General features: G+C 33.6%; 15 protein-coding genes across 21 annotated transcripts; 9 read left to right on the top strand and 6 right to left on the bottom strand.

Annotated features, from left to right (window-relative positions):
- The first annotated feature begins 683 nt into the window (after positions 1–683).
- Positions 684–3208, top strand: LOC105629409 (GDSL esterase/lipase At1g71250). Its single transcript, XM_012211001.4, has 3 exons — positions 684–1119; positions 1791–2420; positions 2847–3208. Exons 1-3 carry the CDS (start codon positions 891–893, stop codon positions 3089–3091), a joined length of 1104 nt encoding a protein of 367 aa, XP_012066391.1. The 5' UTR covers positions 684–890; the 3' UTR covers positions 3092–3208.
- A 364-nt stretch (positions 3209–3572) lies between these two features.
- LOC105629331 (geranylgeranyl diphosphate reductase, chloroplastic) lies at positions 3573–5107 on the top strand. The gene has a single exon (XM_012210902.4). The coding sequence runs from the start codon at positions 3690–3692 to the stop codon at positions 5025–5027; it is 1338 nt and encodes a 445-aa protein (XP_012066292.1). The 5' UTR covers positions 3573–3689; the 3' UTR covers positions 5028–5107.
- Positions 5108–5901: 794 nt separating this feature from the next.
- On the top strand, positions 5902–13185 carry LOC105629332 (putative apyrase 6). 2 transcript variants are annotated; one of them, XM_012210903.4, is made up of 8 exons: positions 5908–6746; positions 7918–8030; positions 8510–8617; positions 9859–9913; positions 10229–10384; positions 11201–11298; positions 11980–12176; positions 12822–13185. In XM_012210903.4, the coding sequence occupies exons 1-8, from the start codon at positions 6113–6115 to the stop codon at positions 13087–13089; spliced, it is 1629 nt and encodes a 542-aa protein (XP_012066293.1). In that variant the 5' UTR covers positions 5908–6112; the 3' UTR covers positions 13090–13185. The 2 variants fall into 2 exon arrangements, with proteins under 2 accessions (XP_089582855.1, XP_012066293.1); XM_089726729.1 differs by lacking the exon at positions 12822–13185 and having other exon boundaries at positions 5902–6746; positions 12000–12147.
- A 1544-nt stretch (positions 13186–14729) lies between these two features.
- LOC105629333 (NADH--cytochrome b5 reductase 1) lies at positions 14730–17931 on the bottom strand. Its single transcript, XM_012210904.4, has 9 exons — positions 17692–17931; positions 17313–17454; positions 17079–17169; positions 16908–16985; positions 16130–16210; positions 15949–16038; positions 15507–15572; positions 15183–15269; positions 14730–15114 (listed from the first exon to the last, which is right to left on the bottom strand). Exons 1-9 carry the CDS (start codon positions 17801–17803, stop codon positions 15022–15024), a joined length of 840 nt encoding a protein of 279 aa, XP_012066294.1. The 5' UTR covers positions 17804–17931; the 3' UTR covers positions 14730–15021.
- A 4459-nt stretch (positions 17932–22390) lies between these two features.
- NCLPP7 (nuclear-encoded CLP protease P7) lies at positions 22391–24193 on the top strand. Its single transcript, XM_012210905.4, has 2 exons — positions 22391–22881; positions 23573–24193. The coding sequence occupies exons 1-2, from the start codon at positions 22449–22451 to the stop codon at positions 23989–23991; spliced, it is 852 nt and encodes a 283-aa protein (XP_012066295.1). The 5' UTR covers positions 22391–22448; the 3' UTR covers positions 23992–24193.
- Positions 24194–30050: 5857 nt separating this feature from the next.
- On the bottom strand, positions 30051–36055 carry BPM5 (BTB-POZ and MATH domain 5). The gene is made up of 4 exons (XM_012210906.4): positions 35427–36055; positions 33036–33378; positions 32658–32937; positions 30051–30634 (listed from the first exon to the last, which is right to left on the bottom strand). Exons 1-4 carry the CDS (start codon positions 35825–35827, stop codon positions 30447–30449), a joined length of 1212 nt encoding a protein of 403 aa, XP_012066296.1. The 5' UTR covers positions 35828–36055; the 3' UTR covers positions 30051–30446.
- A 4548-nt stretch (positions 36056–40603) lies between these two features.
- B73 (molybdopterin biosynthesis CNX1 protein / molybdenum cofactor biosynthesis enzyme CNX1 (CNX1)) lies at positions 40604–48631 on the top strand. The gene is made up of 13 exons (XM_012210907.4): positions 40604–40919; positions 40995–41121; positions 41364–41494; positions 42193–42294; positions 42362–42445; positions 43389–43616; positions 43823–44013; positions 44143–44247; positions 44370–44678; positions 46726–46883; positions 46985–47091; positions 47530–47586; positions 48070–48631. Exons 1-13 carry the CDS (start codon positions 40713–40715, stop codon positions 48286–48288), a joined length of 2025 nt encoding a protein of 674 aa, XP_012066297.1. The 5' UTR covers positions 40604–40712; the 3' UTR covers positions 48289–48631.
- Positions 48632–49867: 1236 nt separating this feature from the next.
- LOC105629337 (importin subunit beta-1) lies at positions 49868–54466 on the bottom strand. Of its 2 annotated transcripts, none has more exons than XM_089717561.1 (3): positions 54286–54466; positions 50939–53362; positions 49868–50829 (listed from the first exon to the last, which is right to left on the bottom strand). In XM_089717561.1, exons 2-3 carry the CDS (start codon positions 53353–53355, stop codon positions 50631–50633), a joined length of 2616 nt encoding a protein of 871 aa, XP_089573687.1. In that variant the 5' UTR covers positions 53356–53362; positions 54286–54466; the 3' UTR covers positions 49868–50630. The 2 variants fall into 2 exon arrangements, with proteins under 2 accessions (XP_089573687.1, XP_089573682.1); XM_089717556.1 differs by having other exon boundaries at positions 54290–54465.
- Positions 54467–55481: 1015 nt separating this feature from the next.
- LOC105629338 (importin subunit beta-1) lies at positions 55482–60428 on the bottom strand. The gene is made up of 3 exons (XM_089717554.1): positions 60269–60428; positions 57157–59580; positions 55482–57040 (listed from the first exon to the last, which is right to left on the bottom strand). Exons 2-3 carry the CDS (start codon positions 59571–59573, stop codon positions 56842–56844), a joined length of 2616 nt encoding a protein of 871 aa, XP_089573680.1. The 5' UTR covers positions 59574–59580; positions 60269–60428; the 3' UTR covers positions 55482–56841.
- Positions 60429–63212: 2784 nt separating this feature from the next.
- MS3 (methionine synthase 3) lies at positions 63213–68810 on the top strand. The gene is made up of 12 exons (XM_012210910.4): positions 63213–63416; positions 64193–64546; positions 64633–64720; positions 65152–65279; positions 65443–65834; positions 65908–66071; positions 66741–66821; positions 66920–67086; positions 67183–67288; positions 67391–67641; positions 67726–67927; positions 68219–68810. Exons 1-12 carry the CDS (start codon positions 63268–63270, stop codon positions 68585–68587), a joined length of 2451 nt encoding a protein of 816 aa, XP_012066300.1. The 5' UTR covers positions 63213–63267; the 3' UTR covers positions 68588–68810.
- A 571-nt stretch (positions 68811–69381) lies between these two features.
- Positions 69382–71633, top strand: LOC105629410 (double-stranded RNA-binding protein 1). 2 transcript variants are annotated; one of them, XM_020677409.3, is made up of 6 exons: positions 69382–69806; positions 69962–70045; positions 70139–70371; positions 70475–70694; positions 70771–70863; positions 71126–71633. In XM_020677409.3, exons 1-6 carry the CDS (start codon positions 69587–69589, stop codon positions 71488–71490), a joined length of 1215 nt encoding a protein of 404 aa, XP_020533068.1. In that variant the 5' UTR covers positions 69382–69586; the 3' UTR covers positions 71491–71633. The 2 variants fall into 2 exon arrangements, with proteins under 2 accessions (XP_020533068.1, XP_020533067.1); XM_020677408.3 differs by having other exon boundaries at positions 70136–70371.
- Positions 71634–74688: 3055 nt separating this feature from the next.
- LOC105629340 (uncharacterized) lies at positions 74689–76813 on the bottom strand. The gene is made up of 2 exons (XM_012210911.4): positions 76436–76813; positions 74689–75445 (listed from the first exon to the last, which is right to left on the bottom strand). Exons 1-2 carry the CDS (start codon positions 76530–76532, stop codon positions 74814–74816), a joined length of 729 nt encoding a protein of 242 aa, XP_012066301.1. The 5' UTR covers positions 76533–76813; the 3' UTR covers positions 74689–74813.
- Positions 76814–77514: 701 nt separating this feature from the next.
- LOC105629411 (uncharacterized) lies at positions 77515–78776 on the bottom strand. Its single transcript, XM_012211003.4, has 2 exons — positions 78520–78776; positions 77515–78433 (listed from the first exon to the last, which is right to left on the bottom strand). The coding sequence occupies exons 1-2, from the start codon at positions 78635–78637 to the stop codon at positions 77616–77618; spliced, it is 936 nt and encodes a 311-aa protein (XP_012066393.1). The 5' UTR covers positions 78638–78776; the 3' UTR covers positions 77515–77615.
- A 1751-nt stretch (positions 78777–80527) lies between these two features.
- LOC105629342 (Spc97 / Spc98 family of spindle pole body (SBP) component) lies at positions 80528–91337 on the top strand. Of its 4 annotated transcripts, XM_089723595.1 has the most exons (15): positions 80529–80806; positions 81122–81790; positions 82266–82472; positions 82582–82890; positions 83826–83953; positions 84040–84105; positions 84518–85672; positions 86305–86443; positions 86550–86709; positions 87608–87771; positions 88055–88140; positions 88546–88645; positions 89182–89243; positions 90049–90208; positions 90490–91337. In XM_089723595.1, exons 1-15 carry the CDS (start codon positions 80627–80629, stop codon positions 90622–90624), a joined length of 3720 nt encoding a protein of 1239 aa, XP_089579721.1. In that variant the 5' UTR covers positions 80529–80626; the 3' UTR covers positions 90625–91337. The 4 variants fall into 4 exon arrangements, 3 of the variants coding, with proteins under 3 accessions (XP_089579728.1, XP_089579721.1, XP_089579724.1); XM_089723602.1 differs by lacking the exon at positions 90049–90208 and having other exon boundaries at positions 80528–80806; XM_089723598.1 differs by lacking the exon at positions 84040–84105 and having other exon boundaries at positions 80530–80806; positions 82585–82890.
- Positions 91338–96390: 5053 nt separating this feature from the next.
- Positions 96391–105224, top strand: LOC119369324 (indole-3-acetaldehyde oxidase). Its single transcript, XM_089726420.1, has 10 exons — positions 96391–96770; positions 99038–100729; positions 100941–101200; positions 101325–101534; positions 101653–101871; positions 102670–103635; positions 103859–103954; positions 104153–104251; positions 104335–104524; positions 104743–105224. The coding sequence occupies exons 1-10, from the start codon at positions 96614–96616 to the stop codon at positions 104958–104960; spliced, it is 4107 nt and encodes a 1368-aa protein (XP_089582546.1). The 5' UTR covers positions 96391–96613; the 3' UTR covers positions 104961–105224.
- Positions 105225–110024: the final 4800 nt, after the last annotated feature.

Below are 110024 nucleotides of genomic sequence, written 5' to 3'. Positions count from 1 at the left end.
GAAGTATTTTTATTCGATGTTTTAAAATTATAATTAGATATGTCAAATTCATTTTTAAAAGTAAAAAAAATTCAATTTATCCATCAGAGCACCATGCAAAAGTGGCAAATGTAAAATAAGTTGAAAACATATTTTGTCTTTATAATTCATTGTGGATAAACACTCCCGATGAGATTAGTTTATTATTTTTCATGTTTGCACGTTATATTAGGAGTAAGTTGAAAATCCAACTCTTTGAAACCCTTTTTTTTTTAAGTATAAGGAGAGGATTCGTGTCTCCATCGATCGAACTCTTTGAAATCCAATTAAAAGAAGTTCAAATGATGATAATAATGAGAAAAATTATAAAATTCTTTTTTAAATCCTGAAATTTTATAAAAAAAAAATTACAATTAGGAATATTTTATGCAATTGAACAACAAAATTCATTTATTTATGTACTTGTGGAAATGGATAATTGCGAACATGGAAACGACAATAATATCATACCAGAAACAGACTAATATGAATTTTTTTTTTCTTAAAAGAAACATATATATACATTTAATAAAGAAATTAGACATAATAATAATAATAATAATAATAATAATAATAATAATAAAAGAAGTGAGAGGAGTGCATTTTTGGCGGCAAACCCAAAAGTAAAACATTTCATCCCAAGCCAGTACAGAATCTGAAACCAACAAATAAGTACCAGAACAAAGAACCAACACAGCAAACCGTCTGTTATCAAAATTTACACATACATGAAATGAAAAGGGCAAAAAACGCGGTTCTTTTCAATAAACGATAGCGCAGTATCAGAAAGGAAACGAGAGTGAGAAAGCAATCTTGAGCGGAGTTTCATCTTCAAGCACTCCGTGATTACAGTAACCCCATCAACAAGAACAATGGTTGTTCTTTATCTTCTTCTTGCTTTCTTGACGAGCATTAATGGGCTCTTTGTACAAGAAAAGTCTTCTGTAATGGCAAATGGGTCGCATGTATCTGCTTTCTACATAATGGGTGACTCTTCTGTTGATTGTGGAGAGAACAATCCCTTGTACCCTTTCTTTCACCGCAATTTTTCTTTGGTTCCTTGTAGTGATTCCGATTCAATGCTTCTTCCTTATGTTCTTGGTACTCTCTCTCTCTCTGTATGTGTGTATAATGTACAATTCTATGTGCTTCTCTTTCTTGGTTTTTGTTTCCTTTTGCAAGCAATAGTTTAGGGCTATTTTGTTAAAACTGATGGAATTATTCTTGTAATTTGTTCAAATTGATCCAAGAAATGGAAACTTAGATTTTCGGGATTAAATCTTTCTCTTTCTTTTAATTCAATTTGTAACTCATACGGTTGCTTGCAATGTTTTCTGTTTTGTTTCTTTTTCTGTTTCATTCTGTTTTATTTGTTTAATAAAGGTTTATATGAGAAAAACTAGTTGCATTGAATCAGATAGAAGTAAAACTATTGGATTTTTTGCAGAATTGCATTTGGGTTGGAGGAGACATATGGTTCTTGTAGAAGTCAACAAGAGAATTTCTGATTTCTATGAGTTTGAGGTTTAGATGTAAATATATCATCATCTAAATGGCACAAAAATGACCAACTAGACAAATTAGCATATCTTTTTGCACTATCAAGCCTCTGACCGGGAATCTTTAGAACATGCAAGTCTGAATTTTGAAATGGCATAATGTTTAGGCATTGATTGAGTGTTAGATGTGAATATTTTGTGCAGTTTTTGCAGGTTTTAACTAGAGCTGCGCTTCTAGCAGTCAATTAATGTGATTTTATATGGCTGATGCAGCTAAAAAGATGGGCTTGTCAAATATCTCACCATTTTATGTTCAGAATGGGTCGATTGAAGTGCTAAGAAGCGGTTTGAATTATGGTTCAGCACATGCAACAATCATGAAACCTGGAAGTTTCCGTGAGCAGTCTCTCAGTGAGCAACTACGTCAAGTATTTGAAACCTTTCAATTGTTGCAGCTCCAGCTCAGTGAGGAAACTGCACAACAGTTTATCAAATCCTCTTTATTTTACCTGTCATTTGGCAGAGATGACTATCTCGATCTCTTTCTTAGCAATCCTTCTGGTATAATGCTCAAGTACAGTGGCCGAGAATTTGCTCAAATTCTGGCCAACCAGATGGTTCTTGCTATTAGGAGCCTCTATGATGCGAATGTGAGGAAGATCATATGCGTGGGGATATTGCCTTTGGGATGCACACCTCGAACGGCATGGGAATGGCATAATGCAACTACTGTTGTTGGTGTAAGGGGTTGTGTGCAAGAGGTGAATGAGCTAGTTTTGCAATACAACATAATAATCAATGAGCATATTATTGCGCTCAACAAGGAGTTTCCTGATGCTCAGATCATCTTCTGTGATGTCTACCAAGGAATCATGGAGATCATATCAAATCCAATACAATATGGTATGCAAACTTTTCATTGTCTTTGTTTTTAAAGAATGTAGCTTCCAAGTTTCAGAATTCTACAGAGTAATAACCTTTTTGAGGTTCTGCAAGTTCTAAGCAGAATTACACAGGAGAATTCTGACATCGGAGTTCACTTGTTTTACTAACTACACACTCTTGCTGATGATATGGTCATAAATTTATTTGGGGTCGGCTATATGAATCATTTGTTTCAAATACCGCTCTCATCAAGTTAATCGAGTCTTTTGTGTTTGAATGTGCACTTGGTAAAGTGTCTGATCCTGTTGGTCATAATTCATTGCTATTGCACCTTGTTTTGTTCCTGGGACTCTTTGGAAATGAGGGCCAGTTATAGAAATGATCATTATCCTTATGCGAAGTTAATATTACTGGTAGAGTATCAGAATTTACAATTATTTGCAGGATTTGAAGATGCGAAGAACGCTTGCTGTGGGCTTGGTCTGCACGGTGTGGCTATAGGTTGTCTTTCTGTAGAGATGTCCTGCAACCAACCTTCAGCTTATGTGTGGTGGGATCTCTATAACCCTTCAAAAGCAGTGAACTCTTTTCTTGCTGATGCTGCTTGGTCTGGCTACACCTTGTCTGGTATTTGCCATCCTATGACAGTCCAGGATCTGGTTCATGCACCAGTTGCATATCTGACTTGAGGCTAGACATGCTTCATCAAATTGTTGTCTTGCCCTTTTTAGCCGTTTTTTGTATGGTTAGAAATTTCTTTTCGTTAGAATTTTATCAAATTGAATATAAAATTCTTTGTTAGTATACCACTTTTTACTATAAAATTTGTGTTCATAATTCGTCTATTTATAAATACTGTCACATTTAGATTTTCAGGTCTCTTAAAGAAAACTATTCAATTTATCTAAGTTATAATAAATTATTATATCAATTGATTATAATATTCTTAATTTGTCTAAATTACAATAAATTATCGAGAAAGTGAAATGATCATTATTATTATATATAAAGGGTAAAAATGAAAAAAATAATTCATTATTTATAAAATCTGTCAAAATGTTTGGGAATATTGCTTGGAGAAATTAATGCATACAGTTAACAAAAACGACATTTGAACTATGATACGACACACAGTTCGAGAAAAAGAAAGTATGATAAGAAACTAAAATATTCAAATCCCACCATGCCACTTCCACAAAACCTAAAGCTATCACTTTCTTCATCTCCACTATCAGCACTCTCAGTCTTCTTGCTTCTCTCTCTGCTGCAATTTTCACTCTCTAAATCATGTCTCTAACACAAACCCAACATTTTAAACCAACCTTCTTGTGTCCTCTCAACACCAGAACAAACTCAAAACGACGTAATGTCACCATCGTTTCCTCTCTTTCAGGCAGGAAGCTACGCGCCGCTGTGATCGGAGGCGGTCCAGCTGGCTCTTCAGCTGCAGAATCACTTGCTGCCGGTGGAATCGAAACTTTCCTCTTCGAGAGAAGCACTTCCACTGCCAAGCCATGCGGCGGCGCCATTCCTCTTTGCATGATAGACGAGTTCTCTATCCCTCTCCACCTCATCGACCGTCACGTCACTCGGATGAAAATCATCTCTCCGTCTAATCTCACTGTCGATTTTGGCTCCAAAACTCTCAAGCCTCACGAATCCATCCCCATGCTCCGCCGCGAAGTACTGGACTCCTTCCTCCGGTCCCGCGCCCAATCCAACGGCGCTCAGTTAATCCCCGCTCTCGTCACACATCTAGAGGTCCCTTCTTCGTCAACCGAACCTTACATCATCCACCACACGATCAACAACACCAAACAAACCCTAGCCGTCGATGTAATCATCGGAGCAGACGGAGCCAACAGCAAAGTAGCCAAATCGATAAACGCCGGAAATTACACTTGTGCCATTGCATTTCAAGAGAGAATCAGACTCCCCGACGAGAAAATGGAGTACTATCAAAATCTCGCGGAGATGTACGTCGGCGATGACGTGTCACCCGATTTTTACGCGTGGGTATTTCCTAAATGCGACCACGTGGCAGTAGGAACTGGTACAGTTTGCGCAAAACCGGACATTAAACTATACCAAAAGGGAATTAGAGAAAGAGTAAGACAAAAGATAAACGGTGGAAAGGTGATCAAGGTGGAAGCGCATCCAATACCGGAGCACCCACGTCCTGTGAGAGTACGAGGACGGGTGGCACTGGTGGGAGACGCGGCGGGGTACGTGACGAAGTGCTCCGGCGAAGGGATATATTTTGCGGCGAAATCAGGAAGAATGTGCGGCGAGGCGATAGTGAAAGCATCAGAAGGAGGAGAGAAAAGGGTGAAAGAGGAAGATTTGAAAAGAGGGTATTTGAAAGAGTGGGATAAGAAATATTACAGTACTTTTAGGTTTTTGGATTTGTTGCAGAGGGTTTTCTATGGCTCTAATATGGCTAGAGAAGCATTGGTTGAGCTTTGTGGAGATGAGTATGTGCAGAGAATGACATTTGATAGCTATTTGTATAAGAAATTGGCTAATGGGGATAGATGGGAAGATGTGAAAATGGGTTTGAATACTATTGGGAGTTTGGTTAGGTGTAGGATTCTTGGTAGGGAGATGGAGGCTTTGAAAGTTTAGGCACTTGTATTGGTTCCATTTTTTTTTTCTTTTCCCTTTTTGTATTTTTATCCTAATTTGCAAGTTGAGTTTGAGGTTAATTGTGTCCTAAAAATTGATTTTAACAAAATTTTACTCCAAATTAGTTCTCAATTATTTCAAAGAAAAAAAAAGAAGTTTAGGATCAATTCAAGATAATGAATAATGTCTTTTTTTTCGGTTGAGGTTTCGGTGCAATAAAAAAAATAACTCACAAATATTAAATTAATAAATAATTTAATAATTTATAAATATTAAATTGATAAATAATTTTCATTTCGTATTATTTTTTAAAAATTTTCATGATTTGACTTGCATATAACTTAGAAATTTAGTTAACATAATTAAATTATAATTTTTACTTTATTTCTTTTAATATATCCTTGTGTTAATACCCATAAAAATTAAATGATCCATGTGAGATTGTTCTTAAAATTAATCAAATGTTTGACTAAATAGAATTTTATTAAAAGATTAAAAGTTTGATATATGATTTAATTAACAACAATATATTAATTTCACTATTATATTTATTGATAAAAAAATATATTAAATAAAGATAGAATAATAAATTTCAAATATTATTTATTTCTAACTAAATAAATATACAATATAACAAGTAAATATATATAAAATATCTAGGATGGATGAAAAGTGAAAGTAGGACACAAAAATTATTTGAAGGGAGAGATAATCAAATTAAAGTGATCAACAAGGGCGAAAAGATCAATAAAAACATTGTTTTATTATTAAGTAGAATAATATATTTAAAAAAGAATAAATACTGTAAATCTAAAGGAGGAGGCCAGCAAGATGGAGTTTAAATTTTTTTTTTTTTTTTTTTAAAAAAGAAATTTGAAAATCTACGTGAAAGATGGTTCATACAGTCATATTCTTAGTTGAACCTTCCCTCTCTTTCATTCCATAGCCACCATATATATCAATTTAACTCACTTCGTCTGAAAACCATAAACTCACAGAATGATCCAAATGTAAGTTCATACAACACTTAACCTAGAAAATCTCTGTCCTCTTTATTTATCCAAAATCCAAACAGAAGTACAACAATGGAGTCTTCAAGTCTCCTGTCCAGAGCTTCCACCACCTACTTCCCACCTCACCGAACTCAGCTACACCCTCGTATGCATTTACACTCCTTCTCTTCTTCTTCATACCCATCTTCTCAAAACCCTAACAACAAATCTCAAATCCATAAATGCTTTATCTTTTGCATCTCTTTCCTTTCCATTCCCTTTCTTTTCTACCTCTTTTCTACAGCTCGAAAGATTCACCATTCCTCCAAATTTGCCGAACCCAAATCCCAATTCTTCTCCGTCCTAATCGATTCGGGTCCGTTCGGGTCTCGTGTTCGAGTCTACGAGCTCTTGGCGGAGGGAAGCATGCCTTTCACCAATGGTCAAATGCCTTTGATTGCGGGGTCAATGAAAGTTCGACCCGGATTGGCCGGGTTTGTAGAGGATCCGAAAAATGCAGGTGGGTTGATTCATGGGTTGGTTGAGTTTGCTAAAGGAATAGTGCCTAAAAAGGAATGGGGAAATACTAAAGTGCAGTTATTGGCTAATGGTGAGGAAATGGAGGGCTTGGAGTTTAAGGTTAAAGAGATGATTATGGAGTCTTGTAGATTGGTCTTCAGAAAGTCTGGGTTTGCTTTTAAGGATGATTGGGCGAGAATTATTGAAGGTTTGTGGTTCTTTTTATTCGTTAATTACTTGGAAAGTTTTTATCTCTCTGTTTGTTAGTTTGATTGTTTGTTAAACAATATAATCATACTTTTCATATATATATATATATATATATATATATTCCAGTTTGGCAGTGATGCTTAAGTTTCATGATGTTTGACTATGTTGTGGCACTAGCTTTCTTTTTTTTTTTTTTTTTTTTTTTTTTTTTTTTTTTTTTTTTTTTTTGGGTACAAATGCGGTGCTTACTTGACATACTTGAATATGTTTGTTGATGTAAATGATTAAACGCCAATTGACAAGTAGGGTGCAGTTTCGAGTTATTTCTTGCATCTCCTAAAAAGCAGTTTTGAGTTCATTTCTTGTGATCCAGGATATTGACAAGGTGTATTCCTTTCAGGTCAGAATAATAGTGTCTGTAATTATAGTCTATAAACCTCTCTCGTTTTTGACTTGCAACCAAAGGATTTTATATATGTCCATTAAACAAGCTTTTATCATGTGTGATTGCCTCTACATCATCAGGCGGACTGCTGTTGTTTGCTTTAAGGCTACTAATGAGATGTTTGACATGTTAAAGGTTGCAGTTGAAACTCTAAAGTATTCCTTAGACCTTTGTTGTCAGAGGTTAGAAGCCCAAACTAGGTTGTTTGCTGCTACTAAGCTTCATAAGTTGCAAAATTTTAAAATGGAGTGCTTAGGGAGGTGTCTTTTGTAATGCTTTAGGGAATTACATTTGCCTTATTCATTGTTGTGGTAAACGAGCTTTTAAGTGGACTCATTAAGTTAAGAAGGAAAGGATGACCTGTCAGTTGTTATATCATAATAGCTAGCCCTAATTAGTTTAGTAGCTGGTAGCAGACCATGTGAATACATTAAATTGGTTTATTGTCATTATCTTCATTATGTTGCATGCTAAAATTACCACCCAAAAATAATTGTTATGTAGTTTATTGCAACAATTTAACCTTTGATTTTTTTTTTTTTTAACTTCTCTTTCCCTTTTCTTTTCTGGTATTAAAATAAGGATAGCAAAAGGTTTATATCTCATGCCTTGAATCTTTCTTCCCATGCACTAAATTCTATGTTATATTTTGATAATTACCATTATTGCAAAAGAAGGTGAATTGCCTTCACTTTAGACAATTTATGATGTGGTCATGTTGCAGATGGAGAAAAGGGTGTTTACACGTGGGTTGCTGTAAATTATGCTCTTGGAACCTTGGGAGGTGATCCTCGGGAAACCACTGGGATAGTTGAACTTGGTGGCACTTCTTTACAGGTTCTTTCCACTAAAAAGCTTTAACAAGAACCGTAAATTGTTGAATTCCATGCATCCAATATTACTTTGCACTCCATGCAACTTCAAATAGAAAATCTACTTGCCTCTTCCTTTTTAATATTTTCATCTCTACTTCCTTGAACTTCTGATGCTTGGATTCCGTATGCTCCTGCCACAATGTTTTAGTTTTTAGATGTACCAGCATCTTCCCTCCATTATCTACTTGAAAATTGAGTTGACAAAATTCAACTGCACATAACAAAATTTTGGTTTCTTTAAATTGTATTCTTTTCTGGCCTTCTTTGCCTCCTAATATCCTCCACTCAATTGCACGGAATTAATTTTATAACATCAGCACTAAATATTAATTGATGCACAGGGATTTACTATGGAGCATCATACCTATATGTATTTGCTATTGCCTTTTGGATGTATGCTATCTTAAATTCGAATTTAAACTGTATAACTGACATATGCAGGCTACATTTGCTTCCACAGAAGTATCAAAAAGGCAAACTTTACGAATGATCAAATTGGATGGAGTTACTTACAATCTTCAGACATCAAGCTTTCCAAAATTTGGTCAGGTGTTTCTCATGTATATTCCTGTGCTACCTCATGTCCAATATCTTTCCAATCTTTCTGATCAATATTGAAATTTTTGCTTAGACACCAATTTGCATTTGTGCTGCAAATAACAGTTTAAAGTTTCTTCTGCTTCTACTATTGCTTGACTGCAAGAAATGGTATCATGATGTGATTCATGATATGCCATTCTATTATTGAACTTGAGATTTCTCATTGTAAATCTTACATTAAAAGTTATATTTTCTTCCCGTGCTTTTTGGAGTGAATTTGTGACTTCACTTATGTAAACCTGCTTGCACTCACAAGCCTCTCTAAGTTAAGTGATATGGAGTATGAAGTGTTATATAAGGACCAAAGGACAGTTATCAACATGAGATGGATCCCAAATATAATAGAGATGTGTGTGGACCCTGAATTTTTCTTTTTTTCTTTTAATTATTATTATAAGATCTCCTTCTTTTGTGTATTTCTAGTTAATCAACTTTTGCGAGATAAAATATGATCAATTAATCATGTCACTTGTACAATGTACATTCGGAACCATTAATGATTTCATAAGAAGAAAGTTGAGAATTCAACACAGAGATCTTATTGGACAAGTATTTTAATCTATTCAAGTCATTTAGTTATTTGCAATCAGTAGTTCAGGAGTTAAATCTTTTTGCTACATTTGTTTGTTGTCATGAATAGACTGCAATAATTTGCACTTTATTATTCAACTGAATTGTTCCTTATTTAATAATTGAATACTTGAAGACTTGTGTTGTGTGGATTGCACTGAAATCATATGCTATATACAATCATCAAAATATATACAGAGTTCACCATTATCAAAATTAAAGTCTGGGGAAAAAAATGAACAGTGAATCCAATTTTCTCAAAAATCAAAAAGCAGACTTTTGGGATGTCAAAGTTGTTAATCTTCTTTACAAATTGCTAAGTTTGATGAAGTTCACCAATTAATGAATGTAAAGTTATTAGTGGTATGGATGTGTGTATTTATTACCATCAAATTCTTTTTTATTTTAATGAGTTAAGGCCAAAGGACAACACCCACCATGTCGTGTTTTATTTATGCTATTTTTTCATGTCAGGGAAGTATTTGATAATGTCTTTCTGTTTGAATGCTCCATTGTATTCTCTGCAACTAATTTGTATTATATTGTTCTGTTTCTAAATATTAATATTTATAATATTGTGGAGGGTCCTTAATCAAGCAATAGCCATTGTTCTTTTGTAGGATGCTGCATGGGAATCTTTGCAAGAGCTGCACAATTCTAGAGAATTAATCTCCTGTGAGTTCCATGTTGACATTTTCTTTGCCAATACAGTAGGATGGAGGTGGAGTTGATAGGCTATGAATTAGGAAAGCATGCACTGTCATGGTTGAATAACTTTTTCACTTTTTCTAGTAGCATACTTATTTATTTCATCACTTTGGTTATCCCTTGTAACATTACTTTGCCTTATTTGCTACGGGTGGTTTTACATATCAGTTGCATATCTAGGCAAAATTTGATGGCATGCTTAGCGAATGTTTTAACATCGATTCAAATTGATATCCTTTAGCTTTTCTAACTGTTACAAGTACCGGTAAAATGATCTTGCAGCACCTGATAGGGAGGGATCATTAGGTAACCCTTGCCTTCCCAAAGGATATGAGTCAGCATTCAATGTTAGCTATTCGGAACTTCTCTTTTCCCATCCAGCTGGAAACTTTACTGAATGCAGACTTGAAGCTTTGACATTATTGAAGAGTAAAGAAGGTAGCAGTTTATGATCCTAAGTTTTCATGAGTTTTTGAACTTTTTGTTGTTGTATAATTCATTGTTTCCTTTGACTTGTGTTTGATGAGGACTTTCCAAAGTTTCTCCAGTTAATTGTCTTTCTGCAACTGTATCTGGAATTCACAATTGAAAATAATATTAAAATTATGCATATTATGTGTTGTATCATCATAGTTCAGAGGCTAAGAGAATTCTTGTTATTTTATCTTCCTATACAAATAGTACTCCTTTATGCTAATACTAGAATATAGAGAGTTGAAATGAAAGAAGAGAGGAGAACAAGGTGTCATTTAGTAGGACAAAATGAATATACTGCAGTAGAATCAAATGAATTTTTAATTTGTTTAAAAAACGTGAACTAAAGATGAATTTGATCATTACATTACATTCTAATTACATCATACCATACATAGGCCAAGTGTCTTACAGCTGCTTGGTAGGTGAGAATGGGTGCGTTAGACATTAATGGTCCATAATGATTGTATTGTCTCATACTGGTTGTTGGCACTGTGATCATATGACATCTGGATCATAATATTGAGTTTCTCGAGTATAAATTTTATTATTCCTGAGTGTCTTATCATCTGCATCACTCCCTTAACATTCTATCTCTGTGCAAGTGATAGTACATGCTAGCAAGTTGTTCTTCTAATACTAATATTGTAGTGTAGATGTCTTCTCTCACCACAATGAACCTCTTGATTTTTCTTTAAAGCTATTGAGAAATGTTGATTCTTGAATTCCTGAGAAAATATTTGTAGCAACAAATTCATTTTTATGTTGTCTTTTCTGCAGAGAAGTGCTTACGTCCACCATGTAAAATTGCACCGTTTTTCTTCTCAGAGATACAAAGCAAGCTTGTTTCTCAAGAAACCTTGTTCTATACTTCTGAGGTTTGTACATAGAGATAAAAGTTGAAATTTAAGGCTAATATTTCAAGTCATGAAATTTAATTTATTTTATCCATGGGCTACACATACCTATCATAAGATGCCTTGCTGTTTCTTGAAGTGAATGGTTAGCTTCTTGACAAAGGAGATGCATAAAACTTCACTAAAGTTGATACTTATGGGTCCTTTGCTCAACAATTACTAGATTTCTTATGTAAGATGCTTAAGTGTTGTCTTTTAAAGGAAGGATATAAATATAAATATTAAGGAAGCAATGATACAGGTGCAATTATCTGAATCCATTGATAAATGAACCAGCTGAAAAGGGGAAAAAGGAATAAGAAAGAAAGAGAGAAATGGAAAAGAGAAACTTCATGTCTAAATATGTAGTTTCTTTGTCTAAAAACCATCTGCTTATGCAAGATAGCCTAAAAACCACAATCCAGCGTCCAAAGGAACATCAGACAAGATCACAATATCCTTTGTTTGAACTTTATGTGAGGGAATTGAAGCAATTAGTCAAGCTAAACTGGACTGTAATGTACGGCATCAAAGTTTTAGCCCCCAATCTTGCAAATTAATTCGTGTTTTAGAGCTTGTAGGTGTTCTACATTGTTTCTTTGTCCTGTAATTGGCTATTCTAACTTTTCCTCTTTTTATCTCTAATTATTGAACATTCTACAGTTTTTTGGTCTGGTTCCTAGGACTACTTTATCTGAATTGGAGTCAGCTGGGCAACATTATTGTGAAGGTGATTGGAATAACCTGAAAAATCAACATCTTGGCATGGATGATTTGGATTTGTTGAGATATTGTTTCTCTTCTGCATACATGGTAGCACTGTTGCATGACAGCCTTGGAATTCCAATGGATGATAAAAGGTATTGTTGCTCTCTTTGCAAATTATGCATTTGGCTGTCATCTTTTTCACAAACGTGCATGTAAATCACAGTGACCTGGTTAGTAAACCTACATGTAAATCATAGCTGTCTTTGTAGTTTTCTATGCTCCGAAGAAGATCACCATATAGTGGAAAAAGTAGATCAATTGGTCGTGTTAAAAATTTTAGTTCCATTCAAGAAATTCATTCTGCTTACGAGGAAAACAGTGATCCATTATCATCCATTGAGTCTATCATTTCATGTTGATTTGTGGACGAAAATATGTTTTGGATGGAATGACTTGGTATGTCCTTTATAATAAAAAGTATATAGACATGCATGGTTGAACCCTGTCGTATTAGGCTGGTTTTTCTGCTTATGTTAGTCATCTCTTTTCTGAATGCGTAGCGTAGATATGCATTTGCATGTCCATTGTTATAGCACAAATTTTCTAGTTTCTCTATTGTCAAGCTTAAAGTTGAGGTCTTGAAGAAAACATTTTTCTTATGTATTCTATCTTTGGTATCCATCCATCACATGGACACGAGAAACAGATGTCTATTTTTGTTATGGTTTCTTAATTATTTTCCAGGAGAAAAGTTTTGCTAATTAAATTTATACTAACGAAGTCGCTTTTTTTCACAGAATTGGTTTTGCGAACCATACTAGCTCTCACCTTGATTGGACTCTCGGAGCTTTCATTCTCGAATCAACACTGGAGCCCCTTGATACAGAAATTGATAACCTGGACCAAATTGTTGGAAATGAGTGGGTGACGTATTTCTCATTGTTAGCTTTTCTTTTAATAGCTTTGCTTGCTGTATTTTTTGTGCTGCAATGGCGAAAACCACAGTTAAAAACAATATATGATCTAGAAAAGGGACACTACATTGTCACAAGGGTACCCGGGTAAATTTTGTCTATCACCCGACATTCTTGTTCATGTGAGAATAATCTGTAAATTTTTGTTGTATCTTTATGGATTCAAGCTGCAGATTTTTTTTCTTTCTTTTCAAGAAAATATAGTGCATTCATTTAAGAACAGAAACTTGGTACACTTGCAGTGGATGCTGTTCTGTGCAAATACCACTTCAATTGCAGATTCTCCAGTGTATAATATTAACGATTTTGATTGGTATAAATGAATTTGAATTATATAATTCATTTATAAAATGATAGAATTTGGTTTAGTAATCTTAAATTTCATAAAATTTAGGTCAATAGTTAATTATCATTTAAAAAAAAATCTCACTCTTTATTACTAATTTTTATTAGATTTGCTTAATATATAACATGAATGCTGGATTTCTTAATTTAGGTTTTGTCAGGCAATAGTTTTTCATATAACGTTTATTATTTACAGTTTTTCAGAGCATATTTTATATTAATGTTTAAAATTTGAGAGAGCGGATTATGAAACATTATTTCTTTTAATATTTGATGAACACTAGTAAAATAGCAGAAGCTGGCAAATAGAACAGTTAATAGCTAATTTTACCGAACAGGCTTTAGGCATGATAGGAACTCTTAAATTGAAGGCATGCCATGCGATTGAGATATTTCACCATTAATGCCAAATAGATTACATTACAGGGCCTGAACTTGTGTATGAAAGATGGCAATAATTACCCCATTTCATGTGTTTGTTTCTATTGAAAGTGAAGCATGCAGATGGAACCACCAATAGGGCTAGCACTATGATTTTATGAATTTAGGTTCATTACATGCCTGGCCGATTAAAATGAAGTTGTCGGCTGATGATTTGCAACCTACTAACAATTTTCTAGTACTGGCCGTCGCACAAGCGGAAGCACACTTCCAGGAAGAACTGAACCACAGGCTTCCGGTAAGAGGAATAGCTATTGGAGAATTTGATATTGATACTGAAAAACTATATAGGTTTCTACTTCTAAAGAGTATGGGTCAATTTATAGTCTTTGGGTGGGGTCCTGTTTTGACGGATAAGAAATTCGATGTGAATGATCAATTGGCCATGCATTGGAGTGATGATACCTTGTTTTTCAAGGTATTCAAACATATTAATAACTCGTAATAGAAGATAGTATGTTTCTGAATATCTGCTCCTTTTTTGTTTTTCTTAAGTTCCAAAACTATGTCATTTTATCATTTGAACACAATGTTTAATTTGTTTTTCCTAATATACCGACATTTAATTTAGTTTTACAAAACAAACTCATGTCATGAGCCACTAATAGATCTGGCGTAGCATTACTATTAATAAATGAATTAGATAGTGATGACAGTTCTTGGAATACTGAACCCTTCAAGGGTATTATGAAACTTTTGTCAGCAAAAAAGGACAGATGTTCAGGAACAGAGAGAGTACACTGCAATGTCTCATCTACCTATGTATTCTCTTTAAAAAAACAAGATCACAAAACATTATAATTATGTGCTCACCTCTGCTTACTTATCATCCTATTTTATGTAACGTGCTTATAATCCAATAATTTCAAAACCACACATTCACAAAGAATATGTATGGATCACAGGCAACAAGTGCATTATGTAACTCTGAGTTTAGCTTCAACGTTTTGGCAAAAAATCTTGATTTATATCTATCTTTAACATTTTACATAGAAAGTAGAACAGTGGAAAAGAGAAGAGAGTGTATTATCATCTGCAGTTTCAATAGTAGTATATTTATCCATGTTCTCAACCACAAACTGTGGTAAAACCAAATGCCTCTTCCATTTGTTATTGGAAGTAGAAGAGCAATATCAAGCTAAAATTCTCTATCTTAAGATGAAAACTATGAAAAACTCTTCAACCTACATCACGATCGCCAATTTGTTTTGTACTCTGGATAGAGAAAATAACAGACCTAAAACTGGAACTGCATTTGGGAAGTGTACCCAAGAGCTTCTAGGTGAGCAGCCATGGCTTTGTTCATTGGTGGAGGCCCACACCTTAATATCTATAGAAGGACAATCAACGTTTGTCATGGAAGAGAGATAGAGAGAGAGATGAAATTCCGAAAGTTACCTGAACATCTGGTGCAGGTGCAGGGCAGTGCTTTTCAATCATTTCTTTGGATACAAATCCTATGCCACCATCCCATCCTTCAGGAGGCTGAAGAAAGCATTTTGTTATTAATATGCACATCATATCGAACATAATCCTTAGAGACAATGACAATATTAGGATGTACGATATGAACATTCAAAATAAAGGTAATTTTTCATAAGAAACTGTTTTTATCAAATACTTCATGATCATTTTAAGAAATTGAGCCGAAATAATTCATGGGAAAGGAAGAATTGCAGATTTACAATAGAAAAGGGACAAAGTAAGTGTTTATAAACGTACCTGATTCAGAACATAATAGACACTGAAGCGGTTAGGAAAATTATTAGCAAGGTTATCCAGCTCTTCCTAAAAACAGAAAACCAAAACAAAGTTATGATTTTTTTTTCCCACATTTTGTGCAAAGCATATGATTATATTTCATTTCATGAATCCATTTAACTCTTTTAATCATCTCTTCTTTTACAGAAATTTGCTTCTCTTCTGCCTCTTACGATGTAAAGTAACAGCACATTTCTCGTCCAAATATTATGCTTTAATGTTTTACATTTAAATATTGTCTCATATTTCACATTGAACAAATTCGTATAACTTAGTAGCTACACATCTATTTTTCCAAAACAATAAAGAATCAGCAGGAAGTCTTTAGTTCTCAGATATGACATTCCTCAACAGAACGTACAAAAGACAAAATGGAGATAGGGAGAGAAAAAGAGGGATTTACCTTCAAAAGAATGTCTTCGTATGTGACATTGGCATAAATAAGATGTATGTTTGTCTTGTCATTGGGATTTTCTAGGATAGCCCTAGTAACCTGACCAAAAAGAGACATAAAAGTAGTCCTTAAGTAAAAAGGATGACTGTGTATAACTGGAAAATAAAAGGCCCATTTTCAAAATTCATACTTGGAACATTGGAGTTATCCCAGTACCTCCAGCAAGCATCCCAAAAACTCTAACTTGGTTGGGTTGATACTTGAAACGCCCCTAGAAACATCACATATTCAGCCATTGCACGAGTTTTTTGAAGAGACTGATCAACTGTAAATTTAAAACTTTTCCAAGACTAGAATAACCAACAACCAGAAGTCTTAAAAACCTCCTACTTATTGTAAATTTGATTAAAGCAAATGCATCGATATGGCTCACCAAACAAATATGGGATTGAGGTTTAGTGGGGTTAAACTTATATGGAACCACAATAATTAGCATTGACCAAAGTGCAATTGGGAAAACAAATGGTATTTAAAAGTTCAAAGGTATTTAGTAATATGAGAGATGAAACTGCTTATAGCTTCATTCAAACACAAGCTGCTACAAAAGAACCACATATTTTAGATCATGCAAACATATGCTGCTACAAAAGAACCACAAACGTATTTTAGATAGCTTGATTGCTTCCTAGTTGATCAAGCTAACATGATACAACATGGTTTTCATAATATTTCACTTTGACTCACCAATGAGAAATTAGAATGTGATAGAACTTAGCCGAGACTGATGAGGTTTCTACAGCTATTTGGTTGAAAAAAAAAGGACACAAAAAAAGAGTGGCAATCAAATTTTTATGGCACTGAGGAATTACTCCAGTAAGTTGCAAATCAAATTTCTAAGGGAAAAAGTCAAACAGCATATAAGGAAGTCCAATGACAATGACATGACTCAATGAAGGAAATAGTTTTACCTTAGGTCCCTTCACGGCCAAGTAATCACCTTCTCGCATCTCCCTGAAGTGGTGGGACATCCTTCCTTGTGGATACATCTATATATTTGAAATTATAAAATAAGGACACCAGAAGGAACTGTGCCACAACCAAATGAAATATGCAAAAACAAAACTATAAAATGAATTGACCTTTATAACTAGTTCGAAGTATCCAAGATCAGAATCCAAAGTTGTGGGGGTATACGGCTTGGCAACTTCTTCACCAAGACTGTCTTTTCCTCTGTTGAGAAAATGGAATTTACTAATTATGGTATTGGCATGATAGAGCATCTAAATTATTAACAGCATACAAATTACAGAATAGAGGAACAGGCATTGTTATATCCTGGAGAAGTTCAAAACAAGGCAAGCCAAAAACCAAACCTGCAGCTCATATGTTGTCCAATTGGTAGTCCCAAAACTGAAGTTGGTGTGGGAAGAGCAAATTTAAACTTAGCAACATTGTGGCTGAGTTGGGTGCGCTTAACAAGTTTGAATTCCTTGAAGTTTTGAGGGTCCAAGCAACCTATAAACGCATGTGAAATTATTATTGAAGTTGCAAAGCAGCCAGGCAAGAAATCTCTGATCTATATCAGAAGATTTAAGATTTAGGCGTGTCTAGTAGCAAGATAAAAATATGAAAACAGAAACTTAAATGTTTGAATAGAAACCATAAGTTCATAACCTGGGATTTGGATAGCTAATATCTAGAAAAAGATTCATCAAATATTACATTTAAAAAGAGAGATGGAAAAGAGTAGACCTTTGGGTTTCTTGGAGGTGATATAGAGATAATAGGCGGTGCCGGCGCCAATGGCAAATAGTGCGACGGCGATGCTTATCATCTCCGCCTTGTGAGAATGTAAACTCTCCATTTCTGCAACACAGAGATAGAAACGTTTCGGTACCAGTCTTTCCCTTCTCTTTTTCTATGCCTTTGTATGTACACGCCTTTGACCTTTTGGCGGATTCAATTCCACTCTATGACACTAGCACTGTTCATACGAGTTCACAAGCACCCTTAAACTGTATGCCGCAGACAATAATAGCGCCTCTCGAAATTCAGATAATAATAATAATAATAATAATAAATATATAAAATTTTAAGGAAATATGAATTTGTTTTTGCTTTAAAAAAAAAAAAATACTAGGTATGTTAACTAAGTGCTGCCCGACGGTCTTTACCCACTCGGGTACTCTTTTTTTTTTTTTTTTTTTTTTTTTTTTTTTTTTTTTGAAGAGTATATGATAAATATATTTAATTAATTTATGAACAATATATAAATTACAATGGTACTCTTTTTTTTAAGTAAAATTTTACCATACAAATATAAATATTGTTTTGATTTCTAATAACAAATTAATATGAAATACAAATATTATTTAAAATATAATTAACAATTATAACATAATAACCATTGAAAAATGAATTATAAAAAATAAAAGTTATAAAAAAACATTAGCTAAAGTTAAAGAAATATTTGTATAATTAAGGATTATAACCTCATTAATTTCATCTACCTCTTTATTCCCATTATCCCATAGCAAAGTATTTTCTATACATAGAGAAAAGTAAATAACATAGAAACTCACTATTAAATTTTGGAGAATAACTTGAATAGACTCAATTTTTGGCCTATCCATCAACTAAATTAATGAAAGATAATTTTTTTTTGAAACAATAGTATTTCTTATCAATAAAAATTAAGTGAAAAAAATATTTTTATTTTTATTAATTTGGTGTGGATTTAGAGGTATGTAAATGGCTGGTTCAGTACTAAACCTAACTGTAAAAATTGAAAATAGATAATTTTCTTTGAAATCAAACCAAATTGAAGTTCAAAAACTGAACCAAACCGGTCAATTCGTTTGGATATACATTGATTTGATTTTATTCATAAAATAAGTGTTTTATAATAACCTATCCAAAGATCAAAGATTGGAAAGTATAAATGGTTGAAAACCGAAGCCAAAACTGAAAACCAAAATCCGAAAATAATTCGATTTGATTCAATTTTCAGTTATTCCCCGATGGCTCACAAACCACGTATAGACAAGTTTTATCCTCAATTTTGTTGCTTAGAAAAAACTCACCTTTCATCTATCTGTCCACACTTTCATTTGTCTCCTTGTAAGCCAATTGGTGAATCCTTCCTGAAGTCCCCACATTCCCTGTTATGCATAGGAACACAGCAGAGCTATCACTTTCCACTAAGAGCTATCCTAGCTATCTCCAAACTTGCAGCCAACTTTAGACCCTCAAAGCACGACCCAAAGCTCAGCAGAAGGCATAGAACATGTCCCCATCTTAATAATAAACCAGCTTCTAATAATCTAAATCATGGAGGGGACCAAACAATCCACCTCTTGAGCACATGTCTTCTGATTTCTTCAAAGGGTTTTGTATCTTATTCTTTAATTTGACTTTAATTTCTTTATGTCTTCTTCATCAAGTTTTCAGCTTCAACTGTGGTGCCTTTATCTTCAAGAATATTATCTTCAGCCTTTGAAATGGACATGCATAAACAACTAGAAGTTGAAAGAATATATGCCTTTCTATGGATCTTTAGGGTTGCAGCTAGCTATAAATAGATACCAAGCTGGGCCAAGTTAAATCATATATACAAGATGAACTGAGGAAGGGAAGCTTAACATGAGAAGTAGAAACATTTAGTGGAGCCAAGAGTGATTTGCTCAATGATCTTCGCCATGAGTTTGTTAATCTACCTAGCAACTCGTGTTTAGATTCTGGGCAAGTCATCTCTTGACCCCTCACTGTCTCTTTCTTCACATGCTAAGCCTTCTTTCTCCTTCATTATCGATCCTTCTTCTTGTTAAATTGAGAGATTTTAAGCTCATTCTCTAATAATCTAAGGTAAGATGAATCTTTAACCAGCAAGTTCTTCATTGTCAGGCTTTGATGAAACAATCTCTAACTCTAATTGGAGATGTTCCACTTTAAACTTCCTACTTGATTACTGTGCTTCTATGATGCAAGAAGCTTCTAGACATGGCGTTTGCCATTTCGGAAACGTTCCTACGTGTCAATTTTTCTATATAAAATACCGTTTTATCTGTATAAAATTATATTTTAAATATTGTTGTCCATATAGTTTCTGCATTTTTACATTTCTTTGTTTCCGTTTTCGTGCAACATTTGTGCTTCACTGAGTTCCTAGGTTAGGTGCATGCATGGAATTCATCTTTCTTGAAAGTATTCTTATGCATAGATACCAGTTCTCCAAGATAAAAGATTGATTGCCAGGAAGAATATATTGTCTTCTAATGACATGATTATCTGTTTATTGTTTTATTATTATTTTGCTGCTGCTGCTGCTGTATCTTAATGGCGGAGCTTTGGGTCCTCTTTCTTGTTGGGAAATAATGTTTTTGAAGAGCCTCCTCAAGGGATTTGCAGCTTTCTTCTTCATGACATTGTTGCATTAATTGTGCTCCAAGCTCGTCGTGATCAGGTCTAATTTTTCAGTAATTTTTTTTTTTTAAAACAAGAGTTGCTATATACACTGTGAAGCTTATTTAGAGCAGACTACTTTTGCTTCAGCCACTAGACTATTTTTTATAAAACGTTTAATTTTTTACGAAATACTATCTTTAACCATCCAAAAACTAGTTCAAAATGTTACTGAATACGTTAAAAAATAGCGTCAAAAGGCTAAAAATTATTTTAAAAACTATTGCTTAACAATTTCATCGATTTTTCAATAAAGATGTCACCCTCATTTTTGTCCATCTAATTAATCTAATCTTATCCTACTAATTTTTTTTTTCCATTCTCATTTCTTAGGTATAGAATTTTACAGTAGGAATTATATGATTTTCAAATATAGTCAACTATTAACAAATGTATTGACTTTTTTTGCAAGATACATAGAATAAAATCAACTAATCTAGCACATTAGAGTCACTGGCAATGAAGTAAACATCTATGAAATGCCTTATTATATACATATTCTTATAATTTTCAATGTATGACTTTTTTTTTTTTTTTAAAGGCTCTTATTTTTATCTCTTAAATATATATTTATTTTATATGCATAAATTAAAATAAAAACACAAATATTTTTTTCAAATTGAAAAACGGAGAAGATATAAATTATATAAATTAAGCCAATATTGTGTGGTGCAGTAGATCTTCTCATTTATGAGGGGATTAAGAGGTATAAGGTTCGAGATATTTTAATTACAAGAGCTTTGTATAAGTTTTTATTTATTGAAAAAAATGAAGGATCACCCATGTTATTTTTGGTCCTTTAAGCCTCCTAATAAATCAAGAAAATTATATAAACTAGTTTTTCTATAACGTGCGTTGCACATTCTTTATTATTAACTATTGTAAAGATTTATTTATTTATTTATAATATTAAGTAATATAGTATCAAATTGAAATATTAATTTATTTACATGTGAAAGAACAAAAACAAAGGGTAAGTACTACAAAATAACTTATCACTAATATTATTAATTTATAATTTTAAACATATATTTTTAAAATAATTATACTTACCAAATAAACCGATGATGATATGATGTTGATGTATGTAAATATTATAATTTTCTAGCTAAATATATCTCAGTAGCTTTTATATTTTAGTATTGTGATTTCGTAATAATTTTTTTGTCACTTTTGTGATCTTTCTACTTTTTTGTAAAAAAGAAAAAAAAATAAAAATTTATGCAGTTAATAATTTTATGAAAATAAGAATGAAATAGAAAAACATTAAAGAAAAGCACTAATTAAAGTAAAAAAATTTATGTAAAAACATAATAAACATCAAGAATAAATAATGAAAGAAAAATTTAAAGATCTCATAGAACAAAAGTCAAGTTTTAAATTGTTTTTAAATATTATTTTCACATAGTATTTTTTATTAGCAAAATCAATTATACATGATTTTTTATAAAATTAGTACTCGTGATAAAATTACAAAATTTTTTTAAAAATTGATTTAAAACAGGCAAAATAAAATTTATAATAAAATTGCAAAAAAAAATTTTAGAGTTTAGTTTTTATTTTTTTTATTAAGCTATTAGAATATTTTATCTTTTTACAATTAATATAATTGGATTTGACGCACCGAACATGCTCACAAAAGAGAAAGCGCTCCCTCCCGCATGTTTAAGGGGTTCGATATTCAGGATCTGTACTTGAAACCTCTGATTAAGAGAGAAAATATCATGTCATTCTATCTCACTCATCGAAATCACAATTAATATAATTAATTGAGGATACAGAAAGTAATCATGTGGAATATAAATTATTCACAATGAAAATTAATTTATTGAAAATAAATTATTTATTTAGAAAAAAAATTTTGTATCATAAAAAAAAAGAAAAATAGTTAATGTAAGAGATTTAATATAAAATTTAAAAATTTTATATATAATTTATATATTTTTTTAAAAATTATATATAGTATAAATTTAAACGTAGTACCCTTAAGAGTGCAGATCTTCTAAACTATAAGATTTACTGATCTGTGTATTGTTTTGTATTTCCCTATGCCAATATCGACCAATTCCACCGTCGGACTTAAACCCAAAATCCCTTTAATCCCCAATTTAACTCTCCGTCCCCCCTCTCTGTCGACCCGCAGATCCCCTACAACCGCCGCCATGAGGGGTCTAATCTCCAGCGCCAAACTCTTTTCCACCACCACTACTGGAAGCAGAATTCCCCTGTGCTCGAACCCGTCGATTAGAAGCACTCGCGCGTACAGTCTGATTCCGATGGTGATAGAGCATTCATCTCGAGGAGAGAGGGCGTACGATATCTTCTCGAGGCTTCTAAAAGAGCGAATTGTTTGCATCAATGGTCCTATCAACGACGATACCTCTCATGTGGTTGTTGCTCAGCTTCTCTTCCTCGAGTCTGAGAATCCTTCTAAGCCCATCCATATGTACCTCAACTCCCCTGGTGGTCAAGTCACTGCTGGTACGTAACCATAAACCCTATTTCTTGAAATCTTCTCTCAATTACTTTGCTTGGATATGGAGGGTCTTTCTCAGTAAATTTTGCCTTCTTTTATAATTTCTGATTTCTTGGATTAAGGGATGTTGATAAACATTTGTGATGATTTTATTGGATTGCTGTTGATATCTTGGGATACAGTTTTTATTTGCTTGCTTTCATGGTGCCTGTAAAGAAAAAAGAAAATCAAGATACAATCTTGAGTGCAAATTATGCCTTATTGAATAGCTCAATTCAAAATTTTGAGCTAAATGTGAGAGATGCAACGTGCTGTCATTTGCTTTTGGGGCAATATTATTGAATTTAACATATTTTATTGACAAGATTTTGTACTTTTTTTAGCATGGATTTGCAACTTAAAATCTAGAGTTATTCAACTTAAGAAAATTATTACTTAATTTGAAATGTTAATAGCACATCAGGTTTTCATGTCCAGCAATTGTAACCACTGGGGTGATGATGAACTCCTGAAATGCCAGCAGAATTGTACAAATACCTAACTGATTTATTAAAATAGTGCTTGCCATGTGATTTTTCATCCAGCTAGTTATGCAATATCAATTATGCTAATTAAATCGACGTCTAATTTTATATCAACTCAACTATTTATCTTAAGCAGTTGATTATGATGTTAATTTTGTTTTGTTGTATGCAGGTCTTGCAATTTATGACACAATGCAGTATATAAGGTCTCCAATCAATACCATATGTATGGGTCAAGCTGCATCTATGGCTTCTCTCCTTCTGGCTGCAGGAGCCAAGGGTGAGAGGAAGTCACTTCCTAATGCAACAATTATGATTCATCAGCCATCAGGCGGGTACAGTGGGCAGGCAAAGGATATGACTATTCACACAAAGCAGATTGTTCGGATTTGGGATGCGCTAAATGAATTATACTCGAAGCATACGGGGCAGTCAATAGATGTAATTCAGAAAAATATGGATAGAGATTATTTTATGACCCCAGAAGAGGCAAAGGAGTTTGGGCTTATTGATGAAGTGATTGATCGAAGGCCAATGTCTCTAGTCACTGATGCTGTTGGAGATGAAGGAAAAGAAAAGAGTAAAAATTAGATTAGAGGGTAAGATCTAATGGGATAACTTTCCTGATTTTGAATTTGGCATCCAGTTTTCTTGATTTATTCAGATTATTATATATTCAGAATCTGTTGATTCTCAAATATACTATGCTTGGTAGTTCAACGTGCGCTGTAACTTTTACTTCATTATTTCTCTTTAATACCTGTCGGGCTGATCTTCATCCTTTGGTATGTCATATTGATGCATCCTCTAAACTTGCCTGCAAATATTGCTTGATGCCTGATGGAATTTTCCAATTGTGAGAAGATTTATTTTTAGAACTATGAGAAAGTCCTGCGAGCCTGTTCCATTTTGTATTTGTGCATGCTCTTTAATTTCTGGGGAAACTAGGTGAACCTGGCTTGGGAGGGCATACTTAATCCTTATTTCTTCTAATGAGATGATTTACACTTATAGTTTTTGGTTGTACTACTTTAAGTTTGTCTTGCTTCTTTCAATGTAGCCTCTAACTAGATACCTGCACCTTCAATTTCATTGCAGCATCTTCTTGAATATGCTGAAGCCTTATTAGCCTTATTTCATTATCATAGCTTTTCATTATCATAGCTCACAGCTTTCGAACTTCAATTTTGTCTGGTTGTTGTGCTTTCATTTTATGAATATATTCTGAAAAACTTGATGAACATATTTTTTTATTTTAGATAAAATATATTTCATGGGAAAGACAACTGGATATATATATATATATATATATATATATATAGGCTTATGAGGATTTTACATTTAGCATCCATCAACTAACAGGTATCAGCCATTAAACGTGAGCTTTGTTTCAATAATATGTTTAGTATATTTTGCTCGATTGGTATGACTTGAATGGTTCCCGAAGTTTTTTGGTCCTTTGAATTAGGGGGAAATCAATTTGAGATTCTTTTCTAAATATTGAGGGTAAAAGAAAAATTTCAGACTAAGAGACTTTGTTAGTAAAGCACAGATTGAGATTATACAAAAATTGTAATGTAATACAGTAAATTAACAACATAATGAATATGATATTATTGAATAAAATTCTATAATTATTTTAATTTATAATATCATAATCATTGCATGTAAAAATTCTTGAACTAAATTATGAGCATCACAAGTTTTTTTATTGTAACTAATTATTTACTATTTACTCATGTCAAACCCATTTTATCCAATTATATCTTGCTTTTTGATATTATTGAAGGTGTAATTTCAAAGTTAGAGAAAGATTTGAGATATGGGAGAAAATTAATTATGTAATTATAGAAATTATTTATATAATTCATACACTTAGAATAATAGGAAGTAGAATAATAATAAAAGAAATTCGCCACCTCCCAAGTAGAAAATATATTACACACGATGAAGATTTAGATTACAATCAAAATTAGTTTGTTCTATGGAATTATTAAATTGTAAAAATAAATTTAGATTTAAATCAAAATTAGTTTGTTCTATGGAATTATTAAATTGTAAAATTAAATTCAAATACATTCTCGATACTCGATTCAAATCACTTTAAAAAATCTCCCATGTTTAATTGATTTTATCTTTATGACAAATTTCTAATCTTTCATATTTTAAGTATTATTTGAAAAATTTTATAATTCAACAGTATACATAATTTAATCAAATTTGTATGAATTTATCGATTCATAATAGCCTAAAGTTATTTCTTTTGTTGCACACCAAGTGAAAAAATAATATGGTAAAATATTTATTACCAACAATACATACATATAACTCGAATGGGTAATCAATGGCAAAGAACACCGGGTTAATCAACATGACTTATGTCATGGGTTCAATGCTTTGTAATGCAAAATGCCCCGTGGAGATTAAACAGGTTTGTGGACCTTAAACGGATCCGGAATAAATCAAACTATACAAAAAATTAAAAAAAAAAAAAGATTATACATACATAATTTAATAAAGATGAATAAAGTAAATAATCAATTTGACTTTATATAATATTATTGAAAGAAATATTAATGATTTTTATTATTTCACAATAATTGCATGTAAAGAACTCTAAATGAAATTATCACAATTTATTTATTGTAGCTAATTTATTATTTACTCATGTCACTCTCATTTTTATCCAACTATATATAACTATATATATTTTATATTTTTATATAATATAATGTGTAAAGAGTTGAGATATTGGAGGAAAATTAATTCTATAATTTTACAATTTATTTGTGTAACTCTTATATCTAAAATAATAAAAGTGCAGAAATAATGTGAATATATGTTTGAAATTTTTACTGGTATTTGTTACTATCAAATATCATCTAAAAAATCAAAAATAATATTCACTATATGAAATAGACAATATCGTAATCCTTTTCAAGTCTTGTATAATTGCATTTTTCAAATACTTATGTAATTGTTTTATCAAATGTGTATCAGATTGCCCATGAAAATTCTTGTAGAACTTCGAATATAATTAGTAAAGATAAATTATTTTTTTCTTTTTTAAATAATAATAAAGACCGAGATAAAAAAAAAAAGAAGAATTAGAATCGGTCAAATGTCATTTGCAATGGAGAATTATAGGAAAAATTAAAATGTACAGGGTCTATTGCTATAATTTTTATTATATTTAAAATTTTATGTCTAAATATATTTATTTTATTATAAAGTGGAAAAATCAATAATGTGATAAAATTAATGTGCAACTATAATACTAATGATAATAAAATAATTCATTTTATTTAAAAAAAAAAAAAAGAAAATGAAATTAGTGAAAAATGAGTTAGCATTAGAACTTTGGCAACAGCCTAGTAATGAAAATTTGAAAAATAAAATACAAGTGAGGGGTAAATAACATCATTGCTCATCCAATTATACACTCAATTTCCTTAAAATTATTGCTAAATAACTTTAATTTTTATTTGGATGAGAAGTGATTTACCAAAATTTAGTGTCTAAAAGATAAAATGACACTAAAATATTTCTTTTTATTTAAAAAAAACATGATTGATTGTGAAATAACATAAGAAATGTAAAGAAAAAGGATAGAAAAATATTATAATAGAATTTTTTTTTTAACATATTCATTTTTCTAAGAATAATAATTCATATATTTCATATTTAATTTATCACAAACAAAAATTGATTTTTTCAATGAAATATATATATATATATATATATATATATATATATATATATATATATATATATATATATATTATGCCATATTCCTATTTCTGAATATCAAATTTCAATGATTGACCTTCAATTAAAACAAAAAAAAAATATATATATATTATTTATAAAATATAAATTAAAGTTTTATGATCTAAATAAATTAAATGTAGAATTTATTGTCTATTAATATAAGTTTAATGACCGCTAAATTTTACATGATTAACTCAAAAAAAACAAGAAAACTTTAATTTCCACTCAAATTATAAATAAAATTAATGGACAAAATTAAGCACTAAATGAAAATTACTTATTTCCTTTATAATAACAATTAGTACCATAATTTATATATAATTTTAACAAATGTGATTTAAAAAAAATATATAATTCAACCGAGTTTAAAGCTCTTGTACACAAATAATGTGTTTAATATATTTTGCTACACCGAATTCTTCCTTAATTTATTATTATTATTATTATTATTATTATTATTTTCTTTAATGGGAGATTCTATGTATAATTTCTAATTTAACATCATAAAGAATAAGTGTCTCGAGCTAATTGGCTACAGCATAAGTTGGATTTAATATATAATTATGGTAAAAAAAATACTATAAATTTATTTTATTTTATAGTTTCATAATCATTGCATGTACAAAATTTTAACTAAATCATGAGCAATTAAAGTCACAAATTTCTCATTGTAACTAATCTATTATTCACTCATGTCATTCCCATTTTGATATATATAATATCTATTATAGTATTAAATGGGTAAAGAGTTGAGATATTGGAGGAAAATTAATTCTAAGTCTTACAATCTAAATCATTTGGTGTCATTTTGTCATTCTACAATGGCTGTGACTCTATCAAGAGCACAGGCAGGTTCAGCTTCTGCGAACGCAGGGCTTGAACAACTGACAAAATGAAGGATCTATTGATAAATTTGTTACGTAGAGTTTCACCTTGTATCGTTTTAGCACTAGATGCTACTGTATAGAATCTTGCTAGCAAGACTCAGGAACTGCACCAGTGAATCCAGGCGCACCCATCATACCATGAACAACTCTGATCTTAGATCGAATAAATTGTATGTTTGGATGAGAGCTACTACAAAATTTGCAGTCAAAAGCTGACAATCTTTGAGCCAATTGCACTTTAATCGGCTCATTTTGAGATATTGCACCAATGATATTAAAACATGCATGGTTGGCCTCATATGTCATTGAACAAATTGATGGTGGTCAATTGTCAGGATTGCGCTGCTAATAATTTCTGAAGAGATTCATTCATAACTCACAGTTTCTGATAGTATTTGCAGAGGTTATTGTTGTCATAGTTGGTTCCATTCATAACTCACAGTTTCTGATAGTATTTGCAGAGGTTATAGTTGTCATAGTTGGTTCGCTCTTCCACGTTTTTTGGCTTCAGATATTTTGATATGTAGTTCTGTTCCAACCTGGTAAATATTGTTACCAACGTAACAATTGAAACTTACGCGCATAAACGAAAACTGAATTAAATTAATCGTGATTAACTTTAATTAAATTTCACAAGGTCAATTAATTTTATTTTTATTTTTATTATTAGTAAACTTTATTTGTTTTTCCAATGGTAGCTCACCTATCAGAATATTATGATATTGAAAATAAAATATTTCACAACGATGATATTAATTATGAAGTCCCAAATTAATTTAGAAAATAAATTTTTTTTCAATGATTTTTTTTTCCATATTAGTATTTTTTCAAATCTTTCATTGAAATATATAACAAATCGTGACTGAATAAAATATGGTCAGGCTCATTTATTATTTTGGAAGACCACTGAACAGAACACAATCCCAAAAGCCCCAATTATTCGTATTTATACAATAAAAAATAAAAAAGAAATCTTTAGAAATTGTTATGTTGACGAAGAATTGGGGCCTTGCTGCTGAATCAGGTTTTCTTGGCTGAATTTTTAATTTTTGTTGGAAAACAATTCTTTCTTCTTTTGATTTTTTTAAATTTTGAAATTCTCAGCTTTGATCTTTTCTTGCAAGTAAGATCACCAAGAACCTTCCCACACCCTAAACAACACCTGCAACAAAATCATACAAAGGTCGACAATTAAAAGCTAGAAAAGTTTTTCTTCTTCACAAAATTACCAACAGAAGCAGTTCGATTGGTTTCAGGATAACTTACCTGAAATTAGCAACACAAGATGTCCTGCAAAATTGGAGACAGTGATTGCACCAAGCCATACCTTCCCTACCCTTCCCTTCCCTCCCCTCCTGGATTTTTGGAAAGTGAAAACCTTGTCCGTTTCTTCAGTTTTGCAGTTGGAAAATCCATGGAAACCAACCGCTCTATTACAATAATATATAGGTTGCGTTACTTGATGCCAAAGGATTCATTAGTCCTTGTCCAGTCCGACATAGGAAACGGTCAGCCAAAAGATGTGGCTTTTTTCCAAGTATTTTGTTCCAATTGTAACTTGGAATTCAATTATATTATTTATTCGCATGAGAAAGTAATATTATAAGATTTCAATAATACTATTTAACAATGATATCTACAGAATTACAAATTATGATTATTTTTCTTTGTCGGTACAAATAATATATTACAATCTGCACTCTGATCAAAGTAAATTTACGTAATCACCCATGAAAGGTAGCCCAACCCATAGGGAGCTATACAAATTAAAGAAAATTAGGGAGGAAATTAAAAAAGGTCAAATGCATAAATTGGAATTTGCCTCGTAAGTTTGCATTTTATTTTGGTGGACATAGTTATTTGAGTTAAAAGCATAATAATATACCATAGCAAACCATATAATATAATTTCATTATTTTGCCTACTAGGATTGGCAATGCGGACATTAAACTATACCTGTTAAAGAAAATGCATCAGTAATTGATATAGAAATTACGGAAAGCAAAATATTTTACAATGCTCATTAACATAGGGGAAAAAGAAGAACAAAGTTTTGACTGGAGGAAGCAATTTTCTCTGCATTTGAGAAATAAAATTTGTTAGCAACACTAGAGGAAAAAAGAAATAAGAGAGCGAAGACACAGACCTAAACCCGGAACACCACAGTTCTCAGTTATCACCCATTGCAACTTACAACAAACAACACAGTCTAACTACATTAGTTAACTGCTCTTATGCCAGCTACCTTTTATGATAAACGGAAAACTGGCAGAAACTCCTGCCACATTACAAAAGGTTTCTGTTTTTGAGTTCTGCTTTCCTTTTTCTTTTCTTTTTTTTTTTTCTTATACCATCATCATCTGCATTTACAAGACTAATGATTAGATATTAGGTTCTTTGTCTGACCCGCCTGCCATTGGTATCACCGCCGTCTGAGAGTTGAGCCCACACACTGCGAGACTTTCCACCTCCACTGCTGCAATCTTCCTCGCAACCAGCCACTGCCTTCAGTAGCTCTGATTGCAGAGATGGGCAGTTCTCCCTGAGATGCTCGAAGGAATCTGACCGCATTACAGCTGCAATAAGAATCCCAGAGTAAATGAGATTACAGTTTGTCCAGCAAAAACATTTAATCGTACGAAATGCAACATCTTTAAGACCTTCAATAATAATTTTTGCTTCCTGAAAAGTCTGAGATATTTATAGGCTACTTCAATTTAATGTCACCTCAAGGGTGAAAAGGCGACCAAAACAATAGTCAGTAAAGCAAAAGCAAGAAATTTTCTCAATCCTCTATAAATTGATGACATCATCCACTCATTTAAGTACTTTCTTAGTAACTTTTATTTCACAAATTTCATATCTTTTATTGAAAATTAAATTAAACTCATTCGCTAAGCTTATAAGCAAATATATAGATACAGCAAAACTATAACAACTTCTTTTACTCCATCAAAAACTAAATTAAAGAACATAGGGATAAGGATACATTTATCAGCATCTTTTCATGCATCATCTCTTTTCCAGTGAAAAAAAAAAACAACAGAGTTCCACCAAACAGACAACCGAAGCACGTAAGGGCATTGCTACATGAATTTCCAAGTCTATCTAAAACCATCTGTGAGTACAGAGAGATCTCCACTAAAAAGGCATCCTGCAGTGTTACCTCCAAAATCTCGCAATGTATCGTAGTCATTTACTATTCAGTGAATATTTGATACCAGCCATAGGGGGAAAGAGAAAAGGGTTAAAAATTCAGGCAGTCGCTGATGCTATACACGATGAAAGCAATGACTACAGGGCACCCCATGTTCCCATCTATATTATAATACTTATATAGTCCATTTATTAGCTAATTATGCAATCAGAAAAGCTAATCTTGGCTGCAAAGATACAGTAAAATGATATCATAACAGTTCCATTTCGAATGGAATAAAATAACAATGAACTTGAAAAATCTGTCTCCAATGTACAAGCCACACAATATTGGTATAAGGCATCTTTTATTTAAGAAATTCAAATGACACGGTTCTCAAATCCACAAGGCACAAAACAAACTTGATTTTGCATTCTGAAAAATAAAAATAAAGTAACACATTTTACAAGCATTTCTTCCGACATTCGTGCCAAAACTTCTGCTACAACCAAAAAATTTCTGCAATAGTTCAAGCACAACCTATGGAAACAAACTATAATACTTCAATTTTTCTCATAGGATTACTAAAAATGGATTTGACTTTACATGTACATATAGTATAAAGAAATGGGCAAATCATTCAATTTAAAGATCAAAGACCACCTTCATCTGACAATAACAGTTGTTGCATTGTTTCTGCTTAATAATAAATGACACTCGAAAATTGAGGTTAAAACTTTCCTTTTCCTCTGTGAAAACAAAAACCTTTTTACATGTTTTAAAGATAATTTTAAAATATTTTAGCTGTTTAAGATCTTTTTATGAGCCAAACATGTCAGTTCCACCTTTAAAAAAAATTTTAATCTAAGTCAATGCATTCAAGTGCACAAAAAGGTTTAAGTTTTAGTTTTTAATTTAGTACATAATGACAAATCCCCCTCCTAATGTTCAAAAATTTACAACAGCAACGCCAAACTTGTTATCAGGGACAATATTCATCATATGAATAAACCTATAAGAATTTTGCCAAAGAATCAAACATTGAAACTAGGAAAGCAAAAGAAAAGGCAGCAGAAACTATTAAAAGATGTCTCATAGTTTTTGACACTGCTTACAGAAAAGCTATAAGCAGTCTTACAGAAAAGCTTCATCGTTTTGGAATTTAATTCTAACATTTGTTTTTGACACTGCTTCAACAGTCTCACAGTCACAGAAAAGCTATACTTCATCCGATCAAAATTTAACCCAAAAAAAAAGAAGAAGAAAAACACATTAAACCATGATATCCATAACAGCAAAACAAATTAGTTCTGCAGATACATGCACTTACATGTCTGTCAAAAGATATCACACGCAAGCAAAACTCAAGCTCAAACAAATCATTGCTTTGTCTGCATAAAGGTTGGATATTAACCCTGCATATTATGACAGATAGGAGAAATGCATAGGGAATGTATCATTACCTGCAAGGTTTTCAGCAGCAAATTTTAGGCAAACAGCTTTCAATTCTGTAGCATGATGACTGTCGGCCAAGGCCAAGATGCTAGCAACAGAGTCAACAGATATGTCCTTGCAGAGATGAGACTCGCACATCAATCTGAGTCTGTCAAGACCATACCTGTCTGCTGCTGCTAACAGCTTCGCTGTTAATGTTTCAGATACTGAGGAGAGACAAGATGAGCTAGATGTTTCCATGTCCACATCTTCAGTGAGAGTATCTCGGTATATGAAATGCAACATGGCCTGCAGAAAAGCATGAAATGATATTAATATAAGACATATTAACTGTCACAAGCACAAATTCTGATCCATAACCCCAAAGAAATAATAAAATTACTCACCTTGAAAACCTTCGGTTCTAGATCAGTAATATCAACCTCTTGCTTTTCTTCTTCTCCATCAAAAAACTTAGACCGAAAAAGAGGAGACCGAGCAGCCAAAACCAACTTGTGAGCATGAATCTTTTCCCCTGCCACATTAAAAGTAACATCTGAACCTTCCATATTTTCAAGCAGCATGCCAAAATGTGCTCCTATATCAGACTCTGGAACCTGAATTGAGTGCAATCGTGGACAATCTATTGCAGACACCACCACCCCAACGGTACAATTAATTTTCAAGCAATCATCCTTGAGGAAGTCAGATGTTTCAAGCATAGCTCGTCTGAAAAATCGCTTGTATCCCCTAAATTAAAGCAGATATGAGCAATATTAAAATCGACGTCAAAAAACAACTGTCAACGAATCACTATACAATGAGGACCAAGCCCAAAAATACATCAATTGCTCAACAATATTATATCATAATGCATAGAAAAGTTGAAAGCGGAAGTTCTTCAGCAATATAGTTTTTTATGCATGCCAACAAACCACAACTGCTTATACAAAGGAAAGGAGAACAAAAAAGTAAAAACCAAAAAGAAAAAGAATGAGATAAATCAAAAGTTGCAACTGAAAGGCATTCATTGGCACAACCAAGAACAGCAATTTTCCATGTAACCTGATCAAAACTCCTTAACCACTCAAGCTCTACATATAAACCTAGCATTTCCTTTTACTTTTTTTTTTTTTCTGTCTTTTCTCCCATTAGTTACTAGACTTTTTAACTGGCTGTAAACAAAATATAAAAGAAAATAAAAAGATATAGCAAAAGGGAAAATGAAGCAGAATGTAAGATATTAATTGCTAAAAATTATGTAGAGGCAAGATTTCAAAAACATGTTAGAGAGCAAAATATGTTGTCTTCCATGGAAGAAGCTAACAACAATCTCAATAAACCCCCATATTTGAGATGTCATTGCTCCATCAATCTCCATAACCTTGAATAATCAAGTATCCTCTTCAAACACAACCTCCATATAACGTCCCAAGATAGGCATTCCTTCCTCTAGCCAAATCTCCTCATCCAGCCAAACAACCAAAAACTGCCCGAGTGCCTGTCGCTTCTTGACATTGATAGACCTTAAATCATCAAAAAGCTTTTTCTGAAAGTAAACTAACACAACTTCCAAGACCTTATAATAGAATTTAATATAAATTTACCATTTAAATATGGATGCTGTCTAAAACACATCTTCCATAAAATAATCAACAATTATCTAAAAGCATGTGAACCAATTACACTCTCAATATTATGGTACTCTGTCAGTAATAAAAGAGGAAGCAACAGCTAATTCTTCCCATTTCTTAGGGATGATCATAATTTTCCTAATGCCTTCACTGAAAACTATTTTGCAGACAAGAATTGAGATTCCAATTTTATTTATCCATATCTTTAAGCTTGACATGACAACCTTGGACATTCATGTGAGTTATTCTTTACAGGTTGTGCAAGGGTGCACTGATGAAGCAGAAGTGAAAAGAATGCCAAGTATGCTGCATCTAGATGAGATCCCAGAGAAGGATTGCTTAGCCGCTTAACTACAAGAGAAGAATGATGGAGCTAGATGCTGACATTTCATAATAATAATAATACAAGGATAGGCTCCAGATGAATCCTAAAGAGAGATTATAAAAGAAACATTATGCCAACAGAAAAGTTATTTTAGGAATAGCCATTACATAACAATCATGGCTCATATAACAGTGATTAGGAGAGATACATCACGCCATACATTACAAAACAACTGTTAACATAGTCATTTATTCATAAAATTGATGATTTTATTCAGGGGAAAACATCAAGCTCTTGTGCTAAACCTACTAAATTATCGCATATAATGTTGCACAAATGACAAATAACACCAAATTGATGGAACAAGCACTCAGCTGGAAGCTAAGTTCTTCAAATAACACCAATTATAAACTAGGAGAAAAAAAAAATTTCTAATTATGCATTTGTAAAACGTTAGTAAGATTTCTGCACCGGTGTGAGAGAAATCAGCTAAAGAAGATCACCCAATAGCATCACCACTAAAATGCTTCAGATATTTGTATTTGTGTACATTTATGGTATAAACATAACCTAGGAATGTCAATGCAATAGACATGTCTCATTCAATTCTTATTCCTCCTCTCCTTGGTTAAAGCAATTGTATTTCACATCAAGAACAGTTGGAATGAAAGGGTTTGATTATTATAGCTGCTAGAAAGTACGAACATTGGGTTGAGGATAAACAAGGACATAACATTTCCACGGTGAAAGCTCGAGTACTTTGTAATCGCACAACGCAAAACAAATCAAATAACAAACAGATATAAAGATTGAATATATACAATCAAGAAGAGACTTACCACATGCTACCGCGATACTTCAGCGTATAAGGTCCACTCTCAAGCGAGCGATCAAAATGGCTATGAACCTTATGTTTCCCTTTCCCACTCTGATCAACAAGAGTAAGCTCAAACAAAGCCCTAACATCAGTTCCCTCACTAGCGAGAGCGATGAAAACCGAAACGTAAGCTGAATTATCCTCTGGATTTTTCCCATCAGGATAGAAATATATCGCCCATTGGTACCCTCCAACCGTGAAATTATCGCTGGCAATGTGCTTACCCACGCCCATTCCTTTGGCGAGCGAGTAGCCCTGGATCACGAACCGGTGCGAGCCATTCACCGTCTCGGTTACGCAGCGGGAGGATGTTGGTGAGACCAGAGGGCTTGTCTCAGGCTTTGGTATAATGATGTTGGTCATTGTTTTGGGGTTTTCCGAATTGAAGAATTGAAATGCATGGAATTGAAAAGGAATTTCAAGATTTAGATTGAGTGATTTTGGAATTTGAGAGTTTTGGATTCTGAATTTGGAGATTAGAGAGGATTTGATAGGAATTTGAGTAGGAAATGAGATGAGATTTTATCTTAATTCTGGTTTTAGTACGGTTTCTTTTCTTTTTGTTTTTTCGTCCGAGTAACTGAAATGCAAATAATGATTCATACTTGGAAAGCAAAATAAAAATAGAAATAAAAAAAAAAGACAAAAATTTCAATTTGCCAAAAATTATTATTTTGTCCTTATATTTTGAAAATTTTTCATATTTTTAACTATTATTATTGTCGGTTATTATTTTATTTATGTATTTCGAAAAATAAATTATTTAATCTTTATTTTTTTTACTACTATTATTATTGTCCTTCTATCAAAGAAGTACACATTTTACTATTAAATGCTTTATGAAAATTTAGAAATACACTTAATCTCTTTCGCGGTGTTCTACAATAGGTTTTTTAGGTAGTATTAAAAGTTTAATTATTCAAAATGTTAAGCGCTATTTTTTATAGTAGTGTTTGTAATATAATGTTTGAATTATACTTTTAGAAATTAAGATATAATTTTATAAAAACTTAACGCATGTAACATTCAGTTTTTATCGTTTTACGAAATATTACTTAAACAATTAACAACTAAATATTACTAAAATAGTTAACGGTTAGTAAAACAATTAATTTCACTTAACAGAATCTTTACAACTTTAAATTTTATTTTCTCTTTAAAATAATTTTTATGTATTGCCATTAGTGGAAAATAAGGTTACAATGGTGGGAGTTGAATAACGATAACGAATTTTAGTGGAAGAGATTAGGGGTGAGATTTGGCCAATTCGGTCGGTTTTAGTAAAATTTTTAACCAAAATAAATTAATCGAAATTTTCTTTGACTTAACCGAATTTAATCGAATTAATTTTTTAATCGAACTTAACCAAACCATTTTGATCAAATTAATTTTGATCATTAACCAAATCGAAGTTAAAGAAAATAAAACTTAATTAACCATATGTCACGACCCGTTTCCATGGGCCGATCCAACACTAAGGCTTATGTAAGCTTAGGGCCCCCGAGGTCCATAGTAAGCCTAAATCACTAAAATTCAACTATCTCAATATGCATTTTTACCATGCAGCTCATATTACCAAGCGCAATAATCCTCATATTCATTTTACATTTCGGCCAACAATTTAACATCTTAAACATTTCATAGATCGAGCCCAAATTGTAATACATTACAGTCATAATATGGCCTACTGAATAATGTATGCACTTGGAAGAAAAATACATCTTTATGGGTTCATGAATTATTGTAGCTATCTTAATCCGCGATTAATAGTACACACAACCTACAACTGCGGAGTTCAATATCAATAGAACAATTAGATTTTTTATAAACTCACAATTAAACTAAATTTTTCGTTTATAGCTCTGCGGTGAATGAAACAGAGATTTCACAGAGATTTAGAAGAATTTATTTCCTAAAAGGTTAAACAAAAGAGATGTGAGTTTATTAATGAATAATAATTATTGCACATCACATGCATTCACACACATATGTAAATATATCAATCTAGTCAACCACTAGTTATATGCTCACGCAGTCAGTCACACAAATGGCATATTACCAACACTCATAATTATTAACATCTTCACATAATCACATCACGTGGAAATTGGTCTGTGGCGTTACTAAAACCCCCGATGAGTCATCCTCCCACATGGTCTATCCTCTCATGACGTGTGCACTAGGGAGCCGATCCCCATACATGGCTGACCGGTCTAATCATCACTTGACCAGCCCTCTCATTTATTTTATACTCTCTTTTCTTTTCCATACCAACAGGAGGCCACCATGTGGTTTTTCAAATCATCCATGCCATACCCTCAAGTATCACCCATATCATATCATCAAGTGCACACAAGGGCGCTGATCTCTCCATACCTGGCCGACTGTCAAATCTCATATTTTCATCATTTCCAGGATCATCCTTACAAACTCATGGTGACCCACTTTATCCCAACTCCACATAACCAACATAGCATTATCACAACACAAATAATTAAGTATTGCAATTAAATGCAAGCATAGCAAATAATTAATTAACATGATGCAAATGCACAATTAGACATTAATATTTAATTATAATCAAATAAATCAATAAATGAATAATAATAATCATTATTAGAGAACTTTATTTATTATGTATCAAGTTGAAGAAATATTCTAATAAACCTATTAACTCATTTATTAATTATGACTAATCTAGATTCAATCGAAATTTCAGCGGAACCTCCTCTAAAATTTAGCTAAACTGCAATTCAATAATAAATTTTCAAAGCTCATCCATCCGGCAATTCACAAAAACACCTCCCATCAGCCATATCCATAATCATCGATCATACCTCATTCGCCACCTTCGTAACTCAACATCCACTCAGCTCTTCCATCGACAAATAATCAACTCAATGTCTAACTGCCATAAATAGCAATTTATGTGTATATCCATTCTAATAACCTAATTATCATCGCCTTAATATAATACGACCTAAGTCTCAAAATAATTGCTATCTTTCCATCAATAAGTTTCTTTTTCTGGGTCTATCTTTGATCTCCAGTTAACTCGTCAATTATTTAATTTATTAACTTTAATTTGCTCTTAAACCCTAATTCTATCTTAAACTCATAACCTAGCATATGTAAGATTTATATCTTACTTAATTATCTAGACTTAGGTTATAGCTCCTCTTAAAAATATTTATTTAAAATTCTCAATTTAACTCACATGAATAATAACTAAGAATTCTTATCTCCATGTCAAGTATTCTAATTATAATCATAATTCATGTAATTTATTTGACAATGTTCAAAACTAAATTGCAATTACATTATTCCAACTAACTAATTCCTAACAAGAATTATATTTGATTCGTTATTTATTCAAATTCAATTTAATCAACTAAAAATGATAAATTTAGAATCCATACCAAAATGGAGAAATTGGTCTTAGAACGTACCGATTGAGAGTCAGACTACCACTCCTCGATCCGCGCGAAGAGGAGATCAATCTCTCTTTTAGAGTGTTGCTGATCGGTCGCCGGTCGCCGTCTACGGGGGTCAAAAAATCGACTGTGGCCAAAATTGAGCAACATTTATACCAAAATGCTCGAAATCTTATGGGGACTCCAATGAACATGTCGCGGTGGCGTTGAAGTATTCTGGCTCGATTTCTTCCACCCACGCACTTAATCGTGCAACCTGAGGCTACAACGAAGCTTCCCTCGTCAAGAAGATGGATTCAGGCTACGGCTGCGCCTAAATCCCTAGCCGTTTTGGCTGAAAAACAGGGAGGAAAAAGGGACCATGCTCTGGCGCGAAGGAAAGAAGAAGAGAGGGAAAAAGAAGAGAGAATAGGTCGGTTTCCAGAGAATTTTGGGCCATTTTGGTTTGATTCAAATCGGTTTGGCTCAATGTAAAGATTTGGCTTGATTTTTGCTTGGTTTTTGAAGATCCAACTTGGTTTACGAGTCCGGTTTGTTTTATTTTAATCAATTTAATATTTAACGTCCACTATTAATTCTTAAGAAGTCTAGAAGGTTCTCAATTAGGAGTTGCGATACTATATTTTGGGCTTGGGCCTAACTCGCGAATTGGACGCAGATTGAGATTATACAGTACTTGTAGCCCACACAATCAAAAATTCTGATTTTTCATTTTAAAAAAATTCAAAAGTTTCGAAAATAAAATTACGGGGTGTTTCACCATCGAATTTAACCGAAATTTATGATTGATCGACTTTAACCGAAATAAAATTTAACTGAAGTTATTAATCACTATTTAATTTAAATAAAAACTAAAATATTTTTATTTTTTAATTTTATTATTTACTTAATCAAAATGATGTAGTTTTGAGGGTTGGTTAATTTGATTAATTCGGTTAAATTAAGTTTTAACCGAACTTTTAACCGATCACCAAAATTTTAATTTTCTTTAACCAAACTTTTAACTAAATGTTTGTTCACCGAACCGAACTTGTCGAATTAACTGAATTAGCCGAATCAAATACTCACCCTATAAAAGATAATAAAAATTTGAATGTGAGTGGACTTTAAGATTATTGATGCAGGTGTACAATGTTATCGAAATGTTTAATTTTAAAAATGTGAAAGATCCTTTATAAAATTTAAGACACTATACTTTTTTGTTTATGAAAATTACAAGACTTGACTTTTTTATAGTTGATATAAATTGATTTAATGTATAATTATTTGATATAAATTGATTTAATGTATAAATATATCCATACATTAAATTTAGTTAAGTCTTATTTTAAAAGTTAACTAAAATGCGAAAAACTTTTCAAGCGAGATGAGAGCATCAAATATTATAATTGTTAAATAACACAATATTTAGAAAATTTATTATAATTTAAAGTAAAGATTTTTACATGAAATTAATTAACATCAATTAAAATTTTAAATTATTTTAAATGCTATGGCTAATATATAAATAATATTTAGCAATAAAATTGAATTTTACCTCTCTAAATTTAAGAGTAATACATAATTTGTTCAAAACTCAACTTTTTATATACAATTTTGAGCGCAAAATTTGAGATAAAAATTTGTGATTTGGTTTGAAAAAATTTTTTAACCGCACGCTTCTATCATTGATGGATAAGTCTAAGAGCTGAATTGGGCTTTATTGGAGTTACTCTGTCTCGTCCACACGAGCATACCAAAACTCAAGTCTGCTCAAAGTTTGCTTCTTTTTTCCTTCGTTCTTCCATTGTAAAGTGTTTGCCTTTTCTTCCAAAATGGAGCATAACGAGCAGAGTCACAGACCCATCAATGGCGGTACGAAACCAACAATGATATCTGCGGTGGAGGCTCTCCAGACTGTTCTCAAGGTGGCTCAGCAGCTGCGACCAATCACGGTTTCACTTCACGATGCTCTTGGCAAGGTCCTAGCCGAGGATATTCGCGCTCCTGATCCTTTACCTCCTTACCGAGCCTCAGTCAAGGTAAAGGAAGTGGCCCAAAAGCCCTTTCTGATTTTTGACTCAATCAGTTTCTCTTAATATGGTTGGCTATTATAGGATGGTTATGCAGTGGTTGCTTCAGATGGGCCTGGTGAATATCCGGTTATTACTGAATCAAGAGCTGGAAATGATGGGCTTGGCGTTACTGTTACTCCCGGGACGGTTGCTTATGTAACTACTGGAGGTTAGTCACTTTGCTGTAATTGTAATTGTTAGTTAGTGTTAATCAATTGAGATGGCTTCTCTGCTGGTCAATTTGCTGTACCTCTGTACACTACACACTGGTTTAATCTTTAGATTGGTAGATGACCCCTAATCCCTCTGGCATAGATGTATTATCTGTACTTTGAAAGAACTCAAAGATTATTTGAATAATGTTTGCTTGAAAGTTTCATTTTTTCTCCCCTTCTCTCTGTGTCTTTCCAGGACCAATACCTGATGGAGCTGATGCAGTTGTTCAGGTTGAAGATACTGAAAAAGTTGAGGATGGTTTGGCTGAATCAAAACGAGTACGAATATTAGTGAAAACTAGGAAAGGTGTTGATATTCGTCCAGTGGTATGATTTTATATTTCCTTCCCTCTTTTTTACTTCTATTATTTTTGTTACTTCCTCAACATGGGAGTACCCATAGCAGTTTGTGAAACCAAGAACTACCTGTACATCAAATGGGATGGTTCATCCTTGGGTCTTAAATTGGTCTGTGTCCCAAGTCAAATGCTTATTGAAATTGTTTTCAACAATATTGAAAGGATACTTTTATGGTGAAAAAAATGTATCATTTCAAACTGAAGTATTTGTTTCTTTCCAAGGCACAATGGAAACATTCTCTGGCACTGCTAAATTAAGCAAAACTTGTAATATAGCTCTCAAGAGTACTCAAAAATAAAATCATAATGCTGAATTCTATTGATGATTGAAAGGGTAAATCTTTTTATTAATTGCCTAAGTTGCCAGGGACCTTATTGGAGCTTTGCTTAGGTAATTCCCATTACAGCAACTGGTGATGCAGAAAAGTTATATTGGTAGACCTGCTGGTTTTTCTTGAATATTCACTGATTGTTTTCTGAGTGACTTGCAAAGTTGTGATGGCCAAGATGTTAAAATCACGGTGTTAAGTTCTGGTGTGCTCAACTTACAATTTCTTTGTTTTTTGTTTTTACCGTACACAAAAAAATTATACTAAATTTGCTTGCTTGTTAAACTTGTATTTAAACTTACATATTTTTTGAAACTCATGGTAATTCTGTTGCCAGGGATGTGATATTGAGAAAGATGCTGTAGTATTAAAATGTGGAGAAAGACTAGGTGCTTCAGAAATTGGCCTTCTTGCTACTGTTGGTGTTTTGATGGTGAAGGTATTGTTATACTTCTTCTTGTGCTTCTTGATTTGGGAAATGTCTAAGGGATAAAGTGATGCTTCAGGTATATCCTACACCTACAATTGCTGTGCTTTCCACAGGAGATGAACTCGTGGAGCCAACAACTTTTTGTCTTAGTCGTGGTCAGGTACTGCTTTTCTCAAAAACTTTAACTTCCATAAGCAAGATGCATAATGTTAACAGTAGAAACATGTCTTAATGCTGAATTAAGATGTAAATACACAATTGAAGACTTTGGCTAAACAAAGTCTTTGTTTCTTTACTTTTTGGAGTGTTAATTAGCTTTCCTAATAGTTTATTGAGGTGGGAATATTGTAAAATGTTCAGTCCTTATCATTATTCTGAGTTGGAAGTTATAAGTTGTAACAGTTTTTGCAAATTTCATTTTGTCTGGCAATGAATGCAATGAGCATTCTCTCCCTCCCTCTCTGCCTCTCCCCTTCTTCTTTTTGGCCTAGTGGCCTGCCTTTGCTCTAGTGTTAAGCATTTTGAGGCTTTAATTATGTCACTTGTCATCCCATATAATGAGGTTAATATCAGGAAGAATTTTTGTCTTGACGAAAGTGTTTTCAACATCAGTTGAATTTGTTGGAACTTCTCAAGCAAACCATACTTTTCAATATGCTCAACTTTATGACAGGCCTTGAGCTTATCAATGATTGAGCAGTGTACAATTTCAATGCCATATCAGTTGAGACAATTTTCTATTGCATGCATAAAAACGTGTATTAGTTGTACTTCAGAAATGGCCCAATTGAATTTCCTACAGGAAAATATGTTCATGGGTTTCCCGATTTTTGCAGTAGCTAGCTCTTATTTTTTTGAATCATATACAGGATTTTGTTTTTCTCTAGAATGTCACTGTATTTCTGGATATTGATTTGCTATATAAAACATAATGCATGCGGATCACCAAGAATTTTACTGTGACAAAATATAAATGTTCACAATGAAAATCACCAACTTGTTCATTGGCTATCCCCTTGAATTTTCTTTGAAATTGCATAATATTTCTGTATGGTTTATAGTATTATACTTTGAAAATTTTAGCCAATTCAGACACTGTGCAGATTAGGGACTCCAATCGTTCTATGTTACTAGCAGCTGCAGTACAACAGCAATGCAAGGTTCTTGATCTTGGAATTGTCGGAGATGATAAAGAAGAACTTGAGAGGGTAATGGATAAAGCTTTTTCTTCTGGAATTCATATTCTTCTAACTTCAGGGGGCATCTCCATGGGAGACAAGGATTTTGTCAAGCCATTGCTTGAAAGTAGAGGGACCGTGCATTTTAACAAGGTAAACTGATGTCTATATATATGGGTATGTGCATATGCGCATGCGTATTTGTACTTCATTAGAGTTTTGTGTTCCAACAGATTTTTGTGTCATAAATTTGGTTTTAACTAAGCTTCAGTACTCATTGTTTGTTTGTTGTTGGAATCAACATGTTTAAACTTTAGTCATTTATTCAATATCATCTTGATATTTCATTGATTGCTCAGGTTTGCATGAAACCAGGGAAGCCTTTGACATTTGCAGAGATAAATTCGAAACCAGCAGAGAATATTGTGTCAGAAAAAATTCTTGCATTTGGCTTACCGGGAAATCCTGTGAGCTGTCTAGTATGTTTCCATCTCTTTGTAGTCCCTGCCATCCGCTATCTCGCTGGATGGACAAATCCTCATCTTATGAGGTTGCTGAGATTTCTAAAACGCTGTTCTCTATTTCTTATACCTACTTAAAGTGCTATTGGGAAATGAAATTTGGACATTTATAGGTTTGACTTTTGGCCATTCTCTTTTGTTTCCTATCCCTTGTAAAGGTTGCAAGTTCGGCTTAACCAACCCATAAAGACAGATCCAATCCGGCCAGAATTTCATCGTGCCATTATTAGGTGGAAGGCTAATGATGGATCGGGCACTCCTGGGTAGGCTGTTTTGGGATGTTGGCTTGGATCGTACTAGAACCTGCTACTCTGTTTTCTTCCCTCATTTGTTCACTTAATGAGCCTCTTAACTGCATTAATATGTTTTTGCTTCTGCAAACCAGATTTGTTGCTGAGAGCACTGGTCATCAGATGAGCAGCAGGCTTATGAGTATGAAATCAGCTAATGTTCTATTGGAATTGTCAGCGACAGGCAGTGTAATTCCTGCTGGAACATCTGTCTCTGCTATTGTAATTTCTGATTTAAGCAGCGCTACTGTTGTTGAGAGTAGCTTAGCTTTAGATTCAGCTTCGTCATGTCAAAGAAATACATCTGGAGAAACAACTAAATATGAGTCTGAGCAGGCTGAGTTCAGGGTAGCTGTTCTAACTGTCAGCGACACTGTTGCATCAGGGGCTGGGCCTGATAGAAGGTTTGTTTTCTACATGCTGCGTTTTTTTAATACCAAGTATATCTGGATTGGAGCATTTATTCATGTTTCATAGGCTGATATTTTAACTACTTTCCCACCATTTTAGTGGCAAATTCAATCAGCTTTAGGGAAACTTTCCTATCATCCATTTTTGTCAAAGCCATGCCATGGCAAATGAATAGTGTATAATTGTGTCAGAAAACGAGTTGGAAAACCTCCTTTTTGAAAAACAACATATCACAACAGGGGTCACCTTGTGGATGTTTGAGTGATACAACAGAGTTGATATTCCTTCTTATTAGCCAGATATGGAAATGGTGAATGTTCTACATCATCATTCAGCAGTAGTGCTTTTCTTAATGCATTAGGTGTCTTGTTCATTGATTAATAAAACAGCCATTATGAAATAGAATTTTAAGCTAGAGTCATATTACAGTCCAAATAACTACCAGCAAAGTTGTTACAGACATAAATCTTTTCTCAATTGTTATTGCCATTGTGCATTCATGCATTGACTGTTATGCCACACCCCACAAACCTGCTTTACTTTTCAGCATTTTATTCCTTATAAAATAGCTGCACATGACAGATTATCTATTTTATATGTATATTATGTATCTTTGAGGTGGTTGGCTAAATTTTGAGAGTATTTCAATAAGAAGCCAAACTAGCATAAGTTTGAAGACAGAACTGAGGATACCAAAGTTTAAAGGAAGCATTATGTATATTGTAGTCAAATCTCACAAGTTTGAGCTTTAGATACACACTAGTCCAAATGAAAAAGAAATCATGATCATGATGCCTGCTACTATTAATCCATGAAGGCTAGTTTCTGTGCCACTCTAACTGCACCAGATATTGAAACCTTGGTCTTTGTACTGTCTTGAGCTATGGTTCGACTTTCTGCAGTTTTGATAGATGCCTATAGTCAATTGTTTCTTCATTCGAGTGTTGCGATCTTCACAAGACTTAGAATTGTTTTATAAGTTATTATTTAGAATGAAATGTTAGGATGTTAGCGTATGATGCAAGAGAGCTGGCTTAAACCTGGATTCAGACAGCTGTGGATAGAGCCGATATATTTCACTTATCAGTTATCAATACCAGATCTAAAATTCAATGTCCTTCCATATTAGATTTGAGACTTAAGAGACCACTTCAGAAGCAACTCTTTCAAGTTAGCTGCCTAAACACTGGCCAAAAGTTTGTAAAAAGACACTGCATTTATTGTAACTCTTATCCATTGTAACCATTCTCTTGGAAATCTACTCTTCTTGAATGAACCATTCCCAAACTATGAAAGAGAGAAAACACGTTCTCATAATATCTAGAGCTATTATATCTTGATTATGTGAGATTGGTGCCTTTGTCGTACTCTTCCTTCTGGAGGATGACAAATCCTACAGGTTAGTTTAATGCATCTGGATACACCTCTTTGAATCATTATTTCAGGGAGGTCACTTTATAGATGCTAAAATAAAAGAGCAGAGTTGATATTGCTCCTTGTTGAAGTGAAACATGAGAAGTACTAAGTACTTTGCAACAATATTTAGACAGCATTTCAGCAGGTAATGTTGATGACTTTTAGTTAGACCTACCACGAGTCTTAAAAATTAATCATGCGCCTTTTTTCTCTTTTACCTCTTTCTAACTCACTTCAAATTGATTATGGCCATAGACTGATGATCAAAAAATTCATGGAATTTGTCCTCTAATCACAAACCTCAAACCTTCTTCAGACATGTGCATAGTATAGAACTATGTAATATCTCTTCATTTCCTGGAGCCTGTTCATCTAGGTAATGCTGGAAATGTAATATAGGTTGCTGTGACTAGCTTTACTTGAACACACACGTCAGAATGATCAAATTGGCCTTTATAAGAAATCCTATTTTTTCAGCTAAATCCATTTTGAAATTTGTGAAATTAATTTTTTTTAACCCATATTGTGGAGCTGGAGATCCTTCTAAATTCATTCAAATCGATCAGTTTTGCTTATGAACCTACGCTTAGTTATGAACAATCTCGAGAATTTTGAAATTTGCAGCGGACCTAGAGCAGTTTCTGTTGTAAATTCTGCATCAGAAAAGTTAGGAGGGGCAAGAGTAGTTTCAACAGCTGTTGTCCCAGATGATGTGAGCAAAATCAAAGAACTTCTGCAGAGATGGAGTGATATTGATGGAATGGATCTCATTCTTACCCTGGGTGAGGTTCTTGAATGTAGCTCGTCTGTTTCTGGATATTAATATGAACTTTTACTTCTTATTTTTGTTTGACTTGATCTTGTTATTATTTTCTTGATAAAGGTGGCACTGGCTTCACTCCAAGAGATGTGACTCCTGAAGCAACCAAGGAAGTGATTGAGAAGGAAACACCTGGCCTTCTGTATGTCATGATGCAAGAGAGCTTGAAGGTAGCAAACATTGTCCTGCACCCTTCTTTTATATTTGTTTATGTATCTTGCCCTCATTAGATCTTTAGCTCTTTAGCTGAATTTTGAAAATGGATATATGATAAGATAATTTCATTACTGGATAAGTAATCTGTTTATATTCATGGAAATATGAGAGGAAGCACTAATTGTCTTGGGAAGGTTTTTCCCCAAGTTTGTGCCAATATATACATTCAATGGAATCGGTAATGGCATCTTAAGTTGGCTACTCAAAACTTCAGTATTTGGGTGTGTCTGGTTCTTTTGCATTTCCATTCAATTTTCAAATGTCCAATACATATGTACTGGGGCTTGCAGAGAGTATTGATCTATAGATGAGTAGTAGAAAAAAGATAATGCATCAGTCAAACAAGAAAATTGCATTCTGCTAAGAATTAATTTTCTTTTTCTTCTAAACAGGTGACACCATTTGCTATGTTGTCGCGCTCTGCAGCAGGAATCAGAGGATCAACATTGGTAAGACAATTTTAATTTTTTTAATAGTCTAAATAGCAGCATGAAAGGAAGAAAATCACAATGCTTATGTTCCGCATTGATTTTTGTAGAATAACTGCCTCCTGCAGTTGTAGGATCCAATTATTTGATTGTGAATTGGAATATATTTTGAAATTTTATTAGCAACGATACAATGCAAGTCTAAATCAGTCTTGAATTACTAGAATTTTTGTCAATAAAGTGAGACATGAAAAATAGAAGGAAATTTGCTTAATGGAAATCGACATTGATCTTATACTATGAATTGGCTAAAAATTAATTGAAAGTCACTTCCATCTCATGAGCTGGTTGTGCTGTCCCGTCTTCCCATGTGGAGAATTGTATACCTTGACATTTGCTAAATTGGTGACCTATAGTTATGATGATACAAAATCCTGTGTATGATCATATTTAGGATGCCAGCTTGTCAGTTAACATGAGATATTTTGTTGTTGCTATATTCAGATCATCAATATGCCCGGGAATCCTAATGCTGTTGCTGAATGCATGGACGCATTATTGCCTGCCCTCAAGCATGCACTGAAGCAGATAAAAGGAGACAAGAGAGAGAAACATCCTCGTCATATTCCTCATGCGCGAGCTGCACCAATGGATACATGGGAACTTAGCTACAAGTTGGCTTCTGGTGGGGTCTCTGAACGTAGTTGTTCTTGTTCTCATTAATGCAATGTTGAGGAAAGGAGGAGAAAAGTTGGAAAGACACCATTTTCCTTCCTCTCATGGGGAGAGAAAAATAGATGGAAAATGGAAAGAAAATCTAACATGGGTCCATCAAAAGATTCTATCTCCAAATATAGGAAGAAAATGAAAATAAAGTTAACTGAAACTACTATGTATAGATGATACCCTTAGCATGACATCTTTACAATCATCAAACAGTTTCCTTTTATTTTCCATTATTATGGATATTGTGCAAGTACAGAACATGTAATTTATGTATTGTAAGAGTATTCAACTTGGTCGTCGTTTGATTTAAATTTATTTTTGGATTAATTTAAGAAATAAATTTGAGTTTATCATCAATATAATATATTTGTGGTGAAAATGTAATAAAAAAATAAAATTTTAATTTTTACAATATTATAAAAAATACAAATAAAGATTAATTTTTATTATTTTTTGTCAAAAATGTAGAAAATTGATCATAAATTTAAGATATGATATAAATCATTTTAAAAATAAATTTTAGATTAAATGGAATATGGTTCTCTTTTCTTTTTTTCTTTTTTTTTTTTTTAATAGTGGGCCATGAAAACTCTTAATAGAAAATCAGTGGATAGCTTCTAATCCCTAATTTTTCTGTCACTTACTTTTTCTACATAAAAATTAGTTTCTTCAGTTGGTTTCCAACGCAGTGGGCGGCTGGCCACGCCAGTTTTTTGGCTGGCAACAAACCTCACCCATTCTCTCTCCTTTTGTTTTTGACTGTGCTTAAATAATAAATAATAGTATTTCTAATACATCTGTCTAATCCCTAACTTTTCCTCTTGTTGTGTGTGTAGGGTCCATGTGTTTTTAATTTTATTAATGGAAGCCAGCTAGAGATGAAGATGATGAAATCATTGTCCATAATTTCCTTTGGAGAGTTGGAGAAATTTGTCTTTCTTCATATTATTTATTAATTCCTCTGTACATAAATATAAACAATTTTAGAGTAGTTTTCCTTTGAAAACATTAAGGCACAAATAATTAATTTTTTCATCATCCTCATACATATTAAACACATTCAAGATAAAGAATTATTTAATCAAATTAATCAATTTTTCATTATAATTTAAGAGATTAATTACTTTCTTAATCACCTAAAAATATAATAAGACTTGTCATGTTTCAAACTCCTTTTGAATTGTACTTGCAAAGCCTTAAAAATAGTGTCAAAACTATAATTGCAAATGTTCATCATGCTTAATATTAAGAATATTCACAAGGATTTGAGTTTTTCAATTTAGCAAGAAACAGATTGATTCATATTTACATAATCCAAAAAAGAGCATAAACTTTCCACAACCTCAGCAGGAAAAAAAAAAAAAAATCACAGGCCCAAAAAGAAAATGAAGCATCGCAACAAAATAAAACTGTGCCGCCTCCCGCTCCATGTGACAATCAATCTTCATTTAATCCTTGTAATTTCACTACAGAAAATGGCATTTCAATATATAACCATTCTCTATAAAAATCCCAAAATATTACATATTCTGACAAAAAAAAAAAAAAAAAAAAAAAAAAAAGACTTCAAGCTATGTTTAAGAAAAAGGAAGAGTATTATATGATCTGATGAATGCAAAGTAACTGACTTTGAATCTATAAAAACAATTGAAGCAAAAATGAATTATGCAATGCAGGATGCTTTCCCTCAATAATATGTTGAAGACCCCCAACTGAGTATACCGAAAGAGTTCAACAGATAAAATACAACCTGACCATGACAGACATAATACAAAAAAAGATTTAATGAAAAATGAAAAGGGGTAAAAGAAAAAATCAGTAATGAATTTAGGGTCTTCTAAAATGTGGCACTTGGGTGGCCTTCAAGTGTCACAAAACTTCAACCAACATAGCTGCTCCACTTCCACAACCTGGAGTAACTAAGAGACAACCACCGAGACAGCATGGGTAGTCTGCTAAGGAGAAGTATCAATTGTTGTTATAAGGACTAACGAACAGCAGCTCACAAAATGCTGCCTGGCCTGCATCTATTCGGAAAATCAATGTTCCTCTCACTCACTTCCACCGGTTCTGTACTCTATGGCCAACATTTTATAAAATCTTTTTACAAAAATGCCTTCACCCATGTCTGCAAAGCAATCACTACCCATACCTCTGACAGAACCACGATGCTGATGCTGATGCTGATGCAAATAGTTAGCGACAATCTGAAGACCGATAACTTTCGTTATCTGTAGACTGCAGATGACCTGACACGAATGCAACCCGGACCCCGACTCAATACACCCAAATGCATGCAGGGACTTGTAAAGGAAAGAAATTGCTGAGTAGCAACAAACTCAAACAGAAATGGCGCGACTGATGGCCAACTTGGCCCACTCAGCAGATTCCTTAATCATATGATCTTCAGAAGATAAACATTCATTTAAAAAGTCCCTGACAGAAAGAGATTGCTGTATCAAAGAACCGGCATTATTTCCCAGTGTATCTGCTAAATCTCCAAGAACCCCGATAGCAGTTTTCATAACCATATCATCCCTGCAAAAAAAATATGTCATAGAAAATCATAAATGATAGCCTTTCAAAATGCATTTTGAACACAAAGGGGGAAAAATGAGAGAGGTAAACATATTCCAGCAGAACTCACATGTCTTTCTCCATGTATATACTATCCAAGAACTGAAGGATATGGGGGGCATAAGGAATCAAAAGTTGCATTTTAGGAGAGTTCTTAAATCCTTGAAGAATTCCTGAATAAGCCTCTAAAATTCCATTTCTCAGCGAATTTGTGTATTCAATCATTTCATCATCAGCACCAGCAGTATGGGCAGACAACTCCGCAGCACTTTGGAGCATGGGCATGGAATACATCAAGTACTTCTCAAAATTCTCTCCTATTGCTAAGGCGATGTCACCAAAACATGAGAAAATAGGAGGCTTCACAGATCGATGCAACTGATTGCTGGATAAATCCTTCAGAAGTTGTGTCATTATCCCATCACAGTAAGGCAAAATTTTATCCTCTAACGCCCTGCAAATATCCCCCACGACACCAACAGTAACAGCACACACTTGGTACTCCTCAAAATTCTGAAGACCCATTTCCAAATATTTATAGAACTCTGGCATGTATTTTGCAAAGTCAGGACCAGATGCATATGCAAGTGCTCCAATGGCTAGCATTGCCTCCTCATGCACAGTTGCACTTCTGCAAGCAAAAACCCTCAGGAAAAGCCCCATTATTTGGTCTGCGTATTGCATGAACACCATCTTAGTAGGCTCTGCAGAACTTAACTTCTGAATGATTACTTGTAGGCACCCACAGAGAAGCCCTTGCAACTCTCCCTGTTTCTCTCTCTCATCAGATCCAAGCTTCTGCCCTTCCAGAGTTTTGTGAAGCTCTGTCATGATGACTGGAACCAGCTGCAACACCATCGGAGATGTTTCATCAGTTGAGCACCTCACCACTTCGTTCAGCGTTTCATATGCAGCAGTCCTCAACCGGGATTCCCCAGCATCTTCTCTGTGAGTAACAGTTAGAAGAGCATGCACAATTTCCTGGAAATAAGGTGTCAAGGGAGATGATGGGCCTGAATCCTCATAACCTTGGGCAAGGAAATACAGGGCACCGCATGCCTTCTCAGCCACATTTGGAGCATCCTTCATGCTTTGGAGAAGAACTGTTATAATCTGTTGGCAATTTGCTTGAGTAATTATGGGTGTATCCAAAGTTGAACCATGAAGGAATTCAAAGATTCGTCCCAAAGTCCAAGCAGTGGTATCTTTAACATGGCTATTTGGGTCCTTTGTCAAAGCAGTAAGCATGAAATTCAAAGCGACATTAACAATAGGTGTCAACTTGTCAGGTGAAGGACCCTCCAAGATTGAGCCAAAAGCATATGTGGCTGCCTCCCTTTGCCTCCAATCTGGTTTTGTTATATTTTCTTCAATGAATGGCATAACAAGTGGCACAATGTCATCTCCCACAGTCCTTGCAACCAAGCCAAGGCATGTCCCCCCTGCCATTGCAATGTTCCAAGCCCCTTCATCCTGATCTTGATCCTCCTCTTGCTTAAGGAGAGTCTCCAACAACATTGGGACGAGAGCAGGGAGAGCCTGCTTGATAAAATAAAAACAAGGAATGTCAGAATCTCCAGTGAAATCACCACCATATTCTTCCAAGATGTCTATCTCTTCGTCACAGATTGAACTCCAAAACTCAATTGCCTGGAGAGCCACAGGTTCCTCATCTTCCCTCACAGCCTTTGCTGTAATACTAAAGATGTCCTGCATATAAGGAGCTAATTTCTCATAATACATTGACGAAATAGAGACCAAACATTCAAAAGCCGCTTGCCTAATCTTCACTTCTGGAGACAAAGTCGCCTCACAGACAACTCTCATGATGTAATCGCGCTCCATATTATTGCTAAAATTTGCTTGAGCAAAGCCTAGAGCGTTGTACAATGCTCGAGCGGCAGCAAGCCTCACATCATTGTTTCCTTCAGATGCATTCATACCTTGAACTACAGCAGTCAGAATTTTATTTACTTGATCTTGATCCACAACATCAGGAGAGATTTCCTCGCACAAATATCCAAGAGTCTCCAATGTTGCTTGCTTAACATGTGCCAGTAGCTGATGAATATTGGACAACAGGGATCCTATTAACTCAGGCCATTGTTTCTGGGGCAGCTCAATGCCAGCAACCTTGGCAATTACTTGTGAAGCAGTTGATCGAGCATCAGACACTGGAGAAGAGAGTGTCTTTAGCAAGCATGTTTTTATCTGGCTCTTGATAGCAGCATCCAATGACAACCATCTCTGAACAAGCTCAAATTTTCTATGTTGTTCCTTGGCATCCAAGGCATTCTTTAGAATCAGACCGGCTAATTTACGACTATCAACAGGTTTTTCGTCATTAGCTAGCTCTCCAGACAGTGATAACAGAAAAAGAGGCAGATTTTGCTCTTGAAACTGTTTCAAGCTTTCCTCTGCATGCTTCCGCACATTTCCATCTATTGATTGTGCATTCAAAAGCACCTCGGTAACCTCCATTGCCATAGTGTATCTGAAAGAATCAAACATGAATACTCAGACTCATGCAGAGTTGCATCTTACTACGTCCATGTAAAATATAACGTCCACATATGATATAGTTCCTCAACTCAACCTCACAGCATATCCAATAATCAAATCAGAAATTTAAAGAACACAAAGGCACCAAATATTTCACATAGACATAAAAGAACAAGAAGCAATAAAAAGGATAAAAGAAAAATGAAAGGTGAAAACTTCCACTATATATATATATATACACACACACACAAAAAAAAAAAAAAAAAAAAAAAAAAAAAAAAAAAAAAAACCTCTTCACCCTATGACCAAGACTCCTTAAACAGATTTATTCAGTCAACTTGGTTCCTTGGATTGTTCAATTATTGTTCTCAATAATCAATCAGAAAACGGAAAAACTGGAAATGTTAAAGACCATTTTCCAGCATTCTCAATTAGATCCAAAACAAACAAAAACAGGTTAACATACTAACTCGAACTTAAAATAAATGAAATTAAGATCTCCGAACAAAAGCCAAATACAATATATCATCAAATCACTTAATTGAGCAACAGTATTAAGCAAAGCACTGTTTGAGGTCCATAACTACATTGAAACTAGGGTCTATAAACATATAACCAAAAAAACACTGAAGTAAACAAATCAGTGGCATCACTCACAATTGAGCATTCCACTTAAAAAATTTATACCAATCAGGAAAAAGACAACGAAAATCATATTAACATCAACAGCCACCAACCAAACCCGGAGAAACAACTGGATCAAATTCCAAAAAAGTTCAATGAAGCATTACAGGACAACAGATCATCAATATTATACATTGAAAACAGGATTCGAAGACTGAAAGAAATGGCAATAAGATTCCAAAATCAATTATTCAAATCAAACAGAATAAGAAACCTAAACAGCGACCATACCTACCTGAGAGTGTTACAAAATTAGATAATAGGAAATAGAGAAAATATCGGAGAGAAAGAAACGGCCCACTCCAACCCTAGCAGACAGTGAAAAAGGAGGAGGAGGAGACGAAGGAAGGAGAAGACGGACGTGAAGCAAAACTTGAATTAACGCAAATCAAAGAAAAAAAAAAAATTATTCTCATATTTGGGGAATTGTTGATTACTACACGCTTCACCGTATGAGTGCTTATAGGGTCCCACTTTGCGGTTGGATATGAATCGATCATGGGCTGAAAAGGGCCCTAACGAATAAAATTGTTCTTAACTTCTTCTGTTCTGTAGAGTAAATGATCGTACCGTAGGATCAGTCACCGCTCGACGGAGGAAAAAGCAAAGTTTTACGTGGGGTCCCATTTGTACAATTTGACATTGGTCAACGGATCCCGTGGTTAATATTATTATCCGTTGATTTCTGGTCTTTTGGACCGTACTTGCAACTCATCATGTTATATTGGGCTTTAAAACAATTCAAACTACATGAACTTGAGTTTAATTTAATAGAACTTTTCGATTCAAACTCATTATCCACAGCTTGTAACAAAAATAATTTATAGAGTGATATAATAAAAATTATTATTCTTCTTTATATTTTGTAAGATTTGTTATGAATAGAAATTCAATAAATGAAAAGAAATTTTTTAGAAATAATTACTATTTGATCTCTAAATTTTTCTTAAATAGAACCGTAATTATTTCGGTTTTCAAAATCACATTATATAATACAGTCTTGTATTATAATTTTCGTTACTTTATAAGGTTTAAGTGTTCGTTTTTTTTGTTAAATGACTGCAAAGTGTTAAAAGTATTTATAAAAATAATTACTATATAGTCCTTAGAATTTGGTGCAATACTCTAGTAAAGACCTCAATTTTCACAATTTTAACTATTTAATCTCTATATAAGTAATTCTCCTTGAGAGTATTTTTGATATTTCACAATCACTTAAAAAAAATATTTCACAGTCACTCAACAAAAAAATAACCGTTGGACTTCATGCTTGAAAAATTCTTTTGAATTAATTTATGAGCTTTTCATATTATAAATAAAAAAACACTCCTGATATTAAAGTTGAAAGACCATTATTCTTTCTCAAAAACAAAAAAGACCAATTTAAAAGGAAAAAAAAATATATATAATTATTAAAAATAAAAATGTAAAAAATAACATTAATTTATGCTCATAGGCATTTCTTTATTCACTTAAACATAGGCTACGTTTTAGCCTTGCAATTACAAAAAGCAGAATAGTTATCCCAGTCAATCTGAACCAGCTTGTTATGCAACTAAAGATATCACATTCATGGATAGTTTGATAGATGCTCAAGATAATTTCTGGCAGCATGATTAGCGCATGCCACTTGGGCAGATTAGAAATTACAGGTAGGAAACAGGTAGATTGAATTGAAATTCGCAGTCTACAAAATACCAAAAAGTTGGTTACCTGTTATACAGTGGAAATCTATTTGAACAAAATGAAAAAAAAAAAAAAAACAAAGGAGCAAATATAAAATTTCCAAGAACCGAAAAATATAGAACAGGAAAAAACAAATCAAAGGATCAACAAGACGCATAGCCTGCACCCCAACCAATACTCACAGGCCCAAAAATGAACCATGCAACAAAATATAATTGCACTACGTCTTGCTCCTTGTGAGAATCAATCTCCAGAGATGAAGACATTTTAGTATAATAATCTTATCTACAATCCCAAAACATTACACATTCTTTTTTGACAAAAACGAAGAGACTTTGTATTTGAGAAAACGGGGAAAGAAAATAAGTATATATGATTTAATGAATGCAGAATGACTGACTTGGGATCTATGAGAACAGAATAAAAGAAAAATGAATAATGCAATGCAGGACGCAACTCCCTCAATTATAAAATGTTGAAGACCCCCCAATCGAGTATACCGAAAGAGTGTGCGATAGTTAAAATACAACCTGACCATGACAGACATAATGATGAACTAATACAAGACATCATTGAATGAAATATGAAAAGGGGCAAAAAAAATCATTAATGAATTGAGGGTCTTCTAAAATGCGGCACTTGGGTGGTCTTCAAGTGTCACAAAACTTCAACAGACTCCCTGCAGCCCTCCACTCCCACAACCTAGAGGTACTTCAGAGACAACCACCGAGACAGCAATAGGTAGTCTGGTGAGAAGAGGTATCACCAATAAATAGCAGCTGACAAAATGCTACCTGACCTGTATCTATTCAGCAAACCAACGTTACCTCTCCCTCACTTGCAACGATTCTGTATGCTATGGCCAACATTTTTTTCTTAAACCTTTGAAACAAATGCCTTTGCCCACACCTGCAACATAATCACTACCCAATACCTCCAATAGAACCACGATGCTGATGCAATAGTTAGTGACAGCCTGAAGATAACTATCGTTATCTGTTGATGGCACGACCTGACACAAATTCAACCCAGACCCCGACTCAATACACCCAAATGCATGCAGGGATTTGTAGAGGAAAAAATGCCTGAGTATGAACAACCTCAAACAGAAATGGCACGGCTTATGGCCAACTTGGCCCACTCAGCAGATTCCTTAATCATATGATCTTCAGAAGATAAACATTCATTTAAAAAGTCTTTGACAGTAAGAGATTGTTGTATCAAAGAACCAGCATTACTTCCCAGTGTATCTGCTAAATCCCCAAGGACACCAATGGCAGTTTTCATAACCACATCATCCCTGTAAAACCGATAGGTTACAGAAAGCCATAAACCATAGTGTTTAACAATGCATTTTGAATAGAAAGGGGAAAAAATTAGAGAAGAAGGGATCAAACATAAGACAGCAGAACTTACATGTCTTTCTCCATGTATATGCTATCCAGGAACTGGAGCATATGGGGTGCATAAGGAATCAAAAGTTGCGTTTTAGGAGAGTTTTTAAACCCCTGAAGAATTCCAGAATAAGCCTCCAAAATCCCATTTCTCAGTGAATTTGAATAATCAATCATCTCTTCATCAGTGCCAGCTGTACGAGCAGACAACTCTGCAGCACTTTGAAGCATGGGCATGGCATACATCAAATACTTCTCGAAATTCTCTCCTATTGCTAAGGCAATGTCACCAAAGCATGAGAAAATGGGAGGCTTCACAGATCGATGCAACTGATTGCTGGATAAATCCTTCAGAAGTTGTGTCATAATCCCATCACAATAAGGCAAAACTTTATCTTCTATCGCCCTGCAGATATCCCCCACAACACCAACTGTAACAGCACACACTTGGTACTCCTCAAAATTCTGAAGACCCATTTCCAAATATTTATAAAACTCTGCCATGTATTTTGCAAAATCAGGACCAGATGCATATGCAAGTGCTCCAATGGCTAGCATTGCCTCCTCATGCACAGTTGCACTTCTGCAAGCAAAAACCCTCAGGAAAAGCCCCATTATTTGGTCTGCGTATTGCATGAACACAATCTTAGTAGGCTCTGATGAACCTAACTTCTGAATGATAACTTGTAAGCACCCACAAAGAAGCCCTTGCAACTCGCCCTGTTTCTCTCTCTCATCAGATCCAAGCTTCTGCCCTTCAAGAGTTTTGTGAAGCTCTGTCATGATGACTGGAACCAGCTGCAACACCAACGGAGCTGTTTCATCAGTTGAGCACCTCACCACTTCGTTCAGCGTTTCATATGCAGCAGTCCTCAACCGGGACTCTCCAGCATCTTCTCTGTGAGTAACAGTTAGAAGAGCATGCACAATTTCCTGGAAATAAGGTGTCAAGGGAGATGATGGGCCTGAATCTTCATAACCTTGGGCAAGGAAATACAGGGCACCGCATGCCTTCTCAGCCACATTTGGAGCATCCTTCATGCTTTGGAGCAGAACTGTTATAATCTGTTGGCAATTTGCTTGAGTAATTATGGGTGTATCCACAGTTGAACCATGAAGGAATTCAAAGATTCGTCCCAAAGTCCAAGCAGTGGTGTCTTTCACATGGCTATTTGGGTCCTTTGTCAAAGCAGTAAGCATGAAACTCAAAGCCACATTAACAATAGGTGTCAACTTGTCAGGTGAAGGACCCTCCAAAATCGAGCCAAAAGCATATGTCGCTGCCTCCCTTTGCCTCCAATCTGGTTTTGTAATATTTTCTTCAATGAATGGCATAACAAGTGGCACAATGTCATCTCCCACAGTCCTTGCAACCAAGCCAAGGCATGTCCCCCCTGCCATTGCAATGTTCCAAGCCCCTTCATCCTGATCCTGATCCTCCTCTTGCTTAAGGAGAGTTTCCAACAACATTGGGACAAGAGCAGGGAGAGCCTGCTTGATAAAATAAAAACAAGGAATGTCAGAATCTCCAGTGAAATCACCACCATATTCTTCCAAGATGTCTATCTCCTCATCACAAATTGAACTCCAAAACTCAATTGCCTGGAGGGCCACAGGTTCTTCATCTTCCCTCACAGCCTTTGCTGTGATGCTAAAAATGTCCTGCATATAAGGAGCTAATTTTTCGTAATACATTGACGAAATAGAAACCAAACATTCAAAAGCCGCTTGCCTCATCTTCACTTCTGGAGACAAAGTAGCCTCACATACAACTCTCATGATGTAATCACGCTCCATATCATTGCTAAAATTTGCTTGAGCAAAGCCTAGAGCGTTGTACAATGCTCGAGTGGCAGCAAGCCTCACATCATTGTTTGCTTCAGATGCATTCATACCTTGAACTACGGCAGTAAGAATTTTATTTACTTGATCTTGGTCCACAACATCAGGAGAAATTTCCTCACACAAATATCCAAGGGTCTCCAACGTTGCTTGCTTAACATGTGCAGGTAGCTGGTGAATATTAGATAAAAGTGATCCTACCAACTCAGGCCACTGTTTCTGAGGTAGCTCAATCCCAGCAATCTTGGCAACTACTTGAGAGGCAGTTGACCGAGCATCAGATACTGGAGAAGATAGGGTATTTAGCAAGCTTGTCTTTATCTGGCTCTTGATAGCAGCATCCAGTGACAACCATCTCTGAACAAGCTCAAATTTTCTATGTTGTTCCTTTGCATCTAAGGCATTCTTTAGAATCAAGCCTGCTAATTTACGACTATCAACAGGCTTCTCATCATTAGCTAACTCTCCTGATAATGAAAACAGAAAAAGAGGTAGATTTTGCTCCTGAAACTGTTTCAAGCTTTCCTCTGCATGTTTCCGCACATTTCCATCTATAGATTGTGCATTCAAAAGCACCTGGGTGACTTCCATTGTCATAGTTTATCTGAATGTATCAAATATGAAATTGTCAGATTAATATAACATTCCATCTCACTATTTTCACACAAGATATAGCTCCTCAACTAACCTAACAGCACATCCAATTACCAATCTTGAAAAATTAAAGAATTTGAAACCAAACAACCAAAACAAACCAAAACAGACTAGTTATAACTACAGTTGAGAAAGAAAAACACAAACCAAAACTGAGAATCTCAATGTGGTCTTGTGATCTCCAAATAAAATCCTAGTAAAATATATTATCCTAGAAGTTCCATGAATTGTTAAATTAACTATCTAATCAATTAAATATCACTCAAATTAAAGTAAACAGTAGTGAGAAAAAAAAAATACCAAAAGCCACTAACAACATGAAAATCAGGGCTAAAGCTATATTACACTAAAATAACAAATCAACAGTCATTCCCAGTTTAACATTCCATTTTTTGTTAAAGAAAATCATTTATATCGTTAACAAGACAAAATTTACACTAAATCAGATTAACAGCAATTAATCAAATCACTAGAAACAACCGGATCCAATACAAAAAGAGTTTCAATAAAGCATTAATAGATAATAGATCATCGATATTACAAATTAAAAACAGAGGTTGAATACGAATAAATCGCAATAAGATTGGAAGATCAATTATCCAAATCAAAAAACCCTAAATAACAGCGAGAATACCTACCTGAGAGTGTTGCGAAATTGATGTAGAAAATATAGGGAAAGATTAGGAAGAGTAAAACAGCGCACTCCAACCCTAGCAGACAGTGAAAGGAATCGAGAAAAAAGAGGAAGAAGAAGAAGAGGAAAAGGACGCGGATATATGTGAAGCTACACTGGAGTTGATACAAATCAAAATATTTCTTTTCTCCTGTATTATGGGAGTTATTGGATACTACAGCTCCACGGTACGAACACTTACGGGGTCCCACTTATGTGGTTGGATGTGAATCGATCTGATTGATCTTATAGAAATTAAATAATCGTATGATCAATCTCACCGTTGATTTAAAAAAAGGGTCGCACTCGTATTATTTTCGTATTTGGTCAACAGATTGGTGGCTAATGTCCGTTGATATGGTGACTTTTTGGAACTACTTGAAAATTAATTAAACTATACATAATCGAAGATTTGGAGTGGAAGGGAAGGCCAAATGGACAATAAAGTAAAATAAAAATCAATTAATTTTTTTTTTATTTCTCTCCATTGAAAAAAAAAAAAAAAGAGGAAAAGAGAAAAAGTAGTTATTCCCATAATTGTTCATTTATGAGTTGATATTTCATTTATGAATTAAATATTAAAATTTAAAGTTGAATTTTAAGTGCTAAATAATTTAAAGAATGAAATTTCAAAAATTTAAAATTGTTAGAAAATTATTAACTTGATTTATGTAGTTGTAATAAATAAATAAGTTATTTTTTATTGACCTTTGCCAAAATGTTTGGCCCTCCAATTACAAAACTAAATGTAATATTTAAGTTTTGGGCCAAGCCCAATTGGTGTGGGTTACGCAAAACGTCCAATTTTTTTTAGCTTTTATTACATTTAAAAAGGCCATAAATCTGATCCAACAAAATTTAAGCTGGGCTTTAAACTATTCATCCAATTTTTTCGCAGCCTGCTTTTGATCCAAGTGAAAGGCCTAAATCAAGATGAGCTAAAAATAAAAGGTACATGGTCAAATTTTTTTGAAAATTCAAGGGAACAAAATTGAAATAATTCACTATTTCATAAGTAAATTTGAAAATTTTAAACATTTTAAGATATATATTTTAAAAATTAGGTTAGAGGGGGGTGGGGCCACCTCAATACTCCTCTCTCAGTCATTTCTTGATGTTTCAAGTGTCAAACGACTCTTAATTGCACTTAAGAAGAGAATTAAAATTAGAACCACACGTTAAATAAAGGCTCGTTTGGTTCAAGTTCACCTACTTCTTGGAAAGTTCAATTTCCAAGAAATAAAGTTTTAAAATTAAGTTAATAAAATTTTACATATGAAATGTAAATGATACCATATCATGAACTTGAGTATATTAATTGAATAAATCATTGAAAATAAGTATGAAGCAAGAGCAAAATAGAGTTTTCTAATTTCTAGAACTCTGGAAGTGCATTTCCTTGGATTGAGGAGGTAACTTATTTCTTTACTATTAAGGAAGTAAGAGTTTTAAGTTTCTGAAAATTTTTATATTTTTAAAAACCAAATAAGATAATATATCTCACTTTCTGAAAACTTCAAATTCTCGAGTAAACATAAACTATCATTATGTTTACTTCTATTTTGTGAATAGTATCACATTAAAAATAAAAACATATTTTGATAATTAATCAAATTAATTAATTTAAAAAATTCAAAGCATCAATTAATTTAATAAATCCTATTTAGTAAATTTCTCTTTTATTTTCTTATTTAATCTTTGAGGCTTCCACATGAAATTTGGTGCACAATGGTCCCACTTTACCAACCCAACACAACACAAGTTCTTGTATGACTAATTATGTTTTCTTGTGATATATTTAATAGTAATAATCCAAAAAGTTTGAGTAAAATGCATTTTTAGGGGGAGTGAATGATTGACCATCCACTACTTGCCCACCTACTCAATTGACATGACATCAAATAATTATAAAATGTAAAATTGGAGAATGGTTGAAAGATCATGTTCAAAATATTTTATTTTATATATTTTCCATTCTAAAATGACTCATGTTCAACTAACCAAAAGATATTTAAATTGTAATTTTTAACTATTTTTCTTTTAATTAATATGATATATGAGTGTATAATTGGAAATTTTTTAGCTTAGAAAACCCTCCATGACTATTTTAGGGTTGGTGGGTGAAGAAATTTTTGTATAGGATCAAAATATTACTCCTCTTAAATGCAAAATTGTAGACTTCACATGTAGATTTACATCAAATTGTGCATGAACCCCACTCTCTAAATAGTAATTTCATCAATGGCAATATAAGTTTTATATTGCGTTTAAAAATTTTTATAAAATAAGAAAGTATTTTAATCTCAAATATTATGCAAGACAAACAGAATACCTCAATCATTAAATTTATTTGTTATCAATATTTAACGCTTAAAATTAAAATTTTTATCATGTAATTGTTTTAATTGATATGATGATATTTAGAAAAAAAAAAAAAAATTCCATCTCAATACAATAATCTAATAAACTAGACAACTCTGTAATTTAGAAATTTAACACTCAATGTTTAATTAATATTTAATTTTCAATTTACCAAATACATAAGCTAATAATTTAATAAGTCATTATACAATAATACTATTTGAAGAAACTTTATATAAAAGTTATTATGATTATGAATTGAGATTTTTTTTTTTCTAAAAATTTTGATTAATTAGATTTTATTTAGTATTTGAATTTATAAATTTCATAATTTTAATGAAAAGAAAAAAAAAGATCATTTATATAAAGTACTTATTTTCATTTCATTTCTAATTCTCGAGTAAAATTTTAAATAATAAATAAAATTAAAATTGATGGGAAAAATATTAAGTATCCAAAAATGCCACTAATATTAAATCAATAATAATATAAAAGATAGAAGCAAAAACATTGGGAATAATGAGATTCAGATCTAGAGAGAGAGTGGGATACTGTGGAGTGGGGTTAGAGAGAGAGAGCGTGTGGGAAGAGGAAGTAGTATAAATGAGCCAAGTCTCTCAGCATGTACTCGCGCCGTTCACTTCTCTGAGAGTAATATCGATTGGCTCTCTCTCTTTCTCAACTAAGCAACCTCCATTTCTTCACTTCTCCTTTCGTCTGCGGAAGTTGTCCTCTTTTTCTTCTTCTTTTAGGTAATTGTTATCCTTTTATTTATTCATTTCATTTCTCTTTTCGATCAGATTTTAAGAGGTCCTGTTTCTGTTTGCTTGTTTTGACTTCATTTTGCATCCTTTTTTTGACATGGTTAGATGGTTGTAAGTGAATGAATCTGTCATTATGAGTTCAAAATTTATTCAGATCTGAAAATTGAGAAAGACCCATGGTTTGGATCCGTGTTTGTTGATGTGAAACTTAAATTTGAGTTAAATGGAGTCATTAATGTCGTTTGGGCTTATATAGAGTCCTACATATAGTGTGTGAATCTTTCTGATCTCATAGTATGGACAGTTTCTTTTGGATATTTGTGCTATTTGTTCTTTTGTTATTGGGTTGTGTAGAATGATTTATGTTTAAAATATGCTGCCTTTTCTGTACATGTAGTGTAGATAATTCAAGGCTGTATTTGTAATGAAATCAAATAAGTTTGAACTAAAAATGCGTTTGAAATAAATGTGTATTTGATTACATTGCATTTATTCTTGGTGTACCAAAAAGTACCCTTAACCAACTGATTCTTGTATTCCCTATGTTAGTACCTTTTATGGTGCCTTTTTGTTCTCTTTTTATGGGCTCTTATGCATTCGAATTTTGCGTTGAAAGTTGAAACTTTTGCTTTGAATTGACTATGATGCTATATGTTCTCTTATTTAAATGAAATGACTTTATGGGGTATTTTCTCTGCAAATCATATTGTTTTAGAATTGCAATGCAATCCAATATTTATTTCTGGCTTTTGGTGGTGAAATAGAGCAATGGCGTCACACATTGTCGGTTACCCTCGCATGGGGCCCAAGAGAGAACTCAAGTTTGCATTGGAATCCTTCTGGGATGGCAAAAGCAGTGCTGAGGAATTGCAAAAGGTGGCAGCAGATCTTAGGTCATCCATCTGGAAGCAGATGGCTGATTCTGACATCAAGTTTATTCCAAGCAATACTTTTTCATATTATGATCAAGTGTTGGACACCACAGCAATGTTAGGTGCTGTTCCCCCTAGATATGGTTGGAATGGTGGTGAGATTGGATTTGATGTTTACTTTTCCATGGCTAGAGGTAATGCCTCTGTCCCTGCTATGGAAATGACCAAGTGGTTTGACACCAACTAGTAAGTGACAAACAACTTCCTTTCTTGTTGGAGATAAGTAAATTAGAGAGTCCTGCATAAATGATATTTATGATTTTCCTTTGCAGCCATTACATTGTCCCTGAATTAGGACCAGAAGTTAAGTTCTCTTATGCATCTCATAAAGCTGTTGATGAGTACAAGGAGGCCAAAGCTGTAAGTTAAACTAGTTTTCTCATTACTTTTTATTATTTTTTGGTATTTCAAGTGCTATTTTTATTTGGTCGTGGATTATTAGTTTCGCTTTTGCGTCTAGGGGTACTTAGTTTGAATTTTTCGACTCAAATCATACATTAAATTTATGAGAATATTTTTATAGATCATTTTGCTGCCATAAATATGTGTGAAGTCAACTAGGAGCTACATTCCCTGTTAATGCACCAACTATAGCACTTACATGATTTTAGAAGGTTTCCTTAGTAGATGATATTTGAGGCCCATGATGGTATGCTATTTAAATCGTTAAGATTACATTTACAGGTTTGTCATTAATTGCCATTTCAAATGATTTGTGATTAAATAAAAAAAATTCAAAATTTTAAATAGTTTGTTGACATCGGGGATCTGTTTTCTTATTTTGGTTGCAGCTAGGAATTGAAACTGTACCTGTCATCGTAGGTCCAGTTTCTTATTTACTGCTATCAAAACAAGCAAAGGGTGTGGAGAAATCTTTCTCTCTTCTTTCCCTACTTGACAAGATTCTTCCTGTCTACAAGTAAGGGCGCAGACCATTTCCTGAATTTTTTTAGGTGTATTAGTGAATGACTGCAGGCTATTACAATTTACAAACCATCACAGCAATGTATATGTAAATTTCAATGGCATGTTCCTTCTGTTTCCATATTAAGAATCTATGCTATGGATTTTGATTGTTTCAGGGAAGTTGTGACTGAGCTGAAGGAAGCTGGTGCAAGTTGGATTCAGTTCGATGAGCCCAAGCTTGTCATGGATCTTGATGCTCACGAATTACAAGCATTTACTCAAGCATACTCAGAGCTGGAGGGAACTTTATCTGGTGTGAACGTTTTGATTGAGACATACTTTGCTGACATTCCAGCTGAGGCATACAAAACTCTCACATCTCTGAAGGGTGTTAGTGGATTTGGGTTTGATCTAGTTCGTGGGACTAAGACCCTTGATTTAATTAAGGGTGGATTCCCTACAGGCAAATTCCTCTTTGCTGGAGTAGTTGATGGAAGGAACATTTGGGCTAATGATCTCGCTTCTTCCATTGATTTGCTGCATTCTATTGAAGCCATTGTTGGAAAAGGTATTTACTCTTTACCACAGCATTCATAATTGCAATGGAGATGGTAAATGCTATATATTATGTTGTTTTGCAGACAAGGTTGTGGTGTCAACTTCCTGCTCTCTTCTACACACTGCTGTTGACCTTGTAAATGAACCTAAGTTGGACAAAGAGATCAAGTCATGGCTAGCATTTGCTGCACAGAAAGTACTTGAAGTAAATGCCTTGGCGAAGGCACTTGTGGGACAAAAGGATGAGGTAGTTTTTCTATTTGTGAGAAGTTATGCTTTGTTTTCATTTATTCCTAACTGAAAAGCATATAGCCTATTGGAAGTTACTTGCATGTTTTACTCTTATATTTTGCTATTCAGATTCATATTTGAAAATCTTGAAGCTATTTTGAGACCCCAGTTTTCATTTTAATATTTAGTGTGTTAATCTTTTAATTGTACGATTTCACTTCATTGTTGGGCTTTCACAGTGATTTATTTCTTTTTCTTTCTTTCTTTTTTTTTTTTAAGTGTTCTTGAAAGCACATACTACCAAAATATTTCCTGATATCTCTGTCAACTTTGTAGATAGTAGTTTGGTACTACCTCCATTCTACATTTTATCAACAAAATTCCTACATAAATTGTGGATACTAGTAAATTATAGATACTCTTGAGAAAGCTTTTTTCACTCATCACAGAGAGTTATATTATATATTCCATTTGCTTAAGAATTTTCAATGATGATTGAGAGAGTGATTCTGCATTTAAAAGTTACAATTCTATTTGCTAAGCCCAGTGCTTCCAGTTCATATTATTCCAGTTTCTTGTATATTGAGTAGTTCTTCTTAATTACAAGAGCATATTATGAACAATTTTTTTTATTCTTAAATAACTAGTTATCTAAGCTTCGCATTGTGTTTTTCTGTACATCCAGGCTTTCTTCTCTTCCAATGCGTTAGCTCAGGCTTCAAGAAAATCCTCTCCTAGGGTCACAAATGAGGCTGTTCAGAAGGCTGTAAGTGTGATATCTGTGAAATTTATTTTTACTCCTTTAAGGATGTTATACTGTTGGTTCCTCTTTGTCACTCTGGTTTGACGCCCCTTCTTGCTCAGGCTGCTGCCTTGAAGGGATCTGACCACCGCCGGGCCACAAATGTTAGTGCCAGGCTTGATGCTCAACAGAAGAAGTTGAACCTTCCAATTCTTCCCACCACCACAATTGGATCTTTCCCTCAGACACTGGATCTGAGGAGAGTGCGCCGTGAATACAAGGCTAAGAAGTAAGAACATTGCTGGTTCTCAGGTTGTGTGATTAAATTCAAGTTACATGTTATATAACTGGTTGTTTGTTTTTCTTTTAAAAAACTGAAAAATAGGATCTCTGAGGATGATTATGTCAAGGCCATCAAGGAGGAAATTAGCAAAGTGGTCAAAATCCAAGAAGAACTTGACATTGATGTTTTGGTGCATGGCGAACCAGAAGTAAGCTTTCCCCCCAAAATGAATATCATGTTTCTAAATTATGTTGGTGTCTTTTCATTTTTAACTAGTCCAATTGGTCTCAAATATTGATTTGCAACACAGAGGAATGACATGGTTGAGTACTTTGGTGAGCAATTATCTGGTTTTGCCTTCACTGCAAATGGGTGGGTCCAGTCATATGGTTCTCGTTGTGTCAAGCCTCCCATAATCTATGGTGATGTGAGCCGCCCCAAGGCTATGACCGTCTTCTGGTCAACAATGGCTCAAAGCCTGACTAAGCGACCAATGAAGGGAATGCTTACTGGTCCTGTTACCATTCTGAACTGGTCCTTTGTCAGAAATGACCAACCTAGGTAAGAGAGACTATGCAATTAATCTTACAATACTTGTTAAAGGATTTTAGATGGTTTGACATTGTCTATCTATGTGCTTTAAAGACATGAGACATGCTATCAAATTGCGTTGGCCATCAAGGATGAGGTTGAGGATCTTGAGAAAGCTGGAATCACTGTCATCCAGATTGATGAGGCTGCTTTGAGAGAGGGTTTGCCCCTAAGGAAGTCTGAGCATGCTTTCTATTTGGATTGGGCAGTTCACTCTTTCAGGATTACTAACTGTGGTGTCCAAGATACTACACAGGTTCATCTATTATTTTTGTCTCGTTTTAGTGGTTTTATTATCTTTTTCTTGTTGATCCTTGAGTTTTTTTAAAACCTGCGTAGAAACATGTTATATTGAAAATAAAAGATTTAGCAAATATTACCAAATTGAAAATTTTAGAATTAGATCAACAGATTTTGGAATTGAATGATTGAACGCACACGCCGGCACTACTAATAGTCTTCTGGATTTTTGTTGCTGGAAGTGGAAACGTTTTATTGTGTAACATAAACAATCTTATATTATGAAATTGTTCGACTTCTTGGACAGATACACACCCATATGTGCTATTCAAACTTCAATGACATCATCCACTCGATTATTAACATGGATGCTGATGTCATCACCATAGAGAACTCAAGGTCAGATGAGAAGCTTCTCTCAGTTTTCCGTGAGGGAGTGAAGTACGGTGCAGGCATTGGCCCTGGTGTGTATGACATTCACTCACCTAGGATCCCATCCACGGAAGAAATCGCTGATCGTATTAACAAGATGCTTGCAGTCCTTGAAAGCAACATTCTTTGGGTCAACCCAGATTGTGGCCTGAAGACCCGTAAGTATGCCGAAGTGAAACCTGCTCTGAGCAACATGGTTGCTGCTGCCAAGCTTCTTCGCACTGAGCTTGCAAGTGCCAAGTGAGTTACCAGATCACTGAGCTGAACGCATACCGTATCTTATATTTGAGAAGGGGGAAGTGACCATGTATTAAAGATGGAATAATTTGTTGACCCTTTGTGAAATGAGTATTTTTTGTTATTTTTCTTTCAAATCTTATTAGGTAGTTATTATGTATCTGATGTCTGCTCTGCGGATTTTGTTTTCCATATTTATCCTTATGAAGCTGTTTTATCTTCTTTGTTCACGTTTTCCTGGATATAATATTACTATAGGTGAATAAGTTCTTTCCCATTTTTTTTTTAAAAAGATCTTGTACTCATTCCAGTTTTATGAAATTCCTTTTTATTTTGGAATAAGGGAAAACAAAATAAAGGACTTGAAGGAGGAATTGAATTTGTATTTCAAGTGAAAAATCATAAAATATCAACATAATATTGAACTTCGTATAATATATATACAGAAAAATACGATTTTATCCTTATATTTTTATATAATTAACTACTTTGTTTTTGCATTTTAGTTCTTATAGTTTGTCTCTATTGAACCAAATTATCCTTCCATCTATCATCCATTATTTGAAATCCAAACTATAAAGCTTCTTAGTTAATTATGTCAAAATAAAGGGATAAAAATGTAATTTTTCCCTTTAGTTCATATGGATATAGTTAGTCCTGTGATTTTGCAGGAATTCAAACTATAAAGATAAAGATAAAGTAATGTAATTTTTAAAATATAAGGACAGAGTAATTAATTATAGGGATAAAAATGTAATTTTTTCATATACATATTGACATGTATATAGATGTATGTTTATAAAATGAAACCATAAGTACAGATCACTCGGGAAGCATTTCTGAGTACAAGTTTCATGAATCAAACCAAGTTTCATGAATCAAACAAGTTTCTGAGTACAAGTTTCATGAAAAACAACACAAAATTTCTTCCTTGAACAAAATTTTCTCTCTAGAATTCCTAGGATTTAGATTTTCCTTTCCTAGAGAGTGAGAGAGAAGAGAAATAATGTACAAGACAAAGCTTCAGGAGCTTTGCCAGAAGAGACAATGGGCATTGCCCAAGTACTCCACCATGAAAGATGGCCCAGATCACAATCCTCGCTTCAAATCCTCTGTTTCTGTCAATTCCCATTCCTTTGATTCTCCTTTTCCTTACAAATCCTCCAAGCAAGCCCAAAATGAAGCCGCCAAGATCGCCTTTCTCCACTTTACCTCTCCATCTCCAGGTAATTCATATCTTATTTACTGTAAATTGGATTGGATTTCCAAAATCCCTTTTCCAATGTGTTTGGGTTCTGATGGAATTCGTCTCTAATCTTTTACATATTTATTTAATTTATGTTCGTAGGCATTAAAACAAATTTTCTCATTTGCTGTTCAGATTCCTTAATCTCAGTTGAACCAAATGTTCCAGAAACATACAATAGCTCTGATACTCAATCTCATGATTTGACTGTGGAAAATGGTGAGGAAATTATGTTTAAACTTCTTATTACAGTAGCAATAGTTCTTGCTGCAGTATTATTCCATCCTTATCTTCTCTTTTATACAACAGCAGACTCATGTCAATACAAGAGCCAGTTGCAGAGCTACGCTTACTGGCAAGGTTTCGATTTCCCATTGTATTCGAGCATTACTGAAGGTTCGGGTCGCTCTACTTGCTTCAAGGCTACAGTCATAATTGATGGACATGCTTTTGAGAGCCCACATTTCTTCACAACTTTGAACGAAGCAGAAAATTCTGCTGCAAAGGCTGCTTTAATGTCAATTTTGACAGATAACTTTCAAGAGGCTAGTTTCTTGAACTCAGGAAATGTCAATAGTAATTGCATTGTTACATGTGAGTGTAGGAAATGTCTAGTTGTTTATAATTGTTCATTTTTTCGTCTTTCAGGATGACTCTGGCTCCTACAAGAATCTACTGCAGGAGACGACCCAAAAGGAAGGTCTCTCCATACCACTATATAAAACTATAAAAACTGGTCCATCTCACCTGCCAACATTCTTTTCCTCTGTGGAAGTAGAAGGAAAGAAGTACTATGGCAAGGCAGGAAATTCCAAAAAAGAAGCAGAGGTAAAAGCTGCTAAGGTTGCTTACACATTTCTCAAAGATAGTAAGTCAAAGATCTCTATTTTATATATGTGAAATCAAAGTGGGTTCTACTTTTTTTTTTCTTCTTGTTTTGTTAGGTGCTATGAGTAAAACTTCAGAGATTACTTCCTCTACGCTCGTAACTGATGAATCTCTTGAGTCTGAGCAACATTCTGCAGCAGAAAGTAAAGGTAACATTTTACCCAAAATACATACACAAGGAAGTGAGGAACATTCTGCAGAAATTGGTTCACTTTCGAGTTGAGAATGAATATAATTCCTGGAATATGATTCTTTTTTTCAGTTTGGAAAATGTTTTTATATTTAAATAACTTAAAATTATATTGAAGTGAAATCTATTTTTAAGTGTAGTTAAAATTATAACCAATATTTATATAAGTATAGCCTGGAATCAAATTGCATAATGTATTTCTTGGTTCATGCTTTTCCCAGATAAAAGTGAAGAAGTAAATCTGCCTGAAGCAATACAAACCAATCTCAGAATTGACTCCAAAGATCCCATTTTGTCACATTCAGCATCAGTTAAGCAGAAAATGGAAGCTGAAAACTTTGACTCATCATCTTCTTGTTCTAAACCTGTTACTACTGTGACACAAATTGACATTTCTGATTTCTCAATTTCAAGCTCAACAATGGGGAAGACTACAGCTCCTGGGAGTTACCTGCTATGTGAAAGGGTTAGAGTGTATTTATCTTATCCCAACATTACTTTTCCTAAGGGCATTACAGTACTGCCAATTAGTGATGATAAATGGGTAGCAGTGAGCTTGGAGTTCCCAAATGAACAAAGTTATTAGTTTCCAGAAAGTTTGCTTTTTAGGAGATTTTAATATTTTGAGCATATTAAGAGAAATTATAATGCAAATAATGTAATTTCACTATTCAAGATGATGGTGTATTTCTCCTGAAATAAAATAATTAAAATTACCATTTTTTTATATCTTAATGGAGAAATATGTTTAAAATATTCATTCCTTATATGTTTTGAGCATAGAATTAAAAAGAATGTAGAAAATAATAATAATAATAATAATTTCTTTATTATTCAAAAATTATTCAAACAAAATTAATTATTAATATCTCTTATAAATATGTATGAAAGAGCTAACCTGTTTGGTAGTCTCACTCTCACTGGTGTGATGAGTGGAAAGTCATGAATTCAAATTCTTACGAACACGAGAGTTTTCATTGATATGGTGAGTCTCTGTTGTGTAGTCCAAAATATTATTTCGGCCCATTAGAAATCTCAATAAATAAAAAAAAATACATGAAAGGTGAATGTCATCGTAGTTTATATATTGAAAATTTCTAAGGCTATGAGAAAAAAACTTTTGCCTTTCATAAAAAGAATTAGCTTTACATTTAAAATATGCATTTAAATTGTTTTTGTTTAAGAACTAAGTGGTTCAATCCAAAAAAAAAAAAAAAAAAAAGAAAAGGAAAAAAACCAAGCGGTTGTCTTGTTAAGGATTGTTTGCTTTGTTCGTATTAAATGATTTAAAGTGGAGAAAGAAAAGAGGAGTGAAATATATTTCAGTCAAAAGTTTGACTTCGGAGACCCATTTCAAAGGTTTGACATTTTGACATTTATTTTTTTGTTTGTGGGATAAATATTAAATAGTATTGTTTTTCTTTTTTTTGGCAATAACTGGCTTCTGTAATTGGTAGACAAATTGTGAAAAGGTGCGACGGCCTACCTTTAGCAGCAAAAGTAATTGGAGGTCTTCTTCGCTCCAAACCAAAAACTGTTAAGGAATGGCAGCATGTATTGAATAGCAATCTATGGGATTTGTTAGAAGATGATATTCTTCCAGCTCTAAGATTAAGCTATTCTTATCTTCCATCACAATTGAAACAATGCTTTGCTTATTGTGCAATATTTTCAAAAGATTATCGTTTTGCAAGAAAGGATATAGTTTGTCTGTGGATGGCAGAAGGCTTTTTGACCCCATCAGGTGGAAATATGAAAGAATTGGGTGATAAGTACTTTGATGAGCTTATTTCTAGGTCGTTTTTTCAACAACCAGGCAGTAATATATCACTGTTTGTGATGCATGACCTTATTCATGATTTAGCTAGGTCTGTTTCAAGAGAATTTTGCTTCATGTTAGAAGGTGTGGATTCATGCAAGATTTCTGAAAAAACTCGTCATCTATCATATAGAGGACTTCGTGACTTGAATAAAATGGTTGAGGGGACTCACAACGCCCGATATCTGCGTACATTTGCAGCTGCAGATACTCGGGAATGGCTTAGGCTCAACAAGGTAGAATATGAGGTAATGCACGACTTCTTTTCAAAATTCAAGCACCTAAGGCCGGTTGTTGACTTTAACTTGTAACAATATGAATGTATTGCCTGAGTCAACAGGAAATTTGAAGCATTTACGATATCTGGATTTATCTTTCAAATCCATACAAAGATTACCTGACATTATCACTACTTTATACAATTTGCAAACCTACCTGTTCTCATGTAACTGTCTTGTTGAATTGCTTTTGCAAGATTAATCAACTTGTGCCAATCTTGATATCAGAGATAAAAAAGTGCATGAAATGCCACCACAGATGGCTGAACTCAGAAAGCTTCAAATTTTATCTAATTTTGTTCTGGTTAAAGACAGTGGGTATCGCATTAAGGTGTTGGGGAAGATTCAACAAGTGAGAGAACTTTGTATATGTAATCTTCAAAATGTCGTGAACATCCAAGATGCTTCAGAAGCATATGTGAAGGGTAAAAGGGTTAGGAAGTTGGAGTTGAAATGGTATGGCGATACTAAAAACACAGCATGAAAGAAACCTACTTGATCAATTAGAGCCTCCTACCAATTTGAAGTCTCTTTGTATTGCTGGTTATAATGGCACAGAATTTCCAAATTGGTTAGGTGACTCTTCTTTCTCAAATATGGTTCATTTGGAGCTTGCTGGATTCAAATACTGCACCTCCTTACCATCCCTTGGACAGTTAGCGGCTCTTAGAGAGCTGTTTATTAGAGCATTGAATGGAATCATGGTTGTGGGTCCTGAGTTCTATGGAAGCTGCACATCCTCTGCAAAACCATTTGAATCCCTTGAAATTTAAACTTTTGAAAATTTGCCACAGTGGGAAGAATGGATTCATTGCACTGGAGCATTTCCTCAACTCCAAAAGCTTTACATAAAAGAATGCCCTAAGCTCTCTTCAATGCCAGAAGGGAGGCTACCCTCCTCCGTTTCTTCTCTAAATATCTTTCAATGTCCTTTGCTCGAAAAGAGGTGTGAACGGGGAACAGGAGAAGACTGGCCCATGATTTCTCACATTCTCAACATCCAGATTAGCTAATCCAAGGACTGTAAGCAACTATCAAGGTACTGTGAATTGGAACTATCATTTCCTTTTACTTTTCCGATGACAAGTTTCATTTTATAGTATGTTTATTTTCATATCATAGTTTTATTTCTTTTGTGGGATTCTGTTCCGATATATGTATTATGTCGATCTCGTGACTCTCAGCCCAATTCAGTTCTGATTGCCATCTATATTTGTTTCAGGTAAATTTACACTTGTTTTTAGTGCATGCATCCATTCAAGCAGTACATAGCATACTATTACTGATTATGATCTTTGCTTCTAAAAGATTTCTTTTGTCAATTATGAGAGCATGAATTCTGATTACAAATGATTGGCTGTGTTTTAACTTCTGAAATGACAGAACTAATGGTATGGTGCAACTGCTTGTATCTCCTTCTCCTTGGATTGGCGAATGGAAAATCTTTTAGTTTAATCAAGTGCGAGCATAAGCCGAAAGGAAATAAAGTGGCTTGTCACACAAAGATTCTGTAATTTCTTTAATGAGGTATTAGGACTCAATTTATGATGACTTAAATATTAACAATTTATATATATATATATATATATCTTAGTTTTTATTTTTTTGTTAATGAGAAGCCTGCAGTGTCATTTCTCAATTTCATGAAATTTCCTTTTCCGAATGCCTTTTTGTGAAGTATTTAAAATTGACAGAATTGTAGAAATTGCCTTTATTCAACTTATACATTTGCAAGTGCATCATTTAAAATAGTAAAACATGAAATAAGACAGACTTCACTAATTATTTCTTGAATGCTCTAATTCTCCAGATTTAACTTTTAACATAAAACCCAATTAGCAGAACTAATAAACCTGCTGCCACAACCATGTTTGTCGACTTTCTTGGCTTCTTAATCTCTGTTACAAGGCTACCAAAAACCAGCTTATATTGTACCAATTTAGATTCACCATTCCCATTTCTTTCCTGGCTTACTTCATGCTTGTTACTCTGAAATTTTTCAGCTTCACCTAAGCCATCAGCCACAGCTGAAGAATTCTTGCCATTAGAATTTGTCATTTCCTCATCCTTCTCAGGTTTCTTCTCTGGAACAGAATTCTCATTTGTTTTCTTGGAAGGAATTTCTTCAGCTGCCTTCTCTATTCCATTCTTATCATCTTTCAGTTCATTTTTAGGCTTTTGAAGTTCTTGATTTTCTTGAGTTTCTTGAGATGATGAATTTAAATTTTCTTGCAGTTTGGATGCTGGCCTGGGACTTTTGAGATGTTTGATCTTGAGTATGCCTCCTTCGTATTTTGCACTGATTTTTTCAGTTTCATAAATTAATGGAATCTGAATCTCCTTGACAAAACGACTTCGTTTATTGTGATCGAGAGGGCGTTCTCCAGAGATTTTAAGTTTTCCAGCTGATGTTACTTGAACTTTTAGTTGCTCCTTTTTAAAACCTGCATTTTTGTATATTTTGTACAAGGGTCAGCTTTTGGTTAACCAAATTGAATTGAACCGAATTTTTCTAACCATTTGAGTTTTTAGCATATCCAAATCAATAACTAAACAAGATTAGATGATGATTTGGCAATTAGACTTGGATTCTTAGCGCAGGATTGCGAAAAGGAGTATTTGTTTTATTTATTTATGAACTCGATAATTATAGTATAAATGGTCTCTATTGACCGTAAAAGGTGAATAAGAAATGTGAGAGCAAGCATGACGACAATTTCAGAATTTTAGAATTATCGATTTCGATTTTATAATTAATGGTTCTAATTATAAGAAAAGTGGAATTCAAATTGAACCGCTTTTAAAATTACCGGTTTTAACTATAAGAAAAATGTAACTAAAATTGAATAACTTTTAAGCAGTTTGTAAGACGGTTTTGGAATCACCGGCTATAATTTTGTTCTGATCTGAAACTATAATAATAATAATAATAATAATATTGAAAACACTAAATCAATTTAATAAAAATTCCTAATTTTTTTCAAAAATTATAATAAAACAAAAAATAAGTTGAAAATCTCTTTAAGGACATTTTTTTTTACAGATTTTAAGCTGGAATTGCTGGTCTTAAATTAAAACTGTTGGTTTCCATTTCAAAAATGAAAAATCGAAACCGAATTTTAAATAAAAGATTCCAGTTACGGTTTGCAATTAGGAACTATTGATCACAATTTAATGCTGATTTCGATTTGATTTAGATTTAATTCCAATTTGAAACCAAACCATGTTCATCTTTATATGAAGAGATCATTAATAACAGTGATTTGACACTAAATAAAAGGAAATATATCGAAATATATATAAAAAAATTAAACTTAACTAAACTAAATATTAGGTAGGTGAGGAAATAGAACAACAAATTAATAATAAACATTCCTAATTTTGATAATTAGCGAAAAATGGAAATTGTAAAGGAAATATACATGAAATCTCACCTGGTAGATAGACCAGCAGGGTGTCATGTCCAGCATCTAGTTGCCATTCAGCAGTTGGCTCAAAATCTTCATAAACAACATGATTAATTTGAGCCATTGGATTATCAGAAGAATCTGAAGATTGATATGATATGATATGATACTTTCCAAGTTGAAAAATGAAAGCTTCAAAGTGTTGATTTTATAGAGCACAGCACAGAGGAACTAATTTCTTTAAGAACAATTTTCTTTGAACTCAAATATTCTTTTTCTGTTGGATTTGTGAAGGCTCTTTCGGCTGCCAAAGTAGGGTTCTGGAGGCATAGAATAGGTAACCCTTATGCCTAAGGTAAAGCGGAAAGTTCTTTTTTGGATATGGAAGCTTTCCATTATTATTTTCTATCCAATAATGGAGATTAAAAAACATAGACCCATAACATAAAATGAATTATTATTTTGCTGGCGCCTCAATTATTTTTATAAAAGTGAAATCACAGACGCGTTTACTAAAAGTATCAAAAAAAAAAAAAAAATTTAGAAACAAATTATAAAAAATTATTATTTTTTAGGTTTTTTTTTTTTTTTTGAGAAGAAAATAATATTCATTGCAAGATTTTAAAGTGGTATAATTTTTCAAATGAAATATCAAATAAATCAGGAATACAAATTACAACAACTACAATATATTAATATGAACAATGAACATGATTTTTTTTTTTTTTTTACTTTCTCATTTTGGAGTGGAAAGTTACATTTCAATGGAAATGAAATTATGCACCAATAATTGATTTTGAATAATCTTTTTTGGATTGTCACTATTTTTTTTCATAAAATCATTATTATATAATATTTATTTATTATTTTATATTTAAAATAACTAATTAAAATTGTCATATTTTTTTAAAAAGAGAATTATGTGTAATAAATTATAATAATTCAATATTCATGTAATTAATTGCTTAAAAATATACTCTTCTGAAAAGTAATTACTTGCTTAAATAAGAATATAAGTTCAATTCTGGAAAAATATACCTGTTACTGTGGAAAGAGATAAGTTTCGGTTTCTTACACAAGAAGGATATATAAAATAGAGAAAATAGTGGAAAAAAAGAGAAATTTTTATAACATTTGTTATAATTACATTATTAAAATCCAAAATAAAGTACATGAAATTAATATTACAATGAAGGAATTAAAAGAATTAATTATCAGATTTTGTATTAGACCTAATTACTTTCATTGCATAAATCCCAATTATCACAATTAAAACAACCAGAATCCTATTAATCATATCTCTCGTTGGCTTCTTCTTCTTCATCTCCATCATCACACCACTAAAAACCTTCTTGTAATTTTCCATTACCATTTTAGAATTGCTTCTACTTCCCCTAACAGAACAAGCAACGTTATTTTCATTTTCTTGCTTCACACTCTCCTTATCTTTCCCCTTCTCTATCGTTTGCTCCGAAACATTATTTTTCGCTTTCTCTTCCTCAGGCTTCAGAAGCGTCTCTAATGTGGGTGGTTTTTGTGGTTTTGGAGCTTCGACAACTGGCTGCGGTGGCTGTGCCAGTGCAGTTGGCGGCATCTGAGATGGTTGTGCCGGTGCAGTAGGTGGTTTTCGTGGCTTTGGAGCTTCGACAGCTGGCTGCGGTGGTTGTGCTGGTGGAGTTGGCGGCTTCTGCTGTGGTTGTGCCGGTGCAGTTGGTGGTTTTTGAGGCTTAGGAGCTTCGACAGCCGGCTGCGGTGGCTTTTCTGCAGGCTTTGGTGACATTGGAGGCTTTGCAGCTTCCTTTGGTTTTTGTGGCTCAGGCTCTGTAACTATTATTTTTGGGTGTTTAACGTAAAGTATTCCTTTCTCAAATCTTGCAGATATTTCATTTGGATCGTAATTTGAAGCAATGGGTATTTCTTTGCGAAAACGGCTAAATACGTTTGTATCACTGATTTGGCGTTCTCCGCTTATTCTTAGATGGCGAGATGAAGTAACTTGAACTTTCATTTGCTCCTTTTTAAACCCTGTAACGATAATTAAGAATCGTCATTGATAAACAAGAAACAAGTACAGACATGGAAATGGAAGATTGAGGAGAAACAAAACAGACCTGGAAGATAGACCCTGAGGGTGTCAGCTCCTGGCTCTATAACCCAATCCACTGATGGCTCAAAATCTTCATATACACGGACAGCTCCAGCAGTTCTCTGTTGCCTTGTTGAATCCATTTTAGTTTTGATTTGTTTCTGTGATTTAGTTTGGGAAGAACACAGAGCATTTGCTGGTTTTTATACAGAAGCTGTAAAGGATTTAAAAACCCAGAAAAGTTATTCCTTTTACAGTTTGTTTGGATTTTGTTTCCTTTGAAAATAATTATTCCTTTTCCCATATTAATTGTTTCTTTGGGTTTTAGAACTCTTACAGAGCAATTGTTTCTTGCTCAAGGAAAGGAAAATTCGTCAAAGGAAGAAGACTTCTTTTTATTATTATAAATGCATGTGTTTACTTATTTATTATATTTATGTTTAAATTGATTATATTCATTTAATTAATATTATGTAGTTGTAATTTAATTTTTGTACTTGAAAATTAAAATAAACTGCATGCTACTTAAATTTCACCCTAGGGAAAATTAATCTTTGAGCAGGGCCAAAATTATAAATAGAATTTCCTTGGAGACAATATATATATATATATATATATATATATATATATATATATATATATATATATATTTTGTGATAAAGTTATCTTTTTATTTATATCTTAGATATGAAGTTTACATTGCCTCCAATAATACAACACCTTTAATCAAATAAAGTAAAAAATTAAAAAAGGTAAAAGAAATAGAAATATGATGTAGCCTTTGATGAGTGGCGAAAAGTTGTGCAGCTTGATTTCCTTCATGATATATGTGATGAAGGGAAGATGAGTGAAGATGTAATAAGTCAGCAACACGTAGCAAAATCGAAGGATCTGTTTTAGTCCATTGTGCCCGATTAACGTGAGCAACTAGATCCTAACAATCCATTTCCACCTGAATGAGATAAATACCTTTATCAATGCTCCAGGAGAGCCCCCAAAAAGCCTCAAGCTCTGCATCATAAGCTATTCTGGCAACAATCGGAAAACAAACGACAGCAACAAAATTACTATGGCTGATAATTTGTTAAAAGATGCAGTAATATTTAGTTTATAGCAATTTTACCTAGGCCGAATCCAAGTAATAATCATTGGCTTTAATTTTTGTTTGCCAAAAGAAATCGAAATGAAGTGGCAATCAGTTTTTATTGACCAAATTGTTGCAAATCTTTTACCAGAATTGGCAATGCTCCAGGAAGCCAATATATATATATATATATATATATATATATATATATATATATATATATATATTTATTTATTTATTTATTTATTTGAAAATATAAATAAATTTATGGGATAAAAAAAGTTGAATTTTAAAAGTTGGGGCCATGGCTCCAATAAGAATGTTGGATTTAGTAATTGCTTATATATATATATATATATTTGAAAATATAAATAAATTTATGGGATAAAAAAAGTTGAATTTTAAAAGTTGGGGCCATGGCTCCAATAAGAATGTTGGATTTAGTAATTGCTTCTCCTAATTAATTAAGAAAAAACATTTTTTTTCCAATCAAATGACTCCATCTACTTATATATATTATTTATTTCTTAATTTAAAACCATAAATGTCTTAGAAATAAGTCTAATCTTATTTGTGTCAAGTCAGGCTTATAAAAAGACTTCCATGAAAGTTTTTTTCAATTCAAAAATATTCAACTTCTTATTTAAAGAGGCTTGAATCATTTGAAGTCAAATTAATTATTATTAAAAATTAAAATTCTTATTAAACTTAAAAAGTTCCTTAATTTTAAATTCTAACACGTTTTTTAAAATATTTTTTTTATTGTTTAATTATAATATTAAAAATTAATTAAAAAAAAATTAAAATCAATGATTTATGTGTCTATAAAAGATATTTATAATTATAAAAATTTTATATTTTAAAATTTTATTATTAAATATGAGGGAAAAATGCATTTAATAAAAAAAACTCAGTGACTCGCTGCTTATTAACCATTTCTGTTTTCCATCGGGCGATCTAAGTCTACGCGCCTGCAAATTTCAAAAAATTAAGTATTAAGTGAAAAGGCAGTGGCAGAACCAGAAGTACATAGAGTGAGCAAGAGATAATGGCTGTGGACGCCAACTTCGCGTTTTTGTTCGAGAAAGTGGAAGATCCATGGCTTCCTCCTACAACTTGGGAATCCATCTCCTCTCAGAATGGCGCTCGACTCTCCTCTTCCTATCCGCCTAATTCCTCTCCTACTCAGCCGTCGCCACCGCCTCTCCACCTTCCTTCCTCCGTCTCCGTAAGTGGGTTCTAGTTTCTAATTGTTAATTGTGGGCAAATTTGCGAATATATATTATGTTTATTAGTGAATTTTTCAAAACTTTGATTTGTGTTTATTGTTTATAGAGTAATGGATCAGTAATTTTTTCTTAATCCTAGTTGAAGATGTAATTTAAGCCACTTCTATGATTTCTTTATAAATTCCATAATTTGGATATAGACATGTTACTTTGAGCTTGTAGATGGGTTATTCATGTCTTGAGTACAAGTTGTGTGTAAAGGCTATGGCTTATCTCAAGTTATAGACATGATTTAGTTTATCTTTGGGTTTCAGGAGGCAAGTTTGGTGAAGTTAGCATTAAATGCTATGCAAGGTGTGGAATCAGCTCTTGTTAGTATTCAAAAGCTTTCTTCTGCCTTTTGTACTGACCCTGCTGATAGGTCCCACCATCGAATTCCAAGTCTGTGGAATCGGTCTTCAAGTACTCAGGCATTGGGAAAGATTCTCAACTCCATAGGCTGCTTGGGTTCTCTGGTTTTTCTTCTCCGTAAATTTGTAGATAATTTTATGTATATGAACGTGGATGTGGATTGTGACAGTGGTGTACAAACGGAAAATCAACTGTCTCATAGTCTAGTTAATCAGGCATTTGCTGTAGCTATAGGAAAGATACTAGAAGGTTACATATGTGCTCTCAATACAGTATACACATCTGCAAGATTAAGGCGTTCATCAAATACTGATGTGCCTTTGCCTGAGTTTGATGAGGAAGTGTGCCTCATGAGCGTAGTTCATTCTAAAGTTACGCTACTGGAGGTTTATCTGCATACAAAGGAACTGAGGACTCAGATTGAAGAGCTTGGAAATATATGCAACCTATATAATATTTCTCTTTGCTTCTCAGTATCTTCTCTGGTAGAGTTAACTGCAAAAGCAGCCATGGAGTTTTCTAACTTCTACAAAGGAGGGGATCTTCTTAGTTATCTGTGTATGCAACTACAGGTCTGCTAAAAATTTTTAGTCTCTCTTTTCTTCTTCTTCAACTTGTTCTGCCTTGAGAACAAAAAGTACTGATCACCAAAAAGATGTGCATTTCAATTAATTTCAGTTGTTTTAATTTCCAGCCTTTCCAAGTGACATCTTTGACTTGGCTGTACATTGTTTTGTGGAACTATGAACTTTTTTTCACTCACATACCAGATTGTAGTAATGTGTCAACTTTCCACTGTTGGATAACTGTAAGGTGAAGTAAATCGAACATATTCACTTCTCGAAACTGTATCATATTTATTATATGCTATGTATGATGTCAAGTATCATAGGTTGCCACGTTCTTCCTTTTTAAAAATTTCAAGTTATTTGTTCTTAGATGTCAGTACGTAACTGCTTCCAAGTTTTGGATTTTCTGTTTTCTTCCATGGTTCTTTTCTTGTGTCCCATATTCATCTGAATCATCCTTGCAATTGTTTTCCTGTAGATTGCTGATCCAGCTCACTGTGCCCTACTCAAGTTCCTCTTTGTTCGCTCCTATGAACCATATTGTGGATTTATTAGATCATGGATATTTAAGGCAGAAATTAGTGATCCATATAAAGAGTTTATAGTAGAATGTGATGCAAATCTACCAACTGATCTGCACTGTAAAGATGGCACCCATTTTAACTTCCCATTGGCGAATATTAGGGTAACACTACTGAAATAAATATTGGAAGTTTTGGATTCCAAGAGTCCTTTATTTGTGCTATATTTTCAGTGTTCTAAGTTAATGTTGATTCTCATGATGTGGGTGGTAGCAGGATGGAGTTGCTGTTCCCCTCTTTCTGAAGGACTTTTTAATTCCAATTATCAGGACTGGTCAACAACTTCAAGTACTAAAGAAGCTGCTTGAATTGTGCAATTATGCTGGCTCCGGTGACTACATTTTTGGGGATTTTCTTCCTAGTTTCAATGGATATTTAAGTGATAATTTGTTTTCTGCATCTCCATTGGCTTTCAGCAAAGAACACTTAGAAGCTTTAGTAACTGCAAGAAGCAACTATTACAGAAGGATGCAAGACAAACTTGGAAACCTGTTCACAAAGTTGGAGTTTAGACCCCAACAGGTAACGAGTCTTGTTCTAGGGGCTCTTTTGACATTTCTCTGCTGTCTACTATACTTGACAATGTTGAATAGTTTGGTATCATTTCTCCTCATGTGTTGCTATGTAGATGTACCTACTGGATTTTTGTTATTCTAATAGTGGCATTTGTCGTTGAAAAACAGTTTGAATTGTTTTTCACGAGTTTTCAAATAATTTTTTCTCCGAGAAACAAACTAAAGATTCCCTTCACAAGGAACCGTTTTTCATACAAAATGTTTTATTCCCCTTTTTGTGTACGTATGTTATTATATTGTTTTTAAATATGTTTTCTACTTGCCAACAACATATATTCGCAATTAATTACTAGTTTTGTTGCTTATGCTCTTTTAACTATTTTTTGAGGAAACTAGCTTCCAATAAACCTCTTAAGATCTCTAAATGTGATAAACTTATATAACACTGGTGTTTCAGCATTTAGATACTCCAGCTTCTTTCTAAGAATTCCATGTTTAAGCCCGTGTCACATGCCATTTTAAGCCAGGAATTGAGTGCACCTGTGCACATATTATTCAGTGCTAGTGGATACAGTTTTGCAGTCGTTCAACCATATTGTTGGTTTCACAATTCACCAGAAGCAGTCTTTCACCGCACTTGCCTTTTGTTTTATTTTATAATCAGTCATTTGAATTGTGTAATTGGAAATGTTCTTTTATGACCCAATAGTCAGTTCTTTACCTGCTTTCGTGCTAGTACTTTTGGCAGAATTTGCTTGGTTGTTCCAAGCTCGTTTTTTTCAATCCTTCACTGGATCATTCTAGACCCAGTCTTAAGTTCCCACAGCACAGTCTTAGGAGCGATCAGTGCTCTTTTAAGGGGGAAAAATTTTTATCTAGTAGAATAAAGCCAGTTTCATCAGTAGCCTTGTTACATTTTGCATGAAGATTTCCATTTCTCAGGTTGTTCCATGGGGTGCAGTACCAACTATCTTTGACAAAAGTGGAGGGGGTTTACAGAGTGAAATTTCCTTCTGTTTGAATGATGGAGCCATTGCCCCTTCAACAGGTGAAAAGTGGGGCTTAAACATGTAATCTATCTTACCCTTCCCCCAATTTGTTTTTGATGATATGTATGTGTTTGTGACTGAAATGCAATTAGCTTTATCAACATCAGGAGAATGCTTGAAGCATTCAACTATATCAATGTTGGGACTCAGGAGAGAATGAGAACACCACAAAGGTTATTCACTTCTTAGTCTGATCAATTCTTTGATGGGTGTACCAAATTGAAACAATCGTGCTGGCATTTAAGCAATATAGGCAAACTGATTGGACCAAGACTGCCAGTCAATCAAACCAGGCTTTGCTGGTTTTATTTTTGCACAATTCAAGCATTCCGAGAGGCCCAAATTATTTGATGCTATAGTTATAATTTGGCCGTAATTTTGAACTTATTGGATTTTTATTTCTAAAATCAATTTATATCCACTCCTGCAACTTAATGGAGAGTGGAGACTTAGGTTGTGTAGTGGTTGTTGATGTTAAGTACCTCCTGACCTAAATTTCTTTTTTCCCTGCCCTTCCTCTTCTGTGGGTCATTTTCTATTACAAATGTATAGGCTGGCTTACTATTGGATTAATTTGCTTCTCAGGGCCGTTGAAAAAATAGGTTCTAATAGTACAAGAGATGAATTCTATTGGTTGGATACATCTGAGGCATCTGATTGTTCATCTTCAAGTTCTGAAGAGCAAACTGATTCTGAACAACTGACTGAGTGTCCTGGTAGCTTGCCTGGACTGGAAGATAGATATTTATCTTCATTAAGGTTTTCCATGAATAGCCCCATTGATAATACGCTGGAAAAGTCTATTCCTAGTTCGCATGACATGGAAATAATTTTTCCTGAAAATTCTCAGAAGAATTCTGCTTTAGGAGATGTATCCTATCATGAGAAAAAAGCTCTCAGTCGCATGCTTGTGCCACTAGAGTTGGGGAACTCAAACATGTCGTGCATCTTTAATACTCAACAAATAGATAGGTTAACTGATGAGCGCTGGCCACTTGCCATTCCAAGTAATCCTTTCTATCATGAAGGTTATAGAAATTACCAGAGGTCAGACCTATCTAAGTCTGCCCAAAAACTGAACAAAACAGATATAGTTTCCATGAATGAATGTCTACCATGTTTTAACAAAATGGCTTCTACTCAAAACGTTCCAATACAAGCCTTGGGTGATCATCGACTTGAAAATGGCTTCCATATTTCAGATTCATTCACATTACAGTCATTTAAGGTTAATTACCACAACAATTTTCTCAGTGCAAACCCAATGCTAAGAAAAAATGCTTTCTTTCACCAAATAAACAAACCTGGACATAAATTCAGCTTGGCCTATGGACAACCCCTACCTTACTTTGACTTTTCAACTGTAGAAGATCCTTGCAAGGTGTCAGCAGAGAAGTTAGCTGCCAGTTTAAGACAAGAATTTGGGCCTCAAATTCCTTCCTATGATACTGCTGGTAGGAGTTCTGACAAAGATAAGCAAGACTATAGTGGAGATGGTGTCTTGATTGATAATGCCAGAATATCTTGTCCTTTCTCACCCTTAGACTTGAAGGAGCAAGACCAAAGAGCTCTTGTTTCAACCAGTGTTTTTGATGGGAAGACTTGGGAGAGTCTGCTTAATAGTATTAGTCATGCTGAAAGGGAAAGTTCTGGAGAGCAGAAGGAGAATTTATCTTCCTTGTTTGAGATTCCACTTGATGTCACTGTTGACAAATGCCTGCTGCAGGAAATCTTAGTCCAGTATCCTTTTATCTTTTTTCGTATTCCCTTAGAATAAGAATTCAGCATATGCATGCATCCAAGCATTTGCATGAGTTAATTTATTTATGCAAGTATGAGAACTAGATGTAGAAGAAAGATTACTCTGCCATTGCAATTGGCTGCTTGTTGTTTTCTTGCTTCTTGTCCAAACCCTGTGTTTGAGCATGGTGGCCTCTAAGTTACCAGTCTCTGAAGCTCTATTTTGATTGTCTATCCATAGTATTGAGAATCTTACCAGAAGCTTCTACTGATTTTTTTTGACTCTTTAGTCATCCAATAGAAATCAGAGTTCTTTTTTTTTTTTTTTTTCAAAGGTGTGTTAAGGATTGCATTCTCAGAAGTTTTTTTGTGAAAGTGATAGCATGTTTATCATGAACAATTTATATGAAATAAGAGGGTTACAGATGTTCTACAATAATGTGGAATATTATATTTCTGGCATCGTGGGTTGATGGTTTCCTGGATTCCTTGATTCACTCTTTTATTCTTGTTATTCTTACCCTTTCTCTATTTCATAGCATGCCAAAATCATTTCTGGTTTTCATGCCCAGTATGGTGCTATTGACAGATCAATTATGTACAAAATTTTGCATTCCCTTAACAAGACCTAGGTACAAGTATGTCAGTAAGTTAGCTATCAAGATGCTCGAAGGTTTCGATTTGCATGAACATTTGCTGGCGCTACGACGGTACTGTTTTATGGAACTAGCAGATTGGGCGGATTTGTTTATCATGTCACTTTGGCATCATGTAATTATGTCTAATAGTTATTTAAATTTTTATGTATTTTGGGATTATTTGACTCAAACAACCTTAACTCTTTGTAAATCCATTCCCTTTTCACTTAAAACAACAGAGATGGTGTGCTACAGAGGCAGATCAAAGAATTTCTGAAATTCAAGGATTCCTTGAGTTGTCAGTCCAGAGGTCTTCATGTGAAAGAGATCCTAATAAAGATCGGTTGTTTGTGTACGTAAAGGAAAATGCTGTAATGCCTCTTTCGACATCTGCAATTGGTGAATTCTCTTTCCTTGATAGCCCAAACATAGTTTTTTTAGCTGAGCAAAGACACAGTAAGGCCCTAGGTCCAGGGCAGTGACAGCTATAGGCTGAACTTGCACTGGGTCAAACACAGATAGCTTGCCTTTTTTTGAGACACTTTTAATTTTCCTTTAGGACCTTAATGCAAAACAACTTTCCTGGTTGGTTTTTTATTTGTGTCTCTCATTGTTTGTGAGGTTTATTGTTTTTGAATGCAATAATACATATAAATCTCTGCGATTTTAGATGGACCCTACGATCTTAATGATTAACATTTAACCTTTTACTTCTGGATCTAAGGTGAGCTTCTTGTTGATTGAGAAGCTTTATTACGAGCCCTAGCAATTAGACATGACCTCCATGAACTCTTATCACAAATCTAGATCAATTTCCCTTCTCCACCTGTCAATCCCCGCTGCTGATGGCATGGTTCTGGTAGTGCTGATGTTTTTTATGATGTCATTATAGTCATGCTTGTTGCCACTGTTACAACCATTGGATCTTACATGTGGCTGGTTTTTTCCCCCTTTGGCTGATTAGCTGTCGTAATATTGAATATTGTCAATATAAAATCTTAACAGGTGTTCTTATTCTAGTTGAACTGATAAGAAACTGATTAGTGAACAATGTAGTTCCTTTTTTCTTTTCCTCTTTCTTTCCTTCTAATAAATGATGAATGTATATTTCTGAAAAAATTCCGTCTGTTAATATTTTCTTGTCTTTCATTTGGATGTCATTTGAGCTTTTCACTATGCTCTATTTTTAATTCCTAAAATGTAAGTCAGAGCCTATTTATTTTATTTTTCCTTTTTTATTTCTAATTTTATTTTTTGCTTTCCTTTTTCACTAATACTGAGCTTGTCAATGTTTCAGGAGTCCATTCCTTTGATTTCTTGGGTTTGGGTTACCGAGTGGATTGGCCCGTCAGTATTGTTTTGACTCCCAGTGCATTGAAAATATATGCTGATATATTCAATTTCTTGATACAAGTGAAGCTTGCTGTTTTTTCTTTGACCGATATATGGTGCTTATTAAAGGTACTATTAGCTAGTGGGATTTTAGGTTTCATACACAAGAGACATACATATTATTAGTATATCCTTTTCTTTTGGGCTCTCACAGGAGGCCAAGTGGACCTGGGATATACCATGTGGATAGCTCCTAATCTCACAAATCAAAATCTGAAAGAAGACCTTGAATTAAACTTTTCAGAAATTTCAAGAGCGAAAGTAAATGCAAAATCAGGAAACTTGAATAAAATAATTAATGTCAGCTATTAGAATTATTTTTGACTTATATCAAGTTATATTTTTTTTACAGAACCTGACGCATCTCATTGGTAAAAATAGTTATTCTGCAATACATGAAAAGGAAGTGGCTCAATTTAATATGTTGGTAAAGATGAGGTATGCAGAAAATTTCACATCCAATATATATATATATATATGTATATACACACACACACACACACACACATATACATACTCTTGGCATTATTTTTGCGTTACCTGATTTCTTGAATAACTTGCACGTACTTTATAGAGGAGAAAGTCTTAAAGAAACGTGCATGAACTTCAATCTCTGGAGCTTATGTTTTGTGAGATCTGGTCAATGATAGGAAGACTGCACTAGTCAAAGACTCTTCTTGTTTGGCACGATTTTTTATAGTGATACTGTTTTGACTTTTGCTAGAGTTTGTAATTTATCCAAGATATAATAACATACTTGAGTTCCAAAGAGCACATCTAAGCAGGAGTTTTATGATTGCAAACAGGCAGTTATACTAATTTCATTAGTCTAATTTATGACAGGCACCGGGTCAATCATTTTATCTCTTCCTTACAACAATATGTGCAGTCACAATTGTCTCATATATCGTGGTGTAGGTTTCTTCACAACCTAAAGTACAAGGTTTGAATCTTATTGCTTCATTTTCTTCATCCAATGGTATTTTTTGTTTTGCCAGGTTTTTGTCTACTTGTTAAAATTGAAGCCTTTGTTTGGTACTGCTAATATTGTTGAATGTTTATGCTTTACTGCTGAAAAGCTGAATTGAGTGTTAATTTCAGTTGAACTTCTATACATATCATTTCAATTGTAACAAATAATTTTACTTCCCCCACCAGTGAGACTGATGAGAGATATGTATGGGGTGATTTTAGTATGCATATCAATGTGTTCACCATGGCATTTGAGCATTCAGAATGATTATTGAAATTGTGTTATAATATTGATTAGAATTGTTTGTTTGATATGCCATACGTGATATTATGAGAGTTGTGATTGGCTATAGAAACATGAAATGTCACTCGTGCAGATATATTTTACTGGTTTTATGCCTATATATGTACATATATTCAGATGGCCTCCTTTATCTGAAGAAAACAACCTCTCTAATATCTCTCTCATTGTTTGATTGGTCTTGAACTTGCCTGTGGTTATTCTAGGTCAAAGATATGATGGATCTGGAATCACTGCACATGGAATATCTATCTGAGTCACTTCACATGTAAGTTCACGTCATCTTTCTGGAATGCTGAGCCATCAATTTTTAGTAAGAACTATATAGATAATTCTTCTCACTGTCATCGCTGATGAACCAGTCGACAGTTTAATAAATAATTCACCTGTTCTTTTAACAGGAATAGAGATGTATCGTGTACAAATTTACAGTGTGTGCACAGTTGATAATCATTATCTAGCATACAACTTATCTGCTAAATACCTTGGAGAAATAATGACATGACATTAATTCTGCCATTTTTTCCCATGGCGAGATAACCTTGTTCAGTCTCTTTCATTGACCACAATCGTTGCAAATTGCAATGATAGGATGGAACAGAATTATATGTAACTTTTGAAGTCAAATGAGGGAAAAGAGATTACCTAACCAACCTAATTGTGGGTGTTTCGCATGCTCATATGCTAACTGTAAAGGAGAATGATAGTATTCTTCCCAAAGCCCCTTGTCCCGAAAAGATATGTTTTACAGCTGAACCTAAGGATTTTTAGCATGGAATACTATTATTTTCCTCATTGTTGGAATTGTCGCTATGTTTTTGATTTATTCAATGCATCTAGCAACATTTTCTTGAGTAAGAAGTGTTTCAAGCCTCTTCTTAATACATATTCCTCAGTGTTCCCTTAATAGACATGATAAATGAAATTTCTCGAATTTTATACCTATATTTGTCTTGGTTGACTGTGTTCTTTCTCTTTATATATTTCATATAACTATATGCAGTTATGCACCTTGCTCTTTTTTCATTTCATAATGATAGTTTTGAATTAACAGTGGATATAAAACTTCACAGATGTTTTTTATCTGATGAAACACGGTCTGTAGCCAGCATCATAGAAAGCATTTTGCAATGTGCCTTAGACTTCCATTCTTCTCTTACTGCTAGAATGTGGGATGTGGGGATGGATCAAAATGACTCTCTGGGTAAACTTTCTAGGATCAATATATCCCAGGTGATTTCCTACATCTTTCTCCGATATGTGTTGATTAATATCTTAAAAGTGGCATTTCCATATTTATTGGTTCGGTGGAGAAGCTTCATGTGAATATGGATTCTTTCTTAAGCCATCAGGCCAGAGAGTCGACTGAATGCCAAATAATACAGAGATGCCTCATGTTCTCGTTACATTGTTTTACTTGTGAAACACTAATTTGTATTATTTTGAGATAAGCTCAGCTATACATGTCTGTGTAGCTCATATTGGACTACTACTAAAGTTTTTCGCTTTTGCAGGTGCTTGCCATAAAGCAGAAGTTTGACAAAAATTTAAAAGAATTGCATCTATGTTATCTCAAGTCACCTAGGCATGGAAAGTTTGGGCTTTCTTGTTTTTGGGGATATCTCAACTATAACGAGTACTACTCATAAATAGGTAATGAAATGAACCCAACTCGTTATATAGGTACTGAAATGAACCTTACGACCTTTAAATTCAGAGCTGTGCTCTGTGCAAATCACCGTGACGGATGGATTGTCAGCAATATGCTTGAATTAGTGAATTTGAGTACGAAAACGGAAGGATATTTCCAACCTTTGTTGGTTACCTTCATTGAAGCACTTCTTAGTGTCTGCTACCTCAGCATGTGTGGTATTTGTACCATGGTCCTTGTCCATCCAAGCCAGTTATCCCTTTTGTTTTGAGTGTATGCAGAGTTATAACATCCATTTTAAATGTAGTGCTTCACTATGTTGCATCGAAACTCCTAGCCATGGGCAAAATACTGTTTTCCTGTGTAAAATTATATTTTAAATGTTGTTTTCGCATTTTCACATTTCTTCGTTTCTGTTTCCGTGCAACATTGGTGCTTCAAATGATAAGCACAGAATTGTTGCTCCTTCCCTCAACCCTTCTCTAGAGTTTCTATTGCAATGGCTTTAATATAAGGAACTTGTGGTGTTCCTTTGGTTGGGAAATTGATAAGGCCTGGCCATGTTGTGCGGTTAGTGATAGGAAATTAGTGTTTAGTTTCCTAGTGATTGTCTAGAAGATGCTTTCCAGACAAGATCAAATTTATTTTATGTATCATGAATACAAGGAATCATTATGGCAGCAATAATGAATTTTTTATTCTTTGTGAGCATTTTCTTGCGTACTTACTCCCTCTATCCCAAAATATCGTCGCATTTCTTTTTCTACAAATTCTAAGAAAATATAATTAATATAGTGATAATCTACGTGTTTCTCTTTTCTACCTTTATTCACAATAAATTAGCTCAAGTTTATAGATATAAATCACATGTGAAAGTGAATTTATTGAAGGGTAAAAAAGGGAAAAAAAAAATTAAATGCATGCTACAAATAGAAATGGACATTTATTTTGGGACATCCCAAAATGGAATGTAGACAATCTTTATAAGACGGATGAAGTGTATAGCTTAGATTATTTCGGATGCTAACGTGGATCGTGGGTGTTATGTGAAATAGAATGTGTGTCTATTTATAGACAATGAATTTTAAAAAACTCTCTTCAATGCATTAGTTTTGAATTTTCTTTTATTCTCTTTTTTTTCTCTTCTAGGCCCGCAATTTAATATGCAATCAATCATTAAAGAACAATAAATGTTAACATTGTTCAAGAGACCCTGTAGAAATAGGTGTAGTAGATAATGTCTATTAATTTTTTTTTTATACACATCAGCTGATAACCTAAATAGATATTAGTATTGGAGAGTATTTTTCGAAAAGTCTTTCCATTTTTTTTGATACGACAATTAAATAAGAGCTGTCTTTCCATTGTTTTGATGAGCAATCTACATTGGCATTGGAAATACTTTTACTACCTTTGTTATATAACATTTGTTATATTTAAAATTTCACTTCTCTTAAGAAAATTATTAAATTTATTTAAATTACAATAAATTATTGAGTAAATTGATTATACTACTTTTAATTTAATACTAATTCTCTAAGAAAACTATTAAATTGAAGTAATAATTATTGATATATATAAAGGGTAAATATGAAAAAGAAAAAAATTTATTACTCTTTGAAACAACAGTTTCAAATTATTTTTACAAATGTGATAAGTATTATGGAACGAACGTAGTATTACTTAGTTTTGATGATTGGATTACTCTTTTTTTTATTTACCTTTTTGTTGCGAATTCTCTATTGGATTTCTTTTTTATTTAACCATTTTTCCACGAATTGATGCCAATTGTAATGTTTTGTATTATCAAAATAGATTAATGTTAAATCGACAATCATATCTTAAATTTATTACTTTTCTCTTCATAATCTTTTATTTGTTTTTTAACTATCAGTAATATACAAAAAAAAAAAAACTATTATTTTATCATTTTAAAGTTAACTTTTAAAAAAAAATAAAAAGTTAAAAGTGAAAATTTTCAATTGTCAATATGAGCTTTGAATGAAATATTGTCTTACATGGCATAATGAAAATAAATATAAAAAAATAATTTAATTAAAGTTATTAAATTGAATAATTATTTATTTATTTATTATATAATTAAGTAAATCAACCGTTTAATTTGACCCGAATCAATACAGTAACAAGTCAAAAGGCACTCTAGAGTTTGATTTTTCCTTTGCATCTGTCTTCCAAAACGTAAGGAAGCACGTCATCTTACACCAAATCTTGCATGCACCTTTATCATTTTTATGAGGAAATATGAGAAATAACAATTTCAAATGGTTATCATTTTTACGAGGAAACACAAGAAATAACAAATTTAAATTGCTATAACATCATTTATCTTTTTTCACAAATTTTTGAATAGTAATTTTTATTTTTATCATTTAATTAATATTACGTGGTGAATTGCAAAATAATGTCTCCGTTATATGATCTTTTTATTGTTTATAAGGTCTTCTATATAACTAAGAGAGCGGAGATGTTATCTCAGTTATATTCTTGATAAAGTGGAGATATTATCTCCGTTATGTCAAGTTATCATTGTAGAGCCCGCTATGTTATTTCGGCCCTTCATTTCCTAATGAGAGTATAATTTTACATGTTATTGATTAAAAAAATTAATTCTAGTCCCTATGATTTGGGTAATTAACTATTTACATCTTTATATTTTTAAAAATAATACAGATTTTTTAATATACATAATGACTTTCAATAGAAAAAAATTTCTTAAATTTATAAATTTGAAATTACAATGAAAACAACTATTATAGTATTTAAAATTTAAAATTTAAAATATGTTATTGTAATTTTGAAATTCAATTAATTCAATTTCATATTATTTTTTAAGAACTATTAAAATAGAATCATGAATTATAATATTAAATCCATCTCTTTGAATAAATAAAACATCATGTATTTGTTAAATTTTAATTAAATAATCTATAACAAACAATTGAAATATACATTTACGTGAATTTTATACATTCATAGAATGAAATCAAATTCAAAACTAAAATTTAAAAACATATATAAAATTAAATAACTTAAAATTAAAATTAATAATATAAGTAATTCAATGGCAACAAAAGATAATTTTATGAAAATTGGGGAACCTTATTTGCTTATATATATATATATATATAGTAACTAAAATTGTTTTTATAAATAAAAACTAAATAAAACTGTGTAAAAAAAAAAAAAGTAAACTAAAAACAAAAATTGCAGCCACCATTTTTTATCTCAGGCAGGCCTGACCTAAGCAACAAAAGAATATATGCATCAACAATTTATTTTTTTGTCTGTAAAAGGCTTCGCAAATTTCAAAGTTTAAGTTAATACATGCAATTAATCCTATAGGTCCTTGCATTAACTTACAAATTTTTTTTTTTTTTTTTTTTTTGACATTTGAATGATGGTTCATATTTTTAATCAAAAAAATGAGCAATACAAGTGGGAATACTATCCCAAGTTTGAAAACAAGCCTCACTAGGAACCGATTTAGCTAACACATGAGCTATATCATTTGCTTGTCTTCTAATTCAAGCCAAAGTGACATTAAGCAATTGGACTAAGAGTAGCTTACATTCAAAGATGACAACTCCAAACTCAGACCAGTTGGGGGTAGAACTCTTCATAGCATGATAGACTTACAGACAATCGGTCTCAACCTGAATCGTCAAATTAGGATGACGTGACAGTACCCAGGATAATACCTTTCTTAGCGCTTGAGCTTCTGCTACTGCTGGAGAAGAACAGCCTTGCAATGAAGACGTTGCTGCTGATACAAACCCGCCATGACAGTTTGAGATTACAGCACCAACAACTCCATGGCCGATAGAGGGAAGAAGAGCAGCATCAAAGTTTATTTTAAAAGTGCCAGTAGGTGGCGGGAACCATTGACTACCTGCAGGAGCACCTCAGCCTGTATCCGAACCTGACAACGTCATCTGGGCTTTCTTCCAAGATGCTAGCATTCTTCTAGCTCGAGTAACCATGTGATAGAGTCCTTCGTCCACTTGGTTCCATTTTAGCTCATTACGGCTCAGCCAAATACTCCATAGACCCATAATGAAACTCTCGAAAAATTCACTCTCCCACACCCTGTGTAAATGTTCGAACATCTGTAAGAAATTTGGAAAATTACCAATATTAAGCTGAACACCAAAAAACTGCCAACAAAATCTTGCTTTTGGGCACGCAACAAGAGGGTGAGCTAACGTTTCAGCTGCACCACAGTAATCGCATCCTGTATCAAGCTCTATTCCCCTTCTTTCCAAAGTTGTTTTAACTGGCAGAATGTCTCGGCAACACCTCCAAAGGAAGTGCCTCACTTTCGGCGGAATTTTCAGAGACCAGAGAGCTGTCCAAAAACCTGACCGCAGATCATCTTCAACATCCACATGTTGAGAAACTACTACTTTGTATCCTGATTTCACAGAATATACCCCTGAGTCTGTCCAGTGCCATATGAGGGTGTCTTCCTGAATATTTGTAGCTAAAGGAATAAAAGTAATAAGTTCAGCAATTGAAGGACTAAAAAGACCATGTATCAGAGGTAAGTTCCAAGCACGTTCCCCTTGTGTCAAAATAAGGTCTGAAGCCGTTATATGATCAAAACCAGGAAGAATAGGCAAGTTAACTCGAAATTGGTTATCCCTCAGTAGCCACGGCTCAGTCCAGACATTTACTAATTGACCATCTCCAATTCTCCACTGAAAACCTGAAGAAATAGCATTCTTGGCTGCACAAATCCCTCTCCATTAACTTACAAATTTGTTCGGTTAGGCAACCACTTTCATATTAATAATAGTATTGCATGTTTGACAGTACTCATCACGTAACTGTCTTTTTTTATTTTGAATTCTATATTCTTCCTTTTTTTCATTTTTATCATAAAATTATTATTATTTCTTTTTTCTATTTATACAAATCTAATTTCATTTATATATAAAAATATACAAGCAGATAGGTTTATCTCTATTAAAATTCTTTGCCTTTTTTCCTATCTCTTCTCTATTTTAGTATTATTTTTAAATTTATTACTCTTTTCTTTATCTATATAAATCTAATGTCATTTAGTATTATTTTTGTCATAATATTTAGATATTATATTTTTATTTGATTGATCGTATACATAATATCAATAGTTATTCCTTTTTTTTTTAAAAAAATCAATAGTTATTTTGAAATTTAAAAATTACAGTGTAAAATATTTTTAATCATTTTTTTCTCAAATTTAGATTTTTAAAATTTTTATTATTAACTAAATTCTTTAATGACTTAATCTGGGAGATATTTGATAATTGGAAGAGTTTTTCACATCATAAACTAAAAGAAAAAAAAATTTAGGAAAAAAAATTTTGAAACAAAGAAGCAACCAAAAACTAAAATATGCTTCATGTTTTTAATAAATAAAAATTAAAAACAAACAACTAATAATTGAAGGAAATGCATATACATTTTTTAAAATATGGGATTAAATAATTAATTATGCTAAATTATAAACACTTATATTGCACGAAAAATTTCCTTTGGACGCCTAACGGTACGGAAACGTTTGTAAACTCCTATTCAGTATTATCCTTGAATGTTTAATATTTGTTCAGCCCAAAAGCTTAGCTGCCAGCTGAAAATTATGGATTTGACGAATTGAAATTAATCAACGACAATGACGTGCATAAGTTTTGTCCGCCATTGAAGAACCTTTTTCTTTCTTTTCCATATAAAATTACAAATACCACGTCCTGCACTGCGTTCGATTTGAATGTTTCAACAATTTCAATAATGTAGTGTTGATTTATTTATTTAATCCTTTTTTTTTTTGTATAAAGAAACAAAATAGTTCAAAGCGAACAAAAGTGTCTGTGACATCTTCTTTGGCTCTCTGTGTTCCACTGTAGTTTTCTCTCGTCGTTTATATATTTGTGAAGAGATAGGCTCAATGCAACTTTTCTTCTTCTTCTTTGTTTGGCTCGACTGAAATGGAAGAAGAAAGAGAAACTGGAAATAAGAACAGTTTGGTTTTTGCTGTTAATGGAAAGAGATTTGAGCTTTCTAGTGTTGATCCTTCTACGACTTTGCTTGAATTCCTGCGTACACAGACTAGTTTCAAAAGCGTCAAGCTCGGTTGCGGTGAAGGTACTCTATCTTCTTCTTCCTCTGTATAATACAAGTTCATGTGTAAGACTTCATTACTTCGTTATTTTCTTTATTTGCCTATAAATATATTTCATTTTTCTTTTTTTTTTTTTTTAATGTTCTAATGTCTAATCTATTAGTAATTAAAGTTTTTTTTTTTTTGAATTATGCTAAATGAAATTGAATTGAATAGAATTTCTAAACTGAATTAGATCGAACTTTGAGATAATTCAATTTTAATTTTAATGTTTCAATGGTTCAGGTCCTTCAATTCTTGTCTTGAAATTTGACTCACCATTTTGACAGGCAAAAGCTCAAGGTAGAATCAAATCAAAATCAAATTTCACTATAGATGAATTAGAATCGGGTCGAAATCATTGTGAGAATGGAATCAGCTTTTTATAGAATCGTTTTGGTTTTATTCCTAACTAATTAGATTTTTAGTCTATTCGGTAAAATTAATTGGTTTGGTAGCGCTGTTTGAATAGCTTTTCATCCGCTAATAGCTTGTTATAAAAAGAAGTAGTTTTTCTTTTAATACTAAAAGCTAAACGTTATCTATGTTAACTTTTATAAAACGCTATATCCCCGTAGCGTTTTACGTTTTAACAAAGCTTTCTAAAATATTATCGCAGAACATGATCTTTGTAAAATTGAGTTGAACTATTTTGAAAGGACACTGTTGCGTTGCACATGGGGACGGGGTCACCCCGACTTCCATAGGTCCTTGGTTCGACCTCTATTTCAGTTTTGAGTAAAAGTATACTGAATATTGAAAACCGAACCGAACAGATTGGGTTTGGTTCGATGATTTTGCTCAGCCGGACTTTTGGTTTTTACTTCAATTTAATACACAACAAACGCCAAGCAAGCTTCTTAGCAAAAGAATTTCCACGAAAATGACAGAAATGGAATAATACAGTGTAATAGATAATTAGATATAAAGTAACTACGGCTGCTCAATTTGGACGTTGATAAGGGGGCCACGTGGCAATCAATGAGAAATATAAGGGTATGTGTTGATAAGAGTTCCTTGAAGACGGTTCACCCAAAAAAGGATATTTTAGGAAGATATGTGTCAATTTTTAATATAATTATTAATTAATTTAACTAAACTTAGGTTTTTAACATTGTATTATAGTCTAGGAAGTTGTTGTGTGGGCCGGACCATAGTATCCTTGTCAAGTGGCCCAATTGTCACTTAAGGGCTTCAGAGAGAGTGTTAAAATATATGGGCTCTTATTGTATAAACATAATTATTAATATAATTATTAATTAAATTTGAATAATGGCTGCTACGTCCAGATTCTTACCAACATAGTTATGCAGCTGAATACAATGCCAAGATAGATTCATCGTAATACACGATGAAAGTCACATAACTCACAAGTTGTCAACAGCTTTTGGTATCTTCGTTCCTCAGCTAGTGTGGTTGATAAAAAGAAATTGGATTTAGTCTTTTTTTTTTTTTGTCCTTCAACGTCAAAATCATAGCCTTTCCAGTTAAAGAACGAGCTAATTTTTGAGATTTTAAATTGGTATTTTTTTAATGTAATTTGTTTTTTTTATTATATGTTGAGTTCTAAAGAGGTTTATTTTTAATAATAATTTTTTTCATTACTTAACCAATTAGTAAGAGATTTAGATATCCTTTGCAATAAATAGATAGCTTTAATATTATATAAATAAAAAATTAAATGAGTAAAAATAATATATAATGAGTATATTCAACATGCAATCCACCTTATAGAAAGAACTAATTAACTTTAAAAAGTCAAAATAATAACTACATGTAAATGATTTTATTTTATCTCTTTTACAGAATATCATTACTTTGCCTCCCTTAATCCAAATTTTAGCTTCCCCGTTGTTGGTAGGAAGTTAGAGTTATGGGGTGTTGCCATAGATTCTAAGGATTTGAAGAAGAAATAAAAGTAGAATATTGAATTGCAACTTTATCAATGGAAGGGAGACATCAAAAGGTTATGGAGTGTATTTTTTCTCTAGATGAATAATATTCTGTTTTCCCTCCGATGAGGGAAAAATTAGAAAAGGAATGAAAGGAAAAAACTATTAATGTAACTTAGGTAAGTAATCTGCTAGATACTTGTTTTGATTGCATAATATTTTTTTTCTTTTTATTTTTTCTTCCTTGAGTTTTCTTGGTGCCAAGATTATGTCAGAATGTAGATTAAATGAATAAATAGGAACTGTAGAACACTTACTGTTTCTTAATATGTGCTTTAAATTGTAATTTATGATTTTAGGTGGTTGTGGTGCTTGTGTCGTTTTGCTCTCCAAGTACAATCCAGTGCTTGACCAAGTTGAGGATCTTACGGTGAGCTCATGTCTTACGCTCCTCTGCAGCATAAATGGAGCCTCAATCACAACAAGTGAAGGCCTTGGTAATAGTAAAGATGGTTTCCACTCAATTCACCAAAGGTTCAGTGGATTCCATGCTTCCCAATGTGGCTTTTGTACTCCTGGAATGTGTATGTCCTTCTTTGGAGCCCTTGTTAAAGCTGAAAAAACTGATAGACCAGAGCCCTCTCCGGGGTTCTCCAAGCTTACAGTCAATGAAGCTGAAAAAGCTATTGCAGGAAATCTGTGTCGATGTACCGGATATCGACCCATTGCTGATGCATGTAAAAGTTTTGCAGCTGATGTTGATATGGAGGACTTGGGACTTAATTCTTTTTGGAAAAAGGGAGAGCCGCAGGAAGTAAAGATAGGTAGGATGCCTCCATATAATCAAGAGATTTGCACTTTCCCTGAATTTTTAAAAACAGAAGTTAAATTTCCCCTGCTTTTGGATTCTAAAAGATGCTCTTGGCACCAACCTTGTAGCTTTGAGGAGCTCCAAAGCTTATTAAAAACCTTTGGCAATGGCCCCGAATTCCAGATGAAACTAGTGGTTGGGAATACAGGTACGGGTTATTACAAGGAAGTAGAACACTATGATAAATATATTGATCTCAGGTATATTCCTGAGCTCTCAACGATTAGGAGGGATGGGACTGGTATTGAAATTGGGTCAACTGTGACTATTTCCAAAGTTATTGAAGCTTTGAGGGAACTAAATAAAAGTGAATGTGAATTTAGCTCTGAAAGTAAGATGGTTTTCAACAAAATGGCAGATCATCTGGAGAAAGTTGCAAACAAATTTGTTAGAAATACAGGCAGCATTGGGGGCAATTTGGTGATGGCACAGAGGAAAAGTTTTCCTTCAGATATTGCCACAATACTTCTTGCAGCTGGTTCCTATGTTCATGTAATAAGTGGCCCGGTGCATGAAAAGCTTACTCTGGAGGAGTTTTTAGAAAGGCCTCCCTTGGATTCCAAAAGCATTCTCTCAACTGTTAAAATTCCAAATTTTGAAGTAATTAAGGACAAATCTCGTGAAAGAAATTGTAATCTGATATTTGAAACCTATCGAGCTGCACCAAGGCCCTTAGGAAGTGCTTTAGCTTATCTGAATGCTGCTTTCTTGGCTCAAGTTTCCAGCTCAAAATCATCTGGTGGAATTGTGTTGAATAGCTGTCAGTTGGCTTTTGGTGCTTTCGGAACCAAACATGCCATTAGGGCAAGGAAAGTTGAAGAATTTTTAACTGGAAAGCTGTTAACCATTGGTGTTATATATGAAGCTATTAAATTAGTTAGAGCTACAGTGGTACCTGAACATGGGACTCCAAATCCTGAATATAGGTCAAGCTTGGCTGTCAGTTTTCTTTTTGACTTTCTTGGCCCTTTAAGAAATATCGGCTCTAAGGGTTTGCTGAATGGACACGATGATATTTCAATGTCTGAGGAAATTAAATTAAAGGAGAACCATGATAAGCTGGATCATGTTAAATCCCCCTCTTTGCTGTTATCATCCAAGCAGGTGATCCAATTAAACAAGCAGTATGATCCTGTTGGGAAGCCGATTGCAAAAACTGGAGCTTTTCTTCAAGCTTCTGGTTAGTATTCTCATTTTCATAGTGCAGTTTGACCATTGAGTTTCCTTCCATATGAAATTTACATCTGTTTTACCTCCATTGACTTGATACAGGTCCAAAAATTTTCTTATTGAGGTTTACATTGTTGAAAATTATGCCTCATAAGTGAATTTGGATTCTTTCCAAATTGTCCCCTTCGTAAGTAAACTGACTTGTTTAACTTCTTCTGTAGGTGAGGCTGTATATGTGGATGACATTCCCTCTCCTAGAAATTGTCTACATGGAGCATTCATTTATAGCACAAAGCCTTTTGCAAAGGTAAAGAGTATAAAGTTCAATTCAGAATCTCTTCCAGATGGAGTCACTGCAGTCATTTCTTTCAAAGACATTCCAAAAGGTGGGCAAAATATTGGCACTGTGTTTGCATTTGGTCCTGAACCATTGTTTGCTGAGGAGCTTACTCAGTATGCTGGAGAGCCTCTGGCATTCGTGGTATGTTTTTCAGCCGTCACTTGTTTAGCAACATTCGCCTCATTTCTGTTGATTGCAGTATCATTTTTGTATGCACTATGAAAACTGTTTTTACGTAATCTAGTCTGTCAAATGATTTTCTTAGCTTGCAGATACACAAAGAAATGCAGATATAGCATCGAAGCTCGCTGTGGTAGATTATGACCTGGAAAATCTACAGCCACCCATTCTGACTGTAGAAGAGGCTATTGAGAGATCTAGCATTTTTGAGGTGCCGCCAATTATCTACCCCAAACAAATTGGTGATGTATCTAAGGGAATGGCTGAAGCAGATAACAAGATTCTATCTGCCGAGGTATTTTTCATTCCCAAACTACAAGCCTGGAAAGGCTCAATTAGTTTCTTTCTAGTAGCATCTTTCAGTTTTTGGAATTCTGCTCACTGCCAACTCTCTACTGAATTATGACATCCAGATAAAACTTGGTTCACAATATTACTTCTATATGGAGAATCAAACTGCTCTTGCTGTCCCTGATGAAGACAATTGCATGGTGGTTTACAGTTCTAATCAAGCCCCCGAATATGCACACACTGCAATTGCAAAATGTCTCGGTGTTCCTGAGCACAATGTGCGTGTGCTTACAAGGAGGGTTGGAGGAGGTTTTGGTGGAAAGGGCTTAAAAGCCATGCCTGTGAGTATCCTTCTGTACATACATATATATCTCAGCATCTTACTTTACCATTAGAAATACATAACCACCGTACACAAAATGCACATTGGTGGAGTTGCTGCTTGCATCCTTTTTGAGTGGCAACAATTATCACATTCACATAAGGTGGGATATTTTTCATCCCCTCTTCTACCCTCCTCTTATTCCAGGGAAACATGGGAGAGAAAAAAAAAAAGGTAGAAATCACACACACACACGCATATATAACTCTCTTGTGTGTTTGTTTTGGAATATTTTTATGTAAATCATTAATAACCTTGTAACATAATTTCCTTGAGTATTTCCAATTTTTTAATATATTTTTAATGCACACAATTTTTATAGCATATTTATGTACTACAACTCTTAAGTTTATATGTTTTATTTTTCAACTCTTATAGCATATAGTTTTCCGTAAAGTTACTTTTCATTTGATAATGGCAATTCCACTCCAATATTTAGTTATTATTTTTAATGAAAACCAAAAATGTTATTACAAAAATACACGTTACTAAAGATTTTACTATAAAACCCAGAACCAGTGAAAATTAGCACTGCTACTTAGGCCAATGATCAGGTCGAGTAGGGAAATTGAAGGCAATGATTAAATCAATTCTGTGACGAAAATTTCTTATTAGTTTTGGGGACCTTCTGATCCATAACTTTTTTTTTTTCTTTTAGTATCTGTCCTTTGCATTATTTAATGAGTGATGTGCTGGTTCCATGCCTATTTGTTTACATTCATGTTGCAAGTACTTACAATGGGATGTAATGTTTTAGGTTGCTACAGTTTGTGCACTTGCAGCGCACAAGTTACAACGTCCTGTGAGGCTATATCTCAATCGCCACACTGATATGATAATGGTAGGAGGAAGGCATCCTATGAAAATAACTTACAGTGTAGGATTCAAGTCCAATGGAAAAATTACTGCCTTAAAACTTGATATATTAATCAATGCTGGCATATCTATGGACGTGAGTCCAGTGATGCCAAAAGCCATTGTGAGTTCACTTAAAAAGTATGACTGGGGAGCTTTATCTTTTGATATAAAGGTATGCAAAACAAATGTTGTAAGTAAATCAGCAATGCGGGCCCCTGGAGACGTGCAAGGATCATATATCGCAGAAGCTATAATTGAAAATGTAGCGGCTTTTCTTTTTATCAGTTCGGATTCTGTTAGAGCCATAAATCTCCATACGTATAATACCCTTAAGTTATACTATGATCTTAGCGCAGGAGAACCTCTAGAATATACTTTAACTTCAATATGGAATAAGTTAGCCACAAGTTCGAGCTTTGAACAAAGGACTGAGCTGATAAAAGAGTTTAATAGGTCAAATGTGTGGAAGAAAAGAGGTATTTCTCGAATACCTGTAGTGTATGAAGTCGGAACAAGACCAACTGCTGGAAAAGTGAGCATTCTAAACGATGGGTCTATTGTTGTTGAAGTTGGAGGACTTGAAATTGGCCAGGGCCTCTGGACAAAGGTAAAACAGATGGTTGCTTTTGCTCTTAGTTCCATCAAATGTGATGGAGCAGGAGACCTCTTGGATAAAGTTCGAGTCATACAATCTGATACCTTGAGTTTAACTCAAGGGGGGTTGACTGGTGGCAGCACTACATCTGAGTCGAGCTGTGAAGCAGTTAGACTTTGCTGTAATGTTCTGGTTGAGAGACTGATGGCTGTGAAGGAAAGGTTGCTGGCGCAAATGGATTCTATAAAATGGGAGAAACTTATCAGTCAGGTAGAATTCTGCATTTCTAGAATATTTTGCTTAACATCTTCATTTGTTACTTTACCGCTTTTGGACTAAAGTCTAGATCACTCGAAGAAATCATCCGATGCGTACTTTATCAAAAGATTGTTACTTGACCTTACCTTTCCTTCGCATTATTGAATTTGTAAAATTATATGACATTTGCATGATGCCCATTTGAGAGAGGTTAATCCTTGCAATAAAAATGCAGGCATATTTGGAAGCTGTGCACTTATCAGCAAATTCTTACTTTGTCCCTGAGTCTGCTTCCATGGAATACTTAAACTACGGTGCCGCAGCAAGTGAGGTAAGTGTCACGAAACCATTGTCATCATCTTCCTTTAATACTTGAAACTGTAGCAGTTCTACTGCTTCTTGATATAATCTAGATCTGGGAGATCTTCACGTTCAAAATTGTATCAGGATGATGTGATTGACTCTATTAGTGTTACAATTATCAAAAGCTAAATTATTTTGCACTTGATATATTATCATGGTGACACAGGTAGAGGTAGATCTTCTGACAGGGCATACAACAATTTTGAGATCTGATATTTTATATGATTGCGGACAAAGTCTCAACCCTGCTGTGGATTTAGGACAGGTTGGCTCGATATATATTGATCTTTATAAGTCATTAGTCAAATTCTCATGTCTGTAGCTTTCCAACTTCCATTATGTTTACAGATTGAAGGAGCTTTTGTCCAAGGAATTGGATTTTTCATGCTTGAAGAACACACAACAAACTCAGATGGATTAGTAGATGCAAAAGGGACATGGACGTACAAGATACCTACAATAGACACCATACCAAAGCAGTTCAACGTAGAGATAATTAACAGTGGACATCATCAAAACCGTGTTCTCTCTTCAAAAGGTAGATGATTTCCATGCTTAAATTTCAAAAGATGGCATGCAAGACTTGAAAATTTTCCTTATAATTTTGTTGCCTATAAAAGGCTCTCTTCTGCAAGTTTGCACTTGCACCGCATCTATCACATTGGTTGTAAATTAATAGATAGTCAAACTTCCAGTCTATGGAAAAGAACTTTTGTCCTCTCTATTTGTTAATATATATGCCTGGACTTTATGCAGCTTCTGGTGAGCCACCACTGCTCCTAGCAGCCTCAGTTCACTGTGCTACAAGAGCAGCTATAAGCGAAGCTCGGAAACAGCTTGATTCATGGGGTTGCCAAGACAGTTCGCGCTCGATATTTCAGGTGGATGTCCCTGCCACCATGCCTACTGTGAAGGAGCTTTGTGGGTTGGACATTGTGGAGAGGTACTTACAGTGGAAAATGGATGGCAACTGATAGTTATCAAGCTCTACTTAATAATAAGGTACCATGGATTTTAGTAGTCAAGCACAACACATCTTAATAAAACTAGGATTTTGCTTCTTCTTCTTCTTCTTCTGTTATGGGTTAAAGTTGTAAATTTCTTCACTTATGGGGATGCTGTTTTTATCTATTATACATTTTGGTCTGAGATAACATTTCATTCATGAAATATATGTATATATAATTGGAAAAGGAAAGAAAACGCCATGATAGTAAATGTTGTACTTTTAGCTCGTATGATTCTTCTACATTAATGTCTTTAGATTCTCCATTTTCTTTCATTCTCTCCCATTTTCTCACACTTTCTCGTCACCAAATCACCATCCCATCCCATTATAATACTATCTGATATCTTTAAAAAAACCAATAATAACTCTTCCATAAATTATAATTTAATGCTCAAAATTATAATGTGTTCCATTATTATCGTATACCGATTAAGTTAACATGTAATCATGCCTAAACACCTTCAAAATCACATTAAAAAAAAATCTAAACAAAGAAACGTAAAACATTTATCTTACCTCCACAATACATTAATTTCATTGGGTTTTATTTCTATTCAATTTTAGCCAATTAGATCTAGTATGATTGGTCTCGAGTTCGAGTCATCTCCAACGCAAAAGTCATTACTAATTTGGTGAATGTTATTCGAAGGGGAGAGCTGCCCTCTGCCGTCCATTGAGCTTCTCATGTAAAAAAAATAAATTTTGTTTTACGTTCAGATTTCTTGAAAATGGTTAAATTATAATTTTTTTCATAATAAAAAAATTAAGAATTTTTATGGATATAAGTTATTTTTTGTTGGCTTTAATGATTTGGTTTGATGTCATTATTCTTTGTATATATTGATTGATTAAGTATAATTTTGTGTTTGAACATTTTTTATATGAGAAAATTAGACTTTTGAGTAACCCGCTCTAAGTCAATAATTCTTTCATTGTTATTTATATTTAATTATTATTTGGCCAAATATATAATTTAACCTTTGAACTAAAAAAAAAAATTGTAACATTTAACTTCAGTCTTTAATATTTTAGCTTCCTGAAATATATGTATTATAATAATCTTATACTTCATGTATTGAAAACATAAGCCCCCCAAAAAATACCTGTATGTTATTTTTAGTTGTTCGAGAATTGCAGCATTTTCCTTGCAACTTCTTCTAGATGTACAATGTTACCCAAATATTCATACTGTTGTCTTGTTTATTAATCCATGTGTTGCATGCTATTGAACTAATGATAAAAAAAGGTTTGACTATTGTTTCTATTTCGAAATTAAAATGATAATTGCTCCTCCTTCCCCTAAAAACAAATACCTATACAATTGCAAACTCATAATCAGTCAAACAATATACTCATTTGCAACCACTTCATATTACTATCTCCCCTTGTTCCTAAAGAGAGAGGCTTTTATAATATGAAAGAAGGAAGCTGCTTATTCAAAAACTATGCTTTTAGGAGACAACAATACGTGTAAATGCTTAATAATTTATTGGACAACAAAATCTCTCAATATGCAAGCATAAGAGAAGTTCTTGCAAGAGGATTCAACAAAAAAATATTTTAATTGGACGTGTCTTGACTCCTTCGTAACTCTCTCTTTTTTCTAATTATATTTTAATTGTACTCAAAAAAACTTTCTTCTCCTAATATACTGAATTTAAAAACTAATTATAATCACATCTTAATTACAAATTAAATTCATTTTGTTCAATTTTCGTGGGACCTACACTCTCTTTTATAGTTAGCTTAACTCAAGCAATTAATTAAACTAAAACATACCGTTTTGTTTTTAATTAAAAAAAATAAATCTCAAAAAATCATACGCCATTGTCGTCTTCATTCTGCTGCCTTTCTCTCTCTCTCTCTTCTGATATATATGTAGGTATCATATTCCTCGATCTTTCCTGAAAAATGATCCCAATGCTACCAATACACTGGTTCTCTTTGAGGAGTTTGGTGGAAGTCCATTTTTTACAACTCTCCAAACAGTTACAGTCGGAAAAGTAAGTGGAAGAGGCAATGAAGGGGACACAATAGAGCTTTCAAGCTATGGAAAACCCTCAAAATTCAATAATTTTTTCTAAACTAAAAATATTTAAAATTTTGGAAATTGACAATACTTGATACTTATACACATTTTCGCCTTTTAGATAAACACTTAAAATTTACACGTATCAAAAAAATTAATATTTTGGATTTGATCCTAATTACTTTCTTTTTAGGGTTGACAACGTAGAATTAGGGTCTTTCTGGTCCATTCATTTATAGTGAAAGAAGAATTTAATGTTAAGTTTGGATTCTAAATTGCTAATTAAATTTTTTTTTTTTTTTGTATTAGATATATGAATTTTAATCAAGCCAAGAAAATGAGAAAAGAATAACAGAAAAGGAAAACAAAAAAAATTAAATGAAAAAAATGAAGCAACTCGAATTTTTATTTTTAAAGATTTTTCATTTAAATTTAATAAACTGACACCCTGGAAAATGTATTTAATTATTTAATTGCAAACTAATAATTCGTATAGTGTTAAACCGATCCAAAAACCGGTTGGAAATTCCAAAACCAATTGAAAACCATGATTTGGACTGAACCAAACCTGAATCAGACCAAACCAGCTCAATCTGTGACATCCTACAGAGTCGAGTCATTTCATAGAGGTGAGTTGAGTCGGGTTGAACCAAACCCGGTTGGGGTAGAATGGGATTAGAAGTGGATTTATTTGCATGAAGTAAAAAGATCAAAGTTTATGACTTGCTTGCATCAAAATATAAAGCTTGGGTATTAAGTTGTAACCTGTTGACAATTGAGGTACCATTTAGTAAGTTTCACATAAAAATTCCTTGATATTTTGATGGCCTACCCGTGATAATCATTTCACTTTCCCATTTTCATCTTTATCTTCATTTTCTTCATCTCCTTCCTTTCCCTTCCTTTCTCCATCCATTTTCATGGTAGTTAAGCATTAAGGCAACCTCAATTTTCTCCAAGTAAGTAGAATTTCTTGAAGCTTTATGTTATTCAACCTCTAATTGAGTTATATTGTAGATAATTTATAAGAATTCTTATGTATAGGAGAAGTGAGTTCAAAGATTGTAGAAAAGGGAAGCTAAAGAAGAGCTCAAGCTTTTTGGAGTGAAGGTTTGATATCTCTTGGCATTTACCATTTTCTTTGCATGAGAACTTGTGTGGTGTGTTGATAATGAGACAATATATTGCTTAATGTTGAGTGAGAGGCCTGGAAATGGTGAGAAAACATGGGATGAACTGAACAAATGAAGTAGATATTGAGTTATGCTGAAACAGGTTTTGCTGGAAAAAGAACCAGTGATTTCACCTTGATTTTGACCCTATTTAATGATGTAATTAGGAAGTTTCATAGAAGAGTTATTTGTTCCTCTATATGTTAGCTTTACATGGGTTTTTGAATCACCCAAATCGGAGTTATATATTGAGAGATATGACCAAAAGAGTACAGACTGCGCAGGCTGGAAAACACGTCGCGCGCTCGCGAATTTCATTGCACGCTCGCGAATTGTGCCTGTAAACTCTCTGACTCTCATTTGGTGCTTTTCGCGCTCGCGACTTTCATTGCGCGCTCGCGAATTTGGCCTGTAAACTCACTGACTCTCATGTGTGCTTCTCGCGCTCGCGACTTTTCAAGGTGCGCTCGCGACTTGTGTTTTTATGCTCTTTTGGACTTCATTTTCTATGCAATTGTATTTCTTTGCTCAACTTGTACGCCTCCAATCATTTTAAAATAAAAAGACAACATTAGAACATGTATCAAAACAACATGCAAGCATGCAAATGATGTGAAACCAAGTAAACATTATGATTTATGAAATTATGAAACCATTAATATGATGTTGTGTTATACTATTGACATACCAACATTATGCTCCATTGAGGTTAGGTAGAAACCATGTAGATAAGGCTATGTCGCGACATAGGATAGCAGATCTGCACCCCATACAGTTTGATACTCCGGTTACAGGCCGTTGAGTGGATATGATTATATATGGGCCATAGCAGCCGAGTCATACAGTTTCATCCAGTTTCATACAGTTTTTCTTATCACTTCGGTTTCACTATAACCTTATGGAGCCATACAGATATCTTGACATAACATTGCATGAATCATACAGTATTATAAACAGTAAGAAAGATAATCAAGGTATAATGAAAGTATCATGATATGTGTGCTTATATGTGCCATATGTGTTTACATGGTTCTTTCTACACATGTATGTGCTTAATTGTTTCTTTCCATGTTGAGATATCCACTGAGCTTTATTTGCTCAGCGAGTTACCTGTTTAACTCGCAGGTTTTGAGACTGGACCGTAGAGAGTCAGCTTACAACTGCTGCAGTTCATCTGTAGAAGACTCAGTCTTCAGGGTAGCTAACCATTTTGATGTGTATCTTTTGTCTATCTTTTTCATGGCATGTACAGGGCACACAGTTGGGCCCATTCCATTTTGAAAACTAGTATCATGTCTTGTAAATATTAATTACATTATTAATGTAAACAACATCAGCATGATATTATATTCAATATACATTATGATATCAGCATGACAGGCCATAAAGTCAACCAGTTGTAGCGTCTCGGTTCGGTTCATTCGAGTTAACGGGTGGACCAGGAAGGGATGTTACAAATTTTGGTATCAGAGCCCTAGGTTTAGTTTCCCCGGGCTTGCATGCATAAGTCAGTATAGTGTACATGCCATGACTACCCTGATGAACTAAGCAGTTGTTGTTCTTTTAGGAGGATGTCTCAGGAAGGTGAGAGCGAGTCACACGCCTCCAGAGCAGTGGAGGGTGAGGCTCCAATAGCACCAGGTCAAGAGGTGCTGCTAAAGCAACTTGCAGATACTTTTAGACAGATTGTAGGGGTGATACCTCAAGCACCAATAGTAGTAGAAAGAGAAAGAAAGCCCCCACTAGAGAAGCTTCGAAAATATGGTGCGAAAGAATTCAGCGCTAACAAGGATGATAGTCCAGAAATAGCTGAGTATTGGTTAGATGG

Source organism: Jatropha curcas, chromosome 1 (assembly GCF_041381405.1).
Source record: "Jatropha curcas cultivar XTBG-Jc1 chromosome 1, XTBG_Jcur_1.0, whole genome shotgun sequence".
NCBI classification, from domain to species: Eukaryota; Viridiplantae; Streptophyta; class Magnoliopsida; order Malpighiales; family Euphorbiaceae; genus Jatropha; species Jatropha curcas.
This window is presented reverse-complemented; position numbering and strand designations above follow the sequence as displayed.

Bases quoted from the DNA above. Each gene is read 5' to 3' on its own strand.
- LOC105629409 (XM_012211001.4), top strand. From the start codon at position 891: ATGGTTGTTCTTTATCTTCTTCTTGCTTTCTTGACGAGCATTAATGGG. The intron at 1,120-1,790 runs GTACTCTCTCTC...TGGCTGATGCAG, and splicing joins GCTTCTTCCTTATGTTCTTG to CTAAAAAGATGGGCTTGTCA. The intron at 2,421-2,846 runs GTATGCAAACTT...AATTATTTGCAG, and splicing joins ATCAAATCCAATACAATATG to GATTTGAAGATGCGAAGAAC.
- LOC105629331 (XM_012210902.4), top strand. From the start codon at position 3,690: ATGTCTCTAACACAAACCCAACATTTTAAACCAACCTTCTTGTGTCCT.
- LOC105629332 (XM_012210903.4), top strand. From the start codon at position 6,113: ATGGAGTCTTCAAGTCTCCTGTCCAGAGCTTCCACCACCTACTTCCCA. The intron at 8,618-9,858 runs GTGTTTCTCATG...GTTCTTTTGTAG, and splicing joins GCTTTCCAAAATTTGGTCAG to GATGCTGCATGGGAATCTTT. The intron at 9,914-10,228 runs GTGAGTTCCATG...ATGATCTTGCAG, and splicing joins TTCTAGAGAATTAATCTCCT to CACCTGATAGGGAGGGATCA.
- LOC105629333 (XM_012210904.4), bottom strand. From the start codon at position 17,803: ATGGAGAGTTTACATTCTCACAAGGCGGAGATGATAAGCATCGCCGTC. The intron at 17,170-17,312 runs GTTTGGTTTTTG...TTTTCTCAACAG, and splicing joins GGACAACATATGAGCTGCAG to AGGAAAAGACAGTCTTGGTG. The intron at 16,039-16,129 runs GTATGAATTTTG...CTTTTTGGTCAG, and splicing joins GGATAACTCCAATGTTCCAA to GTTACTAGGGCTATCCTAGA.
- NCLPP7 (XM_012210905.4), top strand. From the start codon at position 22,449: ATGCCAATATCGACCAATTCCACCGTCGGACTTAAACCCAAAATCCCT. The intron at 22,882-23,572 runs GTACGTAACCAT...TGTTGTATGCAG, and splicing joins TGGTGGTCAAGTCACTGCTG to GTCTTGCAATTTATGACACA.
- BPM5 (XM_012210906.4), bottom strand. From the start codon at position 35,827: ATGACCAACATCATTATACCAAAGCCTGAGACAAGCCCTCTGGTCTCA. The intron at 32,938-33,035 runs GTGAGTAATTTT...GCTTTTCTGCAG, and splicing joins TAGAACCGAAGGTTTTCAAG to GCCATGTTGCATTTCATATA. The intron at 30,635-32,657 runs GTAATGATACAT...TTCTTATTGCAG, and splicing joins TGCTGCTGAAAACCTTGCAG to CTGTAATGCGGTCAGATTCC.
- B73 (XM_012210907.4), top strand. From the start codon at position 40,713: ATGGAGCATAACGAGCAGAGTCACAGACCCATCAATGGCGGTACGAAA. The intron at 41,122-41,363 runs GTTAGTCACTTT...GTGTCTTTCCAG, and splicing joins TGCTTATGTAACTACTGGAG to GACCAATACCTGATGGAGCT. The intron at 41,495-42,192 runs GTATGATTTTAT...TTCTGTTGCCAG, and splicing joins GTGTTGATATTCGTCCAGTG to GGATGTGATATTGAGAAAGA.
- LOC105629337 (XM_089717561.1), bottom strand. From the start codon at position 53,355: ATGGCAATGGAGGTTACCGAGGTGCTTTTGAATGCACAATCAATAGAT. The intron at 50,830-50,938 runs GTGAGTTCTGCT...TTTTTTTTGCAG, and splicing joins ATATACATGGAGAAAGACAT to GGATGATATGGTTATGAAAA.
- LOC105629338 (XM_089717554.1), bottom strand. From the start codon at position 59,573: ATGACAATGGAAGTCACCCAGGTGCTTTTGAATGCACAATCTATAGAT. The intron at 57,041-57,156 runs GTAAGTTCTGCT...TCGGTTTTACAG, and splicing joins ATATACATGGAGAAAGACAT to GGATGATGTGGTTATGAAAA.
- MS3 (XM_012210910.4), top strand. From the start codon at position 63,268: ATGAGCCAAGTCTCTCAGCATGTACTCGCGCCGTTCACTTCTCTGAGA. The intron at 64,547-64,632 runs GTAAGTGACAAA...TTTCCTTTGCAG, and splicing joins AAGTGGTTTGACACCAACTA to CCATTACATTGTCCCTGAAT. The intron at 65,280-65,442 runs GTAAGGGCGCAG...TGATTGTTTCAG, and splicing joins AAGATTCTTCCTGTCTACAA to GGAAGTTGTGACTGAGCTGA.
- LOC105629410 (XM_020677408.3), top strand. From the start codon at position 69,587: ATGTACAAGACAAAGCTTCAGGAGCTTTGCCAGAAGAGACAATGGGCA. The intron at 69,807-69,961 runs GTAATTCATATC...TTTGCTGTTCAG, and splicing joins CTTTACCTCTCCATCTCCAG to ATTCCTTAATCTCAGTTGAA. The intron at 70,864-71,125 runs GTAACATTTTAC...TGCTTTTCCCAG, and splicing joins TTCTGCAGCAGAAAGTAAAG to ATAAAAGTGAAGAAGTAAAT.
- LOC105629340 (XM_012210911.4), bottom strand. From the start codon at position 76,532: ATGGCTCAAATTAATCATGTTGTTTATGAAGATTTTGAGCCAACTGCT. The intron at 75,446-76,435 runs GTGAGATTTCAT...ACAAAAATGCAG, and splicing joins CCTGCTGGTCTATCTACCAG to GTTTTAAAAAGGAGCAACTA.
- LOC105629411 (XM_012211003.4), bottom strand. From the start codon at position 78,637: ATGGATTCAACAAGGCAACAGAGAACTGCTGGAGCTGTCCGTGTATAT. The intron at 78,434-78,519 runs GTCTGTTTTGTT...TTATCGTTACAG, and splicing joins CCTCAGGGTCTATCTTCCAG to GGTTTAAAAAGGAGCAAATG.
- LOC105629342 (XM_089723595.1), top strand. From the start codon at position 80,627: ATGGCTGTGGACGCCAACTTCGCGTTTTTGTTCGAGAAAGTGGAAGAT. The intron at 82,473-82,581 runs GTAACACTACTG...TGTGGGTGGTAG, and splicing joins TCCCATTGGCGAATATTAGG to CAGGATGGAGTTGCTGTTCC. The intron at 86,444-86,549 runs GTAATTATGTCT...TTAAAACAACAG, and splicing joins TCATGTCACTTTGGCATCAT to AGATGGTGTGCTACAGAGGC.
- LOC119369324 (XM_089726420.1), top strand. From the start codon at position 96,614: ATGGAAGAAGAAAGAGAAACTGGAAATAAGAACAGTTTGGTTTTTGCT. The intron at 101,872-102,669 runs GTGAGTATCCTT...GTAATGTTTTAG, and splicing joins AGGGCTTAAAAGCCATGCCT to GTTGCTACAGTTTGTGCACT. The intron at 104,252-104,334 runs GTTGGCTCGATA...TTATGTTTACAG, and splicing joins CTGCTGTGGATTTAGGACAG to ATTGAAGGAGCTTTTGTCCA.